The 133,118-nt window shown below is 41.3% G+C and overlaps 1 protein-coding gene across 7 annotated transcripts; it reads left to right on the top strand.

Annotated features, from left to right (window-relative positions):
* Window positions 1–21,810: 21,810 nt before the first annotated feature.
* LOC134213032 (serine proteinase stubble) lies at window positions 21,811–131,356 on the top strand. 7 transcript variants are annotated; one of them, XM_062691505.1, is made up of 8 exons: window positions 21,811–22,010; window positions 40,458–41,158; window positions 90,400–90,582; window positions 121,859–122,362; window positions 122,671–122,848; window positions 122,907–123,054; window positions 130,532–130,681; window positions 130,754–131,356. In XM_062691505.1, the coding sequence occupies exons 2-8, from the start codon at window positions 40,942–40,944 to the stop codon at window positions 131,048–131,050; spliced, it is 1,677 nt and encodes a 558-aa protein (XP_062547489.1). In that variant the 5' UTR covers window positions 21,811–22,010; window positions 40,458–40,941; the 3' UTR covers window positions 131,051–131,356. The 7 variants fall into 7 exon arrangements, with proteins under 7 accessions (XP_062547489.1, XP_062547494.1, XP_062547490.1 ...); XM_062691506.1 differs by lacking the exon at window positions 21,811–22,010 and adding an exon at window positions 22,172–22,259; XM_062691507.1 differs by lacking the exon at window positions 21,811–22,010 and adding an exon at window positions 22,177–22,259 and having other exon boundaries at window positions 40,392–41,158.
* Window positions 131,357–133,118: the final 1,762 nt, after the last annotated feature.

The raw sequence follows: 133,118 nt of genomic DNA, 5'->3' as shown, positions 1-133,118 counted from the left end.
AAGAAACTTTTTCCTAACGAAACGAAACGAAACGAAATTTAAAATGTTTGTGTTGATTCGAAACGAAACGAAACATATATTTACTTTCGAGGATTCGAAACGATACGAAATTAACGTCCATTTAATTCGAAATTTTTCGAAACGAAACGAAATTTTAATTTTTTTTCCGCGGAATTTTTATTACAATATGTACATTATGTACGCAATTCTGAATTCATTTTATCAAAGTCAAATAACTACTTTGCGACCAATAGAATTATAGTAACAGAAGAAGCAGTATGTGATAAATCACCGTGTTCCCGTTTACCATTAACGATAAGGCAATACCCCAACATTTATGCCGTTTTCAAAGGAATTCATCGTGGAGTGGGTTCTCCCGAATATGATCAATTTTATATCAGTAAGTATGTATATAAAAATATAGGAATTGTGGGATCAATTTTGTATTCTGATTCAAATTCTATTTAAAACCTTATTGAGGACTGTGATTATGCTGAAGCCATAAAACCACGCTGATAAATGAATATGAAGTATTATTAATTTATCAGCGCGGTTTTATGGCATTGAGCTAAATCAAAACCAGAATATGAATATAGTATACGCAGATAGAGAATTGTAAATAACATACATTTGCTCACTATACGAATCCTCTGCACCTTTCTAAATTGCACAAAAAATATGTCTTTCAGATTGTGTTTCAGAAATGCGATCGCAAAGTTTGTACGACTGCAGCTTGCTAGGTTTGGAGAAATAATTTTTCCTTTTTCATACAAAAACTTGTAGAAAAAGGATATAATTTCCTTCCAAATTCAACCTTTTTAAAGGAGGCTCGGAGACCCATAGTCTTATATACGATCAACTCGACGAACCAGGCTAATGTCTGTTTGTCCTTGTATATGTGTTTGTGCATATGAGGCATGCAAAAATCGTTGTCAAATTTTCATCCTCAACCGAATTCAATTGAGTGCAACAAACAGCTGCCATGGACAGTATGAGCCGGTCACGCCCTTACACTCAATTTAGGATTAGGAGAGGAAAATTAGTTTGATATTATAAGATTATAAAGGGAATGCTGGTTTGAGACATAAGAGGTGAAGAAGTTGGTCTTTAATAAAAAAGAGACGTTCTAGAAATACTTTACTTTACTTTACATTTACACTCTGAGCCTGACATCTTAAATATTAGGTCGGACCACTTTCGGAAAAAAATGGGATAGAATAGTTAAAGATATTTTTCGTTTTCTGGTGAACATTTCCAACAAAACACCGAAGACGTTTTATACCTAGAAGAAAACTAAATACGTATTAATACTCAGAATAGGATTAATTAGTAGGCGTTAATATAAAAAAGTAGGTAACATTAGGTTTTAAAAACAGCTTTATGATTTTGTTCAGCGGCGCAGCCAAAATGTTTGATAATACACGACGATGGTATAGGTCTAAATTTGTTTCGAAATTCCGCGGAATTCCGTTCAATTTCGTTATAAGCTAGTTTTTTCTAGCGATTTTTTTTGTAATTTTACGAAACGAAACGAAACCAAGAATTCAGATTTCGCCATGCTCAAATTCCGCAGAATTTCGTTTCGAGCCACCTGAAACGAAATTTTTCTAAATACCGCATATGCTTACTATCGACAATGTTGCTGTGAGGTTTAAATAAGCTACCATCAGCGTGTGCTTATAGATTTACCAGTAGAAGCGTACTAAACGCTAGTGATGCTGTAATCATTTAAATTATTTTTCGCGATCACCATCTTAAATTCCACCTATAATCAATAGTAAATGAGTTGTGGAAAGTTATCAACCTGTTATAGGCCGCTTAACATCGAACCAGATCTTTAGTGTACGGCTACTACTCCAAAAATGCCGTAAATATAAGTTTCCAACGCTCAATCTGTTCATCAATTCCAAGTATACGATAGTCATTCCAAATGTACTTGGAAACTCCATATTGAGTATTTGATAGAGAAATGCCGAAAAAGGATCCATTTCCTACGTTCTATCTCCGGAACATGGTGGGGCGTTCACCCGGAAGATCTCATCAAACTATATAGAACGATTATTCTCTCTGTTTTAGAGTACGGCTTTTTCTGCTTCCTCTCAGCAGCTGATTGCCACCTTATTAAATTGGAACGAATTCAATATCGTTGTTTGCGTATTGCCCTTGGCTGTTTGCATTCAACGCAAAACATGAGCCTGGAGGTGCTTGCTGGAGTCACTCCTTTAAAGCACCGTTACTGGGAGCTCTCACTAAGAATACTGATCAAATGTGGAACAAGTAACACACTTGTCTTAGAAAACTTCGATAATATGCTTGAACTGGTTCGACATTCAAGATTTCTTAGAGTCTATCTCAACTACATATCGTGAGATTTTTGTCTTCCATGTTATAACCCACCTCGAGTCCACTACACCAACGACAGTTCCTCAATTGCATACGATCTGTCCATGAAACATGCCATTCAAGGAAAACCAGATCATCATCGACGTCTTTCTATTCCCCCTATTTTTTCTGAAAAATATGAACATGTCAATTGCAATAACAAATATTTCACTGATGGTTCTCGCATCAACGGATCCACTGGCTTCGGTGTTTTCAATGAGAATTCTACCACCTTCCGCAAACTTCAAGAACCGTGCTCGGTGTATGTTACTGAGCTGGCAGCAATAAACTTCGCTTTGGGGATAATTTCCAATCAGCCCGTAGACCATTATTTCATCTTCTCGGATAGTCTTAGTTCTATCGAGGCACTCCGGTCGATGAAACCTGTTAAGCACGCATCTTACTTTCTTTCAAACATAAGAGAGCAGATGCGTGTTTTGGTCGAAAGATCATTCAAGATTACCTTTGTTTGGGTCCCATCTCACTGCTCAATCTACGGCAATGAGAAGGCAGACTCGCTGGCAAAGGTGGGCGCACAGGAAGGTGAGGTGATTCTCGAGCAACGAGTTTTTCCCATTAGTCCGTCAGAGTACTCTTCAAAACTGGCAAATGAATTGGTCACACAATGAACTTGGACGGTGGCTTTTTTTTATACTTCCTAAAGTTTCTGCGTGAGCGTGGTTCAGAGGTGAGGACTTAAGTCGAGGCTTCATTCGCGCGATGTCGAGGCTTATGTCTAATCACTGTTCACTAAACGCACATCTCCACAGGATTAAACTGGTTGATAGCAATCTATGTAGGTGCGGAGCCGGTAACGATGACATCGATCACGTAGTTTGGTTTTGCACGGAAAATGACGCGTAAGAGTGCAACTAATGGATACCCTTGTGGCCCGAGGTAAACAACCCTTCAGGGAAGTTCGAGGTGTTTTGGGAGATCGCGATGTGGTTTATATGCAGGCCATTTATGCTTTTTTTTGCTCGTCTGACATCAAAGTCTAATACCTCATTTTTTTTCTTTCTCAGTTTTTTTTCTTGTCTTATTGTTCCGTGTACTATGAAGCTCTGGCCATCCGGAAGATTCTCCCTGAAGAACCATACCTCGAGCACGACGCTACGCTACACCAGTCATGTCAAATACCCGGATGAGCAGCTGAAATACCTCAAACCTAAATCCCAACCCCATCCGTCCCTAAATTACGTAATCTAACCTTGAGTCGCCACGAGTATCTTGGTCTATGTCCCTTCCTCGTACTAACTGCAAATAATAATGATATCAATTGTAAATATCAAAAAGAATCTCGGCTCCGTTAAGCGTTATACACGCTTAACACAATAGATAAAAAAAAAGTATACGATAGTATAGACCGCGTAGAGCTATGGGAACTCAAGGACAAGAACAGCTTCTCCGAGAAGCTTCTTTCGGATGGATTTATAAAACTCCACGAACTGCTTTTGCTTTGCGAGTTCCTATGTTTTTGTTTTAAACGTTGTAACGGTAGTCAATATTTGTTTTTGAAGTTCTTTGTAAATTAGGTTTCTAAATTTGTAAATATAAATATCTAAAACTGTAAATATATACTTCTTTGTTATATGTTAATAATTATTCTCGACTTAATTTAAATTCATAAATTTCGATACAACACAACATGGAATACCAAATAAAACGAACCGTGTAGCTGGTGCAGACTTGCATGCAATTTAAATAGAACGTTGCGTGAAGAGGTTAGTTGCTACGCCTGAAACGCATAAGCGCCTTTGAAGCGGATCACCATTCGTGACACCGTTACATAAAATCCGAGCAATGAGAAAGGGTTCGACTTGCAATCGGGGATATGAGTAGCAGACCAAACCGCTTCGAATGGGAGGGAGATGTTTACAATCTATCTCTTACAATCAGGGTCAACGTAATCCGTCGCGCTTCAATTTCCGGTTACATTGCCAAAGAACGTTAATCTGAGGATTATTTGCAATCGACTCGTTCACTTTGATTACTTTGATTTGTGGTGAAAGAAGGGCGCGATCCTTTAGTTTGTTCCGTGGTGTAATTGGTTCGTGAATTTAAACGTGAAGTGTTCGACAGGCTAATTAATCTTTTCTGTGTTCCCCGTATAGGCTAGCCTAGTTGTAAATTGTGCGGTAGAGTTTTTGTGAGCTGTGCGACTGTCTTGTGTGTTAAAGGTAACCAGACCCCGAATTGAGTGTCATTAGTGTAGTCTTATTGTGTCAATGACCTATCTGTGCGGTCAACGACCTTCGCTGTCTTTATTTTTGAACAGCCCTAGACGACAAAGCCACCGCCTGCATGCCATCACCATTGCTCGTCGCTATCGCCAACCCTTGTCACGCTCTGGACTCAAGGTTTCCCGCCTTGACGAAGGCGGAAGGGAGTAACAACCGTCTAACTGCACTCCAACCGGCGACCCCAGTCAAACCCCGGCCGATTGAGTCGGCCCGAACCGTAAGTGTTTCCAAACCTTTTTTCCGGACCCGTTCGCGGTTCCGAGTGTGCTGTAGTCAGCGAAATTGGCGAACCGTCGCACACTGGGGCAGCCCTGGTTCAAACATGGAATAAACCTCTCAGTCATTAAAATGATGAAATTTACCATAGGTATCTTCAGCGAAGTTTCAATATACATCAATGCCGACATTTTGGTCATTTTTAGCGATAATCGCATAAAAGTCCCAAGCGCCAATTTGGCCAAACAGCGTTTTTAAAGTGTGATTTCTTCAGAGAAGTTGCTTATCATTCAATTTCGATGAACCTTGCTAAAAATTTTAAATTTCCAGAGCCTACTGTGATGATTTATTTGCATATTTTGAAAAGAAAGACCAAAAATTAAATTTGATCAGTAATTGTACTTTTTCAACACTTTTACTATTGGGTATTATTCAAAATCATAGATATTGGTAAAATACACGATTCGTGGCGTTGATCCAGTTAGAAAAAATGATTTTTGGCGATTAATCGTGGAAAAAAAGCAAATTTATGGTATTTTTCACATATGCCGATTATGCGATGGGGCAGAGACGGGCAGCTGTTTTAATCGGCAATGGACAGAAAAATGCATGCCCTTTCATACAAACACTTCCTCAAAGACATGATATTCGATGATTTTTTTCAAAATTAATTTTACTGAATGCCAGTACTGATGCTATAAAAAAATACCTCCTAATGATTTTTGTTTAGTTAGGAGGGTAAATAATTGAACAACATGGTACGATGAATTAAATTTGAATTCGCATCGCATTTGTTAAAAAAATATAAGAACTAATGAAATATTGTTATTGCCCCTTTGGGAGATATTATTTTATTTAAAAATATTTGTATACACCCAGAAGAAAATAGATAAAGATTAGATTTGATAACATATTATTGATTACTTTTTGTTCATGAGCTTTTTATATCAAACAATACCAGTATTTTCATATTCACTTTTAGTAAATAATGTGATATTTGCAAAAGTGTCCTATGTATCTGCGAGTTTTCTTATATTTTATAAAGAAGTGTAACAGTAAAATATGTGAAGGCATATGTGAAAAATACCATAAATTTGCCTTTTTCCACGATTAATCGCCAAAATCATTTTTCTAACTAGATCAACGCCACGAATCGTGTATTTTACCAATATCTATGATTTTGAATAACATAGAATAGTAAAAGTGTTGAAAAAGTACAATTACTGACCATATTTCATTTTTGGTCTTTCTTTTCAAAATAAGCAAATAAATCATTACAGTAGGCTCTGGAAATTTGAAATTTTTAGCAAGGTTCATCGAAATTAAGTGATAAGCAACTTCTCTGAAGAAATCACACTTTCAAAATGCTGTTTGGGCAAATTGGCGATTGAGACTTTTATGCGATTATCGCTAAAAATGACCAAAATGTCGGCATTGATGTATATTGAAACTTCGCTGAAGATACCTATGGTAAATTTCATCATTTTAATGACTGAGAGGTTTATTCCATGTTTGAACCAGTGTGCGTCGTAAGCTCCAGTCGGAGTCCATCGCAGTGGCCGAAATGGCCAATTAGAATAAGTCGTCGCATGCAAGACAAGTGATACCGAAAAGCGCTAGAAGTAGAGAAAGAGTAGAAGACCGCACAAGCTAGGGAAGTGAAGGGGACTAAGTAGGCCGGCCCAGAGATATGATTTGAAGCGAATTATAAAAATGTCCTACCGAAATAAACTATGTTTTTTTGTTTCTGTAAATTGTAGTTCCTAGTTAGACAGATGTGATTGAGAGAGTCTGGAGGGTATTTCACGTTTCGCGTTAGTATTGTCTGTCCGCGTATGTTGATCCGAATTGTTCGTCTTTCGAAGCGAGAGGGAAAGATGGGGTGGGAAGATTGTTACCAGTGATGATAATTTTATTTTTTTTTTTTTTTTACCATTTCATTTATTTGGTAGGCTCAGTCGTGTGTGACACTTTGCGGGGCCCCTTTTTTTAAGTATGATATTTTTACACTGAGTATCATCTTATCATCAACAGTTAGTAGGGAAGGGGGACGTAGACCATAATACTCGTGGTGACTCAAGGTTAACAATTACTTAATTCAGGACGGACGGGGTAGGAGTATGGGTTTAGGGTTATTCCAGCTGCTCATCCGGGCATTTGACGTTGGAAACGGTTTTGCGTGGCGTCGTGCTCGATTTTTGTTCGGCATGGAGCATCTTCCGGATGGCCAGGGCTTTGTGGTACACGGAACAGAAAAACAGAATCGGACAGAGAAAAAACTGAGAAAGAGATAAACACGGGCATTAGACTTTGATATCAGCCGAGTGAAGAAAGGCATAGATGGCCTGCATATAATCCACATCGCGATCTCCCAATACACCTCTTACTTCCCTGAAGGGTTGGTTACCTCGGGCCACAAGAGTATCCAATAATTGCTCTCTGGAAGGGTTATTTTCCGAGCAGAACCAAACGACGTGATCGATGTCATCGTAACCGGCTCCGCACCTACATAAGTTGCTATCGACAAGGTTTATTCTGTAGAGATGTGCGTTTAGTGAATAGTGATTGGACATAAGCCTCGACATCACGCGAATGAAGCCTCGACTCAAGTCCTCACCTCTGAACCACGCTCGCGCAGAAACTTTAGGAACTATAGAAAATAGCCACCGTCCAAGTTCGTTGTGTGACCAATTCATTTGCCAATTTTGAAGAGTACTCTGACGGACTAATGGGAAAAACTCGTTGTTCGAGATTTGTCTATCATAAACTTCACCTTCCTGTGCGCCCTCCTTTGCTAGCGTGTCCGCTTTCTCATTGCCATAGATTAGGCAATGGGATGGGACCCATACAAAGGTAATCTTGAATGATCTTTCGACCAAATCACGCATCTGCTCTCTTATTTTTGTAAGAAAGTAAGATGCGTGCTTAACTGGTTTCATCGACCGGAGTGCCTCGATAGAACTAAGACTATCCGAGAAGATGAAATAATGGTCTACGGGCTGATCGGAAATAATCCCCAAAGCGAAGTTAATTGCTGCCAGCTCAGCAACATAAACCGAACACGGTTCCTGAAGTTTTCGGAAGGTGGTTGAATTTACATTGAAGACACCGAAGCCAGTGGATCCGTTGATGCGAGAACCATCAGTGAAATATCTGTTGTTGCAATTGACATGTTCATATTTTTCAGAAAAATGGAGGAATAGATATTTGTCGAAGATGATCTGGTATTCCTTGAATAGCGTGTTTCATGGACAGATCGTATTCAATGGAGGAACTGTCGTTGATGAAGTTAACTCGAGGTGGATTATAACATGGAAGACAAAGATCTGACGATATGTAGTTGAGGTAGACCCTCAGGAATCTTGACTGACGAATCAGTTCAAGCATATTATCGAAATTTTCTAAGACAAGTGTGTTACTTGTCCCACATTTGATCAGTATTCTAAGTGAGAGTTCCCAGTAACGGTGCTTTAAAGGAGTGACTCCAGCAAGCACCTCCAGGCTCATGTTATGCGTTGAATGCATACAGCCGAGAGCAATACGCAAACAACGATATTGAATACGTTCCAATTTAATTAGGTGGCAATCAGCTGCTGAGAGGAAGCAGAAAGAGCCGTACTCTAATACAGAGAGAATAGTCGTTCTATAGAGTTTGATGAGGTCTTCCGGGTGAGCACCCCACCACGTTCCGGATATAGAACGTAGAAAATGTATCCTTTTCCGGCATTTCTTTATCAAATACTCAATATGAAGTATCCAGGTACACTTGGAATCAAACCAGACCCCAAGGTATTTAGAAGATAAAGATTGGTTGATGTCATCATTCAACAGCTTTAGTTTCAGTTGAGCTGGATTCCGCTTTCTAGTAAACACAACCAATTGAGTTTTTGCGGTGAAAACTCGATCCCTAAATGTCTGGCCCAAACAGTCAGGTTATCTAGGAACTTTGCAATGGTCCTTGCATGGCATTTGCACATGGACCTCTTAGAGAGATCACGGCGTCATCTGCAAGTTGTCTGAGCGTGCATTGTCCTATATTGTCAATATCTTTAACATAAAAATTATAAAGCAAGGGACTTAAACATGATCCTTGGGGAAGGCCCATGTAACTATTTCTGGAAGTTGTCAGAGTGCCGAGAGTAAAGTTCATATGTTTTACTGACAACAAATTGTACAAGAAATTATTTAAAATATCGGGTAATCCACTACTGCGCAGATTGTCTGACAGTACTTCTATGGAAACTGAATCAAAAGCGCCCTTAATATCCAAAAATACTGAAGCCAGTTGTTCCTTGTGTGCATAGGCCAGCTGTATATCTGAAGAGAGCAACGCTAGACAATCATTTGTTCCTTTACCTTTTCGAAAACCAAACTGAGTATTTGAAAGCAATGTATTTTGTTCGACCCAATGGTCGATTCTTGAAAGGATCATTTTCTCCAATAACTTTCTCATGCATGATAGCATGGCAATCGGTCAGTATCAATTGTGATCAGACGCTGGTTTCCCAGGCTTTTGAATAGCTATTACTTTCACCTGTCGCCATTCTGGTGGCACAATGTTGTACTCCATGAAACAGTTGTACAGGCCAAGTAATCGTCTTTTAGCGATATCAGGGAGGTTTTTCAGAAGGTTGAATTTAATGTTATCGCATCCCGGGAAGAGTTGTTCGATGAAAGAAGAGACATAGATAGTTCCAGCATTGAGAATGGTCCACCCAGAGAACCGGGATCAGTAGTTGATTCTCTAAATAGCGGTTCAGCTGGTACGGAATCTGGACAGACCTTTTTTGCGAAGTTGAATATCCATCGATTGGAGTATTCTTCACTCTCGTTGGTGGAGATACGGTTCCGCATATTGCGGGCCGTTTTCCAAAGAGTTGTCATTGAGGTTTCTCGTGATAGTCCCTCGACAAAACGTCGCCAGTGGCTACGCTTTTTAGCCTTAAGAAGGTTTTTCAGCTTTCTTTCAAGCCTCAAATACTCTTCGAAAAGCTCAGACCTTCCATGTTTACGGAAAGCCTTGAAAGCATCAGATTTCTCAGAATACAACTTAGTACATTCATCATCCCATCCAGGAGTGGCTGGTCTTCTTATGACAGATGTACTTGGAACGCGTCGTTTCTGAGCTTCTATTGCGCTTTTATGAATCAATTCTGTAAGGAATCGATATTCATCCAGTGGAGGAAGAATATCAGTTGATTCAATATAAGTTTTTACCGCCGATGCAAATTTTTGCCAATCAATGTTCTTCGTGAGGTCAAAAGGAACATTAACTGGCTCTGATCTTTGATAGCCACTTTTGATTGTAGTGACTATCGGCATGTGGTCACTACCATGGGGATCTTGTATTACCTTCCACGTGCAATCTAATGATAGTGAATTTGAACATAAAGACAGATCAATACGGCTTTGTTGACCATTCGGTCCTATTCGAATTACTTCACCTGTGTTCAAAATATTCAAGTTGAAATCGTCGCACAAATCATAGAAAATAGGCGCTCTGTTACCGTCTCTAGTTTCGCCCCAAGCAATACCATGTGCATTCATATCACCCAGTATTAAAACTGGGGATGAGAGAAGAGAGACTGCGTTCCAAAGATGCCGACGATTAAGAGAGGCATTTGGAGGAATGTACACTGAAGCTATGCAAAGATCTTTATTCTTTACATTTACTTGGCAAGCGACGATTTCTAAACCATTAACAGTCGGAATGGGAATTCTGTAGAAAGTGTGACATTTTTGATTCCCAAAAGAACGCCACCATAATGATCATTCCGATCTTGGCGAATAATATTAAAATCGTGGAAGTTGATTTCATCTTCAGAAGAAAGCCATGTTTCACAGAGTGCAAATACATCGCAATCGGAGTTGCGAATTAAAAACTTGAACACGTCCAATTTATTTTTCAGACTATGACAGTTCCACTGCAGCACAGTGATTGTATCTTGTATGGCCGTATTATCCATCGAAAGATACAAGTCCTGCAAGAAGGGGCCATGAAACAGTCAATTGCTTCAGATAACTTTCAACTGTTGGAATAAAGAGGTCAATGATTGGCCTCAATGAATTCGGAATATTGAATAAGTTCAAAATACGATCCACAAGGTCCTTAAAGGATATCAATCCTCGCTTGGACGAGATTCTTTTCTTAGAAATGCGAGTAGCAGTTTTCTGCTCAGAGATATTCTTTGACAGATGTTTCTTTGTAACATCAGTTTTAGGCAATGGCAGGAATGTCTTACTGCAACATGGGTCAAAAGGAGCAGTATAGACAGGCTGCTTCGGAATTTTAAATAATCCCCCATTACCATCAGATTTCGGCAAGCTTCTAGGGATGATTTTTGTTTTCTTACGGCGCAATCCCGGGAAGACAGTTTCTTCCTCTTTTCGGGTACGTGTACCTCCGCAGAATCATCCATATCGGCTACGTCAGAGTCCGATTCGTCAATGGAAATAACATCATAAAAATCACTAACTTGAACGGCAGCTGAAATAGCAGCCGTTGCGTTGGTAGTTGCGGATGTGTCTTGCGACTTTACCATTTCCGCATACGACTGCTTGGAGCGCTGTACCAACGAGCGCTTCACTTTTTGGGTGCGCCTTCTGTACAGCGAGCATTCTTGCAAACCATGGGAGGATCCAAACCACAATAAGCACATTTTGTTGCTTGTTGTTGGCAGGCCTCCTCCTATGCTTCTCAAAACATTTGCCACAACGGGGCTTGTTGTCGCAAAACTCGGCAGTGTGCCCCAACTGTTTGCAGTTGGTACAATTGAACACCCTTGGCACAAAAAGTCGCACCGGAAATAACATATTTTCAATGTCTACATATTTTGGGAGAATCGAACCGGCGAACGTCACCCGAAGCGAACCTGACTTAGAATACACTTTCTTACCATCTACCATGGCTGCTGAATGCAACTCTTTGCAATCCAGAATATCCACAGTAGATTGCAGGGCGTTCTTAATACGACCTTTTCCTGCAAGTACATCCTTGCAGGTCAGGCTCGCTGCGTTTATCACACCTTCAATTTCGACCTCTCGCGAGGATATAAACTAAGTACTCAGTATTGTATGCCTTGTTTTTAGCAATATCATTTTGCAATCTGATATGTAGATGCGGTTATGCGTAGTTTGTTCCGATTAATCTGATGAAAATCAGTTTTCGGAAAACGACGCGTCAAATCACGCTTGATGCCTAGAAAATCAAGGCTTTTCGCTTTCTGCCGGAAATAAACAACCCAGGGACCAGGTGATGTGGCCTGGTAAAATCGCGTGCGAACAACATTGTCTGTTGAAGGCGAATCGCCTTCACTCGCTTCGTCCATGTACGCAAAGAAAACAAAACTTAAATAAATTTATTTAAGAAAAAAACTTTTTTTGGACCAGGCTAATGCCCACTCTTTCTGCACTGCCCGATTCTTTCTGTTTGCGAAAAAGTGTAACCAACTCTACGCTGTTGAAGCAGAACAGCGTGGAATGATGCCGTATGCAAACAATGGAATGCTGTTAGTTGCTGCTTGTAGGTACCGGGTACGACGTCGTCGTTTGGGGTGGATGATACTCCGTCACGGCACTGCAATGATCACCAGTTGGTGATTTACCAATTGCAGCCCGCTTCCTTCTGGCCGCCAGGAATTCACCTTGCGAAGAGTCCGGTGCCGTTTTTCGGCAGTAGCAAAACCGCGCGTTTAACTGAAGCGCACTTCGAAACGAAACTCTAATTCGCGTGAAGAGATACAGATCCTACGTCTGACTCAATCCGATGCGACACAGGGAATGATGATAATTTTATACTGTGGACACGTGATAGGATTTGGGAGTGTGCTGGGTTTCGTTGGTCAGGATTGTAAGAGTTTGGTTGTCGGTATCGTGGGTTAGACAATTTGAGTGTGGGTGGTCAGTTACGTGTGTTCCTAGTGTGTTGAACAATTTCCGGACTGGTTCATTAACCAGTCTATAGCCGGGCAAACTAACCCGACGGGTGGTCCTCTTCGGAGGTGGCGCGTAAGTCATCCGTTGCAAAATCCTCCAGGAACAGCCGCGGCACTGCGACGACTACAACGTATCAAGAAATATGAGAATCATAAAGATAAAGAATTTCTAGAGTTTGTTTTATTCCAGGGGTGAGCATAAACAATATTTGTAAACTGCTGTTAAATGCACGAGCAGTCAACTTCATCATGGACAAAAAAAGGGGGGCAGCATAAAAGTGCGCGAGCATAATATAACTTGTATGCAAGATGCTCGCGCAAATCTTCAAATTTTGCCGCTATGTTGAACTGATATATTCCAATGAGTTATAATAATTAAAATTGGATGTGTGTAGTAAAATAAAACTGAAACCAAATCTTTTTATTCTACATCTGGATATTACTAAACCACAATGAAAAACTAATTAATTCACCCAAATTTTAAAGTGCCATTCTCCACGCAGCTTTTTCTTCTTCTTCTATGGCATTACAGTCCAATTGGATCTTGGCCTGTTTTTCAACTTTGTATTCTATTAGTATTTCCACAGTTATTTATTGAAAGCTTACAATGCCCGCCATTGTATTGCATGAGTATTGTGTGGAAAGTACAATGAATACTAGAGTGGTTCAAAAACCGATTTTGCTCCACAGTGCTCATCTGATTCTTTATCATGTTCTGATTGTCCTCTCAAAATTTGAGCTCTTTTGGATTAAAACTGATTTGGCACAAGCCGTTTTAAGTTTACATGCAAATTAGTATGGAGTAATTTATTTTTTCGTTATACTGTTTATGGCGCTTCCTCATTAAGCGCAGGATAAAAGAAAACCTACATAGCTAAACGGAATACTCAAAAGCTTTCACTCAGTGAAAACCGCATGTTGATTAATCGCCCCAATAATTAGTAATCGATTTCAATACAGGTTGCGAATCTTTAGTCATGATCGTTAAACTGCTTTGAGAACATCACTGAAATGTGCAGTGCAACATAGGGTAACGGCTGTATTTTGGACCGTGCTCATATTTTGGACCACCTAGCTCAGCGGTTCTCAACATGGGGTACATGTACCCCTGGGGGTACCTTCTCTGGTCTCAGGGGGTACCTGAGACAAAAATGCATAATGGCAGATATTGTAAAAACTAAAAAAAAATGATAAAAAATTCTTGATTTTCAACTGTCTAAAAAGAGCTTGAATAATGTTTCGCTTGATTTTCAATCTTAACACAGTTGTGATACAATTGCACATAATGAGTTTGTTGAATAATTCACTGTGTCAACTTTAAAAAGGAACTACCGTCCGAAGGGGTTTGTTTTGGTACTTTGAGAGTTCCTTTTAGAATAATAAATAACATAGTGGAGCACAACGCGGGTTTTCTTCGAAATTGAGGCTTTGTCATCCACAACACATTTTGGCACATAGATGATGTTTGAAATTCTTGAATTAAACATCCATGTCTCAGTTCTAGAGTTTAAAAATATACATTCGAACCATAACTGGATTCAGAAACAATGTTAAGTGGAAAGTACCATGAGGTAACAAAATCCGTACAACACCTGAAAATAAAAAAGGGTGTTTGAAGTAATTAATTGATAAATAATTTATCTTATCCTGTTCAAATACTTGACAGTAAACTTTTTGGCCATTGAAGTAAAAAGTAGGCTTTGAAATTAAAACACCAATCAAAAACAAATCGACACCCAGTAAACACAAAATTTCTTGTGTCATATGTTTGCGTGTTGACCATAATTGTATCATAGTGACTTTGCTTAAACTTCAAATCGCAATGAATAGAGTAAGATCGGCGCAATATGAATCAAATGGATCCCTGCTGAATTGGTCTGCTTTTAAACGTTCAGTCTAATAATAGCTGTACGAATTTTGATATTTTGATTTGAAATCAATCCACAAGGAACAGATTATGATTCAGCAGGCACTTGCTCATTATTTTAAAATGTTTTCAGTAGTTTTGTGTTTTCGTAGTAATGTGAACATCAATCCAAAACTGTTTTCAATAGTCCAATCCAATGATTCTGAGAAGTTCATGACGTAAAAACGGTGTTGTATAAAATACAACATTCAGAGCCGTTGAAATAAATGTCAATAAAAACGTGAAACGGTAGGGTGTTCCGTCTTTGGGTGTTCCTGAATCACAAAAATTTCGTCAGAATGTTGATATATGTAATTCAATACCTCCTGAATAAAAATAACTAAATAACCTTACACATTTTGAAAAAGTTATCTATTTATTTTTAATGTTTGTTGTTTTAATTTTAAAGCCCATGTGAACGATTAGAAAAATTATTAATAAATTCTCGGGTACTTATTGAAAAGGTCATAAGTGATTTTGTAAACAAAGATTCAAACGTTGATTTATCCAGTCTGATAGCACTCCCACGCAAATCATCACCACAGACAGGTAGGGTGGGTTCATAATATCAAAGTTCAGCAAAACAAACCAAACAAAGAACCAAAGTTCTCAGAAACGAAAAACAATGCCCAATTAATTCTAAAAAAATTAATTTATGTCCCAAACGATATTTTCTTTTTTTCCTGTTAACATCGCCAAAAAATGATCGACAATTAGTTCTCAAATTTCAACAGCTCTGTCGAAATACAAAAACTCTTGAAGTTTCATTGGCAGTCTAAGAATATATTTGAAAATTAAATAGAGGAATATCAATGAATAACGAATAGTTCAAATATATGTTTGGAGTTAAGTAAAAAAATGCGAATAACCATTTTGAATCTTAGGTTTCCTGCTGCATTTTCATGTAAATTATAAATTACGCAACAATTCCTGCTATAGTCTGACTTTTTAATTTCCAGAAAAAAATCTTAAGGGGTACCTCAAGCAACGACAAAGCCTCAAGGGGTACCACACACCGAAAAGGTTGAGAACCGCTGACCTAGCTGAATTTTGCATATTTATATCACACAGAACTAAATAAAACATGCAACATTTAAATTTTATTGCAAAAAGAAACTATCCATAAGGTATCTCCTACATTTGTTTCTTATAAAATAAAGCCATTATTAAGAATATTTTCACGTATTTACCCTTTCCGGCTAGATTAGACCAAAACCAAGACGACATTGTAAAATGGAATTCAACTTTCAAAATCTGTAAGTTTTTTTTTTGTACATAGATTTAAAGCATGTGAATGATGTTGTTGACCTTCTTCTTCTTCTTCTTATCGGCATTACATCCCTACACTGGGACAGAGCCGCCTCGCAGTTTAGTATTCATGAAGCACTTCCACAGTTATTAACTGCGAGGTTTCTAAGCCAAGTTACCATTTTTGCATTCGTATATCATAAGGCTAACACGATGATACTTTTATGCCCAGGGAAGTCGAGTAAATTTCCAATCCGAAAATTGCCTAGACCGGCACCGGCAATCGAACCCAGCCACCCTCAGCATGGTCTTGCTTTGTAGCCGCGCGTCTTACCGCACGGCTCAGGAGGGTCCCCCTGTTGTTGACCTATTAGAACCTAATTGAAGCAGTTTCAGACCTGGAGCAAAACATTCCAAGTTTAAAAACAGTATTCTGAGGCATGTCCAAAATAGGTTCGTTTTTCATTGAACCGAACATATTTTCGACATATCTTCTTTTTAAGTTCTAGATCTCTTAAACTTTTGCCTTTTTGCTACCAGAGGTGAGCCAACAAAGAGCTGAAAGTCTCTTAAATGAAAACAATAATAATAATAACTTTTGTTTTTACCAACCATTTATTTCTCTAGTATCAAACCATTCATAAATTACCGTTCATACCGAATTTATAAATTACCGTTCATTGATGTAAGTCCTTGAAAAATGTCTATCAAACCAACATGTAACTGTTTTCATTATTTCATACGAAAATAGTTAAGAAAGCTTCATGACAAAAACCAATCTTTGCTAGAGCTCTCCGTCCGTGCTGCTTGCCAATGGAACAGAGTTCCGTGTTCTACGATTAGGTATGTTTCGTTTGGAAAAAGTATGCGCAAGGAGCAACGAAGAACCGAGCAACCCCAAGAGCAACCTAGAAATACTAGAATAAGAGATCGGCGAAGACGCCATCTTGTTTCCAATCGAACCGTCAAAAGCGGTTCCATTTCGACTTGTTTACTTTTTGCATCCATAAGAAGCAAGCAAAAAGTACAAGTGCTGCCAGTATTATTTTCACGGTTTCATGCATTTTCATACGTTGCCATTTCGACAGTTTTTCACTCCGCCGGTCTCTGGTTATAGGGTTGCTAGAGCAACCCACTAATGTCAAGGACGCAAATGGAACAAATCGGTAAACTACATAAAAAGTGACCAGGTGCATACATCACGGCCAGTGGCCGCACGTTTGTTTTGCTTTGATGATGCTGTACCGAGTGGTATTGCAATTGATTAGTTTCAATACCCTTAGCTATTCGTATTGTTCTAAGCTTTTGAGTGATTATAAAAATGTATTGCTTAACAAATACTTCAAAGATGAAACGTCAAAAATGCTGGGGATCACTAATTTAATCTAATAGTAACATAACTTTGCAAGCAATCCAAAATTATTCGAGTGGTCCAAAATATGTTAAACAATAGGTGGTCCAAAATTAAATCTTACATATTTTCAGAATTAATGATATTTTGGTTCTTTCGGTGGGATTTACAAACATTTTATATATAAATATGTTATTTTGTTGAGAAAATTTAAAAAGGGAATCAACGAACAGGGCACGGGTGAGCTGCAGAGACTTTTGTACAGCCGTACGGAGGACATTTCAGCTCATGTGCGCCTGGGTGCTCTTCTCCTCGTTGTGGCTTGTGGGTCACGGGTGATGTAGGGTAACCATCTTCTTCTTCTTATTGGCATTACATCCTCACACTGGGGCAGAGCCGCCTCGCAGCTTAGTGTTCATTAAGCACTTCCACAGTTATTAACTGCGAGGTTTCTAGGCCAGGTTACCATTTTTTTGCATTCGTATATCATTTTATTGTGGAGATTTTTATGAGGACATCCAACGGTTCAATCCTGTTGAAATTGATAAGTGGAGCATTTGATCAGGTTACCAACTTGCTCTTCATGGCAAAGCGGCGCTGTAGTAGTAGAACAGTATCGTTGACGGGGTCAGGTTCGTTCAGCTGTTGCATAGAGATGAGCTCCCGAAGTGATCCATAATTTCATCGACAACAATGGCGAACCTTTTCTCCCTCATTACCAGTTCCGCGAAAAGTTGATTTGCTTGTTTTCTCACTTCTTTCTTCCTTTTCGTGCCAGACGTGAGAAATGAGGAGTTAGAAGTGTCACTTCTCATGGGCATGGGCTGACTGTCGTCCGATTGGAGTAGCGGCTACCGTGGTTTTGTTTTTCAGTGATTGAATGGAAGAATGAATTGTTAAAAGAAATGTCAATCATTCCTGTCCCTGTTTAGGACTAAAACTATTTATCCAAGAAAAGGTATTAACCGTTGAAAATAATCTTCATCAAACTTCAACTTCAACAAACTACACTAGTTTTTGTTTTTACAAGAATTACATTTTCTCAAATTTGCGCTCATCCTGAATTTTTAAAACGAGCAAAAACTACGAGTAAAAATAGAATCCTGTGTATTCGGCTAAAGTTTTCGAATTTTCTCCGTTTAAAGGACAATGACGATCCTGAGAAGTTTTTTGACGTAAACTACGTCTAAGGGGAAGACTCTGATACAGGGTGTCAAATGAGAATTTCAAAACTGGAGACCGTCACGAAATCATGTAAGATTTGTAACATTAATAGGTCCTTTATCTTTCAATGGATTTTAATGATTTATATATCAATCGATTCGTAAACTTTCCACCAATTGGCCAGTAGTATTGAAACTATTGATTATCAACGCTAAACTATTGAAAATTTTAGTTCTTTCATGCATCGTGCATCCCCTATACAGCGCGTTCCAATCCTTGGTAATTGCCTACTTTTAGGGTATTATTCATTATTGAACTGGGTTGTATGAATGGGGTGGCCCAGCCGCTAAACAGTGGAGTCCCTACTCCTTCATAGAGTGGGAGATGCTGCTAAAGCTGGGTAGTATTGTCGTGGGATTGTTCCTTCTCTTCTATATAGAGCGGAATAGTTGGTTTAGTGTACTATATTTGGTTTTACGTAGTTTACGTCGAACGGTCGTGTCTTGTATACAACCCCAATTTTTTTATTTTCAATAATACGCTTTTTCAAATACTAAAGCATCTAAACGAAGTTTTCCATTAAGGGGGCGTCATCGATTTGGCTATTTTTCGCTAATCTGCCTTCATTTGGAATACATTTTCAGCATTGCCACTGGTGGCGCGGTATCGCAACAGACGTTATTTTTATAATCATAAACATTTTCTTCACATAAAATGCTGGTTCGTTAAGGTTGAATGATTTGCAGCAACCACGCCAACAATCATTACCAATGCGATGGATTTCCATTGAAAATGCTTCCAGCGTCTTCGTGCTGCTGTGTACGCTCCGCTTCAAACCTGGAAACCTGCAAGTTGCTTGATTTTGATGTCTGTGCGATGCATGTACGTAATTGGTCGGTTTACCTATTTTAAACTTTTCACCAATATTATCGATATTCTTCTTTCTTCTTCTTTGTTGGCATTGGATCCCTCACTGGGACAGAGCCGCCTCGCAGCTTAGTGTTCATTAAGCACTTCCACAGTTATTAACTGCGAGGTTTCTAAGCCAAGTTACTATTCCTGCATTCGTATATCATGAGGCTAACACGATGATACTTTTATGCCTAGGGGAGTCGAGACAATTTCCAATCCGAAAATTGTCTAGACCGGCACCGGGAATCGAACCCAGCCACCCTCAGCATGGTCTTGCTTTGTAGCCGCGCATCTTACCGCACGGCTAAGGAGGGCCCCTTAAATAGTTGAAAATCAGTATTTTCAGATAAATACAAAGAAGCGTTGACTCATCCTTGATCGAATGATAAAAAATGGAAATCCATCGACAAACGGGTGAGATATTAACGTTCAAAGTTTATCATATTTTCGTGACGGTCTCCGATTTTCGCAATCGCAAAGTGTACCCCAAAAAATAAATAAAAAGACGTAGTCCTACGTCAACACGGATTGTGTGTATTTTATCACAAAGAAAATTCAACAAACCGAGGATACAAAATTTCAAAACTCCACCAAAGGAAAGATACGATTCCATCAAACCTTCACACACACACAATTAACTACTATCTGTACTATTTCAAATTAACGCAGACTGACAGTGAACAAACTAAATGCTAACCCAACCAGGAACCAGGTCAGCAGGACTAGATATTGTAAACACACCAAATGGTCAGTTCCTCAAAGGAAATTGTCCAAATTTTTCGACCGCATCCGGCATCACACAAACCTACTGACGTACAAACCGGCTGTCCTAGACCAGCGACCAAGGCAAGGCATTAATGTTCAGGAAATGTCGATACCAACCCACGCAAACCTACTGCTCCGCTACAAGGCAGAAGGCATCCGTCCGCCTAACGATCGATAGTAGTCTCGGCTTGGTTTTCAGCTTTCTAACCACTTAAACGACTTCCCAACCCGACGGTAAGTGGATGGGAAATGACTAAAAAACAGTACCTACTTCGTACAATCAACGAACTACAAACCGCCAAACGCGGTGGCATTATCGAGTGCGATAAAAAATAGCCATTCAAAAAGTTTACAACCATTTCGCAGTAAGTACGATGCGTACACGGATAAACACGCGGATAAATCGCCGCCGATGAATGGATCGCGGAGGATTGCAAAACCTATATCTTGCCTGCCTGATTTAAATGGAAAAAATCCGTGTTACACGCCAATGAGGGATCAGTATGATCATTGTGAATAGTGCGCGATTGTGTAGCCTTTTGTTTTCATATTATTCAGCAAATTGAAAAACTAAAGCTAAAAGATTTTTTTTAATAGATGTCAAATTGCTACCCAATTATTCACCAAGCATGAAATTTTAAGATGGGCTGTACTTTTGGCGGATCTATTTTTTATGCCAAAGTGGTAATAACCTCCTGAGATCGAGCGGTGAAGATTGCGACGTTGATTGCATAAAATTAACGCTCATCATGTCCACTGCACGGCGTACCAAGTACTGGTAGGAAACCAACCGTCTATTTGAGTATCACTAGGAAACAGCATATTAGGAAAATGACTACCGCTGGAACACGTGTTAATTTCGTGATTTCCCACGCGACATCTGGACTGTTACGCAGCCCGACTTTCGCGATGATACAACAACTTTGATGGTAATAATACTTGAATGTGGTATATTTGTTTACCCGACATACCATCTTCGTCTATTTAGTATCTATTTTAATAACTTCTGTTTTTCAATTCAATCATGCTTATCTTATGAAATTCATTTATTCGTCAACAATGCTGCCATACAACTCATAATAATGGATTATACAATACTGACGCTTCCCACAAGCGAGAACCAAATTTGCTTAAATGATGAAGGACAACCCTAAAAAAACTATCAACGTTAGATGATATCGACAAAAATAATTGTATATAAGCTAAATACTACGAGGAAATCATAATCTTAGCTAGGTTGCTAAATCAAGAAAAAGAATGTAAGAATAAGTTGATCCTCCGTTCACTGGTTTTCGGGAAAGTAGAAATTGAGTTTATGTGGGTACATATTTTGAACTTCAATTTTGCTCAAATTAAACCTACATGTTTCTATCGAGTATAATGTGCTCCATATCTCATTGTACATCGAAACTATTATCGATTGAAAATATCCAACAGTGCTGAAACTTAATCCATTTGGAAATAAAAGCTGAGCTTCAGTACGATAAATAAGTCGGTTCTCTGAAAGTGAAAGAGAGTACGTCATTCCATACGCCAAGTGCCCAACAGAGGATACACATCTGGCTTCAAAGTACCCATCGTTGACTATCCGGCTCAAACTGTTTGGGCGGGTTTGCGGTCGCCCCGGGAGACATTCATCTCCGTCCACTTCCGCGCAGCAGTTGGGCCACGATCGTCGCCCGGATCAGTTGCTCATCATCATCATCTCTCGGATAGCGCGACGGCAGGGACGCAGAAAACCCGAACAGTGAGCGCAGCGCAGCAGTGTCCATAAGCTTTTCATGGTCGATTATGCAATGGAGTCGCCGCGATTGCAGCAGCAGCAGCTGAGTTGGTCATAACAGACCTTGTAGTAAAACAATCGAAAAGTCAACGGATCGTGAAATAAGGTGGGAAGCGGTGAAATTGTTGAGCAGTTTTTAACCATTTCCCCCATCCTTTGGCTGGCACGGTGTTGAGTGCTCGACTCGTGGCTTAAGGATTGGGAGGGAGCTCCCTGCGAACAGAGAGAGGGTGGATAGATCGCAACGAGCTTGATTATTTGTGGCGCGGAGTCGATTCGTTTCGGTTCGTTCTAAGCTTGGTTGATCCACGTGGAGTGACAAAGGTGTGAGGCGTGGGAAGCAACCGAATCTCGAGTGAGTGATTGATCGATAGAGGAATACCATCGAAATTGAAAGTGAAGACAACCGAGATGGAAAGGAAAATCAATCGGTTAACGAGAGAAGAGTCGTGCTTGATTACGAGTGCCATCCTTCAATCCGTTGGATAACGGCTCCAGACCGACCAGACGAAGCCAACATTTAGTGACAGTGCTGTTGATTGTGGTCATAAAGGAAGAAAAGGGGAAATGAGGCAATATTTAAACGAAGGCATAATATAGTTTACCATGTGAAAGTGAAATTGAATTGAGATTGAGACTTCAATCGGTCGGACGAATTCGGGTGGCGATCGGAGAGGCTGCTGACTTGTATAGATGCAAATTTAAATAATTAATAATATGGTGGAAAATATCTATGCAAAATTAGACACATAATATGAGGAAAAATTTGAAATATCTAGAGTACACCCAAAAACAATGAATGAATAGTCTTGTCTTTAGGTTATTTTTGTTTTATTTATCATGCAGTCCTAGCATGGCTCGTTTCTTTGGATTTTCTATTAAAGACGAGCAAAATAGACTCAACACAAAACTTCACTGATAACATTAGAGTATTAAAAGAAAATTTATGTATTTTCTATTGTATGTATAGCTATTTGGGTTTCTACTAGAATCTTTTTACTATACTAGAATTCATTGCAATTCTGTAAACCTTTTAATCGTCCAAATCAATAAACGATCAGGGGTTTAGATACTCTGCCAAGCATTTGGAAACCTATTACAGCCTTCATACTACTTGATTTCATGAAGATGGTTGTCAAATCAGCTATGATATAAATTAGGAAAAATTTCTACTTTATTATGGCGCTTCCGGTCAGCTGCAACGAGAGGGAAAAGCTCGATAAGAAGTTGAATTGCTGAAGGAAATTGCAATGCTGCCAGACCAGCAAGCTTGTAACAACTAGAGCCGGATAAACGTTGATCCGACATCTAATTGCAGTCCGAATGTTACTAGATGACCGACATGGTTGATGCTGGTGTAATCAAAACCTGTTGCAGGAAAGAGAGGGTATGTGGTTAGATGAAGATTTGGATTCCCGATAGCGATGTACTTCTGGTATTCATTGTTAAGCTTTAAAGCTATATTTTAGAAATTCTAGAAAAATATATTTAATATTAACAGAATGTGATCGACATGTTCTTATATAGACTGATAAACTTCACATCTTTTTTGTTTGAACATGCATACAGCGGCAATTGAAAACAGTTTTGAATCAGTATGATCAGTAGTATCTAAAGCGCAATTTTATGAAATTATGTACTTTTACCGAAAACTTATAAGTTAGGCACAGTAACAAGTATGGTCGACGGGCGCTACATTGTTTAGCCCAGAGGCTCCCAAACTTTTGGATATGCGACCCATCTAGCAGAATCCCATATTGCTTGCGACCCACCAGGTACCAAATGCATTGATTTTGTGAAATTAGATAAAAATGAGCTCGTGTTAGATTGGACAAATTATAATACATAAATTGTTTTATATCCTATCATTGTATTTGCCACCAATTTTTTGGATTGAATGTGGATTGGATTTGGATGGAATTTGAATTGAATTTGGGTTGGATTTGGATTGCATTTAAAATTTATTCAGATTGAATTTGAATAGGATTTCGATTTGATTAGGATTGGATTTGGTTTGGATTTGAATTAGATTTGGATTGGATTTTAATTAGATTTGGATTGGTTTTTTAATAGATTTGGATTTGATTTAGTTCGGATTCGAATTGGATTAGGATTGACTTTGGATTGGGTTCGGGGCTTACATTTGGATTGTATAGGACTTCTTTCCACTTGCCCAAATATCGTATAACAAAAAAAAGCCGTTGACCTCGTCAGGTTCGTTGTTCTTTAATCATCCAATCATTAGTTAAATCCTAATTAAAAATATGGAATAGATTTGTGGGAAAAAATAGTAACAAAATTATGAATTAGGATTTGTCTTTCGCGACCCACCACTGAACAGCCCACGACCCCGCTGGGGTCGCGACTCACAGTTTGGGAACCTCTGGTTTAGCCGAATATTAGCCCAAAAGCTGAATGTCTGACCGAAAGACATTTAGCTGAACAGACTTTACAGTCGAAGAAGTCATTTCGTTTGGCCGAATAAGTCGGTCTGAAATGTTGTTTGGGCAAATGGGTCAAATTAGTCTATGATTGGCCAGATGGGTCATTTGGCCGAAAATAACGTTTGGTCGAACGAATCGTATGACTGAAAATGTTATTTGACTGAACGAATCTGTTACCGAGTTTCACAGTGGTTTGGCTGGGAGCAGTAAATAGATACTGTTCGCTTCGGATAGAAGCCGTGCTGCTCTGGATGGATTTAATGTTAGCAACTCGTGACCAGAGCGACGTTGATAATTATTTAGAAAAAAAAACTCTGAGCTTGAGCTTGAGCTTGATTGACTGCTCGTAGTTGCTACTCCATTATGACCAGATCAGCTGTTCTTGCACAGGGAACCAACAGATGTTTGCTTGGGACTAGCACACATCTTCAATGTACAAGTACTGGTGATCTCATTTGTTAGGTCATACTGGCGCCTGCCACGTCAGAATGCAAGTCAATGTAGGGAAGGGGGAGGAAATGATGATACAATCACTCGCTCACTGCAAGCCGAATATACCTCTGCATTTGCTACGAGTTCATGCGAAATTTGTTGGAATTTATGGATTAGGTTCGAGAGGCCGAGGTCCGTCTTGGTTAACGAGCTGCTAATGTGATAGATAGGAGAAAGCAACTGATGGAATTTCTAATTGGATGTAAGAAACGAGCTCTATAGTTCATTTCCAATTCTAGCAGATTACTGTTAGAATACTCAAGTTGAAGGTATAGGAATAGTAATGGAAACGGTATGAAAGTCCATTTCCAGTTCTAGCGATTGCTAGAACCGTCGTCGGGGGTGACAATGGGTCAAATGGGGGTGAGAATGGGTCACTGTTTCAACTGCTTAGAGTGCTTATAGAACAGATTGAATGTATCTGAGGACAAGAAGACTAAAATATAAGAGACCATTTTGAACGATTTTGCTATCCGACCTCCAGGCTGCCGATGAGAGCGCTGACCCATTCTCACCCCCAGACCCATTATCACCCCCGATAGCGGAACATGATAAATAAAGAGAAAGATACAAAGTAGGAGAATGGAACGGACCTAGGATTGAACCCACGACCTCCTGCGTATGAGGCAGAAGCAGTAGCCATATGACTACCAAGCCCGCTTCAATTTAGAAAAAAAACTCTGAACACGAAAACAAAATGTTAGTTTCGTAATAATTGAAAACATTCCGTTTGTTTTTTTGTGGTCGAGAAACAAATGAGATATAGAAGCAGAAAACTGGCACTGTTGGACAGAGATTCTGGACAATATAAACGTTTGTAAAAATTCCTGGTTGTTTGAGGAAAATATAACTAATGCAGTCGATATTGAAGGGTCATCGAGATATGGATAGATCGAGGGATGGGCTGAAAATTGAAATGGGTAATAGATCCAAAAAAAATCCGTTACTATGAAAAACTAAAACAAAACAAATTTCGTTTCCTGTTGAAGATGTGTTTGTTATTGTCCAAAGATGGTCTAGTATCCTAAAAATTTGAACATATCGACATAATAAAATTCACTCTTCTTGAATTGAACAAAATATGACCAGAACACATCGAAATAGAGAGATATCGAGATAGGGAGGTTATCGAGATGTAGAAAGCCCAAATGTATGTAGATTGAAGGGACTGTGGAAACCATCGACATAGGGAGAAATATCGAGATATGGAGCATTGAGATGTACAGTGTCGACTGTCGACTTCATTATTCCTCCTTCCTTTTTCTTTTTCCTTCTTCCTTCTTCATTTTTGCTACTTCTTCTTTCTTCCTTCTTTCTGCTTTCTTCTTCCTTCTTTCTTTTTCTTTCTTCCTTCTCTCTCTTTCTTCTTCATTCTTTCTTCTTCAGCATTCCTTCAGCATTCCTTCATCTTGCTTTTTTCTTCCATCTTTCATTCTTCTTCCTTCTTTCCTTTTCCTTTTTTCCTTATTCATTATTTCTTCCTCCTTCTTTCTTCTTCCTTTTTTCTTCTTCCTTCTTTTTTTCTTCCTTCTTCCTTCTTCCATCTTCAATTTTCCTTCTTCTTTCTTTCTTTTTTCCTTTCTTCCTTCTTCCTTCTTCCTAATCCCTTATTCCTTTTTTCTTCTTTCTTCTTTCTTCTTTCTTCTTCCTTCTTCCTCCTTCGTTCTTCCTTCTTCCTATTTTCTTATTCCTTCATCCTTCTTACTTCTTCCTTTTTATTCTTCATTCTTCTTTCTCTCTTCTTCCTTCTTCCTGCTTCCTTCTTCCTTCTTCTTTCTATCTCTTTCTTTCTTCCTCAGTCTTCCTTCATCTTGCTTCCTTCTTCCATCTTTCTTCTTCCTTGTTTCCTTTTCCTTATTCATTATTTCATCTTCCTTCTTCCTTTTTTCTTCTTCCTTCTTCCATCTCAATTTTTTCTTTCTTCTTCCCTCTTCCTTTCTTCCTTCTTCCTAATTACTTATTTCTTCTTTCTTCTTTTTTCTTCCTTCTTCCTCCTTCGTTCTTCTTTCTTCCTTTTTCTTATTCCTTCAACTTTCTTACTTCTTCCTTTTCTTCTTCATTCTTCCTTCTTCTTTCTTCCTTCTTCATCTTCCTTCCTCTTTCTTCTTCCTTCTCCCCTCTTTCTTCTTCTTATTCCCTTTTCCCAGTTTTCGTACAATGTTACCACTCTCACAACCTGCTCCCAGGCATCGCTTAGAAGTGGACTGTTTTACGTTAGGTACGATTTTACTTCAAAATATTCCATGCAGCACACCAACGCTAAAAAAATATCGGTGCTTTGAATTGAAATTCATAAATGGCCAATTATGAATGCGCTTAATTTCCGTTCCCTTAGGGTTCACAAAATCCGTAACGCTGAATTTGATAATTTTGATATCCGACCCTCCCTCTCGTAACTTATGGAAGGTTTTTTTGTACTGATCGTAACGTTTGGTCTGACTTCCTTGTTTCCCCTAAAACGTTACATAATTTGTGAACAGTCCTAATAGGAAAGCGAGAAAGTAACCATCATTACCTACTTGCACATATTGGATACGTTACGGATACACAAGGATAATATTTCTATTTTGTAAGATGGGTGAAAATATTACTCCGGGTAATCGAGCCATTTTCTCCGGTTAATCCAGCCCCGGATAATCGAGTCCGGCCTGAAACTACTTTGAGCTTTAAAATATAACAGTTTATAACTGCTTAACGAACACATGAAATGAACAAATTATGTTGCAAATGTGAAATATCCCTATTAACACTTACTTCCCTGACCTCCACTTTCATGGAAAACTAAATTTCAAAATGATGGTACTCTACATCATTGCATCGGAATTAGGTTGGGTTCTGTTTTCTGCTCTAAGGCCGAATATGTCATTTGGTCAATTATGTCAGTTGATGTCTCACTTTTCACTTCTCACTTCTCACCGCAAAAAATGAAATGAGAAGAAATGAGAAGTAAGAAATAATTGATAAGATTAGAAGTGTCTCCCTTCTCACTTTTTACTGTGAGAAGCGAGAAGAGATATGTAAGAAGTTAGAATACTCTCTGTAAAATGTGAGAAGTGCTAAGTGAGTAGTGAGACGTGTCACTTCGCACTACTCACGTTTTACAGTGAAAATGAGAAGTGAAATAGGAGGTGTAAGGAGTGATGGCCCTCCTTAGCCGTGCGGTAAGACGCGCGGCTACAAAGCAAGACCATGCTGAGGGTGGCTGGGTTCGATTCCCGGTGCCGGTCTAGGCAATTTTTGGATTGGAAATTGTCTCGACTTCCCTGGGCATAAAAGTATCATCGTGTTAGCCTCATGATATACGAATGCAAAAATGGCAACCTGGCTTAGAAACCTCGCAGTTAATAACTGTGGAAGTGCTTAATGAACACTAAGCTGCGAGGCGGCTCTGTCCCAGTGTGGGAATGTAATGTCAATAAGATGAAGAAGAAGGAGTGATTAGTGAGACGCCTCACTTCTCTAGTGCCACTCAGCATTTACCACTTTTCATTTCTCATATCTCTTTTCGCACTTCTCAGGTTTCACAGTAAGAAGTGTTAATAGATAAATGAAGAGTGAGAAGTGTGACGACTCACTTCTTATTTCCCACTCCTTATTACTCACATCCTAGTTCTTACTGTAAAATAGGTATGTTTATGTTTATTATATAGATTGGTCTTAATGAATATAGTAAATTTTAAACAGGTATACATTAAACGATTATAATCTTCTTAAAAATGTGCCCAATGGTAAGTTAAAATCAAATAGCCTATAAATGCTGTTAAAAGCAGCAGCACGGAAAGGTTTATTAATGCCATACATTCAATTACGTGGAGAAAGGTGCAGGAAATCTCGTTGACGTATTGTTCGTTTCGGAGCATAAAGATTTAACCCCATGAGAAGTTCCGGAGAGTTAATTTCACCAGTCACGATTTTGGTCACGAAGGCAACTTGCGATCTATTCCTTCTTTTTTGAAGATACCAAGGAGTCTAAATCGGTCCTCATATGCAGGAATATGAGCGCGATCCCTCCATGGTAGGTGCCGAAGTGCATAACGCACGAAACTACGCTGCACAGTTTCTAGCCTAGAGATCCAGACGTTATAATAAGGACTCCAAACTACAGTTCAAAATTCAAGGATAAAACGAACTAGAGAGCAGTTTACAGAGATTTTAGGCAATGAGGGTCCCGAAAGTCTTCAGATAGTTTGGAAATGGCAGCCAATAAAATGTCTAATTAAACAGATGAAATTGACCTTAAAAATTGAAAATGCTCCTTAAAAAGTGATCATTTTCCTTAAATTATCTAACAGATTACCTTAATATATATAAATTGCTCCGTAAACATTCGAAAAGCGTACCGTAAAAACGAAAAATGTACCGTAAACAATAAAAATGCTCCTCAAAAAGCAAAGATTTGCTATGTAATTAATGATTGCGCAGTATATTGACAAAAGAATTATTAAAAATAGTTCAAATTAGAATCTTATGCACAATTGTATAGCCCCTAGAGTTTATTGCTGATTGTTTTGCTTGGTAACCCTATTCAACCGAAAACTAAGAAAAATGTTCTTTAGGATGAATAAAATGCTCCATAAACAAATAAAAAATGCTCCTTAAACTAAGAAAAATGCTCCCTAAAATAAAGAAATGCTTCTTAAATCAACGAAAAATGTTCCTTAATTTGTGGGAATGCTCCTTAAACGAAAAACAGTGCTCCGTAAAAAAATGAAATGTTCCTTAATTTGAGGAAATCCCTATAAGATTCTAATTAATGATAGCCAATTTTAAGGTACCTTTTGAACTATTTTATAATAATTCTTTTGTCAATATAGGTACTGCGCAATCATTAATTACGTAGCAAATCTTTGCTTTTTTGAGGAGCATTTTTAATTGTTTACGGTACATTTTTTTCGTTTTTACGGTACGCTTTTCGAATGTTTACGGAGCATTTATATATTTCAAGGCAATTTGTTAGATAATTTAAGGAAAAATGATCACTTTTTTAAGGAGCATTTTTTAATTTTTCAAGGGTAATCATGAATCTTTCATGATGCATCTAACATTTTGCCGTTTGAAAATGAATCCGAGTGCCGATTAGCTTTTGCGATTATGTCGTTATAGTGCGGCTTGAATGCCATGTCTTGATCCAATGTGACTCCCTAATCCTTAATCCGATTCACTCACTCAAGAATAGTACCAGAGATACAAAAGTCAGAAGCTATCGGCTTGTGTTTCCGATAATAGAAAATTACATTACAATTTTGAATATTGAGCGTCAGGAGATTAGCAAAGCACCAGTTCGCCATTCTATCCACATGCGATTGCAGTTCTTCACAATCCTCGATGTTGTTGATAATCATAAACATTTTAACATCATCCGCATCAAGCAAACGACAACCAGGAGGTTAGAAGTCGGGAAAGTTCATTGATAAACAGCGTGAACAAGAGAGGCCTCAGATTACATCCTTGTGGTGCACCAGAAGTATTGGAGAAGTATTCAGACTGCGAAGATCCGATTTTCACAGAAAGCAAACGGTTTGACAGATATGATTTGAACCAGCACACTAGATGGCGAGAAACTCCAAGTTGTTCTAACTTTCCAAGCAATATTCCATGGTCGACGCGGTCGAACGCTTTCAAATCCGTATAAACCGGTGGTCAACGGAGTCCATGGTACGGACACACAGCGAAACAAACTCTATTAAATTCGTTTCTACAGATCACTTTGGATAGAAGCCGTGCTATGCAGTAGAGATGTACGCTTTACTGGTACTGAATAAAACGTCATTTATGATTATCTCCAATAACTTGGAGCAGGAACATAGGGATGTGATTCCTCGGTAATTTTGTAATTCCTTTTGTCGCCTTTTTTGTAAACGGGAAACATGTGCGATATCTTCCATTCATCAGGAAATCCTGGCTAAGTTGGTAGCCAGCGAGTTCGAACCATTCTTGAGCACAGAAGCCGGAATACCATCGGGGCCGGCAGTGTACGAGCTTTTCAATTTTCTTATGGCTGCTTCGTAATCAGCATGCGATTCTTGCAGTATTGGCACAATGCTTTTGTCCTACTTCGTTTTAGCCGACGGAGACGACTGTTCGACCAGGGAGGCTTAGGCTTCGGACGACACAGGGGCACGTGCTTCGCAATTATACGACGAATTTGGCGAGTGAAATAATTAACAGCATCATCTACACAGACGTCAAGCTCTATGGGTGACCAGTCAATACAAGAGATAGTATCACAAATACTATCATAATCAGCTCGTCGGTAATCGTGAACGTCAGAAGCATTGTCGAACGTAAAAAGGCCCGGAAGGTTGACGACTATGTCCAGAGCGGGATGGTCAGCATCCAGAGAGACGAGGCCATTAAACGAAAAACCATCGACCAATGCGTAGCTACTGGTGGACAGAACAGATTGAGGGTTCACATGCATGAACCCGTCTTCCGATGCAACCCATTTCAAGTTCGGTTGAGTATAGTCTTCTAGCTGCAAGATGCAATCATTGAAGTCCAGGTTGGAACTAATAGAGCTAAAAAAGTACATGTGGTCCCGAATGCAATTTATGTCGCTACCAGGTCTGGAGGTACTCCTATGCTAACCAATCGATCTGTCGTAGAAATTTTTATCCATAACTGCTCCAATGCTATGCTTGTCAATGTAGAGTTAATATAGCTATTCCAGCGTGTTGAGACTGCTATCAAAACTCCTCCTCCGCGAGACTTAGTACTGTTAGCTGAATTACGATCTGTACGGAAAACAACAAACTTAGGACCGAATAGCTGTAAGCTGAGGATTTGTTCGTCTAGCCAAGTTTCTGTCAAAACAATTACGTCGTAGTCACATTCACTAGCAGCCATAAAGAAAGAGTTCACTTAGTACGGAACCCGCGCACAATCTGGTAGTAGATTCGCAAGGTATGCGCCGGTAACCCAAGTAACCAAAAGTTCCTTTAAGAGTACGTTTTTCGCTTAACCCTCTATAACCCGGGACGAACAGATTTTTTTCAAATGGCTCGCATTCAGCACCTAATCGTCGGAATTCCTCGCAGTTTCGCTTGTGCTCAATGGGAATAGCTATATTTGTGCTCTAATACTTTTTCAAATATAATTTTTTGTTCAGGTCCGAGTTATTGCTAAAAATAAGTGTGCGCGGGGGTGTTTTTCCTATAATTCAAACATCTCTTCAATATTCTGGACGTGTTCATGCCCAAAATTTATCAAATCACCCATCAAACCAACCCAAAAAGATATTTGTAAAGATTTTTAGTCGATTCCGATGTTTTCACCATTTGAGTAGGGCAGGATTGACTGAATTCAAGGCCGCATTCAGGGGTTACAATGGTAGAGTATGGGCTAAAAATTCAATTGCAATGAAATTTGCAGCCGCATCACAAACTTTACAAATCAGGAGTTTAAAATACTTCATTTTCAATTAAAATTGACCTTCTTAAATTCTTATCAGGGCCGGATTTAGGGGTCGAAACGGGGGTGACCAGGGGCCATATCACCAATTGCAATGAAACTGGGCATGCGACTGCTCAAACATCATGGAAACACATCAAGAGCTCAAAGAAATCTGTTTCAAATGGAAATTGATCTTCTGAAATTTCAACCAGGGCCGGATTTAGGAGTGAAAATGGGGAGTGCAAGAGCCATATCACCAAAAGCAATGAAACTGGGCATGCGACTGCTCAAACATCAAGGAAACACATCAGGAGCACATAGAAATCTGTTTCAAATTGAAACTGATCTTCCGAAATTTCAACCAGGGCCGTATTCAGGAGTGAAAATGGGGAGTGCAGGGGCCATATCACCAATTGCAATGACACAGGGCATGCGACTGCTCAAACTTCATGAAAACACATCAGGAGCTCAAAGAACTCTGTTTGAATTTGAAATTGACCTTCTGAAATTTTGACCTGGGCCGGCTTCAGGTGTCCAAAAGGGAAGAGCAAGGGCCATGTCACCAAAAGCAATGAAACTGGGCATGCGACTGCTCAAACACCATGGAAACACATCAGGAGCTTAAAGAAATCTGTTTCAAATGGAAATTGATCTTCTGAAATTTCAACCAGGGCCGGATTTAAGAGTGAAAATGGGGAAGGCATGGGCCATATCACCAATTGCAATGAAACAAGGCATGCGACTGCTCAAACTTCATGAAAACACATCAGTAGCTCAAAGAATTCTGCTCGAACTTCAAATTGTCTTTCCGAAATTTTGACCAAGGTCGGCTTCAGGGGTCCAAATGGGGAGAGCAAAGTCCATATCACCAACAGAAATAAAACTGGGCAGTAGGCATGCGACTGCTCAAACTTCATGAAAACACATCAGCATCTCAAAGAACTCTGTTTGAATTTGAAATTGACTTTCTGAAATTTCAACCAGGGCCGGATTCAGGGGGGAAAACATGGAGAGCGGGCTGCTCAAACATCATGAAAACACATCAGGAGCTCAAAGTATTCTGATTGAACTTGAAACTGCTGATACAAATTTCTCAAAAGGGCTCTGTTTGAATTTGAAATTGACCTTCTGAAATTTTGACCTGGGCCGGCTTCAGGTGTCCAAAAGGGAAGAGCAAGGGCCATGTCACCAAAAGCAATGAAACTGGGCATGCGACTGCTCAAACACCATGGAAACACATCAGGAGCTTAAAGAAATCTGTTTCAAATGGAAATTGATCTTCTGAAATTTCAACCAGGGCCGGATTTAAGAGTGAAAATGGGGAAGGCATGGGCCATATCACCAATTGCAATGAAACAAGGCATGCGACTGCTTAAACGACATGAAAACACATCATTAGCTCAAAGAATTCTGCTCGAACTTCAAATTGTCTTTCCGAAATTTTGACCAAGGTCGGCTTCAGGGGTCCAAATGGGGAGAGCAAAGGCCATATCACCAATAGACATAAAACTGGGCAGTGGGCATGCGACTGCTCAAACTTCATGAAAACACATCAGCATCTCAAAGAACTCTGTTTGAATTTGAAATTGACCTTCTGAAATTTCAACCAGGGCCGGATTCAGGGGTGAAAACATGGAGAGCGGGCTGCTCAAACATCATGAAAACACATCAGGAGCTCAAAGTATTCTGATTGAACTTGAAACTGCTGATACAAATTTCAGGAATTTCTCCGGAAAATACTCCAGGAATTCCTCTAGAAGTTCCTCCGGGAATTCCTCCAAGAATTTCTCCGGAAGTTCCTCCAGGAATTCCTCCGGAAGTTCCTCCAGGAATTCCTCCAGAAGTTTCTCCAGGAATTCCTCCGGAAGTTCCTCCAGCAATTCCTCCGGAAGTTCTTTCAGGAAATGCTCCGGAAAATCCTCCAAGAATTTCTGCCGAAGTTCCTCCGGAAGTTCCTTCAGAAATTCCTTCGGAAATCCCTCCAGGAATTCATTCGGAAATTCCTCCAGGAATTCATTCGGAAGTTCCTCCAGGAAATCTTATAGAAGTTCCTCCGGGAATTCCTCCGGGAATTCCTCCGGAAGTTCCTCCAGGAATTCCTCCGGAAGATCTTTCAGGAAATCCTCCGGAAAATCCTCCAAGAATTTCTGCCGAAGTTCCTCCGGGAATTCCTCCGGAAGTTCCTTCAGGAATTCCTTCGGAAATTCCTCCAGCAATTCATTCGGAAATTCCTCCAGGAATTCATTCGGAAGTTCCTCCAGGAAATCCTATAGAAGTTCCTCCAGGAATTCATCCGGAAGTTCTTCCAGGAAATCCTACAGAAGTTCCTCCAGGAATTCCTCCATGAATTCCTCCGGAAGTTCCTCTATGAATTCCTCCGGAAGTTCCTTCATAAATCCCTCGGGAAGTTCCGCCATGAATTCTTCCGGAAGTTCCTCCAGGAATTCATCCGGATGTTCCTACAAGAATTTCCCTCGAAGTTCCTCCAGGAATTTCCCGGACGTTCCTTCAGGAATTCCTTCGGAAGTTTCTCCAGGAATTCCTCCTGAAGTTCCTCCATAAATTCCTCCGGAAGTTCCTCCATAAATACTTCCGAAAGTTCCTCCAGGAATTCTCCGGAAGTTCCTCCAGGAATTCCTCCGGAAGTTCCTCCAGGAGGTTCCTCCAGGAATTCCTCCGGAAACTCCTCCAGGAATTCCTCCGGAAACTCCTCCAGGAATTCCTCCGGAAGTTCCTCCAGGAATTCCTCCGGAAGTTCCTCCAGGAATTTCTCCGGAAGTTCCTCCAGGAATTTCTCCGGAAGTTCCTCCAGAAATTCCTCTGGAAGTTGCTCCAGGAATTCCTCCGGAAGTTCCTCCAAGAATTCCTCCGGAAGTTCCACCAGGAATTTCTCCGGGAGTTCCTCCAGGAATTCCATTGGAAGTTCCTCCAGGAATTCCATCGGAAGTTCTTTCAAGAATTTTTCCAGAAGGTGCTTTAGGAAGTTCCACCAGGAATTCTTTCCTAAGTTCCACCAGGAATTCCTTCGGAAGTTCCACCAGGAATTCCTTCCTAAGTTCCACCAGGAATTCCTTCGGAACAGAACAGTAGAACAGTAATTCTTCTGGAAGTTCCACCAGGAATTCCTTCGGAAGATTATCCTGGAATTCCTCCAGAAGTTCATGCATGAATTTCTGCAGAAGTAACTTCGCGAATTCAGGAATTCTTTCGGAACTTTCAGAGATCCTCCAGGAATTTTCGACTTCCGAAGGAATTCCTGGTGGAACTTCCTGGAGCACCTTCTGGAAAAATTCTTGAAAGAATTTCCGAAGAAATTCCTGGATGAACTTCCCTAGGAATTTCTGGAGAAACTTCCAGAGGAATTTTTGGAGGAACTTCCAGAGGATTTCTTGGAGCAACTTTCGGAGAAATTCCGGAAGGAACTTCCGGAAAAATTCCTGGAGGAACTTACGGACAAATTCTTGGAGGAACTACCAGAGGAATTCCTGGAGGAACTTCCGGAGGAATTCCTGGAGGAACTTCCGGAGAAATTCTTGGAGGAATTCCCGGAGGAACTTCTAGAGGAGTTCCTGGAGTATTTTCCAGAGAAATTCCTGAAATTTGTATCAGAGCAGTTTCAAGTTCAATCAGAATACTTTGAGCTCCTGATGTGTTTTCATGATGTTTGAGCAGCCCGCTCTCCATGTTTTCACCCCTGAATCCGGCCCTGGTTGAAATTTAAGAAAGTAAATTTCAAATTCAAACAGAGTTCTTTGAGATGCTTATGTGTTTTCATGAAGTTTGAGCAGTCGCATGCCCACTGCCCAGTTTTATTTCTATTGGTGATATGGCCTTTGCTCTCCCCATTTGGACTCCTGAAGCCGGCCCTGGTCAAAATTTCGGAAAGACGATTTGAAGTTCGAGCAGAATTCTTTGAGCTCCTGATGTGTTTTCATGAAGTTTGAGCAGTCGCATGCCCTGTTTCATTGCAATTGGTGATATGGCCCCTGCCTTCCCCATTTTCACTCCTAAATCCGGCCCTGGTTGAAATTTCAGAAGATCAATTTCCATTTGAAACAGATTTCTTTGAGCTCCTGATGTGTTTCCATGGTGTTTGAGCAGTCGCATGCCCAGTTCCATTGCTTTTGGTGATATGGCCCTTGCTCTCCCCATTTGGACCCCTGAAGCCGGCCCTGGTCAAAATTACAGAAGGTCAATTTCAAATTCAAACAGAGTTCTTTGTGCTCCTGATGTGTTTTCATGAAGTTTGAGCAGTCGCATGCCCTGTTTCATTGCAATTGGTGATATGGCCCCTGCCCTCCCATTTTCACTCCTAAATCCGGCCCTGGTTGAAATTTCAGAAGATCAATTTCCATTTGAAGCAGATTTCATTGAGCTCCTGATGAGTTTCCATGGTGTTTGAGCAGTCGCATGCCCAGTTTCATTGCAATTGGTGATATGGCCCTTGCTCTCCCAATTAGACCCCTGAACCCGGCCCTGGTCAAAGTTTCAGAAGGTCAATTTCAAATTCAAACAGAGTTCTTTGAGCTCCTGATGTGTTTTCATGAAGTTTGAGCAGTCGCATGCCCTGTTTCATTGCAATTGGTGATATGGCCCCTGCCCTCCCCATTTTCACTCCTAAATCCGGCCCTGGTTGAAATTTCAGAAGATCAATTTTCATTTGAATTAGATTTCTTTGAGTTCCTGATGTGTTTCCATGGTGTTTGAGCAGTCGCATGCCCAGTTTCATTGCAGTTGGTGATATGGCCCTTGCTCTCCCCATTTGGACCCATGAAGCCGGCCCTGGTCAAAATTACAGAAGGTCAATTTCAAATTCAATTAGAGTTCTTTGTGCTCCTGATGTGTTTCCATGGTGTTTGAGCAGTCGCATGCCCAGTTTCATTGCAATTGGTGATATGGCCCGTGCTCTCCCCATTTAGACCCCTGAATCCGGCCCTGGTCAAAATTTCAGAAGGTCAATTTCAAATTCAAACAGAGTTCTTTGAGCTCCTGATGTGTTTTCATGAAGTATGAGCAGTCGCATGTCCAGTTTCATTGCAATTGGTGATATGGCCCCTGGTCACCCCCTTTTCGACCCCTAAATCCGGCCCTGATAAGAATTTCAGAAGGTCAATTTCAATTGAAAATTATATATTAAAAACTCCTGATTTGTAAAATGTATGCAGCCGCATGCTCATGCAAATTTCATTGTAATTGAATTTTTAGCCCATACTCTACCATTGTAAGCCCTGAATGCGGCCCTGAATTCAGTCAATCCTGCCCTACTCCAATGGTGAAAACATCGGAATCGACTAAAAATCTTTACAAATATCTTTTTGGGTTGGTTTGATGGGTGATTTGATAAATTTTGGGCATGAACACGTCCAGAATATTGAAGAGATGTTTGAATTATAGAAAAAACACCCCGCGCACACTTATTTTAGCAATAACTCAGACCTGAACAAAATTTTATTTGAAAATGTATTAGAGCAAAATATAGCTATTCCCATTGAGCACAAACGAAACCGCGAGGAATTCCGACGATCAGGTGCTGAATGCGAGCCATTTGAAAAGTTCCGTTCGTCCCGGGTCTTAGAGGTTAAGCAGCTCAAAGAAGCTGATTAAGCGGAAAACGTACTCTTGAAGGAATTTTTGGTTACTTGGAAATTCACTAGGCGAAATGGATACTCTGACCGGCAGGCAATCGTTAGAAACTTTGGATGATACGTTACCGGAAGATTATTGTACTTGCCTGCAATAACGGTTTGGAAGCCCTCCATGCCAGAGTCAATTACAGGACCGGGATGACTGCGGAGCTCTGACAGGAGTGACTCGACTGCAATGAGCGGGTTGAGCGCTTCCATTGAGCTAGAAGGCGTGCATCCCGGTGAACGGTTGGTTATTGGCATGCTAGACGTGTGGTTAATCGGAAGTTCCGACGAAAGAATGGAATCTTCCATTGTTTTACTAAAAATCTGGAGAACTTTCAGACATAAAGCGTTCATTGATGGCCGATACTTGCCGGAGAAAGGAGTCCCGACTAGGAAGGCAAAAACAAGATTATAACATGATTGTAGCAACATCAGTTATTTATAACAACCAATGATATAATCGAGTTATGATAAATTATTATCACATGTTCTCTTGACAAAATTATAACAGAATTAGTTATGTTTCATTGTTTTGTTAGAAAATTTAGCTATTTTAACAACATCCTGAACCAAGTTTATAACAGCCTATGTTAGAAAAACTGTTGAACTTAGTAACACAATATGATATAAATTTGTTATTTTCTCCTGATTGGGGTGCAGAAGCCCCGTCTTCAATCCCAAACAGAAGTGCTAAATTAGTAATGGGAGACTTCACTTACTCCCCATTTCTCACATTTTACACTGGTTCTTTTTGCCAAACGACCATCAAGGCCAAACTGCATTTTTGGTAAATGACCTATTCTGCCAAATGACGTATTCGGTCCAATGGATTATTCGGTTAAATGACCTATTTGGCCAACTACCTATTCGGCTGATCTTTCCGGCCAAATTCTCATTCTTCGGCTAAATTACTTTCGGCCTAATGGTCTGTTCGGCCTAGTGGTATATTCGGCCAAACGACTTTCGGCCATATGACATTCGGCCAAACGACTCTTCTCCTTCTAATGAACTTGTTTGAATCCAGCCAGGTTTCAGAACTGAGCAAAAAGAAGCCACTTCCATTAATATCTCCGGAACCATGCTTATACACAAAACGATGGCCAATGTTTCAAACACCAAATTAGTGTTGCGATTGATTGCAGAAACCCGATTCAAAGAAGAAGAAAATGTCCCTGAATTTTTTTAGAGCTAGCATAAGGAGTTTTACAAAATTCGTTGTAGAGTTGTAGAGAACTTCAGAATCACTGTACCAAAATTTTCCAAGATCTCTTCGTTTCTGGTGTATGGCGAATTAGAATCGCCGAAGTCAAGGTTTTCCCAGAACCTTGGAGTAGCAAGTGTTCCTGAAAAGATCCTGATGGTGTAACTACCCAGAATTCCTTCTGGTTTCTGCAGAATTCGACAAGGATGAATTTTTTGGTATTTTGAGGTATGGCGAGGAGGCTAGTTATTCCTCAAAATCCTTGGAGAAAGAATTTACCACGTTCCACGAGCGTCATCAGATCTTTTCCTCGTTGACTTTGATATCGTGGCATTCTTTTCGAATTCATTAGGAGGTCAAATAGCATGATAACCAGGCCATTCTTCAAATAATTGCTAACTTAGCCGAAGTGTCGACAATTATAATGCAATACTACTATCATCCATCAATGTCCAGTGTTAGAAGCCTGTTTGAAACAAATAGATCACCAGAGACCAGTTCTTATTGCTCCGGGAACCTTATTTTCAAGGGTTGTAGACACTAGGTTTAGAAACAAATATTTGAAGTCCGCCTTGCGATAAATCAAACTCCATCGATGGTCAGAGGACTCTTTGATTGCTTTTGCTAACTTTGGTCACAACTCGAGTTATAAACGAAAGCATGTTTCTCAAACATAAAAGATCAATTTTTCAATTAGTTCTAAAAACCAGCAGTCTATACGTCATAATTATTTCTGCGAGTTTTATGCATACCAAATATAGAACGAGTTTGCTGATTATTTAGTTTACCACTTCCAGCCCTTCGTGAATCATCATTCACCTGATAAATCCACAACACCTTCTTGTACCCATTGGATCATTATTGAGAACCATTTTCACCGGGCTATAATTTCATATTCTGAGTTTGTGCCCAGTCGACCAAAGTCATATGATTTTCGCTGTATGAACGATGTAGGGTTTTCCCAACAACTGAGCATGGAGCATGTACATATTTGCACACCGTAAGTGCAGATTTTAATTCAAAATTGATCAAATAATCATAAATTGATCTTCGCTAGAGGTTGGATAATCGATTTGAAGCAATACAATCTTCTTATGTTCAAATTTTGTTATGATACGGTATAAAACGTACAGAAGTATTCCAGAACGAATCTCGTAAACGATACTTCTACGAAACCAGGCCTTGAAGGTTGCTTTCACATAAATACATTTAAAAAGAACTCTAAACTTCTATGCACTCTCTTCTCACCATATACTGCTCTTTCATACCATAAATAAATATGTGTTGAATAATATGAATCCAACAACACAATGCATCATCCCAAACAGACCATGAGTGTTAATCAATCAACCTTGATTATGATTATGCATTTCGTTCCAAACACGAATTTGTAGCCCAACGAGTCGATCCGCAGGAACAACAAAGAAAAAAAATCCGAACCAACAAGACCATCGTTGGATTCATACGTAATCGACGCCCAAAGTGGACGAACCAGACCCAGACCCCGAAAACCGGCGTCATCGCACGCTGACTGCTAGTTCGCGCACCACATTCGTTCGTTCCGCGACTTAGTCCGACCATCGCATCCATCCATCCGTCCGTCCGTCTAGGTCCAGCGAGCCAGAGCGATCGCAAGTGATAGTGAGAGTGATTACGCGATCGCGTAAACTAGCAAACGAGTCTGGCCCGGCAAGTGCCACGGGAGAACCGGTTTCCGCCAAATAGTGTGAAGTGTCGGCTGGGTGTTGCGGGTGGTTTTGTTGGCGGTGTACGAAAAACGCGAAGCAAAACAAACCCCCCGCGGCAGGGCAGCTGATGTTGTGTGACGTGTGACGGGGGTGAGTCGTTGATAATCGCGGAATAGAATATTGTGTTAGCATGGGTGACAGTTGCTGGACCAGATGGTCGTCATCGATGCAAATTATGAGTGTGATGCTGCTGTCCGGTGCCGTGGTGATATGCAACAGCGGAGACGTGACCGGGGCGGGGAGTTTCAACCGTTATTATAACGACGTGGTGGCGAAAGATGATCTGAGAGATGTTATCAGCCGGCAGCTGCCGAAGCAGGGCAAGTTTTTCGAAGAGTTCGATCGAAGTAAGTATGCATGAATCATATGGATCAAAATTAGCGACACACGATTTGAAATGACATTGAAAATTTGGTACACAAGTTTTGAACTTCTTCTGTGCGTCATACCTACCTTACCTACAAATATTTCCAACGTCACACCACTATTTAGATTTAAAAATGCTCTTAAAGTGTATATTTTTGAGCACATAGTATAAGCACATAGTTTGTTGCAGAGCATTAGTGATTAATCATAGATTTAATCATGATTAATGAATAATGGGCTATTTAATCATTATTCATTAATCATAATCATACAAAAAATATGATTCAATCATTAATCACTAATCGTTAATCATAGAATTTTACATTTAATCATTAATCACTAATCATATTCATAATTGTTTTGAGTCTATTGATTAATCATCAATTTTAATCATTGCATACATCGCTTTTATTAATTAATCTTTAATCATAATCATTTAATTTTCATACCTTTCAATAACCCAATCTGGTAAAAATGTTACTTGATAATTGATCAATATGCAAATCATTCAATTTGATTATTCATAATCATCAATCATTAGTCATACCGATCTTTAATCATTAATTATACACATATTGTGTCAGCGTTTAATCACAATCCGTAATCGTTAATCATACTTCAAACGTTCTATTCATTAATCATAATTGTTAATCATTGTCAAAAATTAATTTAATCGTTAATCATAATCATTAATCATTGTCAAAAATGATTAAATCATTAATCATAATCTTTAATCATAGAGTTGAATGACTTAATCATAACAAATTTAATCATTCATTGGAAGCTTTATTCATTAACGCTCTGGTCTGTTGTATTTGTATATGCATAGTAATTGAAAATTCGTGAATTACAAAAATGAAATTATGTTAAGAAATAATATTGTACTTATTGATTCATGGGGTTTTTATGCCTTGGCTTTTCCCCTTCCCAAAAAATATTAAAATAAATAAATAAATAAAAAATAAAAAAAATACTTTCCCATATTCAAACGTTACCGAATATTCAGGTTAATGTCAAGTTATATGATTCAGTCTAATATTTATCAAAAAAGTTTTTACTTAATTGTAGTTTGACTTTCAAATATTTGCAAGAACCGAACAAAGAACAAAATCTGATAATTTCGCCCTATGGATTATGGAATTGAAAGATGTATTACAAACTCGATTTTTTTATTTCAAATTTTTGTTGATTTTGAAACAAACAAAAGAAGTGTTTTCCATGAATGAATATAAGAATTGTGCTAAAATGACTGAGGAATGCACGTGGGCCACAAATGCTTTAATACATTTGACTTTTTCTCCAACCTGATAGCTCTGGTTAATATTTCCCATCATTTATTCAGTGCCTTCTGTTTCTTCTGCTATCCGCTTCCCCCACACATGCAGGAGAGAATTGCATTGCCTGTCTCGCATCAAAGACACTTACTGTCGATGTCAATTACATGCATCAGTACGCTTTTACACTAATCGTGTTGTGGAATTTCCCATCCACCAATTTGCATTCACGCAATCAAACTTCAAACCTATTTTCAGAAAATCGCCCACCCAACCAATTCTATTACGAAACTGCCTACATTCTCTCCACTATTTGCCAACAATCAATTTTCGAAACCACCATAACCGCGCCGATGGCACTTTACAGCTAGCTCGGTTGCTGGTGCCGAACCAGACTCTTCATACCCTCGTTATCCGTCTGCTAAAACCAAACCGCCCGCCCTTTCCAGTCGGATCAGCTTTCCAGATTGATCCGCGGCTCGGTAACGTAATACCGACTGGAGGAATCCTCAGCAGAAGAAGCAAAAACCACGCACATAATTCATGCACTTCGCAGAAAAAAAAGTGACGCTATGAGTCAGTCCAGTGGACGATCGACTTATGCAACCTAAATGTCTGCCCACGTCACGAAATTGGCCCCAAAGGCGACCAGTCATCTGCGTCACATTGGTAAAAGTGTGGCCTCCGCTTGCGGGGTTTCAGCGAATCCGGGTCAAAGTTTGTTGCGGTCTATGTAGGGCATTTGGCTTTTCTGCGGAAGGTGATACGATTGCTTTTAATTAGGGTTGTTACAGATGTCTTAGGTAATTAAACTGAAAACTCATTGCAAGATGACTCAATTGAGGAGCATTAATGGAATCGCAGATCAACGTGAAATGAATTGAGTGGGCTTTACAGTTAACAACAAATTGCCGGCAAAGTACAACGGAACAATAAATTAAATAATATGAAATACTCAAATCAATTGACTTCTACCAATTTTAAGAATATCCAAAGATTTAAAGCCTCTATGAAATGTCGACACAAAATTTGCACCTATATCATAACGACAATTTGTTGTCTAAGCAATATGAACAAACTAACATTTTAAACAGTGCTGGCATCTGCTGTGTAGTCAATGGTAATGTGGATCGAAACTTGTCTTTTCGGGAATTTCAAATGGAATCAATTCAGTAATTCATTTCAGAACTCGTTCGAAGATACTTCCCAAAATTCTTCGAAATTCTCCCACCAATCAGTTCGGTAGTTCTTCATAGAAGAACTTCCAGAATTTATCTGTCATTAGAAGTAAAAATGAACCATCAATTCTTTCGGGAGTTCCTTCAACATCTTATCCAGAATTCCCCCAGCAGTTCGTTTAGAAATTTTTTTTGAAAATCTGTCTAGGAAATTCTTCAAGATTTGTTAAAAGAAATTCTACGCAAATAGTTTGAAATTTTTTTTCTAGAATTAATCCTAAATTTCTGTGGTAATTCTTTCGGAAAATCACTCAAAAATTCTTGATGGTGATCTCTTATGATGGGTGAATCTGATGAATGATCTGATCTGATGAATGGGAGAAACTCAAAAAAAATCTCTGAAGCGATTTTTTAAGAAAGTTTATTTATTGATTACCAGACTAAGGCCGGAGTGGCCTGTGCAATACATAAAAGTCTTATCTATTCAGCTCGGTCCATGGCTGCTCTTCGCCAACCACGCAGTCTGCGGAGGGTCCGCAAATCGTCTTCCACCTGATCGATCCACCTTGCCCACTGTGCACCTCGCCTTCTTGTTCCCGTCGGATCGTTGTCGAGAACCATTTTCATTGGGTTACTGTCCGACATTCTGGCAACGTGCCCGGCCCACCGCAGGCTTCTGATTTTCGCGGTGTGAACGATGGATGGTTCTCCCAACAGCTAATGCAACTCCTCCACGTACCGTCCGCCATCTGCACCCCACCATAAATGGTACGCAGCACTTTCCTTTCGAAAACTCTCAGCGCGCGTTGGTCCTCCACGAGCATCGTCCAGGTCTCGTGTCCGTGGAGAACTACCGGTCTAATAAGCGTTTTGTAGATAGTCAGTTTGGTATGGCGGCGAACTCTATTCGATCGAAGCGTTTTGCGGAGTCACCAGTGAGCCCAAGTACACTGTGTAACCGTACGGTTACATAGTTATTAAAAATGATGTGGTATCGTAGGGCAAATTATTTTGTTAAGCGAGATAACGTTCGTTTTGAATATTGCGGGCGGCTGGATATTTAACGCTTCGAACGCGTTTGATGGGGGCTGGTGTAAATACACCTTACCTGGCGGATGCACAGGAACGTAGAAGAGGAGCAAAAATATGAGTGCCTGAGTGGATGGAAGTGTTGGAGGGTTTTCTTAACAGTGTCGAGGAGTCAGTGTGTGAATACCCGGCAACCCCGCAGGTGGTGAATTTTCTTCGCAGTAATATTTTACTGCGAATTGTGCGCACCTACAACGTGGCCCTAGAACTTCGAAGCCTTTATTGCCACCTGGATCGTGCCTCGGGCGTTATTCGAACAACAATAGGATCAGTAGTATCGAGTGGCCATCCCATCCCATCCTAGCCAAGGGATTGCACTACTGTTGTCGAGTGCGCCTTCGGCCCCGACGCCCATTCGATTTGGGCCAAAACGTTCTGAAGCCTCCATGTAGGAGAGGCCCCCCCAAGCTACCACCAGCCGGCTAACGCGGCCATCTTTGCTGCTACCGTCGCTTTCTAATAAGCGCCCCGTTGCCTCCGTGTAGGAAAGGCCAACCAAGCTTCCGCCAGCCGCATAACGCGGCCATCTTTGCTGCTACCGACGATTTCGACCAGGCACCACTCCGCCCCCGTGTACGAGAGGCCAATCAAGCTACCGCCAGCCGCATAACGCGGCCCCTGTTGCTGCTACCATCGCCTCCGTGTAGGAAGGGCCAATCCAGCTGCTGCCAGCAGCCTAACGCGGTCATCTTTGCGGCTATCATCACTTTCGTCTTGGGCCAGGTGCCCCGTCGGCTCCGTGAACAAGACAGCCCAGCGGCTACCGTCGCTTTCGTCTGCGCCCCGTCGGCTCCGTGTAGGAGAAGTCTGCCAAGCCACTACTGGCCGCCTACCGCGGCCAACAGACACGCCCCATCCATCTATCGCCCACAGTTAATCTTCCGCGGCCCTCCGGGCTGCTACGCTACATTTCACTATCGACCAAGACGACCACCATTTCCAAGGAGATTAGAGACAATCCTGCTACGCCGCCCGCCTATTGTTGATAATAAACCAAAGTAAGTCTATTTTCTTTTCGTACACAATTTAGGACCGCCACATCCGAAACTCTCCCCTACTTAAGACCGCCCTGGGACCCGGGAGACAGAAGAAGGCCTTTGGTGCCCACCCCGGAAGCGGCCGTTGGCTCAAGACCAGCTGCTTGGGGCTTAGGCGGGTTCCCTTCTGGGACCGAGCAATTTCTCCCGGGGTCAAATCGTTTCAACTGATTCTTTAACCACTTTGATTTCATCACCACCGATAGAAACTTGTGGTGAGTGGCTTACATTGACCTCTCTTGAGCCTCTTCCTGTCATGTACTTCGTCTTCGACGTGTTGATGACTGGTCCAATCCAGTTAGCTTCGCTTTTCAGTCTGATGTAGGCTTCCTCCATCCTCTCAAAGTTACGTGCCATGATATCTATGTCGTCGGCGAAACTAAATAACTGGACGGACATCGTGAAAATCGTACCACTCGTGTCAATCTCTGCCCTTCGTATTACTCCCTCCAAAGCGATATTGAATAGCAGACACGAAAGACCATCACCTTGCCGTAACCCTCTGCGCGTTTCGAAGGAACTCGAGAATGCCCCTGAAACACGAACTACGCACATCACCCGATTCATCGTCGCATTGATCAACCATGTCAGTTTATCCGGAAATCCATTTTCGTGCATTAGCTGTCATAGCTATTCCCGATCGATTGTATCATATGCGGTTTTGAAGTCGATAAATAGATGATGTGTGGGCACGATGTATTCACGGCATTTCTGCAATACCTGACGTATGGCGAACACCTGATCTGTGGTAGAGCGTTCACCCACTTCTGGAAGTTCCCGGAGGAACTTCCGGAGGAATTCCCGGAGGAACTTCCGGAGGAATTCCCGGAGGAACTTCCGGAGGAATTCCCGGAGGAACTTCCGGAGGAATTCCCGGAGGAACTTCTGGAGGAATTCCCGGAGGAACTTCCGGAGGAATTCCCGGAGGAACTTTCGGAGGAATTACCGGAGGAACTTCCGGAGGAATTCCGGAGGAACTTCCGGAGGAATTCCCGGAGGAACTTCGGAGGAATTCCCGGAGGAACTTCGGAGGAATTCCCGGAGGAACTTCCGGAGGAATTCCGGAGGAACTTCGGAGGAATTCCCGGAGGAACTTCCGGAGGAATTCTGGAGGAACTTCGGAGGAATTCGGAGGAACTTCGGAGGAATTCGGAGGAACTTCCGGAGGAATTCCCGGAGGAACTTCCCCGAGGAATTTCCGGAGGAACTTCCCGGAGGAATTCCCGGAGGAACTTCCCGGAGGAATTCGGAGGAACTTCAGGAACCGGAGGAATTCCGGAGGAACTTCGGAGGAATTCCCGGAGGAACTTCCGGAGGAATTCCCGGAGGAACTTCCCGGAGGAATTCGGAGGAACTTCCGGAGGAATTCCGGAGGAACTTCGGAGGAATTCCGGAGGAACTTCCGGAGGAATTCCCTGGAGGAACTTCCGGAGGAATTCCGGAGGAACTTCCCGGAGGAATTCGGAGGAACTTCCCGGAGGAATTCAGGAGGAACTTCCCGGAGGAATTCCAGAGGAACTTCCGGAGGAATTCCCGGAGGAACTTCGGAGGAATTCCCGGAGGAACTTCGGAGGAATTCCAGGAGGAACTTCCGGAGGAATTCGGAGGAACTTCGGAGGAATTCCGGAGGAACTTCCGGAGGAATTCCGGAGGAACTTCCGGAGGAATTCCGGAGGAACTTCCGGAGGAATTCCAGGAGGAACTTCCCGGAGGAATTCCCGGAGGAACTTCCCGGAGGAATTCGGAAGAACTTCCGGAGGAATTCCCAGACGAACTTCCCGGAGGAATTCCTGGAGGAACTTCCGGAGGAATTCCTGGAGGAACTTCCGGAGGAATTTCTGGAGGAACTTCCGAGGAAGTCCCGGAGGAACTTCGGAGGAATTCGGAGGAACTTCGGAGGAATTCCCGGAGGAACTTCCTGAAGAATTCCCGGAGAAACTTCCGGAGGAATTCCCGGAGAAACTTCCAGGGGAATTCTTGGAGGAACTTCCGGAGGAATTCCCGGGGGACCTCCCGGGGGAATTCCGGGGGGACCTCCCGGGGGAATTCCGGGGGGACTTCCCGGAGGAATTCCGGAGGAACTTCCGGAGGAATTCGGAGGAACTTCGGAGGAATTCCGGAGGAGTAGTGAAGAGCAGGAAGTTAGACGGCAGAAGGGAGAAGTGAGAAGTTGGAAGTGACAAAGGAGAAGGCAAAATAAAGCAGGAAGAAACTGTAAGGAAAAGAGAAAAAAGAAAAAGTAGAAGGTTGTATCCGAGAAACGATTGCCAGTTGGACGAAGGGCTACGTAAAGAGAAAAATATTTAATTATGAAATATTGTTTATGTTTATTAACGCTGATGGGATTGTTTCTGATACCATCGTTGCAAATAAATTGCAGTCATCAGGCGGTTGTGCATTTTGAAGAAATTGTTCTTGAGACAGTATCTATGGTATGGAATAGTGGCCCTGAAAGAGCCGATTTATTCTCAATAATGGTTCTTTCGAATCATTAACAGCAACAATACTAAAATCTCGAGAATTTCATTTTACTGCCACTAGATGATTTTCCGCTAATTCGCTTTAGACGATTTCCACGCGATTGCAGCGTCTCCCTCCGTGCTGGTTACGACAATTTTCTACCGTCATCGAGCAATTGTGATCTGAACATTGAAGAACACTCGACTCAGTTTATTCTTTATTTTATTCATATAATCGGTTTATTTTCAATGATGCGCCTTCCCAATCAATAATATCAACAAAATCAGGGTCTTGGAAGGAAATTTCAGATCAAATTATCAAACCTTTTCTTTTTATTAAATGCTGGCAGGTCCAGAATGTGGAATGCACTGTTGTTCCACCTATTCCAGCCGCTTCCTTTCCAGCGAAAGCGCATGCTACATAAGCGTTGTGCTGCTTGTTATGAGCTTGGCTGTACCAGTTCATGATCTTTATTAAAATGGGCAAAGTGAACGACCTGACGTTGGCGTCAGCAGCTCGATAACATAAGACATCATCCATGCGAATAAATTTTTGAACCGTTTATCTCCGACGCCCGCTTGCGCTGCTACGAACGGAGAATTTCTGCCGTCATCAAGCGGTTGAGATTGTTCGCAAAATCTCCCTCCGACGAGCGCTTGCGCTGCTGCCGACTGACTTGCAATTTGAAAAAATGCCTTGACCCTGGTTTTGCACGAAAGCACTGGCATTGAACGAATGAAAGGCGGAGTCAGCAAGCTGATGCCAATGGTAGCGGCCGCCAAGGTGGGGCTCGGTCTCCATTTCATTCGAATATTGGCAGCCGGAAGTCCGGTTTTGGCGAAAGAATCAGCAAAACAAATGCAACGAAGCACCGAACGGGGAAGGGTCGTTTGGCCGAAACTCATTCGGCCGATTGCCATTTGGCCGAATGTCACTGGGCCGTACAACCCATTAGGCCGAAACCCATCTCATTCGGCCGAAAGGATCATCCGGCCGAATAGGTCATTTGGCCGAAAGGGTCATTTGGCCAAATGACCATTTCGGCCAAATTACCTTTTCGGCCTAATGGTCTGTACGGCCCTTCACCGCTACAGCCAGCGTCAACAAGGCTAAGGAAAACATCGTCAAGGGTGACAAGCAACCGAAGCGAAAGCCACAGAAACAGAATCATAAACGCGCGTTGGGGGGAAGACGCTCCAAAAATGTGTTCGCTTGGATGGCGTCAGTAGCAGCCAAGTAAAGTTTTCTCTCAATATTGTCTATCCGGAACAAAGTTAGAACGCTTGTTATACCGAAGTTAGATTTTTCTCCAGATACAGGCAACTTTCCCAACTTCGGAAATAGTGCGCTAGATTCGCCTAAAGATGCGCTAAACAACGCATCAATTAGTTTGACAGATGAAACTTCGGAAGAAAGTTCGGTTCGGCAGTCCCGACTTCCGAATTCTAAGTTGGTGCTACGCCGACAATATACTGGCAGTGCGCACGTCGAAAGGAGACGAAATATGAATGTATTGCAACTGATACCATCCATGACAAATAATTTTTGCAGCGTCTTCCTCTGACGCGCACTCGTGATTCGAAGGCGATAGTCTTGATGAACAAAGGGAACAAAAGCCGTCATCTTCAAGTGAACGAGAACGAAGACGTAGATCCACTTGAAACGGACCTTTCCAGGGCCCGAGCCCCCACAGAAGAGATGGGTTTTTGTACCGCGCACGCAGAAAATTGAATTCCGGAGGAACTTCCGGAGGAATTCCGGAGGAACTTCCCGAGGAATTCCCGGAGGAGCTTGTGGAGGAATTAGTTCCTGGAGGAACTTCCTGAGGAATTCGGAGGAACTTCCCGGAGGCAGTCCCGAAGAACTTCCCGGAGGAATTCCCGAAGGACTTTCTGGAGGAATTCCCAGAAGGAACTTCCGGAGGTATTCCCGGAGGAACTTCCCGGAGGTATTCCCGGAGGAACTTCCGGAGGAACTCCCGGAGGAACTTCCGGAGGAACTTCCGGGGGAACTTCCCGGAGGAATTCCCGGAGGAACTTCCCGGAGGAATTCCCGGAGGAACTTCCCGGAGGAATTCCCGGAGGAACTTCCCGGAGGAATTCCCGGAGGAACTTCCCGGAGGAATTCCCGGAGGAACTTCCCGGAGGAATTCCCGGAGGAACTTCCCGGAGGAATTCCCGGAGGAACTTCCCGGAGGAATTCCCGGAGGAACTTCCCGGAGGAATTCCCGGAGGAACTTCCGGAGGAATTCCCGGAGGAACTTCCGGAGGAATTCCCGGAGGAACTTCCGGAGGAATTCCCGGAGGAACTTCCCGGAGGAATTCCCGGAGGAATTCCCGGAGGAATTCCGGAGGAACTTCGGAGGAATTCCAGAGGAACTTCCCGGAGGAATTCGGAGGAACTTCCTGGAGGAATTCCTGGAGGAACTTCCCGGAGGAATCCCGGAGGAACTTCCGGTAGAATTCCTGGAGAAACTTCCCGGAGGAATTCCTGGAGGAACTTCCTGGAGGATTTGCTGGAGGAACCTCCAGAGGAATTCCTGGAGGAACCTCCGGAGGAATTCCTGGAGCAACTTCCGGAGGAATTCCTGGAGGAACCTCCGGAGGAATTCCTGGAGGAACTTCCGGAGTAATTCCTGGAGGAACTTCCCGGAGGAATTCCTGGAGGAACTTCCGGAGGAATTCGGAGGAACTTCCCGGAGGAATTCCTGGAGGAACTTCCCGAGGAATTCCGGAGGAACTTCCGGAGGAATTCCCGGAGGAACTTCCGGAGGAATTCCCGGAGGAACTTCCCGGAGGAATTCGGAGGAACTTCCGGAGGAATTCCTGGAGGAACTTCCGGAGGAATTCCGGAGGAACTTCCCGGAGGAATTCCGGAGGAACTTCCGGAGGAATTCCCGGAGGAACTTCCGGAGGAATTGGAGGAACTTCCGGAGGAATTCCGGAGGAACTTCCGGAGGAATTCGGAGGAACTTCGGAGGAATTCGGAGGAACTTCCGGAGGAATTCCCGAGGAACTTCCGGAGGAATTCGGAGGAACTTCGGAGGAATTCCCGGAGGAACTTCCGGAGGAATTCGGAGGAACTTCCGGAGGAATTCCGGAGGAACTTCCGGAGGAATTCGGAGGAACTTCCGGAGGAATTCCCTGGAGGAACTTCCGGAGGAATTCCGGAGGAACTTCGGAGGAATTCCGGAGGAACTTCGGAGGAATTCCGGAGGAACTTCGGAGGAATTCGGAGGAACTTCCGGAGGAATTCCCGGAGGAACTTCCGGAGGAATTCGGAGGAACTTCCGGAGGAATTCGGAGGAACTTCGGAGGAATTCCCGAGGAACTTCCGGAGGAATTCCCGGAGGAACTTCCGGAGGAATTCCCGGAGGAACTTCCGGAGGAATTCGGAGGAACTTCCGGAGGAATTCGGAGGAACTTCGGAGGAATTCCCGGAGGAACTTCCGGAGGAATTCGGAGGAACTTCCCGGAGGAATTCCGGAGGAACTTCCCGGAGGAACTTCGGAGGAATTCCCGGAGGAACTTCCGGAGGAATTCGGAGGAACTTCCCGGAGGAATTCGGAGGAACTTCAGGAGGAACTTCCGGAGGACTTCCCGGAGGAATTCCCGGGGGAACTTCCGGAGGAATTCCCGGGGGAACTTCCGGAGGAATTCCCGGGGGAACTTCCGGAGGAATTCCCGGGGGAACTTCCGGAGGAATTCCCGGAGGAACTTCCGGAGGAATTCCTGGAGGAACTTCCGGAGGAATTCCGGAGGAACTTCGGAGGAATTCGGAGGAACTTCCTGAGGAATTCCCGGAGGAACTTCCCGGAGGAATTCGGAGGAACTTCCCGGAGGACTTCCGGAGGAACTTCCGGAGGAATTCCTGGAGGAACTTCCCGGAGGAATTCCAGGAGGAACTTCCGGAGGAATTCCCGGAGGAACTTCCCGAAGGAATTCCCGGAGGAACTTCCCGAAGGAATTCCCGGAGGAACTTCCCGAAGGAATTCCCGGAGGAACTTCCCGAGGAATTCTGGAGGAACTTCGGAGGAATTCCCTGAGGAACTTCCGGAGGAATTCGGAGGAACTTCCCGGAGGAATTCCCGGAGGAACTTCCGGAGGAATTCCCAGGAGGAACTTCCCGGAGGAATTCCTGGAGGAACTTCCGGAGGAATTCCTGAGGAACTTCCGGAGGAATTCCCGGAGGAACTTCCGGAGGAATTCAGAGGAACTTCCCGGAGGAATTCCCGGAGGAACTTCCGGAGGAATTCCCGGAGGAACTTCGGAGGAATTCGGAGGAACTTCCGGAGGAATTCGGAGGAACTTCCCGGAGGAATTCCTGGAGGAACTTCCCGGAGGAATTCCCGGAGGAACTTCGGAGGAATTCCGGAGGAACTTCCGGAGGAATTCCGGAGGAACTTCCGGAGGAATTCGGAGGAACTTCCGGAGGAATTCCGGAGGAACTTCCGGAGGAATTCCCGGAGGAACTTCCGGAGGAATTCCGGAGGAACTTCCCGGAGGAATTCCAGAGGAACTTCGGAGGAACTTCCGGAGGAATTCCCGGAGGAACTTCGGAGGAATTCCCGGAGGAACTTCCGGAGGAATTCCCGGAGGAACTTCCGGAGGAATTCCCGGAGGAACTTCGGAGGAATTCCGGAGGAACTTCCGGAGGAATTCCGGAGGAACTTCGGAGGAATTCCCGGAGGAACTTCGGAGGAATTCCCGGAGGAACTTCCGGAGGAATTCCCGGAGGAACTTCCGGAGGAATTCCCGGAGGAACTTCCGGAGGAATTCCGGAGGAACTTCGGAAGAATTCCCGGAGGAACTTCGGAGGAATTCCCGGAGGAACTTCCGGAGGAATTCCCGGAGGAACTTCCGGAGGAATTCCCGGAGGAACTTCCGGAGGAATTCCCGGAGGAACTTCCGGAGGAATTCCAGGAGGAATTCCCGGAGGAACTTCCGGAGGAATTCCCGGAGGAACTTCCGGAGGAATTCCCGGAGGAATTTCCAGAAGAACTTCCCGAGAAAATTCCGGAGGAATTCCCGGAGGAACTTCAGGATGAATTGCCGGGGGAACTTCCGGAGGAATTCCCGGAGGAACTTCCGGAGACATTCCCGGAGGAACTTCCGGAGGAATTCCCAGGAGGAACTTCGGAGGAATTCGGAGGAACTTCGGAGGAATTCGGAGGAACTTCCGGAGGAATTCCCGGAGGAACTTCCGGAGGAATTCCCGGAGGAACTTCGGAGGAATTCCGGAGGAACTTCGGAGGAATTCCCGGAGGAACTTCGGAGGAATTCCGGAGGAACTTCCGGAGGAATTCCAGAGGAACTTCCGGAGGAATTCCGGAGGAGCTTCCGGAGGAATTGGAGGAACTTCGGAGGAATTCCCGGAGGAATTGGAGGAACTTCGGAGGAACTTCCGAGGAATTCCGGAGGAACTTCCGGAGGAATTCCAGAGGAACTTCCGGAGGAATTCCTGGAGGAACTTCCGGAGGAATTCAGGAGGAACTTCCGGAGGAATTCCCGGAGGAACTTCCGGAGGAATTCCGGAGGAACTTCCGGAGGAATTCCCGGAGGAACTTCAGGAGGAATTCCCGGAGGAACTTCGGGAGGAATTCCCGGAGGAACTTCTGAAGGAATTCCTAGAGGAGCTTCTGGAAGAATTCCAGGAGGAACTTCAGGAGGAATTCCGGGAGGAACTTCCGGAGGAATTCCCGGAGGAACTTCCGGAGGAATTCCCGGAGGAACTTCCAGAGGAATTCCCGGAGGAACTTCAGGAGGAATTCCCGTAGGAACTCACGGAGGAATTCCCGGTGGAACTCCTGGAGGAACTTCCTGAGGAATTCCCGGAGGAATTCTCGTAAGTATTTCTTGAAGAGATTTAGGGGAATGCCAAGTAGAACTTTGTGGAAAAAATCTGTGTTGCTTGACAATTAGTTTGATTAAATTGAATTAAAAAAATGTCAAAACATTCTGAAGAGTTTAGGTCATGACTATTCCAGGATCAGGATCAGAAAATCAGTATATCAGAAAATGTGTAAAATCTGAAACATCCGTAGATCTGTAAAGATCTAAAAATCTGAAAATTCAGGAAAACAACTGAAGAGCTTGAGGATTGAAAAAAAAGAACTTCACCGTTTTCATTTAATGGTTTTCCAGACTGAACTTTTACGTAAGATGAAGGACAACGGAAAATACCCAATAGACCAGTGAAAAATATTTTGCTTATCGAAGAAATTCCACGACTGATCTGAAATCGATCCCGCAACTCATAATACACAACATACATACACATACTATACCAAACGCTCAGACTACCGGCGCTGCAAACCGCACAGCCACGAGATCAAACTTTTTTTTTTTGCAAACTTGCAAAACATTTATTTCAAATATGTTAAGAAAATCCTAAGTAGGGTGAATGACGGCTTTGGCAGGTTTTGTTCTATTATTGTCATGGGAGTTTTTTATGACTGATTATGCCCAAATTTGGCCTAAACATTCTTTGCATATCAAAGAATATTGTGGCAAAATTTCATAAAATTTGGTCGACAAAAACCCCCCTGACAATAATATAACAAAACCTGCCAAAGCCGTCATTCCCCCTAATTGTTTCTTAAAAATCGAGTAGTTGACATCATACTGGGTGTTGAAAGTTGATAGGACACACAAATCTTCTGAAACAATTTAATTTAAATTTTAATAAATTATTATTAATTCTAAAATATTTACTCATAACATATAACTCAATAAAGCTTCCAAAATAAATAATGCATAAAGTGTCCCGATTTATCCAAGAAACAACTGGTCACTCTAATCAATCCCATATCGGTTTAAAATTTCCATAGTAAATGGGTCAAACATCTCGGGTAATCTAGGCTTTGCACTAATATTTGCAGCTATGTTGCAAAAGTCCCATCCCATTGGAGAAGCATCAAAGAGATTCAAATCATTAGGAACGTGAAATAAAGATTAACAACTTTAAATGAAAAATGATAAATGAATTAAAGTATCGAAGAACAAATAGTAATAAAATCTGCATAATTCTTCAGTGTTTCTTTCAACATAAATAATGAATAACTACTTGACAGTGACAAAATAATCGTTTTAAAATGTTACTTCAAATATATGAGTACGAGTAGGTATCGATACTTTTAATTCGATATTTAGTGGTATCGATACTTTTATACGATACTACTTTGAAGTATGATACAAAGTATCGATACCTCAGTGGTATTGTTTCATCCCTAATTACAAGTGGCAAATCAATTTTTTTTTTCACAGGTTCGGGTTTGCAATTTTTCCACTTCCAAAAACGAATTAGGGGGAAATACGGCTTTGGCAGGTTTTGTTTTATTATTGGCAGGGGGGTTTTTGTCGACAAAATTTTATGAAATTTGGCCACAATATTCTTTGATATACAAAGAATGTTTAGGCAAAATTTGAGCCTAGTCAGTCATAAAAAACCCCCCTGCCAATAATAGAACAAAACCTGCCAAAGCCGTCATTCCCCCTATGTATTTCGAGCAATAGACTCTGTTATTGCAAAGCACTTTTGGCAATTCTCGAAGATTGTTACACGTCTAGGTGCAACTGGGTCATTTTTCGCCACTTTGCTGGGTCATTTGGATCACGTTCATTTCGCTGACTGTCGCTGTCAGTCGTCGTTAACGAGTAGGTACGGCTAATTATGCAAGAGCGGAACGAAAATATAGGGAATGAAGGGCGTACTAGTCGCAAGGTGCTATATTGCGTATGTTTATCTAGGACTTGATTTGTTCGAGCATTTGAAACATTTGATGATACATTCGATCTGCTTAAATTTAAATAAAACTACTTTATAGAGACATGAACTTCGAAAATTAAACCTTGATTAAGAGAATGTTGAGCTGTTGTTGAAATAGATTCAAATAGATGAGTTTCATATTCTTCTCGAAAAGTCTACATCAAATTGAGTATCCTAACAACTGAACTAAAAATGGATATATGCATATTTCAATTTCTGGTATATGTATATCACAATGGACAGAAAATGTGGTACATAAACAGTTGTACTCACTAAAATCAGCAAAAATTTAAAAAAAATGGGTATTCTATGTTTCTGCATTAGATTTTACCATATAGGGGGAATGACGGCTTTGGCAGGTTTTGTTCTATTATTGTCAGGGGTTTTTTTTATGACTGATTATGCTCAAATTTGGCCTAAGCATTCTTTGTATATCAAAGAATATTGTTACCAAATTTAATAAAATTTTGTCGACAAAAACCCCCTGACAATTATAGAACAAAACCTGCCAAAGCCGTCCTTTCCCCTATATGTAAAAATCTTATGCAGAAACATAGAATAGCTTTCACTGGCAACGATTTCCTGTTTCTGTTGTATTTCGTTTCGTTAATAGTGGTACATGTTGTTCCATCAAATTTGAAATGTGTGAGAAAACTTCGCATATTTTTCACTACTATAGTTAGGCACCTTACTTATAACATTTTGTTACAGTTGAGTTGTCGAAAATTGTTAATATGAATTCATTATTTGTAAAATTTACTCAATGTGACATTTTCGCTGGCACCGGTTCAGGTACGGGACAATGATGATTTTATAAAATAATAATTAAAAGGTCGGTTATTTAGTTATGTTAGTACCATATTTTGTATCATATAATGAATTGTCCACCTAACCCCAACAATCTTCACTTTTTTAACACTTTGTTCCACTGTGATACCGCACATCAAACACGGAGTTATTATTCAATCTTTAAGTGACTGCTGAGTGCGATGACATAAATTACAGATTGTCGTTTCACGGCTCTACTTCAGCGGGACGAATCGATTTGTTTTTAAACTCGGACATTGCTACCAAACAGTTTTTCTACGCGAAGCTAGTGAGTCAGGTTCATTACGTTATTGCTTAGATCAGAGGTACTGCACTCTAATATCTCTCGCTCGTAATCACGTCATATTCTGTGTCATTGACTGTCACTTTTAAGTAAAAGGGGGTAAAAATACGAATTGCTCTCCCATTTGCGACTTACGCTCTCATTCCATCAAAAGCTTTAAATGCCTGCATTGATTGCTAAATTAGTGGCCGAGAAAAATATCCTCGAGCGTCTGTGCCTGTGGACATTGAGCCTCTTCTGATTTGGTCGCTCGCTGCCGATTACCGAAGGCATCCAGTGGTAGTGATGGGGGCTTCGCGAAACAGCTGAGACCCGGGAAAGCAAGCCACATCGCGAGTATCGGCTAAACAAATGGAAGCGAAAGTTTTGCATTCGAGTGTTTTGTTTTTGGATGGGACTGCGTTGAATGACTTGTGTTTTATCATTGGATCGCGTTGAGTTATGGGTTGTAAAATATAAACAAGCGTTGGAGGACCCAATCGTCACACGTGGCTTGAAATATCTGTTTTGTTTCGCGACTGTTATGTTTGTGTCAATGGAACAGGTGAACAAACATGGAGTTGTGAATGCGTAAAGCCGGTTAGAGTGTAAATATTTACAATTATGTAACAAGCATGAGCAGTTTATTTCAATTAATTAGGTGTGAGAAAAAGATCAATTATAGCACACTTTTCACAATTTTTGTGATAAATGATTAACTTTGCCTTTTCGAACGTTAGCACTTTAGCGACATAAAACCAAAACATTCTTTATTAGCAGCAGAAAAAGTAACTCTGCAGCAGATCTTCTTATTCTGTATCTACACCCATGAACCTGAAGTAAAAATAGAATTCAAGAAAAAATGATGATGACTCAGAGCAGAAAGTAAGATCAATGGGATGTTTAATAGTTTAGTGTAGACGATGTTTAATGGTTTAGTGTAGAAACATTGAATAATAATCTAATAATTTTGTGAGCTTTTCTTACATTTTTTGTATTAAAATTTAACAATTTCGCATATGCCCAGTTCCTATACAGGCGTTGGTAGACTCTTATACAAAATTGTTAGAAACAACCGCCGGTTGAGTGTACGTAAAGGCTATATGTTCGCTCCAAAAATAAACATTTTATAGGAGGCCCCGATATCCATAGTGTTGTATATCAATCGATTCAGCTCGACGAATCGAGGTGATGTATGTCTGTTTTTTTACAAGGGTTTAAGGCTATGGAAAAATGTGTGTGTGTGTATGTGTGTCTGTATGTGTGTGTATGTTCGTGTGTATGTATATGCGCAAAAAACTCACTCATTTTTTATGTACTTATCATTGACCGGTTTGCTCGCAACAAGTTGCATTCGACGTGGAATCCAGTCCCAATGTTTCCTATTGAAAATTAGCCAAATCGACCATTGCGTTCCGGAGTAATTTCCAAATTACTGTTTTTCCCCAAGGGTACCCCCTTGAGCATGAGCATGAGCATGATTGACCGCCCACGGTTGCTACTCCGTTATTGCCAGGCCAGCTGTTATTATACAGAGAACCAATAGATGAAGTTTGGGACTAACATCATCTTCAATGTGTTAGAACTGGTGACCCAAAAATAAGCGCCGGCCGTGTCCGAATGCAGGTCAATTGAGGAATAGGTAGGAAATTGTTGACGTTATACTCGCTTTGATGTTGGATATATGGGGTAGGGAGTGTGGCAGGGTTCGTTTTGGTAAGCGTTTGATTTGATTTGAATTTTTTGATTTAAATCAAAAACCATCGAAAAACGCTAAATATTTTAATTGAACCGTTTGTTTGAGAAACTGCATATGTAACATTTTTGGCCAAAATGAGATTTTTATATATTCTGAATCCTAGTCCAAAAATACGTATTCTGGCAAAAAAATACGAAAAAAAAAATGTTGTTCAGGAATGGATGGATGTTTTTTTCAATGGTGGAGTACTGCTTAGATTTTTTGCACTGAAAATGCCCCAGGGTGTTGATTTTTGCCAAAAACTATTGATCTGTATCGAAGAATTCGAAAGATTCGGTGAAAAACAGTTTTTTGTTGGTTTCTCGAAATAGTGTAAAATGGACTTATGCAGTTTCTCAAACAAATGATTCAATTATTGACCGCACTACACAAATATGCGAACTAAATTTTCACTTTCTGATTAACTTACTCACAAAGCACAAAGCAAAACAAAATTTCGGTGACCGGCTGATCGTTTTCCTTTCCGCACAAAGCAAAACTAAATTTGGCCGACCGGCCGATCGCTCTGCTTACTGGAGAATCTGAAACACAAAAAAAACACGCACTGCACTGATTAACTTTTTTACCGGCCGCATAATGCCGAACATAATATTTCGGCCGATCGCGCGATCGTTCTGCTGTCCGAAACAAGAGAAATCACGCACTGAACTGATTTACTTTATTACCGGCCGCGCAATCGATAAAGATAAAGATAAAGATAAAGATAAAGATAAAGATAAAGATAAAGATAAAGATAAAGATAAAGATAAAGATAAAGATAAAGATAAAGATAAAGATAAAGATAAAGATAAAGATAAAGATAAAGATAAAGATAAAGATAAAGATAAAGATAAAGATAAAGATAAAGATAAAGATAAAGATAAAGATAAAGATAAAGATAAAGATAAAGATAAAGATAAAGATAAAGATAAAGATAAAGATAAAGATAAAGATAAAGAAAAAGATAAAGATAAAGATAAAGATAAAGATAAAGATAAAGATAAAGATAAAGATAAAGATAAAGATAAAGATAAAGATAAAGATAAAGAAAAAGATAAAGATAAAGATAAAGATAAAGATAAAGATAAAGATAAAGATAAAGATAAAGATAAAGATAAAGATAAAGATAAAGATAAAGATAAAGATAAAGATAAAGATAAAGATAAAGATAAAGATAAAGATAAAGATAAAGATAAAGATAAAGATAAAGATAAAGATAAAGATAAAGATAATTTTATATATAATATTATACATTTTATAATATTACACCGAGATCTTGGACTACAGGTAAAATAGGTTATGGTCACACAATTTAAAGTCTAAGCTTCCATTTCAATACAGACCCCATTCTATTTGGCAACATTTTCGGAATATTTATGTATGACACGACGAATTTCAAAGGCTAGCCACATGGAGTCGTTTTGTTGATTTTTCTCGGTGAACACCGAGAAAAATCAACAAAACGACTCCATACTGAGTAACGGTGATTAAACCAATGAAATAAAACTTTAGACACTTGTTCACTATTTGTTTGTCAACAGATAGAATAAATAATTTAATATTTTCTGAGCGTTTTATAAAAATATATCATGACATAAAAATAGCTATCGCTTCCATTGACAGCTATACACTTCGGAATGGAGTGTAAGAATGTATTTGTGAGCGCACGCTAAAAAGCGCATTTTCTCGTGCATTTTTTTGCCATAACTTTCGAGCCCATAGTCCGATCTGGCCAATTTTCAATATGAAGCAATGGGACAGGAATCTACGTCGAATGCATTTTGTTGCCAGCAAATCGGTAGAGGATGAGTTCCCGAAAATGAGTGACACTTTTTTACGTGATTATTCCGTAAAAAAAAATGTATTTTGGTCATAGCTTTCGATCGCATAGTCCGATCTGGCCAATTTTCAAAAGGAAACAATGGAACAGGAATCTGCGGCGAATGCATTTTGTTGCCAGCAAATCGGTAGAGGATGAGTGCCCGAAAATGAGTGACACTTTTTTACGCGACTCTTCCATAAAAAAAGTATTTTGGCCATAACTTCCGACCCCATAGCCCCATCTGGCCAGTTTGTTAGAACTCTATTATTATAATTTATTCAGACTAAGGCCGAAGTTGCCTGTGCGGTATATATGTAAGAGTCTTCTCCATTCGACTCGGTCCATGGCTACACGTCACCGACCACGCAGACATCTTCCACCTGATCGATCCACCTTGCCCGCTGCGCACCTCGCCTTCTTGTGCCCGTCGGATCGTTGTCGAGAACCATTTTCACCGTTGATGACTATTCCGAACCGCTTGGCTTCCCTCTTCAGTCTGATGTAGGCTTCCTCCATCTTCTCAAAGTTACGTGCCATAATATCTATGTCGTCGGCGAAGCCAAATAGCTGGACGGACTTATTGAAAATTGTACCACTCGTGTCAATCCCTGCTCTTTGTATTTCCCCTTCCAAAGCGATGTTGAATAGCAAACACGAGAGACCATCACCTTGCCGTAACCCTCTGCGGGTTTCGAAGGGACTCGAGAATGCCCCTGAAACTCGAACTACGCACATCACCCGATCCATCGTCGCTTTGATCAACCGTGTCAGTTTATCCGGAAAACCGTGTTCGTGCATTAGCTGCCATAGCTGGTCCCGATCGATTGTATCATATGCGGCTTTGAAGTCGATGAATAGATGATGTGTGGCCACGTTGTATTCGCGGCATTTCTGCAGTACTTGGCGAATGGCGAACACCTGGTCCGTGGTGGAGCGTTCGCCCATAAAACCCGCCTGGTACTGCCCCACGAACTCCCTTGCAGTTGGTGCTAGTCGACGGCATAAAATTTGGGAATGTACCTTGAAGGCGGCGTTCAGCAATAGTTGCTACAATTCAACTTATCGCCCTTTTGTAGATAAGACACACGACACCTTCCATCCACTCCTGCGGCAAAACTTCCTCCTCCCAAATCTTGGTAATGACCCAGAGTAGCGCTGTAGCCAGTGCCTCACCACAGTGTTTAAATAGCTCTCCTGGTATCTGGTCAACCCCAGAGGCTTTGTTGTTCTTCAGCCGGCCGATCTTCTCCTGAATTTCCTGGAGATCCGGAGCCGGTAAAATTATGTCCTGGGCGCGTTCTACCAGGTCCATCACCATACCGCCATCATCGTCTGCCACATCGCCATTCAGGTGTTCTTCGTAGTACTGCCGCCACCTTTGGATCACCTCACGCTCGTTCGTAAGAAGGTTTCCGTTTATGTCCTTACACATATCAGGCTGTGGCACGTGGCCCTTACATGAACGGTTTAGCTTCTCATAGAATTTGTGTGTGTTATTAGCGCGGTACAGTTGCTCCGTCTTTTCACGGTCTCTAAGATCCTGCTGGCGCTTTTTCCTCCGGAAAATCGAGTTTTACCTGTTCCGCGCCTGTTTATATCGTGCCTCGTTCGCCCTCGTGCGGTGTTGCAGCAATCTCGCCCATGCTGCATTCTTCTCTTCCACTAACTGCTCACATTCGCCGTCATACCAGTCGTCTGATCCGGGGGCACCGTGCCAAGTGCAGCGGTTGCGGTGCTACCAATGGCGGATCGAATGTCTCTCCAGCCATCTTCACGAGACACTGCGCCTAGCTCCTCTTCCGTTGGGAGTGCGACTTCCAGCGCGTATCCTTGGGTTAGTCTACCGTCTTGTGGCCGCCCAATGTTAAGCCGCGGCGTCCGACTCCGACGCGTGTTGTACACCGTCGAGAGTTTTGAGCGCAGGCATACTGCAACGAGGTAGTGGTCGGATTCAATATTCGCACTGCGGTAAGTGCGGACGTTCGTGATGTCGGAGAAGAATTTACCGTCGATTAGAACGTGGTCGATTTGGTTTTCCGTTTCTTGGTTAGGTGATCTCCATGTGGCCTTGTGGATATTTTTGCGGGGAAAGAAGGTGCTTCGGACTACCATTCCACGGGAGGCTGCGAAGTTTATGCATCGTTGGCCGTTGTCATTCGATACGGTATGCAGACTATCCGGTCCGATGACCGGTCTATACATTTCCTCCCTTCCTACCTGTACGTTAATGTCACCGATGACGATTTTGACGTCCCGCAGTGGGCATCCATCGTATGTCTGCTCCAGCTGTGCGTAGAACGCTTCTTTCTCGTCGACGGGCCTCCATTCGTGTGGGCAGTGCACGTTGATGATGCTATAGTTGAAGAAACGGCCTTTTATCCTCAGCTTGCACATCCTTGCGTTGATTGGTTGCCACCCAATCACACGATGGCGCATCTTACCCAGCACTATGAAGCCGGTTCCCAGCTCGTTGGTGGTGCCATAGCCTCCTGCAGCGCCACGACGTCGAAGTTGCGGGGATGTAATTCATCGTAGATCATCCTGTCGCAACCTGCGAAACCTAGCGACTTGCAGTTCCAAGCTTCCAAGTTTGAACTCTAAGCTGTATTTAAAAAATTAGTTTCATAAAGCATTAAAAAACCATGTAGCTGTATTCGACGATTCATTTATTCAATATTTTATATTCACACATGATTCTCAGTAAAATAATCATAGTAGTAGAGTATGAGTATGATCAAAATAGAATAATCACAAGACAGTTTAATTTTATAAACAGGAAACATATGATAATCGAATGCGTCGAACGCGACATAATGGCCGAAATACTCAATCCAATAAAACAATGTATGGAAGTAAGGACTGTGTAAAAATGCCAGGAATGTACGTTCAAAGGCGTATTAAAATTATTAAAAGTGGCTTCTAAAGTTTCCAATAATTCTAATTTTGAGTACGGCGTATTAAAAATACAAAACTCTTTGCTTTAAATATTTATTGAGTAGCAGCTATCTTTTGTTATGAAGAAGATGTGTGATGCAAAATCTAATTAGGGGCTATCCACAAAGTACGCCACGCTTCTAGGGTTAGGGGTGGGGTGGTGGTTCGAACAGTGTGACGATCCATACAAAAGTTTTATAGGATAAATACAAAAAGTGACAAAAGGGGGAAGGGAGTTGGAAATTGCCGATATTTGCGTAACGTACTTTATGGATCTTGTCTTAGGTTGTTTCAATCTATGAATATTCGTCATATAGAGCAATAGTATTCATCACTATTCTGCCTATGCAGCCAATATATTAAGATTTTTTTCTCAGATGAACGTTATTGATTCTGATCTTGAATTTAGAACGGAAAATGTGCTTTTACTTCATACTATTTTAGTCTATTAACATGCACAACAGAAAGCATGCATTCTGTTCTATTCAGAAGTAATGTCAGTAGTACAAAATAACTGACTAAGCCATTTCAAAATCTGAAGACAAAAACACAATTAAGGCCAATTGAAAGTTCCTGGACTTGTGTTCAAATTGATACAGTACTACATACAATATTGAAAGAAAATTGCGCGCACCATCCTGCGTGCCCTAAGGGCACTTACCTCCAACTGACCTTCCACTTACCTTCAATCTCTCTGATTTTCCCCAAAACCATAAAGTCGCTTGGGCATACAGATCGGGGTGCAGAGAAGCCCATGAAGCACCCATCCGAAAAGGTGGCTTCTCGGCCTAAAACAGAAGAAGGTGGAAGCCACCAACACGATACAAGTCGCCGGGCTAGTCAAGATGGTACCAGCCATCCTGTGCCAGACTAAGGCCGGAGTGGCCTGTGCAGTAAATAAAAGTCGTCGCCGTTCAACTCGGTCCATGGCTGCACGTCGCCAGCCACGCAGTCTGTGGAGGGTCCGCAAATAGTCTTCTACCTGATCGACCCACCTTGCTCGCTGCGCAACACGCCTTCTTGTGCCCGTCGGATCGTTGTTGATCTGGCTACGAGCCCGGTTTCATGGAACGGAAGACAGCCTGACCATTGGCCCGCTCGACGTTTCGAGTCGGGGTCACCGGCTCTACTAAGAGAGTGGAATGACTCGTCGGCCAGCACTCGCTTACACAATATCGCAACATCTAAGACAAGATCAGTTAACACGCGGCCAGAATGCCATAATCAGAACTTCACTGGTATTAATCCTGATGTGCCAATTAGAACTCCCTGGGTTCCTGTGCGCTGTGCGCGGCACACGCTCGCTATGGAACACGCAAAAAAAGCGTTCATGAATTCGTGAACCAACGAGTTCAAGGTGTATTTTTTCGGAAACAACAGTCACGGATTCGGGAATTCAGTCACGTTTTCTGGAACGTTCTTGAAAACGTGACTGGTATTCCCGAATCCATGATTTAAATCACGGTGTATTTTTGCCTACTTGTTGCAATATTTAGCTTTTTGTAAGGATTTAACAGACTTACTTATTTATGGGTTCTGTACTGCCGTTATCTGTAGTAACGTATACGCCAATTTTCAATAATGGTGTTAACGAGTAATATTCATCGAGCTCAGAAAAATTAAAACATATATCGTCAGGGTTCAGCCAAAACGAACCAAGCGCCAACGAAACATTATCCATTTTTCTGCCCAAACTTTCGTTTAGCAGATTGATTTGATCGCAAATCGTGTCGGATATCCCTCAGTCCAATAAATGAGGATATCCTATTGCAAATGTACGCTTGAATTGATATGAAACGATTTCCGTTGTCCTTATACGGACAAAATATCACAAGCCAGTCAAAAAGCCGTTTGGTGCGTTTTGGCTGAACCCCGACCATATGTTGTAATTTGGCGCATACGTGCACACCACTAGTGCACTGGTGTGATGCAAACGGCCGACTTGAAAGATTTTTATCCTGCGCGATGGCCAGCTATCACTTTAACCTGTTACCAGGTTAGATTCCAATCGAATTCTTTTACTTCCTTTTCAGGCTGCGCTGCCAACATAGCATACTGCGAAACCTGACTCGCAGTGGCCGTGGTGAGGGGTCATAAAGCCCTTGGACATAGTCCCTGGTGCCCCCTGCAAGAAAGTGATTTTTGGAGTGTGAAAAAAGATGCAAGAATGATGCTTTGGATTGTGCTTTCGCTAGTTCCTATACAATACAATTTTGCTAAGATGCTCAAGAGTAATTATTAACTCAAATTTTGACTGATTCGGTTTTCAACGATATGTCACAAAACTGTACCCAAGTGGCAGTTTTAATCTTCACAAACCTGATGCATATACGATTTTTACAACAATAACATATATTTAATCAATTGAATCCAATATTAAATTTGAAACGGTAAATGACAATCGTAAAGCCGTTCATTGAATCCGAAATAAAGTTTTCATTATTCACGCTCTCCAAAACGACCCACTTAGTCAAAAAAAAAATGTGGTCTACAATTAATAAAAAGCAAAACCGTAACAGTAGCGCCATTCCAGCGGATAACTAGCGAAAAATTATACCCTTCTTAGTGCTACCACTCACTCACTCACAGGCAGGTGTCGAAACGTGCATCCATCATCGCATTGCAAAGTGCAACATATTTTGCGAAATTGTCTCGTTTCAAATTCGCGATCAGCTCAATGTACGTCGTCCCACCCACCACTCGCGCGAACATTACACGACCAGCGGCAATACACTTTCTCCACAGTCACACAGCTTAGTAATGGCAGGCTTAAGTCACAATTACCGTAAAGCGAATGCGCACAACTCGGGCTTATCTCAGGGTGGCTCTTGCTTCTTTACCGGGACCGGTTGGGCGCTTATTTGCATAAGCGTGTAAACAAAGAGCCACCCTATTACGTCATGTGGCTGAGCGGGGGAAGGCGTTCGATCGGTTGTAAACATGTTGCATCGGGGGACAGTTTTATTTGATGTTGGTTTTTGCGGTTTTGTCTGTGCGGAGTACTGGGACCAGAACCAATAGCGTAAATAGGAAAAAGTTCCACACAGAGGGTCAAGAATCAAATTTAATGTATGGGTCGTTTCAAGGTCAACGAGTTTATGCATAAAATCACTCTAAAGAAAAGCTAATAAAGTTTAACACATTTTAAATTCTCAAAACAAACAGCTAATATTATGTACTACCTTACTACCTATGTTACTTGTGTCACATGGTAACAAAGAGATGTGGTTTCCGAGTTCAAAAGGAACAAGGAAGAAAGAAGAAGGAAGAAGGAAGAAGGAAGAAGGAAGAAGGAAGAAGGAAGAAGGATGAAGGCAAAAGGAAGAAGGAAGAAGGAAGAAGAAAGAAGGAAGAATAAAGATGAAAGAAAGAAGAAAGAAGAAGGAATAATTAAGAAGGAAGAAGGAAGAAGGAAGTAAAAAGAAGAAAGAATGAGGAAGGAAGAAGAAAGAAGGAAGAAGGAAGAAGGAAAGAAGCAAAAAATGAAAGAAGGAAGAAGGAAGGTGCAAGATGGTAGAAGGAAGAAGGGGTAAGGTGTAGAAAGAACGTCTCATTTTTCACTTCTTGCTCCTTTTTGCTAATTCGGCCTAATGGCCATTCGGCCTACCCAAGCAACACCTTTTGTTTCTCAGTGAGTTACAACAACTGTGGTGTGACTTACTAAAGGTCTGACTTATGCACAACGCGTCGTGTTTGGAACTCCTTTGTGGCACAAAAAGCGCAAGAGGTGGAGCCTATTTGCAACATCTTGCGGCTACAATGAAAATAAAAACACAAAAACCAACCGAGAATCGAACCATGGACCTTGAGATTTACAACCTTCTACTATAACCATCACACCATCAATTCTATTTGGAGATTCTGCTACAAGTGCACTAAATAAACAACAAAGTCATTTGTAACTTCATTGTACCTTATACGGAACATGCAGGGGACTGTCAAAAATAAAATACTGCTCAGCTGATAGCTCAAAGTGTGTTGCAACATATCAGAAACATTGTCGTAACAGTAATGAACCGAAGTGTTATTAATTCTGCAACTTATCTGTTTTGTTTCTGATATGAAACACATCGAAGTTTAAAACACCAAAGAAGTCAGATGGGTAAAATATTGCGACGCCACTTGAACGGAAATGAAACTTTGTGTTTTTCTGAAACTGGAGAGTGTCTTTAATGTAACTCGATGTATTGCCAGTGTCTTCAATGCAATTTATTAGGAACAAACACCTATTTGAAAGATGTTGCGCGTGCTGCTTGGGTAATGACCATTCGGCCTAATGACCTTCGGCCTAATTACGTAGAGTGTGGCCGACCCAGCCCCACTTCCGATCCCGAATTTCTGTTGCTATCGGCCTCTGGTGACAACGACGATGGAGCTCGTTGTTTGAGATCCAGTTGTGAGGCCACCAGGCCCGAATTATATACCGCAGGCATCTGCTGATGAACACCTGCAGCCGTTGAGTGTTCTCCACTGATACACACCATGTTTCGCTAGCGTATAACAGCACAGATTTCACGTTAGAGTTGAAAATTCGTATTTTGGTGCGTTCACTTATCTGCCTGTTTTTCCAGATATTTCTTAAACTTGCAAAGGCAGCCCTTGCTTTCTTGATCCGTGCGCCTACGTCGATCTTGGTACCGCCGTCTGAAGCCATTTGGCTACCAAGATATTGGAAGCTTTCAACATTCTCCACTGGTTGCCCGGCTACTGTGAAACTGGAAGGAGTCACCGTGTTTACATCCAACGATTTGGTTTTGTTGACGTTGATGACTAAACCTGCCGACAAGGTTGTTGAGCTTACTCTGCATATCAGAGCGCCGTTGCGCGAGGAGTTCAACGTCATCAGCCAATTCGAAGTCGTTTAGGTGCTCCATGGTTATAGGCTGCCATAACAGCCCGCGGTTTGGTTCACGGTCAATCCCATCTACCAGAATCTTATCGAATACGATGAGGAACAGTAACGGTGATAGAATGCATCCTTGCCTCACACCAGCTACGACCCGGATAGGGTCGGACAGGCAGCACTCTACACGAAAAGGCCTCGTACTGTGCTTCGATGAGGCCGATGATCTTCTCAGGAACCCCCTTGCGTCTCAGGGCGCCCCACATATTCTCGTGATTGAGACGGTCGAAAGCTTTTTCGTAGTCAATGAATACCAAGTAAAGGGACTCTTGGAATTCGTTGATCTGCTCCAGAATTATGCGGAGCGTGACAATATGGTCCACACAGGATCTTCCGGCACGGAATCCGGCCTGCTGCCGCCGGAGAGTCGCATCGATCTTCTCCTGAATCCGGGCTAGGATAATTTTGCATAGAACTTTGAGAACGGTACACAGCAACATAATGCCTGGCCAGTTATCGCATACAGTCAGGTCACCCTTTTTGAGCACCTTCACTAAGATACCTTGCATCCAGTCGACCGGGAGAGTTGCGGTGTCTCAGATATTATGATATAAACGATGCAGTAATTGAGCGGATGTCATGGAGTCAGCTTTCAGCATCCCGGCTGATATGCGATCGACCCCCACGTCTATTTCCTAACGGGACTTTTCGCTTGATACAGGCCAATAAGCCGGGCAAGCAAGCTTAGAATTGCAGTTCAGGTGAGAAGTACGTGTTCTTTTCTGAGACAACATTGTTAGTAGTAGATGGAAGGAAACACCCGGACATGGGATTTCGGGTGATAAGATTCAGAATTGGTAACATGGGACGATCATTCAGTCACGTTCGCTTTGTGTGCGGTCAGTATCAAACAATGTTTATCTAGATATTTCTTGATCAATGCCAAAAAATCCAACATTTGATGAAAAATCGATTGATAGTTTATTATTGTTTGAGCTGTTATCGGTGTTTTTTTTAAATTCAAATATCCAAATATTATGTGAGAGATTTGGACATCTTATGTTTTTTTAGGCATGATAAAGCGAAGTCCTTCGTCCACTTCGCGGTTAAATCAGAAAAATTATCCACTGTTAGTTTTGACGCTATTTATGAAAATCACGGATGAAATTTTATCACTAGAATATTGGATTTGGCACCCAAGTACAATTTCTATCCCGAAGGGTATTGAAAGCTTTGATATTGATCTCTATTATTGGCTCTCTGAAGAACCGTTTGTTTTTTGGACATACATGCTGCATCATGTGGCTTTTCTTCAGCCTGTCTCAGCTCATCACCGATGCCGGCCGGTCTCGGCTCGACTCTGCTGCTGCTGCCGGTATTTGCTCATCATTGCTGCTTTGTCGGGTGGACTGCTGCTGTACTGGCTAGGTTTCGGCTGATGATGGTGGCTTCGATGGTGTCGAGCCGAAAAAGCGGTCGGTGCAGACTTCATTCCCTGCTAAAAGGTGTGAGTGCTGTTCAATCGATGATGCGGTTGCTTCGCTTGTCCCGGTCAGAGTGATAGGAAAAAATCGCGTTGCGCTATTTTATGGCTTCTCGGCAGACCCAGCGGCTGCTCATTCGCTGGTGTCTGCACCAATGAGAACGTGGTAATGGAATGATGCAAGAATTATGCGGTACCCATATTTATAGGTTCCCTTGATCTCAATGTTTTTCATTGAAAACAGTTTCATGCCTATTGAAACAAGTTTTTCGGGTCTTATCAAGCATGGACATGAAAGGCATACTTGAAATCTATCGATTGAGGGGCTTACCGTAGAAATTCGTCCATTGAGACGAACGCTATTAACGTTTAAAATCTTTCAACACAGCGTAACGCGGTCGATTTGAATATTTTGGAATGACACCCGGTATAGTAAAGAGAGACGTAAGTCCTACGTCAAAACCGCTTGGTGCGTTTTGGCTGAACCCCGACCAAATATGCTTAGAGTACAAAGCCTTCTATCGAAATTTTGGCTTCCAAGCGGTTTTATTATATTCCACCACTCCTAAATAAACAGAAAGGCAAAAACAATTTTTTTTTGTTCAGTATTTTTTGTTTGCTTCGATAGTACGTACACTAAAATTACGCAGGTGTACGTACTATCGAGGTATGCCTGTATCAGCTTCCACACTGATATTATTCCCTCCCCCTTCATACGGGAGCTTGGCAGAAGGAAGGTCGTGCGATATATGCCATCACAAATATTGCCCTCCGCTCGCTTTCAAATCGACTTCTATAAAAACATTCTTCATGCCTGCCATATCCTAACGGAACTATCAATTCTATACTTTCACCTCTAATTCTATCATGAACATGTACGTCTAAGTTTGGAAGATGATATTAGCATTTCCGTATCATTGTAAATCGATTAACTTCACACACTCAAACCATTAATTAGTAACAATCTAGGGTTACTGCTCCTGGATTTCATCTCAGAGCTCCCACGAAAAACCAAGCAATGAAAGGGAAGTTGATTTGTTTCTTAATTTTGTGCTTTTTTTCAGCAGTGAGCACGCATGTCAGCAAAAGAAGCGACGGAATTGGTGCCGTATTTCTTTGTTTCGCGATTAGATAAATATATGTACAGTGAGATGGAAAACAGAACAGCTCCCCTATTTCCAAAAGCATTTTTTTTATTTTGGCGCCCTTGGCGGTGGTCAAACAGGCCATCCTCAAACTATGGCGCTGGCTCTGTGTTTTCTACATAATTTCTTTCCATGCTGTCATTTAGGAGATTTCGTCCGGTATTTCTGAGGAATCCGGGGCAGAGGGACCTCTCCCTACACGCCTATGCACAAAACCCATGTGATACACAGAGCAGCATTATGCATAACATCGGTAATCCTAAATCGCGGCATGTTGCACTCTGTTACAGCACTTGCATGCGCCTGGGGTCTTTTCTTCGATTCGTTTTTTTTTCACTCTCTGCGGCATGTGTGAACTTGTAGATATTGGCGACAAACCGAACCACCGCCGCCTGCGGGGATTTGTGGGAAAAGCAAGTTCCTCTCATGATTATATGGGCAACTGGTTTATACCGAATCCGTTGCACAAGAGTGTCATTCATGGCCAAACCGGAACCAGCCGTGAAAAATGGTTTCTCGGTCTGCAGTTTGCCAGCTGCATAGCAGGTGAACGATGCAAATTATATGGATCAGGTTCAGATTAGATATTATATGCCGCTGGGAGTTTGTTGTAAAAGTTCGTTTACGAAAGTGTAACTAACGACATCCCGGTGCACTGCTATCATGTGAAAGCAGAAAGTAATGAGTTAACTATTGACGATTACAATAAAAGTAATTCCGAAAGCTTCAGCAAATCGCAGCTTTATTAAACTATATTTTTTTAAACCATCCACAGTCGATCTCAACAGTAAGGTCGTCTTCAGTACTTCGTATTTGATTGAAGTTTAATGCTTCATTCTAGAGTTGTGTAGGCTATTGGGCTGATTCAAAAGGAAATAAAGTCTGAAGGAACATGTCGACTATAAGACGTTGGCCCTTTCTATCTTCACTCAAAATATATTTGGGTACATCATAATCCGGAAAGGTTTTGTTCGGCTTGAATGAAAACCTAATCGCTTTACAAGCAGCGAACCAGTTGTTACATTTCCATTTGATAAACCAATCCAAATCAATTCACCACCACCATAGGCTGCATAGCTTGTTATCCACTCAGCGGTGGGAAATTGTAATCTCTCTTCAAAGACGCCCCATAGACGATAGGCACTAAATTGAACGACAATGGGGGTTTGTTTTTCGCTAAACAAACAAACCGTTCAACTGGAGTGACAGTTCGTCTGCTGAGAGATGCATCAACCCGATGGATGGAGCATGGCAAGGAAATGCTGGGAAGGGAGTAAATTATAGCGCGAAATCAATTGTGGTATACCTGGCAAGGTATTTCCTTTCTTTTCTGTACAAACGCTCAGTTGGTACGTGTTTTCTCGCGTAGCTACTTCCTTCTTTAGGAATAAATGTCGACGAGTGCATCGTTAGTTCCGCAACGTATGCCATTGCCAACAAACCAGCCAGTCATCAGAGGGGCTCAAACTCTTCTTCCAAGGGCACTCAGTTGGGCATTCTGCAGTGTTGTAAGAAAATATTGCTAGGAATGTTTTTTTTTTACATGTTTTTTTTCTTTTTTGTCCGTTTTGTCTTCTTTGTTTTTTTGTGCCTTTTTGTCTTTTTCGTCTTCTCTGTCTTATTTGTCTACTTCTTTATCTTCTTTGTCTTTTTTGTCTTCTCTGTCTTCTCTGTCTTCTTCTTTATCTTATTTGTCTTATTTGTCTTCTTTGCCTTCTTCGTCTTCTTTGTCTGCTTTGTCTGCTTTGTCTTCTTTGCCTTCTTTATCTTCTTTGTATTCTTTGTCTTCTTTGTCTTCTTTGCTTTCTTTGTCTTCTTTGTCTTCTTTGCCTTCTTTGTCTTCTTTGTCTTCTTTGTCTTCTTTGTCTTCTTTGTCTTCTTTGTCTTCTTTGTCTTCTTTGTCTTCTTTGTCTTCTTTGTCTTCTTTGTCTTCTTTGTCTTCTTTGTCTTCTTTGTCTTCTTTGTCTTCTTTGGCTTCTTTGTCTTCTTTGTCTTCTTTGTCTTCTTTGTCTTCTTTGTCTTCTTTGTCTTCTTTGTCTTCTTTGTCTTCTTTGTCTTCTTTGTCTTCTTTGTCTTCTTTGTCTTCTTTGTCTTCTTTGTCTTCTTTGTCTTCTTTGTCTTCTTTGTCTTCTTTGTTTTCTTTGTCTTCTTTGTCTTCTTTGTCTTCTTTGTCTTCTTTGTCTTCTTTGTCTTCTTTGTCTTCTTTGTCTTCTTTGTCTTCTTTGTCTTCTTTGTCTTCTTTGTCTTCTTTGTCTTCTTTGTCTTCTTTGTCTTCTTTGTCTTCTTTGTCTTCTTTGTCTTCTTTGTCTTCTTTGTCTTCTTTGTCTTCTTTGTCTTCTTTGTCTTCTTTGTCTTCTTTGTCTTCTTTGTCTTCTTTGTCTTCTTTGTCTTCTTTGTCTTCTTTGTCTTCTTTGTCTTCTTTGTCTTCTTTGTCTTCTTTGTCTTCTTTGTCTTCTTTGTCTTCTTTGTCATAAAATGAAAACATATGAATACAACTTATTCATATAAAAAATGAATTTTTTTTTTTGAAAAATAGTTTTATTAATTTAAGTTTGTTAAACATTATAGGCCCAATGACTGTGCTTCTCCATTCAAGAGTTATGTCAACGAAACAAATTGGCAACTCTCGGCGCTCGGTAACCCATCCTCCCTACTGAATACAGCGCCTGAGAAATTTCCCTTACTACTAATTCATACGCGCACTGCTTTACCGCTTTACTTAGCCCCTCGTGCGCATGTTTTGTTTTGCATCAAAGTTTCAATTTGTCTTCTCTCCCGCAACCACATCGACGAGAGTGCAAGTGGAGATTCAATGCCAGTAGCACCAGCCAGCAGACTTTCAAGACCCCGACTAGGACCCGTGTGATTTAGTTTGCCTGCAACCGCCAAGAAGATCGCTTAAACCGATCGTGCCCTCTTCACCGTCGTAGTCGATGACGTTTTCGTAGACACCGTGTCGGATCGCGTGTGCTACGGCACAATCTCGCCCTCTGGGGGTGGTGCTGTATCATTGAATGGTCGGTCAGTGAGTGTGGGGGAGTTCGAGGCGCTCGCAAAGAAAGGTGCCCTTGGCAAAACCGATTGCTCGTGAAGACAAAGAACCGGAACCTGCTGTCTGTGTCGCCCCAAGTCGCCCGTTGTTCGTACGTAGCGTTGCGGTCATGAGAGAAACGGACCTTTAGCCCATTGCAGCCCTGCTTCTTCTGACAGTATCGAAAGTGAAATTGTCCGTGGCGGTTCGACGTGTGTGCATGGGGAGAAAGGAGAAAAAAATTCTCATCATCCGTCTTGTGACAGTCGGTTGAACCCTGGGTCTTCCATGTGGGTTCATTGTCTCCCCAGTCTTTGTGACCACCGCTTGCGGATCTACTAAGTGCTTTAGATCGACGGCACTCGTTGTAACGTGGTTGTGTAAAACGGCCTTAAGAAGCAGTCTTTTCTAATGGCTTTCCTCCCGATCAACGCAAGCCAGTCAAGTTTATAAAAAGATAAATGTGAGATCAGCCAGGCAAGAAGTACGCAGTCTAATTCCAAGGTGGTGCTGCGGTGCAGCAAAGTCGGAATGCAAAGGTGAAGAAAAGTGAAAAAGTTTACACCCGAAACAAAATATGACCTAATTGCATAACGAATAAACCAGCCGCGACGGAGAGGTGGTGTGTTACTTTTTTTGCTGGCATCTTGTGCGGCATTTTCGGGGGCGGAAAACGTAAGGCCCGAAACCGTGTCGATTCACTTCCATTTCTTTGGGCATATTTTTTTTCTTGGGCATTGTGTTTTCGTGTCGTCGGTGCAAACGATTTCATAATTTTGGCAATGAAGTGCGCGGAGACGACGAGATCTGCGATAAAGAGCTGGAAACAAGGTGAAATACTCTCCCAGAAGATGGTATTGCATAATGGCTGCGTGGCGGCGAGTGGAAAACGGAAGGGATCGTTGCGTTCGCGTTTGTGGTTTAGTGAAATGATTTCGGCGAAGATCGTTGCCTTCGGGATTGTGCTGTTTTGTGCGGGAGTTGCGCGCGCAGAAAGGACTCCATCGCCACAACAGGAGCAGGATATATTGATTTTGGATGCACTTGGAAAACGGCAGCAGTTTGGAGGAGGCAGTATAGATTATGGATCGAACTCCATAATGGAACTACTGGGGCGAAGTAAGACATGTTTATTTGTTATATTATTTTAAATATAGTTCGGTTGGGTATCAAAACCTATGTTGTGAATTTTTCTGATTTAAATGAGCTATTGAGGTTCCCCTAAACACACGCGACGCGATTGATTCGCTTGGCGACTGCGATGATGTCGCCGTTGGTATGGACGTGTAATTTAAACATTGCCTGCAGCGATAGAGTCGCGGCAGCTAGTTGTCGCCGTCGCGGTTATGAAATCCTTTAGGTCTGGGGGAGCCTTTAATTTAATTTTCAAACTGTGGTTTGGATCAGAAATAATGGTTTGTGATGTTGTTGGTATTCCAAACTATTGACGTCCGCTTGGGCGCTCAAGTAATGCAATTAGATAGTTGTTAAATTGTAGGCATTGATGACAGCTGCAATTAAGAGATGTGCCGGTCCCAAAATCGTTGGCGGCGCCTTTTCTCGTGCTTTTGCTCAGCTTCACGATGGGAATTATTTTAGTCGGCGGCGACGTGAATCGGAGTGGTAATATTTTGTATGATTGGCGGGAAATTTTTGAAGATTTTTCCAGCGTTTAATTCTCTGAAACTCATTGAATATAAAAAATAAAAGTCCAATTTTTTCTAAGCAATTTTTTCGGGAACTTATTTTGAAGATCCTTGGCAAAATCTTCGAAATTTTCTTCGCAAATTCTTTTCAGTTGCCTCGTCAAATCCCTCGCAATCCCCTCGAAAAATTCTTCTAAATTTCCTCTGCAAATTCTTTGGAATTCCTTATAGAAATTCTTGGTTAAATTTTCATGATTTTATTCTGGCAAATTTGGCAACTTTTTCATAATTCCCTCAAAAAATTATAAATGATTTCCTTAAATTTGCATCACAGCAAATAGTTTGAAGCTTCCTCGACTAATCCTTCGGAAATTCCTTACCAAAATTTATGCAATTCCCTCGGAAACTCTCTAACATTTTTCGTATAAAATTTCCCCGACGAACTTTTCGGAATTCACATGAAAAAACAAATTCTTGTGAAATTCTTTGCTCTACAAATTCTTCGTGACTTCTTCTGCAAATTCGTGGCAATACCCTTTGCAAATATTTCAGAAGTTCTAGGTCTTAATCTTCAGGATTTCGTCCTCAATTCCTTCGGAACTTTCAGGCAAATTCTTCGAAATTTCCTAGGATTTTTGCCTTTCTCGTATACAAAGTATACGTAAAGGCTATATGTTCGCTCAAAACGAACTTTTATAGGAGGCCCGGAGACCCATAGTGTTATATACCGATCGACTCAGATCGACGAATTGGAGTGATGTCTGTGTGTGTGTATGTGTGTGTGTGTGTGTGTGTGTGTGTGTGTGTGTGTGTGTGTATGTGTGTGTGTATGTGTGTGTGTGCGCAAAAAGTCTAGCTCACTTTTTGGGCACTTATCCTCAACCGATTTGCTCGCAATAAGTTGCATTCGACGCAGAATCCTGTCCCATTGTTTCCTATTGAAAACTGACCCGATCGGACTATGGGCTTAGAAGTTATGGCCAAAATACTTTTTTTCATAAAAATGCACATTAAAAAGTCTAGCTCACTTTTTGGGAACTTATTCTCAACCGATTTGCTCGCAACAAGTTGCACTCGACGCAGAATACTGTCCCATTGTTTCCAATTGAAAACTGACCCGATCGGACTATGGGCTTAGAAGTTATGGCCAAAATACTTTTTTTCATAAAACAGCACATTAAAAAGTCTAGCTCACTTTTGGACACTTATTTTCAACCGATTTGCTCGCAACAAGTTGCAATCGACGCAAAATCCTGTCCCATTATTTCCTATCAAAAACTGACCTGATCGGACTATGGGCTTAGGAGTTATGGCCAAAATACTTTTTGCCTTTCTGGTATACAAAGTATACGTAAAGGCTATATGTTCGCTCCAAAAACGAATTTTTATAGGAGGCCCGGAGACCCATAGTGTTATATACCGATCGACTCAGCTCGACGAATTGGAGTGATGTCTGTGTGTGTGTATGTGTGTGTATGTGTGTGTGTATGTGTGTGTGTGTGTGTGTGTATGTGTGTGTGTGTGTGTGTGTGTGTGTGTGTGTGTGTATGTGTGTGTGTGTATGTGTGTGTGTGCGCAAAAAGTCTAGCTCACTTTTTGGGCACTTATCCTCAACCGATTTGCTCGCAATAAGTTGCATTCGACGCAGAATCCTGTCCCATTGTTTCCTATTGAAAACTGACCCGATCGGACTATGGGCTTAGAAGTTATGGCCAAAATACTTTTTTTCATAAAAAAGCACATTAAAAAGTCTAGCTCACTTTTTGGGAACTTATCCTCAACCGATTTGCTCGCAATAAGTTGCATTAGACGCAGAATCCTGTCCCATTGTTTCCAATTGAAAATTGACCCGATCGGACTATGGGCTTAGAAGTTATGGCCAAAATACTTTTTTTCATAAAAATGCATATTAAAAAGTCTAGCTCACTTTTTTAGAACTTATTCTCAACCGATTTGCTCGCAATAAGTTGCATTCGACGCAGAATCCTGTCCCATTGTTTCCTATTGAAAACTGACCCGATCGGACTATGGGCTTAGAAGTTATGGCCAAAATACTTTTTTTCATAAAAAAGCACATTAAAAAGTCTAGCTCACTTTTTGGGAACTTATTCTCAACCGATTTGCTCGCAACAAGTTGCACTCGACGCAGAATACTGTCCCATTGTTTCCAATTGAAAACTGACCCGATCGGACTATGGGCTTAGAAGTTATGGCCAAAATACTTTTTTTCATAAAAAAGCACATTAAAAAGTCTAGCTCACTTTTTGGGCACTTATTCTCAACCGATTTGCTCGCAACAAGTTGCAATCGACGCAAAATCCTGTCCCATTATTTCCTATCAAAAACTGACCTAATCGGACTATGGGCTTAGAAGTTATGGCCAAAATACTTTTTTTCATATAAAAGCACATCAAAAAGTCTAGCTCACTTTTTGGGCACTTATTCTCAACCGTTTTGCTCGCAACAAGTTGCAATCGACGCAAAATCCTGTCCCATTATTTCCAATTGAAAACTGACCTGATCGGATCATGGGCTTAGAAGTTATGGCCAAAATACTTTTTTTCATAAAAAAGCACATTAAAAAGTCTAGCTCACTTTTTGGGCACTTATTCTCAACCGATTTGCTTGCAACAAGTTGCACTCGACGCAAAATACTGTCCCATTGTTTCCTATTGAAAACTGACCCGATCGGACTATGGGCTTAGAAGTTATGACCAAAATACATTTTTTCATAAAAAAGCACATCAAAAAGTCTAGCTCACTTTTTGGGCACTTATTCTCAACCGTTTTGCTCGCAACAAGTTGCAATCGACGCAAAATCCTGTCCCATTATTTCCAATTGAAAACGGACCTGATCGGATCATGGGCTTAGAAGTTATGGCCAAAATACTTTTTTTTCATAAAAAAGCACATTAAAAAGTCTAACTCACTTTTTGGGCACTTATTCTCAACCGATTTGCTCGTAACAAGTTGCAATCGACGCAAAATCCTGCCCCATTATTTCCTATTGAAAACTGACCCGATCGGACTATGGGCTTAGAAATTATGGCCAAAATACTTTTTTTTTTCATAAAAAAGCACATTAAAAAGTCTAGCTCTGGGCATTTATTCTCAATCAATGTGTTCGCAACAAGTTGCATTCGATGCAGAATCCTGTTCCATTTTTTCCTATTGAAAACTGACCCGATCGGACTATGGGCTTAGAAGTTATGGCCAAAATACTTTTTTTCATATAAAAGCACATTAAAAAGTCTAGCTCACTTTTTGGGCACTTATTCTCAACCGATTTGCTCGCAACAAATTGAATTCGACGCAGAATCCTGTCCCATTGTTTCCAATTGAAAACTGACCCGATCGGACTATGGGCTTAGAAGTTATGGCCAAAAAAAATCGTGTAAAAGCACATGAAAAAGTCTAGCTCACTTTCTGGGCACTTATTCTCAATTTGCTCGCAACAAGTTGCATTAGACGCAGAATCCTTTCCCATTGTTTCTTATTGTAAATTGACCCGATCGGACTATGGGCTTAGAAGTTATGGCTAAAATACTTTTTTTTTCATAAAAATCATATAAAAAAGTCAAGCTCATTTTTTGGGAATTTATTCTCAACTGATTTGCTCGCAACAGTTGCATTCGACGCAAAATCCTGTCCCATTGTTTCCTATTGAAAATTGACCCGATCGGACTATGGGCTTAGAAGTTATGACCAAAATTGTTTTTGCCTTTCTTTTATACAAAGTATACTTAAAGGCTATATGTTTTCTCCAAAAACGAACTTTTTATAGGAGGCCCGTAGACTCATAGTGTTATATACCGATCGACTCAGCTCGACGAATTAAAGTGATGTCTGTGTGTATGTGTGTGCGCAAAATAATCTCACTGATTTTTCAGGCACTTATCCTTAACCATTTCATTTCTTAGGCATTTATCCTAAACCGATTTGCTCGCAACAAGTTGCATTTGACGCGGAATCTTGTCCCTTTGTTTCGTATCGAAAACCGGCCCAGTCGGACTATGGGCTTCGGAGTTATGGCCAGTTTTTACAAGAAAAATTCTTTTCCTCTATTTAGGCACTTACTCTCGGCTGATTTACTCGCAACATTCGACGCAGAATCATGTCCCATTGTTTCCTATTCAAATTGGCCCGCCCGGACTATGGGCTCAGAAGTTATGGCCAAAATACTTTTTCCATACCAAAAGTGCGAAGAAATTACTCACTCACAAGAAACGAGAAAGGCACTATCACCGCTAGGTGGATTAATCTGGGTTTTTTCAGAATTTCTTCCGCAATTTCTTTGAGATTTCAACGACAATTGCTTCAGAATTTGTTCGGCAAACTCTTCGAAATTTCATCAGTAATTTTTAAACAGTTTCTTTGGCAATTCCTTCGGAATTTTCACGAAAAATTCTGTGGATTTCATTGACAAAATTCTTTTTTCCAATTATTTCGAAATTTTCCCGTGGGACATCCACAAAAGAGTTTTTTTCAATTCCCGCGGATTTTTTTTTTTCGAAATTCCCACGGAATTGCTCTTAACTTTGCGAAAAACTATTCGGATTTTTTTTAGTTTTCACTGAAAATTGTTAATCAAGCGTTGTAAAATTGAATATTGAATAAAAATCAAAAACTTCTGAAATTTTAAAACGGCGTAAGCAATTAAAATGTTGGTCTAGATCAACTGCGCGCCGATACAAAAAAAAATGTCGCCGACTTAAGTCAAAAATTGTCGGGCGCACACATTTACTGGATTTTGCTTATGCAGCTGCCATCGATGACTACAAATTCCCAACTATCGAGTTACAGTTAAGACAAGCAATTATCGAACGTTTACTATATAGAATCTTGTTAGAATGTTGTTTTATGGAGGAGATGCAAACAGTTTATCATTGTGGATATTGTGATTAAAAATTCATTTGTTCAGACGTAGTCTACTTTGTTTGAACATTCGCACCTAAGGAATTTGGGCAGGATTGAAATATATACACTGGAAGCAAAATCCTTTGAAAAAAAGTGTGACAGAAAAGATTCTCAACGTGGAAGGCTGCCTAAATCATAGACACGCCTTTTAATTTTGAAGTCTCTAACCCTTTTAACCTGTCTAGGTACAGTGATCACCACATCACTATCCAAGTCGTTCCTGGGAGGACGTTAGGAAGAATAAGTGAATTCAACAGTGCTTGTTCTTACATATGGCTCTCTACTAATATCCAGTCTCTATTGATTTCACATTTGCCGCACGCCTGCAGTGTTAATGGAATCTGTATCTTTATAACTTTCATATACTCCCTTTCTCTTTGATGCTCGGGAGGAGTGCAAGTTTTGCGGACATGATGCTAGCGTCGCTCCAGAATGTTGAGCAAACAATCATTTAAAGTTACATCAAAACTGTAACTTTTTGTATTTTGCAAATATTTTCATTCTGTAATACAAAAATACTTCCACATTCACATAGTATGATGATTCTACTAATATTTATAGGTACCAACTGATATTGACCCTTAGTTAGTTATAGTTTTCTAGAAATTAAAGGGGGGCGTTTTGGCCAGGTTGGGCGCGTTATACCGTCTTACCCTATCTGTTATGCAGGAAGGTATCCGCTACTACGCTTACCAAATACTTTTTCGATTAAGGTATTTAGTTTTGAGAAAATCAACCTTAGATGCCTTTCGCCATACTGATTTCAGAGATTTAACTTCTAGTGTAACACACCTGGAGACACCCAAATGGTGAAACTTTCAACCAGATAGACCATGTTCTGATGGATGCGGGCCATTTCTCGGATGTCATCGATGTGCGGACATTCAGAGGTCCGAACATTGACTTGTCAACTGTATCGAATGAAAGATCACAGCGAACGTTGCGTTACAATATCCAGTACAATAAAACTGTCGTATACTGTAGTAGTATTGGTGTCGTATTTAAAAAAAAAACTAAGTATATTAGTAGGGTGCCAAAATATGAAACATAATCGACTGCGCGTGGTGGAGCAAAATATATTTTGAACCACCCTAATTATTAGTTTGCTGCTATCGGTGCCGGTGTTTTTATTCACTCCGCGATCAGTTTTTCATCGTTTTTTTCGGGAAAAATTTGCAGTTGCTGTTTATATTAAGTTTTCGCTTCAATCAAGTGACTGTTTCCAAAAAGTGAAGTCTAATTTGCATTCGATTAACATTACGGGCTGCTCATGATTTATTCAATTCCCCTTTGAGAAGAAGTGAAGTGCAGTGATAAACCCACCAAATCGCGTACGGCTGTTAAATTGGCACGAAACTGCTGGTTTATGCTATATTTTGCCAAAAACTCCTCGCCGAGTAGAAAATGAGCAAGAGTTTTTTTGAGAAGCAGAAATAAGCATAAACACTCACAACATTGTGCATCAATAAATCCGAGCTTGTGCGTCGCAAAACAAGAGCGAGTCTATCTGTTCATCTTTTTCTTTTGGTGCGTCACTCACTTACACTCACATTCAAAACAGCCTCCAAGATTTTTTTCATATACAAATTGTCGCTCCGGAGGCTCAATGAGTGCTCTTTCGCCTGACGCCTCACTCACATGTGTTTTTATTTTGCTTTTCCTCACTCTGCTTTTTTACGCTTCCACTCAATTGTGAGGATGTTAAGGCAGCATTTTCCTTATGCTGATTTTATTTGACTCTAGCGAGGGTGAGGAGTTTTGTCAAGCCTGTTCGAGGCGGAATACATAGAACTCTTTGAATAAACAAGTTAATTATCACGGGAAGTACATAAATAAATATGCTGTAACAGGTTAGTAATTTGAATATCAAACTTTTGTTCGGTGCTATTCGATGCATTCGAATGTTGGTAAGAGAGAAGTGTGGGAGGTGTAGGGTTGACCCGTGGAAGGTCCGGTGCCATATTGACTGCCATCGTGGTACTCTTCCAACTATATCCTTAAAGGAAAGTTATTACAGCGTATAGGGTCAAATGGGGTAAAGCACACCCCGGGGCAAAACGATCATTTAGCTCCTTTGGCGGTGTTTCAGACAAACTTTTAAAAAGGATTTTTACTGCTATATTTGTAGTTCGAGATCCGAACTATGTGCGCTATTGTAACTCAAAATAACACTAATATTCATGTGTACAAATTAAGAGAATATAAAAGCTGTGATATGGTTATAAATTGTTAGAGATCACGGTGTATTGTCCGAAGAGACTTATTTTCAAAAAATCAGTATCTCTTAAACACCCACTACACGAAAGTATATGCATTCCTCTTTCACGTAGGTGAATTTTTAAAATGTTCTATGGGGTGTTATTTTTTTTTGGTATGCAGCTGAAGCTACATGGTAGCTTAAATTGTCAAGACAGGACCCGAACAGAAGTTTTGCCTCTACTAGGACCAATACCTAGAAGATCTAGTCTATGTTGACCCCTTGAACACTATTTGTTTGAGTATTGTAGAAGCTTCCTCTTCTTCTTATTGGCATTGCATCCTCACACTGGGACAGAGCTGCCTCGCAGCTTAGTGTTCATTGAGCACTTCCACAGTTATCAACTGGGAGATGCGTCTTACCGCACGGCTAAGGAGGCTAAGGAGAAGCTAGTAGAATCTCAAAAATTTTGTTTTTGTGTAGATTTCCCTTTTCCCTTCAGTCTATTTACCGTCAGCCAGTCAAAAATTAACCAAACAAATAATGTAAGCTCTAAAGACACAAGAAATGTTTTCCGAGAAGTAAAATGTAATATTTGTAGAGAATTTAAATACAAAATTGTGTTTAGAGTTTCTTGAAGCCGACATTCAAAATCTAATAGCAGTCTATATTGAAAACGGGTGATACTATTGCCACCTCCAAGTAACACTTAAATTGGGGATATTATTCTGATAGAAACGATTACAGAAACATTTCCAGAATGATAGAGTCCACTGCCACCCTGATAGCAGGTTCCAAGGGCCTTCCAGGAGGGGCCGGTTTCGGCACTGTCTGGAACTATGCATATATGGGTGTCAAAATTCATGTTTTCCCAAGCCGATGAATATAGGATCTTTACATACATTATGGTGACTGTAAGGGTGTTCTGCAAAAGTGACATCTGTTCAGGGTCTGTGGCCAATCCCGTGCCGATTTTACGAAAATGGCCATATCTTTGCGTATACCAAAAGAAATTTTTGATCTGCAGCCAGCATTGGTTAGCATATTAGTTCTAGTTTCCAGGGAGAGTATAAAACATGATAGCAGTAAACGTCAGAGAAAACGACAAGCAGAAGGAAAATGCATTTTTAACATATTCCCGGAAAACCCTGAACATCTCCGGTGACCAAGGGCCGTTCTGATGGTTTGCATGGGGACATAATACTAGCAGAGTTTCCGCGTCCGAAGGTCCCGGTTTCATCGAAATCGGATCATTCTACACAAAGTTATGCTGATTTGAAGTTCAACAAAATTTTGCCTATCTCAACCTTTTTGTCTAACCCCTGTAGTTTGGAGAATTGTACCTATCTTTATGTCTTCTACCAATTGCAGTGATGTCTGGTTTAACAAGTTTTAATAGTAACACAGAAAGTTACTTCTAATTTTGTCCAATATTTCGTTAGTCTTTCTTAGTTTTTTTGTGTGTTCTCTACGTAATTCAGTTTAAGTCAATACTCATTGTGGATTATGTTGGGTCGTTCCTTCATTTTATTTGTCTAATACTAATCTCCCAGGATCGTTTCCACATAGATGAAAAACCTAGTTTAAAAGTATGAAAAAAGGTTGAGCGAAGATAATGAAATTGTCTCTACCGTTTCTAATCGTCTTAAATCCTTACAAGCAAGTGTAGAATAACTATCATTATATAATTCGTGGTCAGCTATATGATTCACTTTTAGCTTCATCACGCCTATTCCCTATCTATTAATAAAATTTATTGAGAATGAAGCCATTATTAGATTGTTTGTATACCATGTGTGGTATTTTATATTATGGCTCTTTAATTTGAGACATAACAAAATAAGGAAGGCGCCACGCTCCTAATTTTGAAGAAACTTCTACTCAGTGAATCCTATTAATGTCAATTTCCTATTATTGTCGATAAAGTTGATTACAATTTCTCTATATATACCTCTATACATATCTAGCTAGATTTAAGCGTAGCTACGACTCATCATCATCAGGAAACACATTAGAAAAGTATTGCAAAAAAAGAAGGAGATTTAATTTCATTATTACTGAAAAAAGTGGCCCACCTCACTTCAAGCTCCAAGACACGATGTCCGTTGGTTCACATGCACATCCGTAAAATCAGTGCACCAATGCCAAATTGTGACGCGGCATTGAACAAAAATAGTCAACGTGTGACAGCACCACGACAGGATATGTCTTTGGTTGCCATATCAGTGCTAATGGTGTAAGCCCACCCATCGCGGATAGAATAGTGAAAAAATTAAAATTGATCTAGATCCCCCGATAGAACATTTTAGTTTACCCGCGATATGAAAGAGGAGATCATATAATTTCGCGTGGGGGGTGTTTCAGAGGTACCGATTTGAAAAAAAAATTCCACATAGAGACACCGTGGAGATCAGTAAATGAAATTGAATAATCGTATTTTAATTTAATACAACTGAATCTAATGAATGGAAACAACAAGTGTTCAGTGCAATCTAGTGTTCAATATCATACGCCATTTTGGAATCTTATGAGGTTCCAGAACTTAAGACCAGGAGCTGTCAGTCACTGCTCTCCACTGTCTAACAATACTACAATATTCCCAAATATATTGTACCGCTCATAATAAAATTTACTCCTCCGCTCATGTTAGTCGCAACGAAAAATAAGCGCCGCATAGTCGCCTAAGAGAAACATACCTTCAGAAAAAAGGTGTATTATTTTTAGATGCGCCGGAACTCCGGTTTCCTGTGCAATATCGCCATCAGATTCTTTTACAGGTTTGAACGTTGTACTGCAAACGTAGCGGTTTGAGACTTCGTGTAATACATCAGTAGATATGCACGTAAAAGCTCCACTCGTTTCTTAATTCAGCGGTAAGCTTCCTTCCGGTAAGCGCTGATTGCAAATCCTTTTTTTTTTAATTTTACTCGGGGAACAGACGGCTTTGGCAGGTTTTGTTTCTATTATTGGCAGGGGGGTTTTTGTCGACCGAATTTTATTAAATTTGGCCACAATATTCTTTGATATGCAAAGAATGTTTGGGCCAAATTTGAGCATAATCAGTCATCAAAAACCCCCTGCCAATAATAGAACAAAACCTGCCAAAGCCGTCATTACCCCTCTTATATTTGAGGAATCAATTTTTTGACAGCGTAAAAAATGTGTCCGTCTTCTAGCTTTGCTTACTACGATTGTGCAAGGTTCCCTCTTACCTAGGATAGGATGTGCCAATTAGTCATTAAAAATCGTACCGATTTTCTGTCACAATCGTACCGGTTGCTGATTGGTTGAAAATGACAATCGATTACTTCGATTGGTGGCGGCGCGTTTTTCGAAGGGCAGCATGTTGTTAGTTTGGCCGTGTTGCAAGTTTGTAAAGTTGATATTAGGTAAAACTCGTAAATGTTTGAGTTTCAGTTTTTTGGTCAAAATTAGTTTATATTGAACTGCAAACGCCATATAAATTTATCTAAAGGGTTGTAAAGGTTTAAAACTGTTGATTTTAAGCGTTATCACTCCCCTCTCTGTCATTTTGGATCTCAAAGTCATATTCCCCTTAGCAAAAACTTCTCTCTGTTAGTATTTCGTTTCTCTTTCATAAATAATGGATTGAACGGAAAGAAAAACTTCAAGTTTTGATACATGATATTTGGAAGATTTTGTAGCAAATTAATTTGGATGCACTGGCGACCACCTCGTCAGAGCAACCGACTAAAAAACAACAAGGCAGTCTCAATTGAGTTGTCACATCCTATCCTAGCCTCTTACCAGCGCTTAAGGTTTTTAAAGAGTTTTAGGGCCAATTTCTTCACCTCCGCTTAGTGCTTAAACCAGGTTTAATCGTATGGGTAAGCATCGCTTAAGAGTTAAGCGAGGTGAAGAAATTGGCCCTTATCAATTTCCAAAAGGGTTTCGAGCTGGGATCCAACTTTGAGACATTATTCTCAAAGTTGGTAATTCTCAGAAAAGCGAAACGTTTTTTGCTAATCTCGCCATATAACTATCAAAGCGAGATCGTTTTTTTTAATTGTTTATGCCTCACATTTTTTAACTGATCAGTAGCTGAAAATCTTCGTCAACAATAATGGAGTTTCACATTTAAGAATTGCAATGCCTCTGGCTTCAACAATTAAATTTTTCAAAAATACGAGACCATTGTAATTACAAAGCACCCTAAGCCCCGTAGCCGCCGAGAGCTCTCCTATCGACCCGCTTCCGTTGTAGCAAACGCTAGAACCAACGCCACCACGTTTGCCTCCGGCGAGCCGGCTGGATTTCGCGGCCTTCGATCCCGTATCCTCGATCCCGATAGGACGCCATTCTGTTTCTCGAAAGACGCCATTGCACCTCACCTCCGTTGTCACAAGTTCCGTGGCGGTGCGGTTGCCAATCTCCAATCATCGCTACCGTCTCTCCCGGTCGTATTCAGCGGTTATCAAACCAACGATCATTCCTTGGGGCCACTACCTCGTTTTGCCCGACACCACCGGGACCTTGACCGGGACAGCCAATTGATGACACCGTCGTTGTCGTCGTCGTAATCCAACGTGGAAATCGCAGACCACTTCAAGAAGCCGCTCTTTCAATATCCCTGTACGGGGAGAAGAGTAGCCCAATAAAGCTCCGTTTGACCGTGAGTATTACGGAATCCCAAAAGAGGTCGTGAGCACCCAACCCAAAGGCTGCTGTTGGCTCTAGACCAGCAGACCCTCCGAAACCGGACTGACATGCTTGGCACCCGAATACAGTCTATCGTGAACTAGGAGCTCAAGAGTCTTGGCGGAAGTTTTCAATATTATGAATGCTACTTGATTTGTGTATTGGAGTGCTGCAGATAACTTTCAAGCGGCCGGAGATGAGCCAGCCTCGGGCTGAAAGTCTCCTAAATAAAGACAAAAAAAAAAAAAAAACTTTCCAGCGTCAGCGAAGACACCCTGCGTGAGCGACCGACAAATTGAACAGCAGAGATACGGGAAGACTCAGTTAATCACAACATTTTTGGATAAAACTTGGTGGCAATTTATCTGGACCACACACTTATTTTTTTTTACCGGGATCTCAGCAATTTGTTGAACTTTTACCGAGATTCGCACAGCTGAGCTCCAGCAAACGTATTTTTTGCCGAGATTTCTGTCAAAATTGCCTAAAATCAGCAAATTATTTGCCAAAAACCAGCTAACAAACGTTATTTTTGCCTGGGATATCCGTTTTTATTTTGCTGGGCAAAGGCTGTGCGGATTTTGTCGAGCTGCAGAAATAAAAACTGGGTGTGCAGGGCCCGTTTGCTATTTCTGAAGTTGAGAATATCGGACGAAGGCGGATGATGTTATATTTTTTTATTTTTTATTTTTTTTTCTAATTTTATTTGCTAATTATCTAATACATGCATTCATCTCTTAGACTAGGTGTTCCGTGTTTTCTTGACACTATCATCCTTATTTGCTATGTTACGTTTTTTAGTTATTATTAAAACATTTCAATTGCCTCTGGCAGTTAGGATTTTTCCTCCGGTTGAATTGAACCTTGTAGGAATTACAATGTTTTCTACTTAAACTAAACTTAACCTAATTTATACTAAGGGTACAAGGAGCTAATCGTTGCAATAGAAGATTGCAACGATTTTTGTCTAAAATTGGAAATTATTTTTTTGGACATTTGTTGCAATGTCTCAATATTAGAAATTCTATGAAGTTCATTGGTACTATACCACGGAGGCAACTTCAGAATCATTTAAAAATTTTATTTTGGATCCTCTGAAGTTCCTTCTTTCTGGTATTGCAGCAACTAGTCCATAGTGGCACAGCATACAACATGGCTGGTCTAAAAATTTGTTTGTAAATCAAAAGTTTGTTCTTAGATGATGTTACATGATTATATGCAGTATACAGTGTTCGCTGACGTTGGAGGAGATACGACATTATACACAGATTTGAAAAAGTTGGCAAAAAGTTCAACTGTTTCGTAAGTGTCGCTGGATGTCACGTCACCAAATATCTTTTCCGATGGAACCTGCTGCGAGCTTTTCCTAGTTTTAATAAACATCTAGAAGGATGAAGGGTTCGATTTAACTTCATCTTGGACACTTGGACACTACTGAATGTAGTTAAGAAATGCAGTGGAATCATATTTATGATACTCTGCTTCGATGCGTTGAAGACGTGTTTTGCTATCGGAATTTCGGTGTTTGAAGTGCTGTTTTCAAACCTTACGAAACACTCTGCGCTTGTGCTGTAGATCGGCATTCCACCAGGGTTGCCTAGATGACCTACGCATGGATGATCTACGAAATGGAATGGAGTATCTCTGCTTACCGTGTCGAAAATAGTGTTTAGAACGCTGGGGTGGCGGCCATATTCACATCAGTTCCGCCAACGATTTGATGCCAATCAGGTCTCAACATTGTGGATGGCGCTTTGATAAGCTCGGCTTCATTAACATTGCTAACAAATGCCAAATCAAGCAGTCTGCCGTTTGCGTTGAATACGTCACATATTTGAAGCAGCCCAGAGGAAATCAGACTTTTGCTTTTAGTGAGGGTTAATTCTTGTTCTGAAGACGCGTTCGTGGGTAGATATCCACCCACGTCGTCATCAAATGCCCAAAGAAGCTAAGGAAAATTGTAATCACCAAGTATGATAACTGTGCCGCATTTTGCAGTCCTTTTAACTAACTTATCCAAGCAGACGGAGCGGGCTGCAAAGCTTTCCAGGTTCTGTTCGGCCTCAAGTAAATACAACATACATATGTAGATGGACTTTGTCGGGAGTATTACTTTAACGGCGATCTGTTCCAGCGATTCGTTTCCAGAAAGCTGAAGTAATGCACTAACTAAGGGACACTTTACAGCGATGAGAACTCCGCCACCTCGTTCAAATTGACTAGTTGAGCTACTACAGTCACATTCGAGGTCACATTGTTAAATATTATAGTTTGAAGCCACTTCAGAGTTTTTGAACATCGCTTCGGAGCCAAGTTTCTGTCAGCACTATACCTAACATCATAGTCACTAGAAGCAGAAAAAATCGTTAGTCCAAATATGTAATTTTCCAAGATTGGTATGTTTGAATTTTTTCCACATTTTTTTAAATAGGTGCCAAAATTAATCGTCGCTCATGTAACTGCATATAGATTTGCCCCTGTTCCAACTTATTATGCAACTTATAGCGTTTAATGACGCACATAAACCCTTATTATTTTTCGAACATGTAACATCACTAAACACTAAACAGGCATAAAGCGTTCCAGCAAAAAGAGTATACTCAACATACATTTTCTGCGATCAATTCCAATAAAAAGCTTCTAATAATGACTGCATAATTACGAACTGACTGGCTATTACTATTTGAGATGAAGTTTAGTGGGTCACCTGGCCTCTTCGAGAAGTGCAATTCGGTTTTACTTCGAAACCAAATAGTTACAGCTATCGACAGCTGAACCAATGCAGCAATCACTTACAAAAGCAACAGTCATTCACCACTAAAATACCTACGGCGCGGTGCTCCAAAAGTGAACCGTTCATAGATTCGTTTTGCCTTACCGTTTTTTTCTTCTCTGCTCTTTTCAATCCACAGTGATCCCCCAGACGTGCCGGCACAAGGGCCGCAAATTCGAGTGCGGTTTGTCGATTTCGTGCGTGCTGGGCGGTGGCAAACCGATCGATCTCTGCTCCGGCGGGATGATCTGGTCCTGCTGCGTCGATCGGGACTTTTTGCAGCAGGAACCGGACCCGGAGGTGGGTGCCGTCCACAACGCCAGTAAGTATACGATTTTGACAGGCCTGAACCATTATACACATGATACACCATATGACTTACTGCCACAATTACCACATCTGTTTGAACGTAATCGTTTCTTAGCTAATACTGAAAACAGTGGAAACTACTTCTAACATAGAGACGTCTTTGCTTATATTGACAAAAGCGAAGACTTTGCCTGTTCAATTATTTTGATTATAGCAAGAATTCTTGGTTTTCATTAATGCCTTAATCGCGATTGATAGAGATTTCTTCTTTTATTTATTTTTTCAAATATTTGCTATATTATCTACTATCAATCGATAGAAGAAAATTGTGATACGTGCGTTGTGAAGTAGGTATTTATGTGATAATTCATAGAATGTTGTAAGCACAATGATTGATTGTAAAAAAAATGTTGAACAAGTTGCTCCAAATGATTTTGATATTTTTTTATCTTTAATTACTTGTATCCATAGATTTGTTTTTTTTTTATGTTACTGGGACAATGTAAACATATTTCACATTCGAACTACAGGCATAGTGCTAAGAGGCCCTTGAGTATCTAATGATAGAAACAATTTCATGCTAACAGATGAGCCAGCCTCGGACTGAAATTCTCTTTTAAAGACATTGGTTTTATGTTGCTGCAAACTATCTATTGACTGTCATTTCACAGTCGCTTTTCTACTTTCATTCAGGCGAAAACCATCCAAAGATGGCCCTTAGATACTGATTGCTTTGCAGTGTATGAAAAAAGGTTAAACAACAAGCACACAGAGTCTGCTCATGAGGTAAATAATATGCGTGGGAGAACGAAGGTCAAAGGAATGCCAGACTGATTGAGGGTAATTTTCCACCATGCTTTCGATTTCTGTTGCTGGTACTTTTTTGTGCACTCCACAGATAAAATACTCAAAACGAAACATAAACTAACCTTGATCGGTTCACTTAAACTGTCTTAATTGTGGGCAACATTTTAGACTACTATGTATGTAAAAGATTTAAAATATTTACGAAATAAAATCCAACCACCTCGTGGAAATCTTCAAATACATCCTTCTTCTTAATGATTGTTATCTACAACCAGTATTCCATGCCAATATTATTCACAGCAAATAATTTTGAAAATTCACGACGTGTAAAATTGTAGTTTATCCCATCAAACGAATTAACATTCGATATTCCATTAAATTTGACTGAATTTTACAAGCAAGCACCGTTTAAATTTATTTCGATTTATAAGAATAGTGAGATCGATTGAATGTTACGTCTATTTGCATGCTCCAAATATGTGCATGAAAATACATTTAAAATCACAACATATTTTTATCTGTGTTTTCTATAAAAAATCATGTGAAACACCATAATGCTGCCACATTATACATTCCTGTCATTGTCAGAATATATCAGTTATCGCATTGCTGAATCAAAAGTTCACTGACTCGCAAGTGAGTTCAATCTTCCTTACACGCAATCGCGATACTGATCTCAATGAGTCACAATTAGAACTTGGGCAAACAGAGAAAAAAATCCGGAACTTATTTCTTAAGTCTAAGCCCTTGCTTCTTCAGTGGAATAATCATAATCTCACCATCATTTTCCCATCCTCTGTGCCGAGTGTTAATTATTATGAAATTTGCAACTATGAAACGTAAGCTCAAACTAGTTTTTTCTTCTTCTCCCGTCACGGCTCGCCTGCATTCGAAATGAACTTGCAACCTAACCAGACGGAAGTTCACGCATCACGTTTCTCAATTACAGCGCATTAGGGCCCCATGGTGCAGAGACCTCTCCCCGTAGGTTGGTGGCATGCATGGGACCCCACACCCGGAATGAGGTAACAGCGATTTTATCAAATTACGTCGGCCTGTTAGTTGAGTAAATGCAGCGTGTCACAACGAGAGGGAAAATTTTCGGTAAAATGCAGACGATGACAACGCAACAATTTTCCTGCGAAAATAGAAATAAAAATTGGCACAATTTCGACGACACAAACTTGGTCTTCCCACGCGGAAAAAGTGTTAGTCGATTGTGACATGCAATGTAGCATCATTTTCCGGCTGTAAGTACTGAGGCCGCCCAGTTGAAGAGAAATATAGTGAATACAGGAGTGGTAATACGTTTCGCAAATGATTCCATTCCCCGCAAACCGCAAGTAAGATGATGATTACGAAATATAATCGTTACAAAAAGATGGGTCTGAGAACTTATGTGTTAACTTATATAACGTGAGAAACTTACGAAGCGAAGCAATGTATGCGAAGAGTAAGTGGATCAGTGATACTTTTCTGCTAGTACACTGGAATTACCTATCATGCATTGCTTCGTTATTTTTATATTATTTAACAAATTTTATTTATCCCACGGTAGAGTCCAAAATAAATGCAAAAAATCAGAAGGTATTTTGAAAAGTTGTGAAAACTGGGGTAGATCGAGAAATTAATAAGAACTATCCTTATAATATGTGACCTCAAGTAATGCACTTCGGAATCCTTACCGGGAGATTCTGAATTGACATAGTCTATAAAATCAAATGTATTTATCAAATACAGATCCCAATCGATTTTGGCAACACGTTCATAACATTTAGGTTCTCCAAATCAAAAGGTTTTCACTTCTTACATATTCATTATTGTGACTCTAGACACGCTGTGACACCTTTTCACGTGGATTTTAGATCTAAACGTTTATCTTGGAATTTTTTACGCGATTTTTATGCGTTAGTTCTTTTGCGCAGTCGTTGGTTGGGTGTATACCCTGATTTCTTTATTGGCAATTTACTTTTGTTTATGGAAAATTTCTAATTCTTCATGTAAATTTTATTTTTCTGCCGGAGAAGAATACACTATTGTTGCAATATCGCACGAGAGTGAACGTACAACCTAGGGTGGTCGGTATTGGCCATTTTTGTCAAATACCGGTTTTCGGTATTTGATGGAGTCAATACCGGTAATACCGGTAGAATACCGGTTTTGTTGAAAATTTCAGGTAGTAAAAGAAAAACTTTTGATTTGGACTTCTGGATGAAAAACAATATTTGTTGACAAACTTCAAATGCTAAAATCATTGCTTGTTGAGCTGGGCAAAGCGAAACTTAAGTAGACATTACATACTGAGCGACTCATCTCCCAATCCGTATTGGATTTTGTTAGCAATGTTGCCAACTACTGATAATGCCCTCTATGGTTCAACCGAAGTAGGATGTATGGTTCCAAGACCTTCGAAAATCAGTGTTAAATACTTGCCCGTAATCCCTTCCAATTCATAATAGGAGAATTCCTTACGGATTGTATGCAAGGATCCCGGGGTCGACGTATCTGCCACCAGCAACGCAAGTGTTCTTCACAAGTTGTTCTAAAACCAGACATTCATAGAAGCATCTTCTTTGTACCGATCGTCAGGTATGATCGTTGTCTCAGTTTCAACGATCGCATCAGGAATGATTAGACGCTTCAAGATCCCATAAGCATAATCAAAGTAGCTCAGGATGCCTTGAAGAAAATGCATAAATCGTTGTGATTAATTGCTTTACGGCCGAATTGGATTCATTCTACAAAAGCATCGAAATAGTGGCGGAAATATCTGTGACTTGATTTGATAATAGTTCCAACGTAAATTGGAACGCCACGTCGGCTTCATATAGAGTGCAAAACTCACAGAGCAGTAGTTGTATTGCGGATCTTTTCAAAATTTTCCGTAAAGTTCTACCGCAAGCCTGAAAATCTTCAATACACTGAAACAAAAATCAGATAAATATCATCGTAGAATGCCATGCCAAGCAGCAGAGAAAAAGTATGAAGTGACAGCTGCGCAAGTTTAAAAATTGAAACGAGATGCGGAAAGTTTTCTCTGGAACAGCAATACACCCAAAAAAATCTGCACGTTGTTTCCACCTGAAAAAGTACGTAGATTTTTTCTACCTGAAATTCACGTAACTTTTACCTGATTTTTTGATAGAATTCTCATTCTACGTGAAAATCAGGTAAGTTCTACCTGAGTTTTTGATAGAATTCACCGGACACGTAAGTTTCACCTGAATTTTCTGAAGCATTTGCAGCTACGTGTGCACCAGGGTTGTTAACGTTAATCAACGATTAACGCCGTTGACGTTGATTTTCACTTGGGTTAACGTCAACGTCATTGCGTTAACTTGCTTGGATTGTAACTTTAACGACAACGAGATGCGTTGAATCAACGTCATCGGACATCGATAATTTGCCCGTTATTTTTTTTGCAATCGGTCCTATGCATCCAATCAATAATCAACACGTTTCCAAGCCAAAATGTGGTTTCCATGGAACATTCATTATGAAATCATAGTTCACCGATACACCGCCACAAAATCCATTGACAGTTTTGTTTCCATTCAAGTCTAATCAAGTTTTGCCAAGACATAGGAAAAGGAAGTCACCAAGTTTGTCTAATAAGACAAATCGCCATTCCCCGGAGAAGACTCAAGATGTGCTCATCTGCATGATGGATGCAGCATATATTATTTCATATAAGGGAAATTTTGGTATAATCCCAGCTCTCAAAGCTGAAGTTTTCATTTCGCACTAGATTAACTACTAGTTAATTCTGGGTATCCAAATCGATGACTCCAGCCTCCATTTTCACTAAAAAAGGTACAACTGATTGTTCCACCCGTAGGAATTTAGCGCTGGAAGCGAAAATGGATTTTCACAGGACATACAATAATACAAATTGGAATGTAATATTTCTCATGAAATGTGTAATTAATCCCGAATAAGTAATAAATAAGTTTGGAAGCATATCACATTATGAGTTTAATTTGGTTTCATCAAGTCCTTATATTTATTTTATCGTTATAAAATGTTCTTGTACCCAACATAACGTTACCGGTTAAATGATAAAAGCTGTGTAATGAAGGCTTTGGTAGGATATGTTTTGAAATTAATTTGAAATAAATTCAAATTTACTCCGAATTTTACAAAAATAAGGGAAGTGCACCGGTTTTGGCCAACTTAGTGCCTAATTTGGCCAACCCAGAAAAATACATATTTTTCCAAAATAATCGATCAGTTCAAAGCAGCCTTGAAGCATGAGGGATATATCTCTTGTTAGAACTAATAAAACCCTTGCAAATTGCTTTATTTTTAAAGTTATTCGCAAAATTGGCCAAATTAGGAACATGGCCAAAACCGGTACAGTTCCCCTAGATCTTCAAAAAGTAATTCGAAAATAATAGATCATAACCTGTTAAAGCAGTTGTCCCGCTTCTAAAAATTTTGGACCGGTTGGAATGACACATGTTTTTCTAAGCCAAAAAAAAAACGAAAATTTCCGTCATACAACGCAAAAAAACGACATTACTTATGCGGGTTGTTGTCTTTTTTGCGGTATAAATCGTATTTGTCGATATTTTGTCAGCTTGAAAAACCTTTTGTCATTTTCCTCCGCCTGGATAATATGTAAAGCGACTCATTAGCGGAAAAGCAACGAAGCCGTTAACGTTAAATTAACGGAAAACGTTAACGTTACCGTTTAATAACGTGTTATAAACATTAACGGAAAAATCGTTATTCGTTGAAATTAACGTCAACGAATTAACGCAACGGCGTTATTCGTTAATCAACGTTAACAACCCTGGTGTGCACGTAAAATGTACCGGAAAATTCAGGTAGAAACAACGTTTAGATTATTTGGAGTGTAGAACAGCTTGAACATGTTCGAGGGCTTGAAGTATTTCAGCGTGCCTTGGCATCAGCCACTAATTAAAATGCTTTTCCGAATTCAGGACGTTTTCATAGGTAATCTACAGACAAGAACTACTACGTCTCGTACCGTTTTCAAAATTTCATACATTGCGAGAAAATTCTGGACGACATCAACAATGTTCATTGAAGAAAAGTCAGATTTTTTATACTGACAGCAAAACTTTCAATACCGAAAATACCGGTATTTTCCGTCTCTAATACCGGTATTTTCGGTACCCAAAATTGGCCGGTAATACCGGTATTACCGGTTTCGGTACTACCGGTTAGACCACCCTAGTACAAACGTAGTAGGTACAAACGGGCACGGAACAGACAAAACTCGATTTTCCAGAGGATAAATGCCAGCAGGAAGATCGAGACAGTGAAGAGACAGCCGAAGTACCCAAATTCTTCAACCACCTCAATTTCATCACCAGTGATAACAACTCGTGATAGGTGGCTCCAGTGTTGTGCTTAATCATTATCAGACGATCATGATTGCAATTTTTCACGTGAAAACAGTAGGCGAGTTGTCGCCGGCGACAACTTCTCAAATTTTGTACTCAAACGATAATAAACACAGAATTTTCATTCAATCATTAATCTTCACTAATAATAGATAATTGCCAACAGTCCCGTTATATCTTCTATTTGGCGTTATAGCTTCATGCTAGTGAGGAAAAAGAGTTCAAATTGTAACGGTAAATGCATCAAATCAAGATACGATTTTCAAACGATTCTTAATCGCTGGCGAGTTTTAATCACTTGAAAATTTAAAAGTAAAATCGCGGGTGAGTTTGATCATTCTCGATTTTTTGAAAATTTAATTTTCCCAACCCTGGGTGGCTCACGTTGTCTACTCTTATACCTCTTCTCATTGTGTACTTCATCTTCGACGTGTTGATGCAAGGAGCTAGACTTTACTAAGGTGGCGCAGATCAGCGCTGCGTGCCACTAGTTCTCTCTTTTACTCTCCCACTGATCTTATGCAACGCAAATAGTGACGTCACTATTTGCGTTGCATAAGAACAGCGGTGGAGTGAAAGAGATAACTAGTGGCACGCAGCGCTGATCTGCGCCACCTTAGTAAAGTCTAGCTCATTGGTGTTGATGACTAATCCTCAGCAAGCTCTTCAGTCTCTCAGTATTGTGGCCTCAAATGGCCGAAGCGAATTGTTATGACAGCAGCTCTTCGTGGGTGCGTGTGCACGCCACGGAGGTCAGGCCAGAAGAGGCCGAGTCATGGCTTGCTGCGCACTGATCGACACGCTGATGGTAACTTACTCAAACCCCACATTTCCCTTCTTCTCTCATTAAAAAAGGCAAAAAAATCCTCTAGCATAGAACGCAATGATTTTTTTAAGTTATTTACGCGAGACGAAGATGAACATATTGCTTTTGAGAAACCGATAATTTCCTTTGAAAACTGAACTCCAAAATAAACTTATCTGATCATCGTGGTTTTCAATCGCAGAACAACAAAATGCAAGTCAATAGATTGTATCATTTCAATGTTAAATTAAATTGGTACCTAGTGTTATAGTATTGATCTCACAAGAAACATTTTATATTGTAGCAATAATCTAAATATCTTATACCGTCCATTAAATTTAACTATCAGCCTCATGTATAGTAATACCAGCAAGCTAACCTTCAATATATCGATGTTGAACTTGCTAACAACCGCTTAGAACAATTATTTCCAATTCATTCAAAGTAATATAATGGTGGGATATGAAGCAATTCATAATGGTTTGTTCAATCAAACGTGAACTCATTTTATTCAAATTCTAAAAGCCAATGTGGGAGGGTCGCAAGCCATATGCGAATATATTTATCTAAAATTTCGCAGAGATATCATACTTGAATGAGATAGCCTAAGTATATACCTAAATTTTAGACTTATGTTATCCAGTACTATTAGCCAATAACTCCAAACTTATGACTTTGTGAATACTGGCAACGTTTTTGAGCTTCGTGACGGGTAATTTCGCCACGACTACTAAGTCAGTAAATTCCAAAATAAACTTCAAGATAATATATTAAGCCTTCCAAACAACTTTGTAGCATACGATAGTTCTCCATATTTCTCAGATTTCGATTTCAGATTTCTAGCTTAACTGGTAGTCTCATGTACACTAAAGTCGTCAAGTTATACATTTCAAACCAAATTTATTTTAACCAAAATCAGTGCTTCCATGACCCACCTTGAGATTTTCTAGATTGTCAACCATTTTCTCAGCAGTCTCCCAGACACGGCTTGTGGTATTTCAAACCACAAACCATTTTCCAGCGGTCTTCCAGACGCGCTTTGTGATTTTCCAAACCACAAACCATTTTCCAACTCTTCCTGGCGCGCTTTGTGATTTTCCAAACCACAATCCATTTTCCAGCGGTCTTCCAGACACACTTTGTGATTTTCTAAGCTACAAACCATTTTCCAGCGGTCTCCCATACGGGCTTTGTGATTTTCCAAACAATCAATTTTCCAGCGGTCTGTCAGACGCGTTTTGTGATTTTCCAAACCACAATCCATATTCCAGCGGTCTCCCAGACGGGCTTTGTGATTTTCCAAACCACAATCCATTTTCCAGTGGTCTTCCAGACGCGCTTTGTGATTTTCTAAACCATAATCAGTTTCCCAGCGGTCTTCCAGACATGCTTTGTGATTTCCCAAATCACAATCCATTTTGCAGCGGTCTTGAACCACCTTCTTTATGATTATTCAAACCATAATCCATTTAGCAGCCTTCTTCCAGACGTCCTTTGTAGCAATACAAACCCATTGCCGTGTGTTTTTTTTTAATCATCGAATATTTTAACACATTAGCACATTAACAATTGAATTCAACTCACCTTTTAAAATTAACGTCAGGATCCAAAAAATAACCCGGCAGGATCGCCAAAATGTGTGGCCCCAAATGGCCGGAGCGAATTGTTATGACAGCAGTCTGGCCAGAAGAGGTCGAGTCATGGCTTGCTGCGCACTGATCGACACGCTGAGGTGTTAATGTATAATCACACGCTGATGGTAACTTACTCAAACCCCACAAGTATCTTTCTTCATCTTCATCATCGATATAACGTGCTATAATATCTACGTCGTCGGCGAAACCAAATAACTGGACGGACTTCGTGAAAATCGTACCACTCGTGTCAATCGCTGCCCTTCGTATTACTCCCTCCAAAGCGATGTTGAATAGCAGACACGAAAGACCATCACCTTGCCGTAACCCTCTGCGCGTTTTAAATGTGCTCGAAAATGCCCCGTGCCCGTTTGCATTGTGCCTCGTTTCCCCTTTTGCGGTGTTGCGGCAATCCCGCCCATGCTGCATTCTTCTTTTCTACTAACTGCTTCCCATTCGGTTTCTTTGTTCAAAGATGCTAATTAAAAAAAAAAGTTATTATTAAAAGTTATTAAAAAAAAGAGAGTTATACGAGTTATCGGGGTACGTTTTTCCATTCGATTTTGGTGATGGTGAATGAATCTTGTTTTATGACAAGTAAATACATTCCACTAAAAGCTTAAAATAATTTTCTTATCCGGTGTCTTCATTCACCTTATATGGAGTTGCACTAAAATTAAGAAAAAATGAAAATTGTTCTAGATCCCCCGATGGATCATTTTAGTTCACACACGACAGGAAAGAGGAGCGCGTATCTCAGCTTTCCACGTCCGCCATAATGGCGGATGCTATAAACCAAGCTATAAACTAGTTTGACAAGAACTGCTTCCGACGCCAAGCAACTGTTTTCACCTTATTTGTTTACAGACGGCAAATAAATAAAATCGATTTGATTTTTATTCCATATTTTTCAGATTTTACGCAAATAAATCATGGACGACAAAATGAAAATTGAAACAATATGTTCTGAAGCCCTGTCATATGAATGTAACGATGTTATTGATGTGAAAATAAGTGTCCTCATATTGCGGAATCTGATAAGGGTGACACGATATCAATATGCCCCTCCTACAGGATATGCGGTAATTCAAAAAATTTCGTTTCAAATGGTTCGAAACAAAATTCCGCCGAATTTCGCGGAATTTAATCATGACGAATTTTTGTTAAGTTCCAAAAGTTTCGCCAGCAAAATCTTGGTTTTAACAAAATTAAACGGAATTCCGCGGAATTTTGAAACTCATTTTAACCATTACTAAACTTCACATAATCCAAAAATTTCGGCTGCTCCGCTGAACAAAATCATAAAAGCTGCATTACAGAATTTTCTGCGATGTGCAATTAGTTGGGATTCAACGAAACCGGACCAAACGCCTGTTTTTGTCTGACTTGTGGTACTTTGGGAAACGAGAAATATTTCATATCTATTCATGCCCACATTTGTTGTAGTCTTCAGTTATGGTGTTGAGGGATATCCGATACGATTTGTGATAAATTGAATCTGATACACGAAAACTTGGGGCAAAAAAATCAGAAGGGTTGTGTACAAGACACGACCACAAGGTAGACGTTGGACAACGTAAGGATATTATTGTAACACACGGCATACAAAAAACAATGCAGGCTCAGCAGGTATGTAAACATTCATTTTGAATGTAAACATGTGACGTCACTGCTATCTTCGCACAAGCAGGACCGAGACGATGCTCTACGGTCGCAGCATGCTTACTTTTGTACTCCAACATGTGGCGATAAAACATGCGTCTCATTCGAAGCGTCATTTTTCTAACGAGCCTACCTTGTTTTCTGTATACCGTGATTGTAACACAATACGCATTTAAGTTTATTAGCCATGCAAACACCTTTTTGCGGCTTCTCCTTCTGACGCGCGCTCGTGATTTTGCTGCCGACGGCAACTTTCAGCACCAAGCGATTACAATTTGCACTTTAAACAAAATTCGTCTCGGCTTAAACTTCGCTTCCACAAAATTGTGATCCTGAGAATCTCTTTATTTTCAATACCTACCCAATCACAAACTGCAACAAAACCGAAATTTTTTTTTGATAAAATTACACTTGGCTGACACTGATGCCATCCATGCGAATAAATATTTGTAGCATCTCCCTCTCTAATGATTCTGCTACGCGCGTCTCTCTCTCTCATGATTCTGCTACGCGCGTCTCTCTCTCTCATGATTCTGCTACGGATGGTAACTTTCTGGCGTCGCAAAGCGGTTAATTTACAATTTGAACAAAATTCTTCACACAATAACCTTCCCTTGTATAAAATTGTGGTCCTGAAAAGAACCAATTCATTGGTCCTGCAGCAAAACCAGATCCAGAACCATGCAAGAAAATTTTACTGCAGTGACGCTGACGTCGACGAATCCACTCGATACAGATGCAGAAACCACCCCCTCCGATGCGATGCTATAGGACCGTTACCAACGCCATCGTTCTGTGCGTTCCCGCTCTCCGTGACCACTCACCGTGGATCATCGTTCAGAAATGACGCGCGAGTGTGAATCATGGGCTTTTTTATACCCAGAGAAAATGAAACAGTGGGTCACAAGGCTCGTAACTTACATCATTCTGATGTCCGTGTTGGGAATAGATGAATGGGATTGGTTGATTCTCATATTTTTACTGGGTAGGCCCAGAATTGAAATTTTCAATAGTTTATCGTAAATAGCCAAAAGTTTCAATAAAATTGACAAATTGCTGGAGAGTTGCCGAGGCGATTGATATAAATCTCGAAAATCCATCAAAAGATAAAGGCTATATTAAGATGATTATATAACAAAGCCACAAGTCTGCCATCTTGGAAATCAGGTTCTTTTTTTAGTTATTTTTCAAGAGCACGAGTTGGGAGAACAATAATACCCATCGGGGTGAAACATTGGTGCATCATTTGCTTACTTATACTGAACAATCGACTTTATTTTCAGCACTTTACGACAATTATTACGCCAAATTTGGACTTTTGAAAACAAGAGAAGAAAAACATGTGTTGAACTTTAAATTCACTACGGGATTAATTGTATAATCACCTTAACGTTCAAAATCTTACATGATTTCGTGACGGTCCCCAATTTCAGATTCTGATTTGACACCCAGTATCTTCGGGTAAGACGTTGTTCAACGTCAAAAGAAATGTGTTTGAGTGGCTTTTAGTGCGTTTTAGCAAAACCCCGATCAGTTCTTCTATTTCTCTATCTATCTATTCTTCTATCACATTAGGGCAAAACGAGCTAACGTACATGTAACAACGCAAACCGAATTAAAAATTTTGTTCCAAATAAACCCTTGGAATGCTTGTAATAAACCATGTCTCAGCGATCGTCAAATGTTGCCGATTATGGTGGACCACTTCTTCTTCATTGGCATCACATGGGACCTTGGGACGCAGCTTAGTGTTCATCAAGCAATTCCACAGTTATTAACTGCGAGGTTTCTACGCCAAGTTACCATTTCTGCATATCATGAGGCTAACACGATGATACTGTTATGCCCAGGGAAGTCGAGTCAATTTACAATTCGACAATTGTCTAGACTGGCACCGGGAATCGAACCCAGCCACCCTTGACATGGTCTTGCTTTGTCGCGCATCTTACCGCACGACTAAGGAGGGCCCCAACATTAGTCTTCTTTAGTCTGCTTAAATCGCTTTGACTGGTTGAATATGTATACGAAGGGGGGGTTCGCTCCTCTCCGGAGGTGCAAATCTTATTGAGCGTCTGTTCTCCATGTCAGGATCGGCTCACAACAGCGTCTGTTCTCCATGTTAGAGGCGACTGATCGTCGTCCGAGTGCCAGCGAGGGACTCTAAGTGAAACTCTGAAACATTATCGACGTCAGGACATATCATGGCGCTAACATTGACTCTGACTACTATCTGGTGATGGTTAAACTGCGCCCCAAACTATCCGTCATCAATAATGTTCGGTACCGACGACCGCCGCGGTACGACCTAGAGCGTCTGAAGCAACTTGATGTCGCCACTGCATACGCGCAGCATCTCGAGGCAGCGTTGCCGGAAGAGGGTGAGCTCGATGGGCCCCTCTTGAGGACTGCTGGAATACAGTCAAAGCAGCCATTAACGACGCAGCGGAGAACAACGTCGGGTATATGGGTCGAAGTCGACGGAACGATTGGTTCGACGAAGAGTGCAGACAGATTCTGGAGGAGAAGGACGCAGCGCGGACGGTCGCGCTGCAGCAAGGTACCCGGCAGAACGTGGAACGTTATAGACGGAAGCGGAGACAGCAGACCCGTCTTTTCAGGAGAAGAAACGCCGCCTGGAAGAAGCAGAGTGCGAGGAGATGGAACAGCTGTGCTCAAGAAACAACCAAGTTCTACCAATTTCTACCAAGTTCTATCTCAACGCATCCCGCAAAGGCTTCGTGCCGCGAGCCGAAATGTGCTGGAATAAGGATGGGAGAATCTTGACGAACGAACGTGTGGTGATCGAAAGGTGGAAGCAGCACTACGAGGAACATTTGAATGGCGCTGAGAGTACAGGGAGTGAAAGTCAAGGCAACGGAGGAGATGACTACGTCAGTTCAGGGGACGATGGAAGCCAACCAGCCCCCACCTTGAGGGAAGTTAAGGATGCCATCCAACAGCTTAAGACCAATAAAGCAGCTGGTAAGGATGGTATCAAGATGGCCCGGAGGGCTCGGAAAAGCTAGCCACTTGCCTGCACAAATTGATAGTCAGAATCTGGGAAACTGAACAGCTACCGGAGGAGTGGAAGGAAGGGGTTATATGCCCCATCTACAAGAAAGGCGACAAGCTGGAGTGTGAGAACTTTCGAGAAATCACCATACTTAATGCCGCCTACAAAGTGATATCCCAGATCATCTTCCGTCGTCTGTCACCATTAGTGAACGAGTTCGTGGGAAGTTATCAAGCCAGCTTCGTTGACGGCCGCTCGACATCGGACCAGATTTTTACTGTACGTTAAATCCTTCAAAATTCCGTGAATACCAGGTCCCAACGCATCATCTGTTCGTTGCTTTCAAGGCGGCATACGACAGTATAGACCGCGTAGAGCTATGGAAAATTATGGACGAGAACAGCTTCCCTTGGAAGCTTACCAGACTGATCAGAGCAACGGTGGATGGTGTGCAAAACTGTGTGAAGATTTCGGGCAAACACTCCAGTTCGTTCGAATCGCGCCGGCGACTAAGACAAGGTGATAGACTTTCGTGCCTGTTGTTCAACATTGCGCTATAAGGTGTCATGCGGAGAGGCGGGTAAAACAGCCGGGGTACGATTTTCAACAGATCTAGTCAATTTATTTGTTTCGCGGATGACATGGACATTGTCGGCCGAATATTTGCACAGGTGGCAGAACTGTACACCCGCTTGAAACGTGAAGCAACAAAAGTGGGACTGGTGGTGAATGCCTCAAGGACAAAGTACATGCTTGTGGGCGGAACAGAGCGTGACAGGGCCCGCCTGGGAAGCAGTGTTACGATAGACGGAGATACCTTCGAGGTGGTCGAGGAATTCATCTACCTCGGATCCTTGCTAACGGCTGATAACAATGTCAGTCGTGAAATACGAAGGCGCATCATCTGTGGAAGTCGAGCCTACTACGGGCTCCAGAAGAAACTGCGGTCAAAAAAGATTCGCCGCCGCACCAAATGTTTCATGTACAAGACGCTAATAGGACCGGTTGTCCTCTACGGACATGAAACATGGACAATGCTCGAGGAGGACTTGCAAGCACTCGGAGTATTCGAGAGACGGGTGCTTAGGACCATGATTGGCGGTGTGCAAGAAGACGGCGTGTGCATGGTGGTGAAGAATGAACCATGAGCTCGCCCAGCTCTACGGCGAACCCAGTATCCAGAAGGTAGCTCAAGCCGGACGTGTACGATGGGCAGGGCATGTTGCAAGAATGCCGGACAGCAACCCTGCAAAGATGGTGTTCGCTTCCGATCCGGCAGGCACGAGAGGACGTGGAGCGCAGCGAGCGAGAAGGGCAGATCAAGTGCAAAACGACTTGGCGAGCGTGGGGCGTATCCGAGGATGGAGAGATGCGGCCTCGAACCGTGTATTGTAGCGTCAAATTGTTGATTCAGTGTTATCTGTTTAGATGTAGACTAAAAAAATGAAATGAATGTAACGAATATTTTCATGATTTTTTTATCAAAACAGTGGCATAATTTAAACTGACTGCTTTTCAAAACCACGTGTTTTAGGTAAAATTTATTAAATCCTGTAACCACGGGTTGAACAGACGGATTTATGTGATATCAAAAACGTCAAAATTATTGAAATAATCATTAGACATTTGTAGGATTTCGATAGCTTAACATATGTCGTTATTTTTTAGGGTATACCAAAGCTTTAATATCTCAGCCCCGTTAGCATGAGAAAAAATATTTTACGGATACGACGCAATTTTCGGCGAAAATCATTTAAAAAAAAACATTTTTATGATATTTAATTGGATCTAGAAGTCATTTTGTTACATAATACCAACCAAATTGCCATGTAGAATACTCATCATGATCCATAGAAAAATCACAAACGATTGGAAAAGTGATTGAAATGTGGTGAATATATCCAAAATATGACAATAAGTGCAAATAACACAATTTTTCAAATATTGCCCTGTTGGAGCCACTAAACTATTTTTAAGAATTTTGGGTTGTTCTACAGAAATGCTTCCACTTAAGGCTTGAGCACCATGACTTTCCGAACAAAGTGTTTTTTTTTGGGACACCCTAGTATAGTACCTATTGCTTTATGTATTATGTAATGTAGGTACCTTCTAAGATCCATGTTCAATTTTAGTTTATTTACACTTGTAAAACAAAACTAATCGTTTCAACATATTTAGATGACTCAGAAAGCCACAAAATGCAACAACAAATATTCCAGTCGTTACTATTTTGTAAAATTAACAAAGATGGCGTCTTTTCAACCAGAATGGTAACCTTGCAATTGAATCGAGGTTTCAAGAACCAGTTACTAAAACCTATGTTCGACTAAATTAAGTCATATGTATGTGAGATACTGCAGCCCAATACTTTGAATTGTGTTACTCGGGTAACTCACTCAAAGAAACGAAAAAAAATCTGCATATTTTTCAACAAAAAGTTTTGACGTAGAACTACGTCTGTCTTTTCTATATTGGGGTACACTTTACGATTGCAAAAAACTGAAAAACGTCACGAAAATATGATAGACTTTGATCGTTAATAGCTTAGCCGTTTCTCGATGGATTTTCAATTTTCATGGACCATTCGATCAGGGAAGAGTCAACGCTTCATACCCAATGTACGCTAAAGTTGTTTTTTACGCGGTTATTTTTACAGGAATTGTTTTTTATGCGATTTTTTTCACTCGAATTTTTGGACTTCCGCGGTTCATCCAGACATATTTAGGAATTTGCGCGGCTTTTTACATTGTTTTCATCCACGCGGCCCATATCCCCTGCTAAAAACCGACTTTAGTGTGTTACAATATCAATGTATGATAATATTTTTAATTAAAAACTTGCTAACAGCTTAGTACTCGGTTTCGGTGATTCAGTCAATCTCGTAAGTGCATCGCAAGCTTCTTCTTCCATAGCACCAGTGGCGTAGCCCCCCCCCCAAAGACAAAATTTTTAAAAGAAATTTTTTTTTGCGAAAAAAAAAATGTTCAGAAAACCCCCCCCAGACCAATTTTCTGGCTACGCCACTGCATAGCACTACTTTCCAACTGGAAAGTTTGCCTGCTTTTCAGCTTAGTAATCTATTGGCATTTCTTTAGTTATTAATTAAAAGCTTTTTATGTCCACCATTGCAGGGCTTTTAGCTGTTGCAGTTTGTTTCTGCTAACTTAAACGTGCGTTTTCTCTCGAAAGCTTGGGGGCGTTTGACGGCATCTTCTTGCTTACGTCTATTGATGCCAGTAGAGGGGCTCAAAATCTTCTTCGCTGCTGCAATGATTGCATTCTGGTAAACTTTCTTCGGCTCGTTTTTGCTGATTCGTAGGTGTCTGCCAGAGAAAACGCTAGGTCCGACGCTACTCACGTGAAGGAATAATAATTATTAAACTGCCAAACTTCTTTGTCGCGTCTACTCTGACTTCCTCCATAGGATGACCACCAAACGCCGTTGACAGCCCAGCTTTCGCAATGGGTTTTTCTGTAATGAGCCACCAGGGGCTTAGACTGACTTAGTGACGGGTGCTTAGTCTCTGTTCCAGTTTGCGTCGTGCACTATCAGCCAGGGTTATGCTTTTCAAATTTTTAAATCGAGTATCATTAAATGTAAACCTAACTAGTACCAATTTAATGTCAATAATGAAGTTCAATCGGATGTTTGGCATTGTGTTTGGTGTTAAGTTCAAAAGAAGCATTTACCAATGCTTCGAATCGAGATACAATTATCGAACGATTCTTACTCTCTATGAGTTTTTATAAATTGATAATTTGGATATGTGAACGCTTGAGAGTGTTGTTCATCCTCGATTATTTGAAAAAAATATTTTTATCTTCTATTTCAAATCAATCTCAGAAGCATAAGATAAACGCTTGCTTTAGTCCAATCGCACATAATAGTCGAAACCCTGTACATTACATACAGCTACGTAGTTCAACGTCAACTTTGAGTACAACCCGATTGGGCTGCACCTTTGAGTTTTTTTTGCCAAATAACGTATTTTTGGATGAGAAATCTGTTTTTGGTAAAAAATGTCACGAACGCAGTTTCTCAAACATACGGTTCACTTTTAAATGATGTCATTTATTGAACAGGATCCATAACCTAAATAATTATTGAACGCATAAAACTTAATCACATTTACCACGACCTTGTAGAAGGTCATGGGAAGATGCTTGTTGAATGTCAATGTTGCTCTTCTATTTTGCAACTTTCTTCACGCTCATGGTTTAGTTGCGCATAATGCCACTACAGCCCAACATTTAACTCCCATTGTACCAGTTTGAACTTAACCGCACACCTCTCGATCCTAATGCATTAATTCAAAACACCTTCCTAAGAGGTATCCGAGCGATTAACGCACCACATTTCATCAACGGGTGTCGATTTCAGCAGAGCGAATCAAATCAATTTATGTGAGCAGACAGCCTTGTTGAATCTAATTATTTGCTTGTTTGATCGTAAGAGAGAAAACAAGACAGTTTGATCAAGTTTGACAATGTTTTGTCATCCGTTTGAGTCAAATGAAGTCGGATGTAAAATTGAATTTTTGGTAGGAAAGATGCATGGTGGTGAATTTAGTTCGGTTTCATTGAAACATATTTGATTCCATGAAGGGCACAATGATTTGCAACTCGACTACCATAGCCACTTTATCACAATTATCGGTAGCGAAGCCATAAACGTGACGGGTTTCACCAATTCTCAAATCTGAAAATGCAAGTGTGAACAATGCGAACCATTGCGAGTGCCACTTCAAATGAGGGGTACATTGCGTAGTTTAGAGCAGTAAATCATGGAAGCAAAATCTTAAGCAATGAGGTAATTGGGTACGTTTCGAGACGGCAATTTTGATCAATGTTTTATTGAATCGTTATGGTACTAAGCGGAACCCTTAAAGCTGTAAGCTGAAACAAGAGTGCTTGCAGTTATAATTTCGTCTTAGAAGATGAAGAAATAATTTATGAACGAATCGCTAAGACTTGCATTGTAGATAAAGTACAATTCAAATTCAGTGATGGATGCGATATGTTTTGTCTCGAGAAAATAGTTCCCACTCATCAATTACTTTCCATTTTAACGACCTTATGTGAGATTGTCAAATGGAAAGGGGCTGAGACACATGAACGTGAATGCAGTTAGCCGTCGTTCTCGCTTATGTGGGTAGCAAGTTCAATTGAAATAACCAGGGTCTCCAGTTAGCTTTGCGAGCAAAGGTGTAGGATTGCCTATCTTGAGATGGCGAGTTCGATTATCGGTTGGGTCTAGGATGTTTTTGGGTGGGAAACATTCTTGACTTCATGGGCATAGTGTATCCATCGTACTTGGCAGAGATGCATCCTGAACAGAACATGAGCCAAGAGCGTGTCTTGGTGTTCTATGTTTTAAACTCTGAACACAGTTCAGTGTGCACTGGGTTGGTACGCAAGCAAAACGATCATGGTAACTAAGATTCCTTAGATTGGGAGCTACGCAAAAACATACGAGCATGCTTGATTTCGATTCATTAGATGCCCACGTGTTCTGTTACTAGCCGAAAAATGTGTAGCATGCCGTTGCTTGAATTTGTTTTCCTAGGATACAAGTTGCTAAGCTAGGTCAGTGCTCTTGAACAGTGTGCAGTGTTCAGAACGTTTTGAACACGAACACGCGTTCTCGTGTTCAGATGCATCTCTGGTACTTGCCACACAAGATGAGGAAATGCTAATAGAATACTAAGTTGAAGTACAGGCCCAGTTCTAGTTGAAATATAGTGCCATTTAAGAAGAAGATCTTAAAAATTGTAAATTGTAATTGAACAAATTGTACAAAATCATTTTTGGGCTGTGTATATAATATCCTACCTACAAACGCGAAGTTTCAGGTGCCATTTCTTCGTGTGTTGTCTTATCTATCGGGATGCTTTAATTTAAATATTTAGTAATAAAAAAGAGTTCAGTGCGTGTTGACTCTTGTTTCGGACAGCAGAACGATCGCGCGATTTGCCTAAATTTTGTGTTCTGCATTGCGCGGCCGTCAGTGCCTGTTTTGTCGTGTTTTTGCTCAGTAAGCAGATAGTTCGCGCGGCCGAGTGAGTAAATAATTGGTGCGTGATCGGACGTGTTTCAGGTAGGGTTTAGAACATTCGTAAAATCCGAGTTTTTGGTTTGGTGTTTTGTATATAATGCGAAACATTTGTAAAATCCAGGTTACTTTGCCTCCTTTGGACGGTTCGTAAATAAATTGATGAATATATTTTAATATTTTTTCAGCACATAGGGGAGGAGGTTCGGTTGTGGGCACCCTTTTGTGTTTGGTCCATAACTTTGGCCCTGGTTGATCTTATGTCGACATTTGCATAGCAATCGAAAGCTAAACTTATAACCTTACTACTAGCAAAGAAATTAATATGATTTCATCGATTTAGAAAAAAATATTGACAATTTAGAAAATTTTACATTTTTGGACATTTTCATTTCGTGGTTCGGTTGTGGGCACCCTTGAAAACTTAGCTAAAAATAAAGTAGTATGAATACAAACCACCCAGATTTAAAGAAAAGGAATACTTTATTCATTCTAAAAGCCAGGAGACGCTAAAAAAAACTCAAATCAATTCACCTAGCAGTGATGATGCCTCCCTCGGTGCATTAAGGAGGATGTTGAAAAAAATCACATAAGGAAGGTCTAAAATAGCACTTTAGGTAAATGGGTTTTAATTTTTCATTGATTTACGTTTTATTGGTATGCATCACAGTCAAAAAAATCCTGATTAATCACCCTAGCAGCAATAGTCCCTTTCTCGTTCATTTAAAAAAAAAAATATTTTGGCCATAAATTTTGATCCCATAGTCCGATCTGACCAATTTTCAATAGGAAACAATGGGAAAGCATTCCCCGTCGAATGCAACTTGTTGCAAGCAAATCGGTCAACGCTTTGTTCCAAAAAGTGTGTATAATGACTAGACATGCCCAAAGAACAAAAATATTGAATAAACTCATTATTTCGAACAATTATGTCAAACTAATTATAAAAACTGCCTTAAAACGTTATTAAAAATAAGTTAAGGGACAAGTAAAACGATATTGAATGATTTATCAATAAAATGAGGGTACCCACAACCGAATTTCGCAGCCTTTTTGGAACGAGAAGAAAAAAAAATTCGCGCTAAAATTTTGATGGCAATCGACATTGGGCCTCAAAATAGATTAAATTTACTGTGTAATACGCATTAGAACTCACTTTTTGAATCAAATCCTTTAATTTATGACACTTTGAAAAAGGCCAAACAAAACTTTCGTGTTATTTTTCTTGTTCGAAAAATTTATTTGTTTCTGGTTCAAACTAGAGATGCCCATCCGGTTTGATATTGAGCACAAAATATCATGCTATTATAGCAAACAAATGACGGTTGTCAGAATGACAGCATCTCTTATCTGTCAAAAGATACATAGGGGTGCCCATAACCGAACGGTGCCGACAACCGAACCTCCTCCCCTACTGTTATTGACAAACGCTCTATATTGTCGAATAGAGCTCCCTATTATTCACCTTACCTACTAACACAAGTTTTCCTTCCCGAGACATCTATGAAGGTAGTTTGGATTCCCTGCATCTTCACTAGTAGATGTTGAACTAACATTCCTTCCCTTCCTTCCGTGATTGTAAGGACGTGGCCATGAATACAACTGCTACTGTATAGGAAAAGGTACTAATCCCAAGTACCAATTTGCGACAATATACAGTAGGTTGCTCAACTGAGCATTGTATAGCCACCCACGATTTGTACAATCACATATGCTATATTATGCTATGCTATGCTTTATTAAGTCTCGCTTAACTTTTCAAAAGGACCTAAGTAACATTTTTTTCATGAATTAATTTGAATAGCGCAATCAATAGAACAACATGAAAGCTATTGATTGCAGTATTCAAATTAATTCATAAAAAAAAAAGTTACTTAGGTCCTTTTGAAAAGTTAAGCGAGAAGTAATGAAAAAGCTGTACGGATTATGATCCACGGTGCACGGATTTCGATTCGACTTGGAATTTAATTTCTTTATCATATCCATCTAAAACCATATGATTATATAGGTGTGATTTCCTATAGTAGCGGTTCTCAAGCTTTTTCTTGAGAGGTATCCCTTCGAACTTTTGCATGATTTGAGGTATTCCCTCTCGAAAGTAGGCTTCCAATCCTCTTGAAAACATAATTCCGAGCCCTTTTGAAGGGAAGCTCCTTTAAGCTTTTGAGTCCCTTTAGAGTAGGCTTCCGCGCCTCTTTATTAGAGGCTTCTGAGCTTTTTGTAGAGAGGCTTCCGAGCCTCTTAAAGACGGTTTTTGAGCCACTTAAAATGAAGCTTCCGTTGCATCTTGAAAGAACGCTTTTGATAGTTTGCTTCCAAGCCTATTGAAATAAGAATTCTGAGTTTCTTGAAGCGAGGCTTCCGAGCCTCTAGAAAGGAGGCTGCCGAGCCTCTTGAAAAAAGGTTTCCGAACCACTTGAAAGAAGGTTTCCGAACCACTTGAAAGTAGACTTCCGAACCTTTTGAAAGAAGCCAACCTAACCAGAAAAATATATTAAGCTCTTTTAGTGGAATGTATTCAACCGTCTAAGACGAATTAAGTACTGTCCATTTAATTCCACCAGTTAACTGGTGGAATTAAATGGACAGTACTTAATTCGTCTTAGACGGTTCAACCTAACCACTTGAAAGGAGACTTCCGATCCTCTTGGAAAAAGGCTTCAGAGCCTCTTGAAAGGAGGCTTTTGAGTCTCTTGAAAGAAGGCTTCCGAGCCTCTTGAAAGAAGGCTTCCGAGCCTCTTAAAGGCAGGCTTACGAGCCTCTTCAAAGGATCCTTCCAAGCCTCTTGAGCCAAGAAGTCCTTCTTGAAAGGAGGCTTTTGAGCCTCTTGAAAAGTGGCTTTCGAGCCTCTAGGAAGGCTCTTGAAAGGATGATTCCGAGCCTCTTGAAAGAAGCCTTCCGAGCCTTTTGAGAGGAGGCTTCCGAGCCTCTTGAGATGAGGCTTCCGAGCCTCTTGAGAGGAGGCTTCCGAGCCTCTTGAGAGGAGGCTTCCGAGCCTCTTGAGAGGAGGCTTCCGTGCCTCTTGAGAGGGGGCCTCTGATCCTCTCGAGAGGAGGCTTCCAGCCTCTTGAGAGGAGGCTTCCTGAGCCTCTTGAGAGGAGGCTTCCTGAGCCTCTTGAGAGGAGGCTTCCTGAGCCTCTTGAGAGGAGGCTTCCGAGCCTCTTGAGAGGAGGCTTCCGAGCCTCTTGAGAGGAGGCATCCGAGCCTCTTGAGAGGAGGCATCCAAGCCACTTGAGAGGAGGCTTCAGGCCTCTTGAAAGGAGGCTTCCGAGCCTATAGAGAGGAGGCGTCCGAGCCGGTAGAGAGGAGGCTTCCAGGCCTCTTGAGAGGAGGCTTCCTGAGCTCTTGAGAGGAGGCCTGAGCCTCTTGAGAGGAGGCCTGAGCCTCTTGAGAGGAGGCTTCCAGGCCTCTTGAGAGAAGGCTTCCAGCTGCTTGAGAGGAGGCTTCCGAGCCTCTTGAGAGGAGGCTTCCAGGCCTCTTGAGAGGAGGCTTCGAGCCTCTTGAGAGGAGGCTTCTGAGCCTCTTGAGAGGAGGCTTCCTGAGCCTCTGAGAGGAGGCTTCTGAGCCTCTTGAGAGGAGGCTTCCAGGCCTCTTGAGAGGAGGCTTGAGCCTCTTGAGAGGAGGCTTCCTGAGCCTCTTGAGAGGAGGCTTCCTGAGCCTCTTGAGAGGAGGCTTCCTGAGCTCTTGGAGAGGAGGCCTGAGCCTCTTGAGAGGAGGCTCAGAGCTCTTGAGAGGAGGCTTGAGGCCTCTTGAGAGGAGGCTCTGAGCCTCTTGAGAGGAGGCTTCCTGAGCCTCTTGAGAGGAGGCTTCTGAGCCTCTTGAGAGGAGGCCTGAGCCTCTTGGAGAAGAGGCTTCCTGAGCCTCTTGAGAGGAGGCTTCCTGAGCCTCTTGAGAGGAGGCTTCTGAGCCTCTTGAGAGGAGGCCTGAGCCTCTTGAGAGGAGGCTTCCTGAGCTCTTGGAGAGGAGGCTTCTGAGCCTCTTGAGAGGAGGCCTGAGCCTCTTGGAGAGGAGGCTTCCTGAGCCTCTTGAGAGGAGGCTTCCTGAGCCTCTTGAGAGGAGGCTTCCTGAGCCTCTTGAGAGGAGGCTTCCTGAGTCTCTTGAGAGGAGGCTTCCTGAGCCTCTTGAGAGGAAGCTTCCAGGCCTCTTGAGAGGAGGCTCTGAGCCTCTTGAGAGGAGGCTTCCTGAGGCCTCTTGAGAGGAGGCTTCCTGAGCCTCTTGAGAGGAGGCTTCCTGAGCCTCTTGAGAGGAGGCTTCCAGGCCTCTTGAGAGGAGGCCTGAGCCTCTTGAGAGGAGGCTTCCAGGCCTCTTGGAGAGGAGGCTTCCGAGCCTCTTGAGAGGAGGCTTCCAGGCCTCTTGAGAGGAGGCTTCCTGAGCCTCTTGAGAGGAGGCTTCTGAGCCTCTTGAGAGGAGGCTTCCAGCCTCTTGAGAGGAGGCTTCCGAGCCTCTTGAGAGGAGGCTTCCAGGCCTCTTGAGAGGAGGCTCTGAGCCTCTTGAGAGGAGGCTTCCTGAGCCTCTTGAGAGGAGGCTTCCAGGCCTCTTGAGAGGAGGCTTCCTGAGCCTCTTGAGAGAGGAGGCTTCCAGCCTCTTGAGAGGAGGCCTGAGCCTCTTGAGAGGAGGCTTCCGAGCCTCTTGAGAGGAGGCCTGAGCCTCTTGAGAGGAGGCTTCCTGAGCCTCTTGAGAGGAGGCTTCCTGAGCCTCTTGAGAGGAGGCTTCCTGAGCCTCTTGAGATGAGGCTTCCGAGCCTCTTGAGAGGAGGCTTCCGAGCCTCTTGAGAGGAGGCTTCCGAGCCTCTTGAGAGGAGGCTTCCGAGCCTCTTGAGAGGAGGCTTCCAGGCCTCTTGAGAGGAGGCTTCCGAGCAACCGAAGCAACCGAGTTTTAGTGAAAAAAAAATCATTTTGTTCATTCGACATTTTGTTCGTTTGATCTTTTGTTCCGCAGCCCTTCATACATTGTGCTGGTTGTGTCAATTGAGATTTATTGATCGCATTACATATTATGTACAATATAAATTTTTGAAATAGAAAATACACAATTATCAAAACTTTATCAATGAATTTTGATTGAAATTGTAATATGTCCGCCATTACGCATTTTTGTCCGAGGTACCCCCAGGGGTACATGTACCCCAGGTTGAGAACCGCTGTCCTATAGCAGGGATGGTAGCGGTAAATGCCGTTCAAAATAGTGACTTAGTGACCAACGATGACGAAAAAAGTGACCAAATAGTGACTTTTGTATGATGTACTAACCAGATAGTGAGCTGAGTTGCATTCGTATTGTTAATATGTAACTCGTAGTAGATCTGAAAAAAGGGATATCACTTTTTTTTTTCAAATCCTTATTAGAATGCTATCAGAAATCAAGAGGAGACAAAAATTACAAAATCATGAGGATTTCTTCTGCTGGCCGTGTGCATCTTCATTGTAACTAGGGAGAGGATGGGTCTTAGCAGGGGACAACCGAGTTGGCGACACCATCATAAATACCATAGAGTTGGATATTGAGGAAGGTATTCGTTGGGACATCCAGAGGCTAGCAATATGACCATGGTAAACCTTATTCTGTAACACACGGGAGCAGGTAACGAGTTACAAGTTGTTACACTAAACCATGCTTATAATTTCAACAAAGATTTTGAAGCAAGTTCTACAGCATTGTGGTAATAAAGTTTAACATGAGCTCGAAGTTTTTCGTGAAACTGCAGTTTGTGTATGAAAAAGGCAGAATGAAGTATAACAAATTTTGCGCTGTCTTTTACTATCGATCAAAAAATATTGTCTCGTCAAAATATATTCCCAAAAGTTTCACCATATATAGATGATTCAGCTGCAAGACAGTATGAAAAAGTACTAAATAGAACGATGTTTTGGATTGGGCTTTCGCTAATTTTTATGTAGTTAGACGTGTGAACATTCGTTTTGGCACGTTGAAAAATTAACACGGTTTTTTTTGGCAAAAAAGAAATTAAATGATCTAATCAATTACTAGACAGAGAATTATTTGGAATCATAAAGCTTATGAATTTTTATAAGGAAAAATTGTTTAAAAAAAACTCAAAGAATCCAAAATTATGAAATGAATTTTTCAGAAATTGTGCAGAAAATACTTCAACCCTTGTGAAATCTTTCTCAAGGAGTTCAAACGGAAATTCCAACAGAAATCCGATGGCGAATGTCAGCACAAAAACTTCCGGAAATTCTTTCATACCATAATTTCAAGGCGGAAACTGCACGTCAACTACTATAAAAATTTCTCCGCGAATCCTTGAAAAAAAATCTTCTTCAAATACAAGCGGATTTTTCATGAATTCCGGCAGAAATCTTTTTGAGAATTCCTGTAGATATTGTTTGAAGAATTCCTGAGAAAAACCTTCCAAAAATTATTTCCCAAATTCAAGGCTTTACATAATTTTACATAAAGATTTATGCGGTCATCGCTACAGTGAAAGTTCCTCTAAGAGAAATAAAGTTAGGAAGCTTTTTATAACGAAGGTGGATTTTTCTCTAGATTCAGGCAACTTACCCAACTTAAGAAGTAGTGCGCAGGATTCGCCTAAAGATGCGCTAGACAACGCATCAATTAGTTTGACAGATAGAACTTCGGTTCGAAAGTCCCGATGTCCGAATTCTAATGTGGTGCTACGCCGACAATATCATGCTGTGTGGTTCGTCGTAGAGGGGTTAATCAATCAGAAACTAAGAAATATCTCGTCAAAATTGACGTGACAAAAAAATTGATATTCAGAAACGATGAAAAATGACAAAAAGTGAATTTCTTACCCTTATAATGCTTGTTAAACGAGTGCTCAAGAGTATAATGCATTCAATAATGGCTTGGAAACATAGAAAAAAATGGGTAAGCATAGACTTCAAATGTGGAGTCCCTTCTCTCTTTTGCTATCGAAAACAAAACCCTACGCTCCTTAATTAATAAATTTCCACCCAAAACTAAATCCGCGCGAAGCCTCAACCGTTACGTAAATCCGCATCAATTCCGCGAGAATAGCAAAAACCGCGAAAATCGCGAAATCCTCGTAGTCGTAACAATCCTGCGCTTTATATACGGCGTTGCCCAAACGTATGCCCAAGCTTCGCTGTGTGGTCTGTCTGTGTGTCTCTCGATCCCGAAGTCCATGGTTCGAACCCACTCTGCCTTGGAGCAATTTTTCAAACTTTATATATTTTGCTAGAGGTGAGCCAGCCCAGGGCTGCAAACCTTATTATAGAGAAATAAAAAAAATAAAAATATTTTGCTAACAGATTTGCATTTGATTTGATTGATGATAATAGTAGGTACAAATGATTTTTATTTTTATAAACATTGGTGCGAAAATAGTGACTTTAGTGACCATTTTCCGAAAAATAGTGACTTCAGTGACTTTTGGATGCAAATAGTGACTTTTTAGTGACTTTTTAGTTTTAGCTCAAAATAGTGACCAAGCCACTAAAAAGTGACTTGCTACCAGCCCTGCTATAGTAATGCTTCGACACTCTTTAAGGGTTGAAAATACATCTAACAAACATAAAGGCTGTTTATGTGATGAAGTCCTTCATTTCATTTTTAAATTTTTTAATTCTCAAACAATGTAAAAATTGTGATTCGACAATGATCAGCATCGAAAAAAGCATAGTGTCATTATTGTCATAGTTGTTCATAGCAGCCACAATTATGGCTAGCGTGGAAATATGGATAAGAGGAAAAAGATAAGATTCACCACGCTCGTCGCAAAACGGCACAAGCGAATTTTTTTCTACAGACAAAATCATAGATGTGACCGCTCGTAACCACCCGACCTCGTTAGGTTTTAACCAATAAAATTTCAACCACACATATTTGTTTCACCTAAAGAAACTAAATAGGCGAGTACGGTAATCTGTCTTCACTTCACTATCGTGCAAGTCTTTTTCTCACCGAAACCTCAAGGAAACGAAGCATTATGAGCCATGCGTCTCCTTCGCTTTATGAGCCGCGTTTGTGGTTTAGACACTACCGTGCGCCTCCTTCACACTGAAATACTTGACTGCAAGGATGTTAACGATCATTTAGTAATCTGCATCTGTCTCCCTTCGTCACAATCTTTGCATTGCATATCTAAAATCGTCATACTTCTAGGATTTTCATCTAAACGATTCTTGGCTCGGTACTTGTAGTTTTAAGGCAGTCAAGCAAGGATGTAATCGATCATTTAGTAGTTTTTCAATAACTCATTCCAGAGGGTAAATTTCAAAATATGTTGTATGATGGACTTCCAGTGCAAAGGTTTATCTACAACTCTGCCTAACAGTTCGTTGTTTGAATTTCACTAGTAACGGAGCTATAGCGCTAATAGCAGCAACTTAGACTAAATGATTGCATATTTTGTTATCATTTAGTATAAGTATAGCAACTAGCACCGTAACTCCTTTAGCAGTGGAATTCGAACATCGATCTGTTAAGGAAAGTTGTAGAAAAACCTTCGCACTAAAAGTTCACCATACAACACATTTTGAAATTTAGCCTCTGTTAAGAGTTATTGACAAACTACTAAATGATCGAACGTAGATTACTAAATGATCGATAACATCCTTGCTTGACTGCCTTAAAACTACAAGTACCGAGCCAAGAAACGTTTAGATGAAAATCCTAGAAGTATGACGATTTTAGATATGCAATGCAAATATTGTGACGAAGGGAGACAGTGGTTTAAATATCATCACATCACTTCATCCCATATCTCCCATGTTTATTTTATCAACAACAAAGCAATGAAAATCAATTTGATTTGATTCTTATATTTGTGTTTTTTATCCCCGCGCTCACGTATGTTAGCAAGAATATGTGACGAGTTTGGTGCTGTATTTATTTGTTTTGCGATGAGATGAATATGAAGTAAGATGGAAAACGGAACAGTTCCCTACGTTATGGATCCTACTTCAGTAGAACATAATATTTTTTATTGAGTACAATATGATAGCAAACAACTGACAACAAAAGTAAAGGAAATATTTTATTATGATTGAAATTGTGGAAAATGGTTCAAAATTAGTTCATCATGCTATTCAATTTTGTATTGCTTACAGAATCCATAATCTCATGAATTCTGGAATTAATTTGTGGGATATATTGCTCCATCCATATTACTCCAGCAGGCATTCATTGATGAATACCATGAATTCCAGCAATTCCAAAAGTAATCGTAGCAGTATTTTCATGAGGAGCTTCTTCAGGAATTTCAGTAGGAATATTTGGAGGAAGTCCAAGAACTGGAGGAGTTTCAGGAGGAACTCTCAGAGAAATTTGAAGAAGAACACTTGAAGAATTTCTAGGAAGTTCATGATGTGTTAGTTTGTGGAGCATCTCTTGAAGGTATTCATACTAAATTCCTTCAAGAACTAGTCCTAATTTCCCCCAGGACTGCATTCTATATTCCCATAGGATTTTTTTTCTAAATTCCTCCGGGATATTTTTTCTGATTTTTTTTTTAATTTTTTTTTCGAAATTTTCTTCTGAATTCCTTTAGGAATTCATTCTCAATTCCCCCAGGAATTCATTCTTAATTCCCCTAGGAATTAATTCTTAATTTCCCCACGATTCCAATTTATTCCCACAGAAATTCATTCTCAATTCCCCGCGAACATTCTGATTTCTTCCTGGATCTCTTTCTGAATTTCCCCATAGAAAGAAATTCCGAGAGAAATTCCTGGAAGACCTCTAGCAGTAATTTCCAGACGAACTTTAGGAGTAATTTCTGGATCATCTAAGAAGATTTTTTGTAGTAACTCCAAGAAGATTTCTTGGAGAAGCTACAGGAAGGTATCCTGACTGAACCACAGATGGAATTCCTGGAGGAACTTTAAGAAAAAAAGCCGAGGAGACGCCAAGACGAATCCCTGGAGAAATTCCTGAAGGAACTCCAGGAGAAATTCATGTTTGAACTCTTGTAGGAAATTCTTGTGGATCTGCAGGAGTAATTCTTGGAGAAGCTCCAGAAGGAAATCCTGGAGGAACTCCAGGAGAAAAGCTTGGTGGAAATCCAGAAGAAATTTCTGGTGGAGCTTCAAGGAGATTTTATGGAGAAATTCTTGGGTGAACTCCTGAAAGAACTGCAACAAAGAATTCCTGAAGTAATCCCAACAAGGAATTTCTTAAGTAAATCCAGCAAGAGCTTCTGATGAACTCATGAAGGACTCCGGGAAGAACTTTCAATGAATTTCTGAGGAAATTTATCAGATGTAATCATTGAATCTTTGTTATTCTTTCAGGAGTTCATCAAAGAACTCCTTCTGAAGTTCTTTCAGGATTTTTTCTTGCAGTTCCTACAAGAATTTCTCCTGGAGCTCCTCCTGGAGTTTCTTCAAAACTTCATTTATTTATCATTAAATTTATCTTGGAGTTTCTCCAGGATCTCTTCCAGATATGCTAGGAATAATTCACGCCGCTAATCACATCGGTTAAATCTTTTAGGAGTGACAGATGTAAGAAAAAAAACAATCAACAGCGAATTGGTATATTCTTAAATATGGATTTTCCCGTGAAAATTCGGAATGACAAAAAATGCCTACCAAAAACCAAAAAATTCGCCTTGCAAATGGCAGAAATTCCGAAAAATATTCCTCCGCGAGAGTTCCGAAGAATATCCCAAAAAAATCGAGGAATTACTTAAGCGAAACCCGACCAGGACGACAAAACTTGGAATTCTTAGAGGAATTTTATCAGACATTTTTGGAAGAACTCCAGAAGAAATGGTTGTGGGCTCCTCAGGGAGAATTCCTTGGTGAACTCCAGGAGAATTTTTGAAAGAATTGCTTGACAAAAAATTTATGAAAGGATTTATATAAAGAACTACCTGATCAGATCTGAGTTCAGGAGATATTTTGAGATATTCTTGGAAGAACAGCAGAAGGAATTTCTGGAGAAACTCTCTAGATCTCTTGTTATGGTTCCTTCAGGACTCCAAGAGAATTCCTGAATTCCTAGAATCCAATACTATTCCTGAATTGCCAAATTTCTAAATTCCTAGATTCCTAAATTCCACATGATGAACTTGTAACCATAATAAATCACGAAAATAAAATTAAAAAAGTTATAAATTCCTAATTTGAATCAGATTTTACGATCGAGTTGAGTTGTAATGGTAATGGTAATATAAATTGATAAGCTAATAAATGAAAGGTGGCTCTTTAACTTTTATGTTAACATCAATCTTCACGGAAGTGGAAACAAATGTATATTAGTAGCAATACTTGTGTTCAAGCGAGATATTCGTTATATTTATCTTCAAAATCAGTCGAAAATCTGAAAAAAATTTCAAATAGAAAGTGAAATACGTAATTGTCGATACAAAAATTCATCATACTGGAAGTATGGAAGAAAATAATCTTATAATTGTGTGAAATTTCTCCCAAAACGCTCAAAAATAATTCAACCATTGGGATGTTTTTTTTGAGGAAATTCTTTTATGGGGAAATGTTATTTTCAAGGAAATGTTATTTTTTGAGAAATTTTTAATTCCTGGCTTCGAGGTGAACTAGCCTTTGGGCTAAAAACCTCTTTAATAAAGATTTTAATAATAATAATAATAATTCCTGGAATTTTATAATCCTTAAGAATTTCTTATGATTTAAAGAATGCGGAATATTAGTTATATGACTAACGTTTGTAATGGCTAACTTTGCTCATACGTACATTCGACAATATCGTATCACTGAAACATACATCTTCTAACCTCAGTCCCTTCCTCGTAAATGTCTGTAATCCTTCTTGAACCGAATGGTATATCTAAAACATTTTTTATAATCGTACAAAAATACATCATGAGCGGAAAAATGCCTCTTATTAATTTTAATGTATTAATTTCGATAACAACGTCAACAGCACAAACTGACCACAATCTGTTCACACATCCTATGCATTTATCAATTTCCCTAAAAGTTCAAAATTATCGCCCCACTGTAATCACATCCAGGTGACATTATCAATCTGTTCGATTTCTATCCATCACCCTCATCATCCTCATCGTCTACTTCACCACACTCGTCGAGTAACGCAGTCCATCAGAACCGCCCTCAACTGGCAACAGCGCCAGCACAAACTCCAATCTACTCCAACTCTGGCAGCTACAGCTCCAAACCATCATACCATCTGTACCCTGTGACAAGCACCAACCCTCCGGAGTGGAACTACGAGAGCAACCACCTGGGAAACGGCTTGAACTCTGTATTTCAACCGCAGAAGCCCGTTCATCATCGACCGGTTAACTTCGGTAGTGGTGGCGGCCATGATGGATCCCTACATGACGAGGGTCTCCACGGACCGACGGCCAGTGCCATCTACAGCGATCGACCGTTCAGCTTCGGGACGCGTCCAACGTCCGGTTCGATCTTTAGTACCGGGAATGGCATCGTCAGCAATTCCCGACCGCCCGTTTTCAACTTTCAGCAGGAGGACGATGGCTATGGAATCGAAAACGGTATATTGCGTCTGAGTTGTCCTCCGTATATCAAGTACCTTGTAGATCCAGCGTAGCGAGTCCCGATTTCTCTAAGTTGAAACCCATCCGATGCACTGCAATTTTCGCCTTCACGAACCAAGCGCTTCAGAATGTAGTTTTAGAACAGCACCAATCAATGCGATCTTTCTCTATCTATCACTATCACGCTTGACCCGATTTTTTGAGCACCTGTTAGGTTTAAGTCACTGATTAGCTTACTGCAAGCATGCATTGCACCGATTTGTTTTGAATAAATCAATCTAAGTCTCGTTTTCTTATCTTCACAGGTTGTGGCGAATTGTACACCAGGACCAATCGGATAGTGGGAGGCCACTCTACCGGCTTTGGAACGCATCCCTGGCAGGCGGCTCTCATAAAAACGGGTTTCTTAACGAAAAAGCTCAGCTGCGGAGGGGCACTGGTTTCCAATCGATGGATCGTTACGGCAGCTCACTGTGTCGCCACGTATTTCTGAAATCTATAGCTCAATGAAGTATGGTAAATGATCGAATATTTATTTTAGGACACCAAACAGCAACCTCAAAGTACGGTTAGGTGAATGGGATGTGCGTGATCAGGACGAACGGTTGAACCACGAAGAGTACAACATCGAACGGAAGGAAGTGCATCCCAGTTATTCGCCTAGCGATTTCCGAAATGACCTTGCGCTGGTAAGACTCTGAATCAGTGATGGGAAATGTCGTTAAGATGTCATCGGACTAATTTGCTAATAACCATTTTCACAAGTTATTTACAATTGTATTTAATGTAAACATGTAGCCCTCAGATGATTCTATTACCTTCTAATGGGTCATTGTTCTAAATTTAAAACAGGCAGCGTGAGAGCCGAATTAGTGTCAAATGACATAAATGGCATGACATTCAGTGATTTTTTTTTTAATTTCGTTCTCATGCCTCACACTTTGAATTTAAAACAGCGGTTCTCAATCTGAGGTACATGTATCCCTGGGAGTACTTTCGCTGGGCCTAGGGGGTACCTCGGACAAAAATGCGTAATGGCGGACGTATTACAATTCCAATCAAAACTTTTTAATAATTGTGTATTTTTGACGTAGAACTACGTCTGTCTTTTCTATATTGGGGTACACTTTACGATTGCAAAAAACTGAAAAACGTCACGAAAATATGATAGACTTTGATCGTTAATAGCTTAGCCGTTTCTCGATGGATTTTCAATTTTCATGGACCATTCGATCAGGGAAGAGTCAACGCTTCATACCCAATGTACACTAAAGTCGTTTTTTACGCGTTCAGGAATTGTTTTTATGCGATTTTTTTCACTCGAATTTTTGGACTTCCGCGGTTCATCCAGACATATTTAGGAATTTACGCAGCTTTTTACGTTGTTTTCATCTACGCGGCCCATATCCCCTGCATAAAAACCGACTTTAGTGTGTTACAATATCAATGTATGATAATATTTTTAATTAAAAACTTGCTAACAGCTTAGTACTCGGTTTCGGTGATTCAGTCAATCTCGTAAGTGCATCGCAAGCTTCTTCTTCCATAGCACCAGTGGCGTAGCCACGGGGGTGGTTTTGGGCATAAACCCCCCCCCCAAAGACAAAATTTTTAGAAGAAATTTTTTTTTGCGAAAAAAAAAATGTTCAGAAAACCCCCCCCAGACCAATTTTCTGGCTACGCCACTGCATAGCACTACTTTCCAACTGGAAAGTTTGCCTGCTTTTCAGCTTAGTAATCTATTGGCATTTCTTTAGTTAATAATTAAAAGCTTTTTATGTCCACCATTCCAGGGCTTTTAGCTGTTGCAGTTTGTTTCTGCTAACTTAAACGTGCGTTTTTCTCTCGAAAGCTTGGGGGCGTTTGACGGCATCTTCTTGCTTACGTCTATTGATGCCAGTAGAGGGGCTCAAAATCTTCTTCGCTGCTGCAATGATTGCATTCTGGTAAACTTTCTTCGGCTCGTTTTTGCTGATTCGTAGGTGTCTGCCAGAGAAAACGCTGGGTCCAACGCTACTCACGTGAAGGAATAATAATTATTAAACTGCCAAACTTCTTTGTCGCGTCTACTCTGACTTCCTCCATAGGATGACCACCAAACGCCGTTGACAGCCCAGCTTTCGCAATGGGGTTTTCTGTAATGAGCCACCAGGGGCTTAGACTGACTTAGTGATGGGTGCTTAGTCTCTGTTCCAGTTTGCGTCGTGCACTATCAGCCAGGGTTATGCTTTTCAAATTTTTAAATCGAGTATCATTAAATGTAAACCTAACTAGTACCAATTTAATGTCAATAATGAAGTTCAATCGGATGTTTGGCATTGTGTTTGGTGTTAAGTTCAAAAGTAGCATTCAAAAAATCAAAGCCAATTGAATCTTGCCTTCCACAACCAGCACAATGTATGGAGGGTTGCGGAATAGAAGATCAAACGAACAAAACGTCGAATGAAGGATTTAAAAAAATCTGTAATGCAATCTTCATACCTGTTCGAAACAAAAGGATTATTAACATGTTAAGAATATGCTTTCTTTGAGAGACATGAAAATTATGTTTTCACTAAAGCTTGATTGCTTCGTTGCAAGAGGATTAGAAGCATCCTTCTACGCTTCTTGGAAGACTTCTTCTAAGCAGCTAGAAAGCCTCCTTTCAAGTTGTTAGGTTGCCTCCTTTCGAGCTTCTTGCAAGGAGGAAACCTTACAACTTGAAAGAAGGCTTCTGAAGTGGCCAGAAGGCTTCCAAGCCTCTTGAAGAAGGCTCGGAAGCCTCCTTTCAAGTGGCTTGGAAACCTCGTTTCAATATCTTTCAAGAGGCTCGGAAGCCTCCTTTCAAGAGGCTCGGAAGCCTCCTTTCAAGAGGCTCGGAAGCCTCCTATCAAAAGGTTCGGAAGCCTCCTTTCAAGAGGCTCGGAAGCCTCCTTTCAAGAGGCTCGGAAGCCTCCTTTCAAGAGGCTCGGAAGCCTCCTTTCAAGAGGCTCAGGAAGCCTCCTTTCAAGAGGCCTGGAAGCCTCCTTTCAAGAGGCCTCAGGAAGCCTCCTTTCAAGAGGCTCAGAAGCCTCCTTTCAAGAGGCTCAGAAGCCTCCTTTCAAGAGGCTCGAGAGCCTCCTTTCAAGAGGCCTCAGAAGCCTCCTTTCAAGAGGCCCAAGCCTCCTTTAAAGAGGCCTCAAGCCTCCTTCAAGAGGCTCAGAAGCCTCCTTTCAAGAGGCTCCGGAAGCCTCCTTTCAAGAGGCCTCAAACCTCCTTTCAAGAGGCTCCAGGCCTCATTTCCAAGAGGCTCAGAGCCTACTTTCAAGAGGCTCAGGAAGCCTCTCCTTTCAAGAGGCTCAGGCCTCCTTTCAAGAGGCTCAAGCCTCCTTTCAAGAGGCTCAGCCTCCTTTCAAGAGGCTCAGCCTCCTTTCAAGAGGCCCAGAGCCTCCTTTCAAGAGGCTCGGAAGCCTCCTTTCAAGAGGCTCAGAGCCTCCTTCAAGAGGCTCAAGCCTCCTTTCAAGAGGCTCAGAGCCTCCTTTCAAGAGGCTCCAGCCTCCTTTCAAGAGGCCTCAGGCCTCCTTCAAGAGGCTCAGGCCTCCTTTCAAGAGGCTCAGGCCTCCTTCAAGAGGCCTGGAAGCCTCCTTTCAAGAGGCCTCAGAGCCTCCTTCAAGAGGCTCAGAAGCCTCCTTCAAGAGGCTCAGGCCTCCTTTCAAGAGGCCTCAGAAGCCTCCTTTCAAGAGGCTCAGAGCCTCCTTTCAAGAGGCCCGGAAGCCTCCTTTCAAGAGCTCCAAGCCTCCTTGCAGAGGCTCAGAAGCCTCCTTGCAAGAGGCTCAGAAGCCTCCTTGCAAGAGGCTCGGAAGCCTCCTTGCAAGAGGCCCAAGCCTCCTTGCAAGAGGCCTCAGCCCTCCTTGCAAGAGGCTCAGGCCTCCCTTGCAAGAGGCTCGGAAGCCTCCCTTGCAAGAGGCTCGGAAGCCTCCTTGCAAGAGGCTCAGAGCCTCCTTTCAAGAGGCTCAGAAGCCTCCTTTCAAGAGGCTCAGGCCTCCTTTCAAGAGGCTCAGAGCCTCCTTTCAAGAGGCCCAAGCCTCCTTTCAAGAGGCTCAGAGCCTCCTTTCAAGAGGCTCCAGAAGCCTCCTTTCAAGAGGCTCAGGCCTCCTTTCCAAGAGCTCAGAAGCCTCCTTTCAAGAGGCTCAGGCCTCCTTTCAAGAGGCCTCAGCCTCCTTTCAAGAGGCCTGGAAGCCCTCCTTTCAAGAGGCTCAGAAGCCTCCTTTCAAGAGGCTCAGGCCTCCTTTCAAGAGGCTCAGGCCTCCTTTCAAGAGGCTCAGAAGCCTCCTTTCAAGAGGCTCAGGAAGCCTCCTTTCAAGAGGCTCAGCCCTCCTTTCAAGAGGCCTCAAGCCTCCTTTCAAGAGGCTCAGAAGCCTCCTTTCAAGAGGCTCCAGCCTCCTTTCAAGAGGCCCAGGCCTCCTTTCAAGAGGCCTGGAAGCCTCCTTTCAAGAGGCTCAAGCCTCCTTCAAGAGGCCCGGAAGCCTCCTTCAAGAGGCCTCGGAGAGCCTCCTTTCAAGAAGGCTCAGAAGCCTCCTTTCCAAGAGGCTCAGGAAGCCTCCTTTCAAGAGGCTCAGGCCTCCTTTCAAGAGGCTCAGGAAGCCTCCTTTCAAGAGGCTCAGGAAGCCTCCTTTCAAGAGGCTCAGAAGCCTCCCTTTCAAGAGGCTCGGAAGCCTCCCTTCAAGAGGCCTGGAAGCCTCCTTTCAAGAGGCTCAGAAGCCTCCTTTCAAGAGGCCTCAAAGCCTCCTTTCAAGAGGCTCGGAAGCCTCCTTTCAAGAGGCTCCCAGCCTCCTTCAAGAGGCTCAGAGCCTCCTTCAAGAGGCTCAGAAGCCTCCTTTCAAGAGGCTCAGCCTCCTTTCAAGAGGCCTGGAAGCCTCCTTTCAAGAGGCCTCGAGAGCCTCCTTTCAAGAGGCTCAGAGCCTCCTTTCAAGAGGCTCGAAGCCTCCTTCAAGAGGCTCGGAAGCCTCCTTTCAAGAGGCTCAGAAGCCTCCTTGCAAGAGGCTCGAAGCCTCCTTCAAGAGGCCTCAGCCTCCTTTCAAGAGGCTCAGAAGCCTCCTTTCAAGAGGCTCAGAAGCCTCCTTGCAAGAGGCTCAAGCCTCCTTGCAAGAGGCCCGGAAGCCTCCCTTGCAAGAGGCTCCAGCCTCCTTGCAAGAGGCCTCAGGCCTCCCTTGCAAGAGGCCCGGAAGCCTCCTTGCAAGAGGCCCAGCCTCCTTGCAAGAGGCTCGGAAGCCTCCTTGCAAGAGGCTCAAGGCCTCCTTGCAAGAGGCCCGGAAGCCTCCTTGCAAGAGGCTCAGGAAGCCTCCTTCAAGAGGCTCGGAAGCCTCCTTTCAAGAGGCCTGGAAGCCTCCTTTCAAGAGGCTCAGAAGCCTCCCTTCAAGAGGCCTCAGAGCCTCCTTTCAAGAGGCTCAGCCTCCTTTCAAGAGGCCTGAAGCCCTCCTTTCAAGAGGCTCAAGCCTCCTTTCAAGAGGCTCAGAGCCTCCCTTTCAAGAGGCTCAGGAAGCCTCCTTTCAAGAGGCTCAGAGCCTCCTTTCAAGAGGCTCGAAGCCTCCTTTCAAGAGGCTCAGAGCCTCCTTTCAAGAGGCCTGAAGCCTCCTTTCAAGAGCCCCGGAAGCCTCCTTTCAAGAGCCTCAAGCCTCCTTTCAAGAGCCCTCGGAAGCCTCCTTTCAAGAGCCTCGGAAGACTCCTTTCAAGAGCCTCGAAGACTCCTTTCAAGAGCCCTCAGAAGACTCCTTTCAAGAGCCTCAGAAGACTCCTTTCAAAAGAGCCTCAGAAGCTCCTTTCAAGAGCCTCGGAAGGCTCCTTTCAAGAGCCTCAGGAAGGCTCCTTTCAAGAGCCCTCGGAAGGCTCCTTTCAAGAGCCTCGGAAGGCTCCTTTCAAGAGCCTCAGAAGGCTCCTTTCAAGAGCCTCGAAGGCTCCTTTCAAGAGCCCTCAGAAGGCTCCTTTCAAGAGCCTCAGAAGGCTCCTTTCAAGAGCCCTCGAAGGCTCCTTTCAAGAGCCTCGAAGGCTCCTTTCAAGAGCCTCGGAAGGCTCCTTTCAAGAGCCCTCAGAGGCCCTTTCAAGAGCCCTCAGAAGGCTCCTTTCAAGAGCCTCAGAAGGCTCCTTTCAAGAGCCTCAAGGCTCCTTTCAAGAGCTCAGGAAGGCTCCTTCAAGAGCCTCGGAAGGCTCCTTTCAAGAGCCCCGAAGGCTCTTTCAAGAGCCCGGAAGGCTCCTTTCAAGAGCCTCGAAGGCTCCCTTCAAGAGCCTCAGGCTCCTTTCAAGAGCCCTCAGGCTCCTTTCAAGAGCCTCAGGCTCCTTTCAAGAGCCCTGGAAGGCTCCTTTCAAGAGCCTCGAAGGCTCCTTTCAAGAGCCCTCGAAGGTTCCTTTCAAGAGCCCTCGGAAGGCTCCTTTCAAGAGCCTCAGGCTCCTTTCAAGAGCCTCGGAAGGCTCCTTTCAAGAGCCTCAGAAGGCTCCTTTCAAGAGCCCTCAGAAGGCTCCTTTTCAAGAGCCTCGGAAGGCTCCTTTTCAAGAGCCTCGGAAGGCTCCTTTTCAAGAGCCTCGGAAGGCTCCTTTTCAAGAGCCTCGGAAGGCTCCTTTTCAAGAGCCTCGGAAGGCTCCTTTTCAAGAGCCTCGGAAGGCTCCTTTTCAAGAGCCTCGGAAGGCTCCTTTTCAAGAGCCTCGGAAGGCTCCTTTTCAAGAGCCTCAGGCTCCTTTCAAGAGCCCTCAGAAGGCTCCTTTCAAGAGCCCTCAGAAGGCCCTTTCAAGAGCCTCAGGCTCCTTTCAAACCTCGAAGGCTCCTTTCAAGAGTCTCAGAAGGCTCCTTTCAAGAGCCTCGAAAGGCTCCTTTCAAGAGCCTCGAAGGCTCCTTTCAAGAGCCTCGAAGGCTCCTTTCAAGAGCTCAGAAGGCTCCTTTCAAGAGCCTCGGAAGGCTCCTTTCAAGAGCGGAACAATATACGCAAGGACGATTTATACATATAGTTAACCAGTTAATATGTACTCAATGAGTGTACACTATGGTTTGCTCTGTTATGATTGTTTTTACGATTACATATCGCTAAAAGTGCATCTGAATCAAAACTCCAATTTTCGGTGTCACGGTGTCTCTAAAGGAAAATATTTTTTAATTTGAATTCCTTTTTCATGTCACGGGTGAATTGAAATTTTCTATAGGGGGAACACAAACATTTTATTCAGTATTTTTGTATTATTGCAAATTCTATACAAATCTTAAAGGATCACTACTTTGACCCTCTCAAAATGTATGGAAAAATGATCCCCGATAGAACATTTTTAGATCAACACTTGAAAAGTGCGTAACAGCCAAAATGTATTCTTTCTGATTTTTCGTCTACATATACTGCCCATGATCGCATATTTGTAACACTCGCATTTTTGTTCATTTTGTAAAAAGCCTGTGAATCATTAAGAAATCTCAATTTACTGCTCCTAATCCCACAACAGTAAACTAGGCTTTACTTTCTTGCTTATCTTTTATAAGCTGGAAATAGTTCAGTTTGTAGGAAGGATTGACAATCTATTTACTAAATCAACCAAAATGCAAATGTTACAAATATGCGATCATGGGCAGAATATGACTCTATATGTGGACAAAGAATCAGAAGGAATAAATTTAGGCTGTTACGCCTTTTTCAAAATTTGGTCTAGATTTGGTTAATTGGACTTACGAGAAAGGACAAAAAATTAATCCTTTCGTGTGGTGGGTGTTATAGATTTTTGTAGAATAAGTTTCTTGGCCGAAGACACCGTGATCATACAACACATTTCGTAATTGAGCCTCTGGAATGAGTTATTGGCTAAATAGTTAATGATAATAAAATGATAAGTTCAATCTCTTACCGTAAAAGATCTACATCCTGGAAGGCTGCCGATTTAGCCTCGTTGCGTTTTATAAGATGAGCGTCGAAGGGTCGAAGTCTCGTTAATTAAGATTATAATAATAAACCACTGTTGCGACGTCTTGCCTGGTTACAATCCCGTGCTTACATGGCTTCTTAAGTGGCTGGTCGTTGTTCTTCTCATTCATTCACATTTGCCAGTTACAATTTGACTAAGGAGACACATTGTACAACTGAGGCGCATTATATTTCCAGCGGTAACAAGTTCTTCAAATTTGTTAATCAATTAACAAAACACGCTCCAAAGTAAACTACAGATCGTTCATCCTCGCAGGTAAAACTGGATAGGAAAGTAGTTTTCCGGCAGCACATTCTACCGGTGTGCCTTCCACCGAAATCCACCAAACTGGTGGGTAAAATGGCCACCGTTGCCGGCTGGGGTCGAACGCGGCACGGCCAAAGCACAGTTCCTTCAGTTTTACAGGTCAGTATCGAGCGCCGTATTTCCGTATCGTTCATCATCATTTGTCTGATCCTATTCCGTTCCTTTTTGTAGGAGGTCGATGTGGAGGTGATACCAAACGACCGCTGTCAACGCTGGTTCCGGGCGGCTGGACGTCGCGAAGTGATCCATGATGTGTTCCTATGTGCCGGCTACAAAGAAGGCGGCCGAGACAGCTGCCAGGGTGACTCTGGGGGACCGCTGACGCTGTCGCTGGAAGGGCGCAAAACGTTGATCGGTCTTGTTTCCTGGGGAATCGGGTGCGGTCGGGAACACCTGCCCGGAGTGTACACCAACATACAGAAGTTTGTGCCTTGGATCGAGAAAGTCATGGGAAAGGAGTACTCCTAGGGGAGATCGGGATTCGTTCCTGATCGGGAATTCGATGTGTAAATAGTCAAACAAACTTTACTTCATAGTATTAAGTGCTGGAAGGAAGGCACAACTCTATCATTTGAAAAGGAAATCAATCATTTACCATGATGTAAATTCGACGGTACACGCTGTTTTTTAAGCGCGATAGTAATTTATTTGTAATTTATTTTTATTAGAACTACAGATTGAGTCGCGTATTTTTAACTAGTGAGATCATGCTGATATTACCATGCTTTACGAGTTTCTGATATAGATTAAGATAAATGATAATAAACTAATGTTCCAAAATCAAAATTTTATTACTACTGAAGAATTTCTTGGTATACATACAATCTTAATCTTACCTGGGAATAAAAGAGTATCATCGTGTTAGCCTCATGATGTACGAATACAAAATGGTAACTGAACACTAAGCTGCGAGACGGCAATGTCCAAGTGGGGAATGTAATGCCAATGAAGAAGAAGTAGACGTTCTACAAGTCTGTTCGATATATCTAGACCAACATTTGAAAAGGGCGTAACAGCCAAAATTTATTCCTTCTGATTCTTCGGCTACATACATAGCTTTATATGTGGACGAAGAATCAGAAGGATTAAATTTTGGCTGTTACGCCCTTTTCAAATGTTGGTCTAGATATATTGGAAGATACATCTAGACAGACAAATACGAGTTGAACCAAAAGAGGGTCAGATAAAAAGTGGTGCTGCGCCAAAAGTTATGTTGTTGTACACACATCGTATCTTGCATGCAACTTCTTTTATGCTAAGTTGCTTCGATGGTTACTGGGAAGTATAGCCTATGAAACCACACATATTATGTATGGGAGACAAACAGAGCCCTAGCTTAATCCATTTTTCTAGCTAGGGCAATAAGCTGTGGTAATTAACTATTCATCGTATTTAGTCTCCGCTACCAACAGCAGTCTCAGAAATAAAACATATTTAATGTTACCTTGCAGACAGTTGAAAGACTCGAATTCCTGTTGTTCGAGGCTAGACTGTTTGGAGCGGAAACAACTTTTCAAGCAATTAGTTAAAAAACCTCGGTACCCTGTCCTAGGCTGAACTGACTGCTGGAAAAATCGAGTTAGGGGTTTAAATACGTACTAACTCTTCTTGAACTGGTGAACAATGGTAGTGAGAGGAACACACGGGAATTGCTGAACAAATTCTCTTGCTTGAAATGGTCTTGTAGACAGAGCTAAATCCCGGGTTTCATTGTTTTACTCAGTGGCGCCTGAAGTGGGTGGGACAAGTAGGGCATGTCCTACGCATGAATTTTCCTGGGTGGGACAGTCAAAGCATTGTCCTACCCATGATTATGAAAAGAACATATGAAGTCATTGGCTGACGAGAATCTGTGTGTGGCAAAAGGTGATTTCAAAAAAATCAGAGTCGAAACAATAATCATAGAGGTTTCTGGGATCTTAAAGAAATAGACTACTAATTGTTCTTAAGTACTTCAGGTACTTTATAATACCGATAATCAAAGATGTCTAAAACAATGATTTTTTCGATTATTTAGTAATTTGGGTTCCAATAATTCATTCAATAATTCATTTAAGAGGCTAAATTCCAAAATGGGTTGTATGGCGGACTTCTATTGTGACGGTTTTTCTACGACTCGGCCTAACAAATTGCTGTTTTTATTTCACTAATAAAGGAGTTAAAGCGTTAGTAACAGTATTTTATACTAAATGATAACATAATTTCAATTATTTATTTTAAATTACTACAACTGGAATTCAAACAACTAAATATTGGGCAAAGTTGCAGTAAAACTTTCGCACAAGAAATCCTCCATACTATACATTTTGGAAAGCAGCCGATCCGACAACATACTTAACCTTTGTAATTGGTAGAATATCCTTAATTTTCCCAAGATGAAAAAAGTGGTTGAAATCTGAAAATGCGATTTTTTTAGAAGTATTTTTTTAGAAGTATGTTATTTAGCACGTTTAAATGGATTATTGGAAGCACACACTGTGCATTTGGCACTGGGCAATAATGCTTTCGTGATGATGATTTTGAATGCATTTTGTTC

The sequence above is a fragment of the Armigeres subalbatus genome, chromosome 2 (assembly GCF_024139115.2).
Source record: "Armigeres subalbatus isolate Guangzhou_Male chromosome 2, GZ_Asu_2, whole genome shotgun sequence".
In the NCBI taxonomy this organism is placed as follows: domain Eukaryota; kingdom Metazoa; phylum Arthropoda; class Insecta; order Diptera; family Culicidae; genus Armigeres; species Armigeres subalbatus.
This window is presented reverse-complemented; position numbering and strand designations above follow the sequence as displayed.

Bases quoted from the DNA above. Each gene is read 5' to 3' on its own strand.
- LOC134213032 (XM_062691504.1), top strand. From the start codon at position 74,851: ATGAAGTGCGCGGAGACGACGAGATCTGCGATAAAGAGCTGGAAACAA. The intron at 75,188-90,399 runs GTAAGACATGTT...TTCAATCCACAG, and splicing joins AATGGAACTACTGGGGCGAA to TGATCCCCCAGACGTGCCGG. The intron at 90,583-121,858 runs GTAAGTATACGA...AATCACATCCAG, and splicing joins GGGTGCCGTCCACAACGCCA to GTGACATTATCAATCTGTTC.